Source organism: Aedes albopictus, chromosome 2 (assembly GCF_035046485.1).
Source record: "Aedes albopictus strain Foshan chromosome 2, AalbF5, whole genome shotgun sequence".
In the NCBI taxonomy this organism is placed as follows: Eukaryota; Metazoa; Arthropoda; class Insecta; order Diptera; family Culicidae; genus Aedes; species Aedes albopictus.
Window position 1 is genome coordinate 425326810 of NC_085137.1, and position 144179 is coordinate 425470988.

General features: G+C 39.9%; 3 protein-coding genes across 4 annotated transcripts; 1 reads left to right on the forward strand and 2 right to left on the reverse strand.

Moving 5' to 3' along the window:
* Positions 1-7793: 7793 nt before the first annotated feature.
* LOC115267289 (serine protease SP24D-like) lies at positions 7794-8728 on the reverse strand. The gene is made up of 2 exons (XM_029874204.2): positions 8082-8728; positions 7794-8018 (listed from the first exon to the last, which is right to left on the reverse strand). Exons 1-2 carry the CDS (start codon positions 8688-8690, stop codon positions 7872-7874), a joined length of 756 nt encoding a protein of 251 aa, XP_029730064.2. The 5' UTR covers positions 8691-8728; the 3' UTR covers positions 7794-7871.
* A 14259-nt stretch (positions 8729-22987) lies between these two features.
* On the forward strand, positions 22988-23983 carry LOC109426670 (chymotrypsin-2). The gene is made up of 2 exons (XM_019702202.2): positions 22988-23260; positions 23321-23983. The coding sequence occupies exons 1-2, from the start codon at positions 23064-23066 to the stop codon at positions 23859-23861; spliced, it is 738 nt and encodes a 245-aa protein (XP_019557747.2). The 5' UTR covers positions 22988-23063; the 3' UTR covers positions 23862-23983.
* Positions 23984-24135: 152 nt separating this feature from the next.
* Positions 24136-94644, reverse strand: LOC115267285 (retinal homeobox protein Rax). Of its 2 annotated transcripts, none has more exons than XM_062853567.1 (5): positions 93431-94644; positions 68782-68935; positions 68486-68618; positions 24901-24988; positions 24136-24699 (listed from the first exon to the last, which is right to left on the reverse strand). In XM_062853567.1, the coding sequence occupies exons 1-5, from the start codon at positions 93645-93647 to the stop codon at positions 24266-24268; spliced, it is 1026 nt and encodes a 341-aa protein (XP_062709551.1). In that variant the 5' UTR covers positions 93648-94644; the 3' UTR covers positions 24136-24265. The 2 variants fall into 2 exon arrangements, with proteins under 2 accessions (XP_062709551.1, XP_029730059.2); XM_029874199.2 differs by having other exon boundaries at positions 68486-68615; positions 93431-94643.
* Between the last annotated feature and the right edge of the window lie 49535 nt (positions 94645-144179).

Below are 144179 nucleotides of genomic sequence, written 5' to 3' on the forward strand. Positions count from 1 at the left end.
AGCGGTACTAGAAGTGTCAAGTTAAATTTGTTTACCAAAACAAAAGGTCCTCTACAAGATAGCCACTAAAAAATAGTAAATTATTGCAATTAACGTTATTAAAATAATTAAATGAGAAAAGTGACTGCAGCGCCATTGGAGTTCTAGTGTATTTCTATTTGGCAACCTCATCCATGATACTAATATTATTTGCAACTTGTTTAATCAATATTTTATCGATGTAGTCGAATCAATAGTACCACAGTATACCCAAACAATTCCTCCAACAATTCATAATATTATAACCACTCGCTTCAGTTTTACAGTGGTTTCAAATGAAACTCTCAAACTGTATATTAAACAACTAAAACCTAAAAGCGCGACTGGATTAGATCTCATATCTAGCAAATTTCTTATTACATTTCAAAACCTTCTACTGCCGAAGCTTACCGAGCTTATTAATAATTGTATTACTCAGGCAAGATTCCCTGATGTACTAAAAATGGCAAAAATAACACCCATTTTCAAAAGTGGCGATAAAACCAATGTATCCAATTATCGACCTATATCAGTACTGAACTCCATGTCTAAACCTTTTGAAAAGCTCTACGTGATCAAATTGAAGACTACCTATACCAAAATAAGCTAATCCATCAAAACCAATTCGGCTTTGTTCGTAACTCGAGTACATCTATTGCAGCTATCCATTTAATGAATACAATCATTAATGGTGTAGATCATGGGTCACTAGTGTCAACTCTTTTCATTGACTTACGTAAAGCTTTTGACTGTGTAAATCACGCTTTACTTCTACGCAAACTTGAACATATCGGTTTTACTCCCGACGCCGTGCGTCTAATTGAGTCTTATTTAAACAACCGCCTCCAATGTGTCAGAATTGACCAGAATACATCCTCATTTAAGCAAATTAAAAACGGAGTTCCACAAGGTTCAATTTTGGGACCAACTTTGTTTCTGATATTTATAAATGACATTTTCCAGTTACCACTAAAAGGAGAATTGCAACTATACGCCGACGATGCCGCTATTACCTACAAGGCTGGAAATGCCATCCAATTAGTACGTGACATGGAATATGATCTAAATCTTATAAACACATGGTTTTCGCAAAATGGTTTGTCGTTAAACATAGATAAAACCAATTTCATAGTATTTTCCCTTCGAACTACCCCACCTGAAGTTAGTTTAATGCTAAATAATTCTAGAATATGCCAAAAAGAATTCGTGGATTATCTGGGTCTGAGGATTGATCAAGGCCTAACTTGGAAAAAAACATATTGTTAGCATTACTAACAAAATAAACTCCATGGCTTTTGCCTTACGTAGAGTTAGAAAATTTGTATCTATGGATGTAGCATGGAAAATATATTATGGATATATATATCCCCACTTTCTTTACATGAACTCCCTATGGGGATGCTCTAGATCACCCTTAATACATTCTCTAGCTCGTATTCAAAACTCTATCATTAAAACAATAAAAAAGCTACCGTCGTTGGGGGTGAGAATGGGTCAAAAAAGGATACTCAAAGATTGTTTGTTAAATAACAAATGCAATTGAAGTCGGAATAACTTTTTATTTGGTATGTATACTCTCCTATGTGGTAATGATAGTTTAGCAAGAAAGTATCACGTTATATGAATTGCTTAGTAACCTACAAATGATTGAAAATTGACCCAATCTCACCCCTTAGAGGGGGTGAGAATGGGTCAAAGTATTCGAAATTACCTTTCTAAGAATATACATTAATTTTATTGATCATATCTAGTAAACCTACTTAAAACACAATGTTATCATGACGAATGAAAGCTTTGGTAATTTTAAAAGATGATTAATCCACCCAAAAGGGCTAATACAGCCGAAAAAATGGTTGAAATTTGATAAAATAACGTTTGTATACTGTATCACCATTTTTAGCCATCATAATCATCCTCATTAAGAGTTTCAACCTCCATGAGAGGAGGGGAGATTATAATGAGGGAGGGGCGAAGAAAGAATGAATGATTGATTGTAAAAAAACATGCTAGTTTTTGTATACTGCATAAGAAATGTTTAACCAAACCCTCCGTTATAAACTCTTATGTACATGATCATTGGCCTCTATATTGCCAAAGCGAATCACTCAATCTCAAGATAGAGGGTCGTTCAAATATTACGTTAAGTCTATTTTGTGAGCTTACGATATTGCAGTACACTAAAGATTAGCTGATTATTAGAGGAGCTGTTCACACGTAGTGTAAATGATTTTATTCACTAAACGTGCGAGGTGGGGAAATGGTACCAGTTTGCTGCACTTTAAACGATGTCCATCATATGTCGCTGTTGTTAAGATGTGATTGTTTAGGTAGCAGGTAGCAGTGGTTGGCAAAATTGGGCTTAAGTTAGGCATTAGTATTAAGTACATTATTATAAGTACACAAACACTCAGCGCTTATAGTTATCACTCTTTAATCAGCTGAGCACAGTTTAAGAACTTTTTCAGTTGTAATCCCAATAAAGAAAAAAAAAAACGGCCATGCATACTTTTAGACGTTCATCGGGATAGATTTCTTCCCCAATGTATAATTCCTTTTTCTATTCTTTTTAGGTGGTTATCATCGCTTTCACTTGTTTAGAGCTGTATTGTACCTATACGGATCAGAATATAACGATGGCGTAGAAGTTGTGTTGAAACAGAACATAAGAAAATTATCAGATATTGAGAACCTACATTGAAGATTTTCATTTTTTTTTGCTTTACATGTGTGCATTGTCTTTAAAATCCTGTCTTTGTATACTAGCGTGGTTCAAAAAATCGTTTTTGCTCCACACCGCTTATTCGATTCGTAACCAAATTCCATGCCTTCTTCCAAAATTAGAGCTCATTTGATTTAAAATTGAGACTGTACAAGCCCTTCAAAGTTTATATGGGAATTACTATGGAGAAATGATGTTTTTCATTCAATCGACCATAGCATTTCCACAAGTGCCCTAGAGGATTAGTTGACCCTTGGCACTCCTAGGCTACTCTAACAGCTACAACTTTGCCGAAGACCACATTCAATTCGGACGCCTCGTTAATTAATTATGGATTTGTATCCAACTGGACAAACTTTAACAATGATCCTCCAGCTTCCCAGCAGGCAACATTGCTGCATGTGGCGCCAAAGATAGCACACTGAAATCATGGCTACTATGTTTCAGTGCAAAATCCAGTGATGCCCATTGATTAGTTCAACCATCATGAGTAAAGAGTTCGATTATTTATAAAAATCGGTAACTAATTAATGAAGCATGCGATTTGAATGCAGTCTTCGGCAAAGTTGTAGCTGATAGAGTAACTTAGGAGTACCAAGCGTCAACTAATGCTCTAGGGTACTAGGGGAAATACTACGGTCTATTGATTGAAAAACATCGTTTTCCCATAGTAATTCCCATATAAACTTTGAAGGGCTTGTGCAGTCTTAATTTTCAACCAAATGAGCTCAAATTTTGGGAGAAGGCATAGAATCTGGTTACTAATCAAATAAGCGGTGTGGAGCAAAAACGATTTTTTGAACCACGCTATGTATACACCGTCTTCAAATATTCTTCAAGCGTATTCCTCTACAAATTCACTAAATGTTACGCACGGTATGATATTGCCGAGATGTGATTACGTGTGTTTTGATTTGTATTTAATTGATTTAGTTCTGTTCGAAGCATCAAAAGTTACAGTTAAACAAAAATTAATAGGACCAGACGTTCAGATTGCCATTACCAAAGGATATGTTAGAGTATCTGATGCATGATGATTGATAACAAGTACCGTAATCTGGAGGGAAGTTGGTCACTTGTCCTATATTCTTATGAATAAAATCAGATACAATGCATATGAATCCAAACAAATATTTTTAAGACATGTACTAAGTTTCGTAACGTGGGTAGATCACCTTGTAATGGTGCGTTACGGCCTAAGATCTACCATATCAAATTTTGATCTTGTATTTTTTTAGCTTTGGTAATTTAAATCATTCGCCAGCATTTCTGGCGAATCCTTGACCTACATAATACATCTTCCAACCACCCACTCCGTAGTACTTATGGGAGTGTCACTGAGTCGGAGGCCTCTTAAATAAGTGCTACATCAACATTTCCTTCCCCTATCCCAAGTTATGGTAAAGATGGGCGTGGCCGGGAATAATGACATTTGTGCTTTTGGTATTCTTGCATAAGATTGGAGCAAAGTTAACTCCCCGGCTTTGTTCCGGAAAGCAATCCGAGCAAGATTAGAAAAAGGTACATGAATGTTTTCAATATCCAATCTACGAAGTATACTGTAACTACACTAACGCTAACGCTTACATGTACTAAGTGGACCTGTAACATGTTCCGTAAACGAAATTCTTACAAGAAACTGCTACATTTTGTTCAAATGGCCAAATTTGAAAACTTTCAATCCGGGGTGAAGTAGATCAACCAATGTCATAACATTCTAAGATTGGAAAATTATTGAACAAACTAAATTTAATGATTCTGAATCTGAATAATTCTTATAATTCTTACAAATTGTGTATTTTGTACGTTAAAAATGAAACAAAGGTAAGTAAGTTACATAATGACCCACTTAAAATGCCAAAGGGTAAGCAATTTCTGAAAAAAATCGTCTTACTTTCGCTATTTTTAATAACACTTACATGTTAACTCAAAGCTATGTTCAATATACCTACCATGAACGAATAAAAGTGTCTTGAGTAATCTATTACACAAGGTGTCAATGGAAAATGGTTTTTTGAAAGACAGTCTTTTTACCAAGTTTTTATACACATCCAAAAGAGGCATTATTTTTATGTAAAATCTGACACTTAGCCCTCTAATACCCAAATTTTTTATTTTGATCCAAATATCATTTTTCGTCATCTAAAATCAATTTAAACATGTTTTGGAACATGATTCTTTTTTTTTTAATTCTCGATTTCGTTAATTTCATTTTTTGATTTTTCTAGTTTTTATTTTTGAACATCCCCACAGTTTTATATTTTTCCTGGAAGCCAATTTGGGGCACGGATTTTTTGAGATGAAAACATTTTGAGATTTTATGATCATTGTTGAAATATTTTTATTTTTATTTTTTTTTCATAGAAAATTTTGTTTTCCGTGTAATTTTAAGGAAAATAATTTTAGAGTATATTCGATTCTCTTAAACTATTAAACTAGGATAGAATGATTTGGGAAAAATTTAAAATATATTAATTGTAGCGATTCAATACAAAATAAACAATGACTTCTAAAAGATGACTAAAACATCAATTTTCCAATGATTAAAAAAAAATATAAATACACTTTAAAATACACCAAACACCATTTTAAGATATACAAAACCGTCCTAAATATCAGCCAAAAATATAAAATTTTTGATTTTCCACGAAACAAAAATTACACAAATGCTCAAACTATACCCCGTCTAAAGGCGGGGCTGGTTATTAGAGGATTAATCGACTTAAAACCTTCGAAAATTCTTCAAATATATTCACACAATTGATTTACGTCAAAAGTTCTTCTATTTATACCGAATTGTAGCGTTTTCAGTGGTTGAAATATCTGGATCTTGTAGTGATCAACTTCACTCCGCTGATCAACTTCCTCCCAGATTACGGTACTAAAATTAAGGATTCCATTATTTGGAGACATTTTTTATTAAATCGACTTCAAATAACCATCATAAAAATGTGGTGTTGTTGTTTTGTCGTACCGTATATCTGTAACTTTGGAAGTAGTGAACAGAACTCAATAAATTTAGGGGTTCTTAGACCCCCCTCCCCCCTACGACTTTTGTCCATACAAAAATTTTGATTTTTTTATGGAGCGTAGACTTTGGCCAGACCCCCCCTCCCTCCAAAAAGTCTACGTGGTTTATGAATGGTCCCTTATTATAAATCAAAATTCCCGTAATTTAATGTCGGATGCCAAAATTTCAGTCAAATCGGTTCACTATAAACTGAGTATCATATCGTCAAACTTGGTCATTTTGTATGAAATAGGATCGGTGAGTATGATTGGTTGGTGAAAGAAAATTATGTATAGTTTTGTCATTGAAATCTGTACTAAAAATTTCACGTTTTTGAATTAATAAATTGAAATAAATGAAATAAAATATCGTTTTATTTTCATAAACCCTTTTCGTTGGAAATTCTCCATAGTAAAAAAATCCAATGGTCCTGTTGCGACCAGAGTTTAAAATATTCATTTTCAATGAGTAAAATTCAACGTGAATTTTGAAAATTCTCAACTGAGGGATCAAAATAAAATTCATCTTGGTGAATGAATTTTCACACTTATTCATTCATTTTTCTGTCACTGACAATTTTTACTGAGAAATATAACTAGACCGTAACTCACGATTATTCTTCCAATCATCTCAAAACTTGTGTATAGTAGTTAATTAGAATACTAATTAACTGCTCTATTTGTCCATTAAGGCGGATTGTGCGTCTGTTAACTGAAATAGGACATTTTACGACGTGCGAAAAAATATTTATGATAGAGAATTGAATGCATTCAGCTGACAATGAACGTAACCAAACATGATTGAAAAAATGAGAATATCAATCTTTCAACCAATTTTTTACACACTGAATTCAACTCATAACTTATTTTTCCCAGCCTAACCGAAGAAAACAGAAACAGTTTATTGTGCCTCCGCCAACCACTTACCGTTGTTGTTGCGTTCATTCATCCCTCGGTGTTGATCCCTTGCGACAAATTTCCACCGACTGCTGATCCGATCATAAACACTCGAGAAGGCCTATTTCTGTTTTCACAATTAAATTCGGTTTAGCTTCGTGTTTACACCACCGGCAGAGGCAGGGCATTGCGAGAGACCCGGCAGCACAAGATTACGGTTTTCGGCAAACTGCCTGCCTAGCCTATATCCAAAGAAGTACGAAGACACATCGCCGTTTTCAATGGCTCTGCGGGTGGCCCCCTGGTTGGTGGGTTGGAAAGTCGGGATCACGCATGAATACAAGAATGCATAAGCACACTCTTACCGATATGTCAGCGAACAAGCTTCGCTGCTCGGGAGCTGAATCCCGGACTGTATTATCCATACGTGTTCGGAGTTCGTTTAGACTGGTAAATTTGATAGAATTTAGACTTGCCCCCAGGCGACGATGACGATGGTGACGCAGTGGGTTCGTTTGAGTTATTGAGAAAAATGTAATTATCTTTTTACCGGTTCGGAACTGCGAACGTACTTGAGAAGGAACAGGCTCAGCGGTGCCTCTTGAAGGATATATTGAGTTTTAAATAGTAATTATTAAGGATCAAACATACGGGGCCTTCTAGTGGGTATCGCGCTGTTCCGCTAACCCATTATTTTGCCTGCTTTTTGCAGCGTTCGGCATTGTGTTGAAGAGAAAACATTGTAATTTTATAACTAACAATGGGCGCTGAAAAGGTTCTTGAAACGCAGTATGGAACCATCAGGATCTGGGTTTAATTTGAACAGATGATAGATTTCGATCGATTTCAGTTGATGAAATTTTCCGTAATTAACAGTTTGAATATGTGCGACAGTATGACCCTTTCCAAAAACATATTTTTTTCTTGGGTTATTGACCAGTGTTCAGTTATGATCAAAATAGTTTCCTATTTGACCATATCCAACAGTCCGAGAATTTCTAAATTTGTTTAATTTTCATATCAACACTTGGGCTTCAAATAAATTTAGGAAAAGATTTTCAAGCGTGCAGGATGTTAAAATTTGGATGTTGGACAAACATGATAAAACAAACTTTACCAAAGGAGAGAGAAAGTTTAAATAGTTTTCATATAATATTCAAAAACAATTCAAAATTTATTTCATATATTCTTGATTGGTAATTTTACATGTTACATCATCAATTTCTTATCACACTTTATTCATATGATCGTTAAGCCATTCGGTGAAAAAAGGTACATTGGCATAGCCTTCTGGATTGACACCACATCCGATTCGCGCAAAGTTTGCGACTCCCACCAGCTCATTGTTAACCACAGCAGGACCGCCTGAATCACCCTGAAATGAAATGTATATTGACGGATTACAGTCAATAAACATCGATTGGCTGCGTCAACTTACATTGCAAGGCCCATGACTTCCAGCTTCAGTTGCCACGACGCAAATAATACCAGGATAGGTTATTCCAATTTCCTCCGTGCATTGCTTCAAAGGAATGGACCTCATGGTGGTATACTGCAAGCGATCACTTAATTCCTCATTATATCCAGTTCTGCCCCATCCTGAAATGACCATCTCAGTCCCATCGGGCAAAGGAGTCCTTCTCAATGGAATCGGTTGCACACCGCTTCCGAAAACAAAGCGCACAACTGTTTCCACCAGGCCAATGTCGTTGAAGAAATTTCCATATCCCTCATGGGGATATACATTTCTCACCTCTAATAGCTGTCCACCGGTTTGGTTCTTGTGCTCCAAGACACCCGCAAGGACCCTAAATCTATACGCCAGAGCAGGATTCTTACCATCCATCAGACAATGCGCCGCCGTTATCACCCATGTTTCACTCACAACGGACCCTCCACAGTAGAGACGGCCATCTTTCAGCAGTGCAACCTGATGAGGAAATTGATTCTTTTCCGCGAAGTTGCCACCAACGATTCGCGATGCATTGGTGAGAGATTGTAGCGAAAGGATGCACAGCAACAACAATCCAATGCCAGTTGACTTCATCGTTATTTTCTCTAGAACTGTCTGCTGGTTGAGTGCCAACTACTGATCAATATTGGCTAATTGAAATGCTTTTATAACTAATGTGGATGCAATAAGTAGTTGTTGGGTACTTGAATAGATGTTTGATAATGAACTCTTATGACTTATTTGTAGATGATTATTGAGAGCTTACTGTGAAGTAACACTTTGTCTAGCTAGGCGCTTCGGTTGTTATGCAATTTTATATCAGCTGCTCTTGAAAGTTCAATATCTTATAATTATCAGACACCATAACAACGAAAATAGTTGAAAACAAAGATCGGACGGTAGATTTGACTTGGATGGAGCTAGATTCGTTGCTTTGAGCGTAAATTAACCCTTTAGAACCGGAGTCATATACGACGACTCTAACATAGAAACGACTGTATAAATTCACCCATACAATAACATACAGAACACTGTCTGCGGCCAAGTTGTTGCAAATTGAGTCCTCTATTAAAGAAAAATGGGAATATTTGTATTTGCGACTACACTGACAACCTAGAACATCCTGAACACCAAATTTGGAAAAACGAAATAATTGACACACCAGTTGTTCTAAAAGCTGAATTTAGATATGAGTTACGTTCATATATATATATTATAAGAATGTTCTAGGTATTCCAAACTGTCCTAGCGTGAAGGCCTTTCAATCTACAAGAATAGTTTTATGCAAGGTTTTATGTGTTGTCGCAAAAAATAATAGCATTGCATAACCTACTGGGATCCGTGAAGCTTTTGACATCTACAATGTCATTTATAGACACTATATGGATATTCCAGACCAGCCAAACTACCTTGAAGATAAGAACCCCAGGTCTACACTCGTAACAACATCCATATCTGTTATACTGAGCAACGTTGCATAATCAATTGCGGTTACTGGAGCAATCTGAAGTCTACTTGTATATTATAAACTTTTGTGATATTGAGGGTCGTCCACACTGTTCTATGATGAATTTCTTCAAATCTACAAGAATAACTTTATGTATTTTCGTCATAAATAATAGCACTGTATAATCTACTGGGATCCGTGAAGCTCTTGAAATCTCAAATGTCATTAAGAGACATTATTGTAATAATCCATGTCAGCCAAACTATCTTGGAGTTCAGAATTTCAGATCTACATTCGTAACAACAGCCATAACCTAGGTCATATCTGTTATACTGAGTAACGTTGCATAATCAACCTTGATTACTGGAGCAATCTGGAGTCTACTTGTCTATTATAAACCTTCGGGACATTCAGGGCCGTCCAAAATGTTCTATAATGAAGTCTTTCAAACTAAGTTATTATTATAATGTTTTTTGAAAAGAAAAAAGAGGTTTTGTGCCTTTTTGAGAAAGATTTCGGAATTGAGGAAATCATTCAAAGGGGCTTTTCCCTCTTTCCAAATTTTGAGTTAAATAAATAATAATAATAATAACTTTATGTGTTTTCGTCATAAATTATAGCATTGCTTAATCTTCTGGGATCCGTAAAGTTCTGGAAATCTCAAATGTCATTAACCTTTCAGGACGCGCGCCATTAAGCAACCGAAACTGCACCGCGCTCGCGCTACATACGACGAGCGAGGTTTTTTTGGTGGTGTTGTACTTTTTACAACAGCACGCGTCCTGAAGGGTTAAGAGACGCTACAGGAATATTCCAGGACAGGATAATAGAGTGAGCGAAAACATGAGAAGCTGTAGCCCGTCTGTGATATTCGGCTCTCTAGAAAGAAATCCCGAACAGAGGTGAATATCAAATTCATAACAACAGAATGACATAGCCTGTTTTTTTGGCATAATTTGTTATTTTCAACTTATCAAATTATTACTTTCTTTTAACATGTTTTGTTGAGTAATCCTATTTTGTTATGATCACGTGATTGAGATTCATCCACTAAATATTGCCCGTTGCGAAGATTTATAGATTCCGACGCAAATAAATGATTAGGCTAATTTTCAGCGTGGGTGCATTATAAATGTTTGTTTACAATTCAAAACTATCATCAAGTTTGTACTTAAGTACGCAGCGTAAAATATTCACCAGTACGCAGTCTGTTTTTATATCTGTGATCCCACGCAAGAAAAATCCACGCAACTAATTTTCGCGCAGGAGTCTAAACAGGTGGAATCTCCGCAATAGCATTTCAATGATATAATTTGTTGCAGACCAAGTCTTGTTATTATTCTACTATTGAAAATATAGAAATATGTGAAGAGCTATAACACAACAATAACCAGTTCTCAAATTCATTGCAAGATTCGTTGTTATTGACTCTTACAAAACATGTTTTTTTTATCTGTATTAACGAGATTTTTAGCCCTAGGCTAGTTCATCTCGGGACCCACGCTTCACTTCCCTTCCGAAGGAAGAACTCGCATTTTGCGAGTTTGTCGGGAGTGGGATTCGATCCCAGGTCCTTGGCGTGATAGTCAAGTGTTCTAACCATCACACCAGGTCCGCTCCAACACAAAACATGTTATTAAATTGCTTTTCCAGGAACATTCTTTTTTTTTTTGTTATTTTGCCACTTATTTTTTTTTCTTTATACGGGGATTTTCTGCCGCAGGCAGGTTCATCCCGGCCTTTTGCCAATTATGACGGACAAGTTTATAACATAATAAGATATGTTAATAATTTAAAAATTACTACTTCCATTATACAGTTATTATGCCAAAATAATATATTTTAATATGCTGTTTATATTCTCTTCTGCTCCGGATGAAACGTTTATGTAGATGATATAGAAGAGCGCGAAAACATCAGGATGATGTCACATTTTCCCAAACATTTTCACGCACACATCTTATCGTATGACAACGGAATCAATGGAACCGCTACAAAATGTATGGAATAATGCCAGGTTAGCTCACGTTCTCATCAATATAGACGGATTTTGCGCCAACTCGAACAAACGTTGGCACCACCCTCTCAGATTACAATGAAACTTTCTGGGTGTGTAGACCTTGACTAGATAAGCCATTTTGCATACTAAGTTTCTTCAAAATTTATCTAGACTGTCTTTTGAAAAGGGCATTTGTTTTTCAAATGCATTCAGTAAAAAATGACTGTGTGCCAATGATGGCTATAGTACCAATTATTCGCCATAGTTGATTTTCACCCTTTTAAGATGTAAATCAACAAGAAAAAAAATTGTGAACAACAGATCACGCGCACAAAAGTTAGTCGCACTCATTTAAACTCCACATATTCCTCAAATCATGGTAGATATAAATCATTTTCTTTAAAATTTCGGCTTCCTTGCACCCTTTTTCGCCATAGTGTACCAGTTATGGCTAACCCCATAAGGAATGCATGCAAATAGTGCGAAAAGGAACCGAAGTTAAAAAATGTAACCATAATTGGTACAGGGTTCCTATCATTGGCACACGCTGTAATAAATACAAAAAGTAGTTTTGACTCCGTTTCTATATTTTTCCTGTGAAGTATGGAAACTAAGCTGCCTTTTAACTTATTGATGACATTCGTTGGTCTTCTCGTCATTTTTGTATAAATAGCTTAGGTAGTGCCATAATTGGAACACTTACCCTACTCCTACAAAAAAGTGTTGTATGGGTGATTTTCACGAAACAATTCAAAATAAAAAAAGGAAAGAAAACCAAATTAAGCCCTACAATGAAAAAAACATCATCAAGTCGATTTACAAAAAACAAAAAAAAAACATTTTCGTTTTCGATGAAAATTTGTCCCAAGATAAGTGATTATGTTCCCTACCAACCGTCCATACACCACAAGACAGGCACTTTTAAGGAAAAAAAGTTTGCCTAAAAAAATAATGTTTTTGTTTTTGAATCGACTTTGAATTTAAAACATGACTTTTTTTCAGTCTAGGGTTCAATTTGGATTTTTCCAATATTTTTTCTTAAAACTTGACTTATTTTGCATTACTTATAACTAATATTTTTTATAATAGTAGTCACTTTTTTTACTAAACGCATTTGCAAAAAATCGAAAAAAAAGATTAATTTTGATGAAACTAAGTATGCAAAGTGACTTATCTAGTCAAGGTTTACATATTCAGAAAGTTTCATAGTAATCTGAGAGGGGGCTGCTAACTCTAAATACGATTTAGGACGAAATTCGCCATTTCCTAAGAGAAACCATTTATAATAAAGTATTCATTTAAATATAAAAAAAACCCATATTAATCCACCTAGTGGTGATAGTGCCTTTCTCGTCGAATATGTACTCATCATTTTTTCCGGCCATAAGCCGAAGTGTTCCTGAATCCTGAGAATACTCTAGAACGGAATAAATCTCATTTTCTTCTTTTGTCACAGTGCTTGTTGACTCGTCAATGGGGGGTGGAGTTGATAAATAATAAATGTATTTGTTGAAAAAATTCTTAGAAAATTAAGCAAAACCGTTGATGTGTCGCATGCATGGGTTTGGTTCACTTTTTTAATTGACTGACTCTATTGACATTACGTGTGGTTTAGGGCATTGACCTGCTAGATGGTACGAGGTATTGACAATATATATATATTTGCCATAATGAAGAGAAGAGTCAAAGCTTTGTTTATATCTATTCGGAGTGCTATATACCTGGTTGAACAGGCAAGGGAACACAAGCTACCACAATTCAAAGAATCACTATACGTTGACTTCAAAGTGTACTAGACACTAGTGTACTATATCCTGATTTTACTGAGCCATGATCGAATTATGACATCCATTTCGAATTACAGCGCTTCAATTCAAGAAGCAAGGAAAGAATGCTGTTAGTTGGCTATTCTAAATGAAGCTTTACTGATCTACCTGATTGGTTGGTCTATGCTTGCTAATTCTCTTTTTAGAGTTTTGGCAAACCGTTCTCTGAACTAGATGATAAAACATTTTTGAAAACTTGACTTCGAGGGTTCATGAATGCATCTAGGAAGTTATTAGCAGCAGATTTGTAATCGGATATAGCGAAAGATTCGAATTATCTCCTACACCAAAATGTCCCAAAATGGTAATTAATAACTTGAATGAATCTAACCCATAAAAGTGACATATTTTGAAATATCGCTTCGTGTTTCTGTTTCTGTTTCTGTTTATTTATTATACGTAACATAAGACTTACATCTTTTCTCGTTACAAGCGACTATAATAGTTAACGAAGTGCGGCAATTCTTTCAGGGATGCATCATTAATTACTTTAGAAAAAGAAACGAACAATCATACAACTATACAAAATAGACAAAAACAACTAGAAAATTTCTCGACACCTTTTTTTAAATGCTGCTTTACCGACTATAGTAGAAATATCTTGTGGTAATTCGTTCCAGTAGACAACTCCTCTAACGAAAAATGACCTTCCGTATTGCGTGGTAGAATATCTTGGCAAAACAAGTTGGTTCAATCTGATAGGGTATGTGTGCCATCAGTAATGTCACGCTCCCATATTCATCCTATTCGAAAACAAGCGATTTACGGCATCGATTGATTCCGTTCTTTTTGTTTTCATGGATGCTCACTTCTAACAAAAAATACAAAAATAAGAAACAAAACAAACAGCGCTTCAATCCTTTGTTATTCGTAGGATGAAAATGGGAGCCACATGCTTAATAAGGGAATCAATACCCTACTTCGAAATGGGCACAGCTTGCTGTAGAGATAATCCGGCGTTTTACTAGTGATTACCTGGTGAATGATAGTAACGGATCTAGCCTTAGAAAAATTATCAAAAGAATATCCTAACAAACTTTTTTGAAGGTGGGTTACGTGCGCATATCTGTTTAGTTTATATACAAAGCGAACACATGAATTTAAGGTGAATATATAACGAAGCCACACCTCAAATTTTCAAGAGCACAAATCTGAAGAACCGGATATCGGCTTGCGCTGAAAAGTTGATCGATTGGTTCCCCGCTGGTGGTGACCAGTCGATCAACTTTTCAGCGCAAACCGACAACCGGTTCTCCAGATTTGTGCTCTTGGAAATTTGAGGTGTGGCTTCTTCATATCTTCACCTTAACGCAACTTTTAATTTATTCATTGCAAAGGCGGAAACATTTGTCAACAAATAATCTATGAGCATAAAATGTGGTAAAATTAACGCCTTGAATAATTTCAGTTTTGTATTGGTATTTAGATAGTACGCCCAAGGATAAATAGATCTCAGCGCAGCATATACCTTTCCACACTGCTTGAAAATTTGCCTATCCCAACAAAGACTCGAATCAATAGTGACTCCCAAGCTTGTAACATGATCTACAAATGGAATTTTCTGACGATCTAAGAACAGTTCGGGTAAATTAATTTCAGGTCTTCTCCTGGAAGGAGTAATGAAAAGAGCGTTAGTTTTTGAGGCATTGAGCTTTAGGTAATTAGCTTTAGACCAATTAGTAATATTCTGCAGTTCTTCGTTTAGCAGGATATTTATTTGTTCGAGACTCATATTAGCACAGTCAAAGTATATTTGTACATCATCGGCAAACATGTGGATGTAACAATGTTTTAAAATGTTGGGTAGATCATTCACATACAGCGAAAACAGAATTGGCCCCAATACCGAGCCTTGTGGAACTCCTGAAAAAATGGGCAAGAAACTAGAAAGAATGCCATCGTGAAAGACGGCTTGTTGACGTTCCGACAAGTACGATTGTATTAAGCTGACAGCAGTATCAGAGAATCCGAAGTTGTTTTTAAGTTTAGTACATAAGTGAGCATGTGATATTGTATCAAATGCTTTAGAATAATCTAACAGAATCAACACTACAGGGTTACCACGATCTAAAACAATAGCAATGTCGTCAATCACTTTAAGCATTGCTGTTTTGGTACTATAGCCAGATCGGTATCCCGATTGGTATGGAGATAGTCGGTTTTCTCTATTTACATAAGAACAGATCTAATTTTTCATCACACGTTCAAATGCTTTTGACAATGCGCATAAAATAGAGATCGGACGCATATTTGATAAGGAATCTACATTTGATTTCTTTTTTATTGGAATTAATGATGCAGTTGAATAAGTGAGTTATAGGTTTCAGAAGAATTGGTAAAATAAGTTTTATAAATTTTATGGGAATTTCATCTAATCCAACAGCATTTGACTTAATTTCGTATATAGCATTTACAACATCAATTTCGTTGATTTCATTAAAAGCAAAGGTAGATCTAACGCGTACATTATCATCAATCCTTGAATGGCTACTTGAGTGGGTAAAATTTGACGAAAAGAATCCATTAATATCACTAGCCGAATGGTGACAAGCTTCATCGTTTTTCTTTTTAATAAGACCTAAACTTTTGATTTTGCTCCAAAACTGACTACTTGTCATTTCTGAGTCAAATAAATTATCAAAGTAAGTTTTTCTTGCTTTTTTCACCAAAGCGGTAACTCTGTTTCGCATTCTTTTGTACACATTAAAATCAGTTTGTTGATTGGATCGCTCCCACATACGGTGCATAAGATCTCGATCAATAATGGCACGTTGAATCTCAGCATTAAACCACGGATTATATGGCTTCTTGGGACGAAAAGTCTTTAGAGGAACAGAACCCTCATATAATCTTTTGATGTTATCATTGAAAAATTCTAGCAACATGTCTGGGTCATCCGAGTCAAAAAATTGATGCCAAGGAATATCATAAAATTGACCAAGCACAAAATGAGGATTGATGTTTTTGAAGTCCCTATATGTGACGCTTTTTTCACAAACCGTACAATCGTAGTCAAAGGAAGCAAATACAAGATCGTGATTAGATATGCCCGGAACACTCACTTGATTAAAATGGATGAGCTTATCTGGCTTATTTGTCAATATAAGATCAAGCTGAGAAGCTCCATTACTGTGAAAATAAGTTGGCTCAATGCCAGCATTGGTAAGGTCAAGCGAATCCAGAACAGAAGAAAAATTAGATACTTTTCTAGCAGAACAGTTTAAAACATTTGTATTAAAATCTCCTGTCAAGATAATGTTATCATATGCTACACCAATTGTACTTATTTTATCAAAAATTAGCTCACTGCACGAAATATTAGGCGGATTGTAAAACACGCCTAGCAATATTCTAGAGCGGGCCACAACAAGCTCAACAAATATATATTCTGTATTATCAACCTCTACCGCATTGCACGAAACTTCAACGGTTCTATATTTTATTCGACTGTTAATAAAAATAAGAACTCCTCCACCTTGTTTTCTAATTCGGTCATGCCTTACTAAACTGTAATCATCAATAGAAACATTACTATCATTCACTTTATCATTCAACCATGACTCAACAATGCAAATGACATCGACTTTGGCCGTTCTAATAATAGAGTGTAATTCATCAAATTTAGTCATTCTTCTCGCACAAATACTTTGTACATTCATACAGCAGACTGATAGCTTGTTCGAAGGTAATGCAGACTTTAGCACTACCCCAGGAAGACTCACATCCGAAAGGGAGCTGTTCGAAGTACTATAATCAGCCATGATCATAGTTGAGGACTGATGAAGCAACATTTAACAAAAGGTATCTGTGAGAAGCAAAACTTAAACTAACTAAATACATAAATACATCCATATTCGATAATAACAACAATCATTATGACTCAAAAAACTTCCTAAGTGATTGAGAAAAACAGTGAAGACAGTTAGCACAACTCCTTCGTCATAGCAGATCAGCAATGAAGCAGAACAACAAGGCAGCACCAGCCACCTTGAACACCAACAGCACCGGCAGCAGCTTCAGCAACAACAACAGCACCAGCTCCGTCGACTGCAACTCAATCAGTATAACTTTTAGGAGGGAATCAGAGGAAAAAAAGGAATGGAATGGAAGGAAAAACAGAAACAAAAAAGGAAAGGGCTATTTACAGATGTCTTTTAGATCCTTGGCGTCATTCACAATAATCTTCCTTGAATCGTTAGTTACAACATGGACTACTCCTTCCTTGGTAAAAACTCTCCTCAGCATTCCGTTTCTCCTCATGTTCAAAGCCGTAGACAAAACGCTTCTGACCGTTGCGGTTAAAAATTCATTGATAAAAATTCGATTGTTTGTGTTGAATCCCAAATGCGTTTGCGAAAGACATCGTGTTTGTAAATATTTCGCGAAAAATCTCCTCCGTTGTCCATGTATCGCGAACTCAATGAGTATTGGTTGAATACTCCGGAATGTTTGCTTTGGCCCTTCCAAGCGAGTCAGATGCACAATTGGTTGACGATCATTTGGATATCCTAGATGTGTGCAAATAGCAGAGAAGTGGGCACAGAGATTCTCGCCGTCGATATTTGGAATCCCATACATTAGCAGCTTGTTGTGATTGCTAGTGGTCTGGCAAGCTTCTAGAGCTAATCGAGATGTGCCTTCCAATTGTTCCATGCGCTCTTGTACGCGTTCCAACTCGGCTTTGTAGTGTGCGAGAAGAGCAGAGAAATTTGCTCTCAGTTGAGATATGGTTATTTCGATAAGGTTGTGTATTTCATCTATATAACCGCGCAGTAAATCTTGCATCATCTTGGCCAAGTCGGATAAGCTTAGATCTTCGTGGTGTGCGTTGCATGTCAGATCCGTGATTGTTTCGGATGTGCAGCTGCTGACCGACATGGTGAATTGGACGAGATGTCACAACTGGATTACGTCTTTTACGGTTAAAATCCGAGTCCAGGCCTGTTTCTGTTTTGTTCAACAATACAGCACAGATTCAAGCAAACTTTGGAACAATATTTGCAATTTTTCACGACATGGATCAACCACTTTTGGAAGTTTTTGTGACACAACTTTTATTCGTGATCCATTACAACTTTCACACTTCTACGCACTTTTTGTTTAATAGCAACTTGAATCATGCTAATCAGCTTACCAGTATCCTTGTTGAAAAACCTGTATTTTCCACACCTAGTGCGACTAGAGAGGATTTGAAAGAAATTTATTTACTTGAAAACTCCCCCAACGCTAGTAAGAAAAAAAATCCTGAGATATTTTTTCCTCCTAGGAACCACGAATGGATTTTTTTTACGTTGGGCGCCAGTGAAACAATCTTTGACCCCGGGAGTCAATCGCTCCGACCTAGAGGGGGACGGGCCTAAGCCCCAAGCAGCTGGTCTGAGCCTCGGCCGCTTCCGGGCACACAGGAGGCCGTCTTTTAACTCCCGGGTCCCAGGGCGTTTAGCAAGGGGGAGTTTTCGGAAGGTGGAGATTCCTATACTAAATATTTACCTTTCAAGTGTATAATATAAACGGATCATAAGCTAACGGCACACGATTAATCTAGTGGTGGGTGGCTCGGGTGCCGCACGCTGAACGGGTTGATTGTAGGCCAGATAATTGCTGTTGCTGCTTGCGGCGTTCGGGGATCAATGGAAGTGTCACAGGTCCGGTGGCCGCCCGTGATCCCTGCCCCTTCTCTTGGCCATGAAAGGGGGGGGGGGGTGTTGAATGGTGATTATGGTGCGGTACGTCGTGGCTATCCTTCACGATGAAGCGATGATCGGAGGTTGCCTCGATTTCATCGACATGACGGGTCGACCGGATCGTGTCAAGCGATGACCAGTTGGAGAACGCCCTTCTTCCAGGGGGGGGGGGGGGGCGTTTGAATTCGGCCGACGGATTGGCGGTGCTCCAAGAATTTGTAGAGGACTGCCGAAGAGTTCGCTTGGCCGGTGGCTCTCCAGGCATGCGATTAACTACGTATGAAACGTCGGCTTTTAACTCTCTCGATGGGCAGTGCCCATGTACGGTGGCTGGAAACCCGTAATCCGAAACTGGGGGATCTTCACTTTGGAGTTCACATGATCCGACACTTCTCGACACAAAATCAGGACATGCCCATCTGCCTTCTTCCACGAACCGCCCACGACTCCGCGAATCACCTCTCCTTCCTCCCTTCCATTCCTTCTTTCGCCTGCGACTTCTTTGCGATCCACATTTTCCGCCCATCTATAGCAGCCCACTTTATAGCAGTCACCGCTATCGCCACCCAAATTGATATGTGCGTTCGACGATTGGCTACCAAGAGTGTTCGCTTGATTCAAGTGAGACGTTATTCTAGCTTCACAATATGATGCCCTAATCTTCCACACCAATAATCAATTGCTATATTGTTACCGTTCGGTAACAACTTCCAGCGGGACAGCTGGCACCGGTTCCGGAACACAATCGGTTCAGATATAGTCTGAAACTATTTTCCTGCTTACCGTTCATCTGATTATCGGAAAAGCCGCTCTTTGATGTGTCGCATGCCTAGGTTTGGTACACTTTTTTAATTGGTCACTTCCGGCAGGACATCCGGAACCGGTTCCGGAACACAACCGGATCAAATGTTGTCTGAAACTATTTTCCTGCTTACCGTTTATCTCGAAAAAGCCGCTCTTTGATGTGTCGCATGCCTGGGTTTGATTCACTTTTTTAATTGGCCACTTCCGACAGGACATCTGGAACCGGTTCCGGAAAACAATTAGTTCAGATATGGTCTGAAACTATTTTCCAGTTTACCATTCAACTGGTTGTCGAAAAAGCCGCTATCTGATGTGTCGCATACATGGGTTATGTTCACTTTCTTATTTGGCCACTTCCGGCGGGACACCCGGAACTGGTTCCGGAACACTACCGGTTCAGATATAGTCAAAGACTATTTTTCTAATTCCCGTTCATCAGATTATCGAAAATGCCGTGGTTTGATGGGTCACATGCATTTTCATATCTGGCCCCTTCCTGGGGTACCGGTCCGGTACACCTAAATGGCCATAACTCCGGAACGGCTGGACCGATCTGAACCATTTGCAATAGGAAACAATGGGACAATGTACCCCGTCGAATGAACTATCGGTCGTTGAAATCGGTCCATATTTACTATCTCAAAATGAGGTGACCTTTTTGTACACGTACACACACAGACATACATACACACAGACATCATCTCAACTCGTCGAGCTGAGTCGATTGGTATATAACACTTGACCCCTCCGGGGGCTCTATCAAATTTTCGTTTTTGGAGTGAACATATAGCCTTTCGGTACACCTTGGTATACGAGAAAGGCAAAAAGAATTGATTGAATGAATAAAACAAAATCTCCTTGAATAAATGAGACACATTCTCTTAACAAATTGTGTTTCATTGGATTCAGAGATGATTACGACCTTCACTGGTTTAGTTCTTGATAACAAAAGACACTGAAAAAAAAAATCATTTGGACATGAAAAAGTTTTTGTAAGAAAAACTTTTTTTCCCTAAAAGTACCCGTCTTGTATTGTATGGACGGTTGGTAGGGAACATATTTACCTATCTGGAGACAATATTTCATCGAAATCGAAAATGGTGTTTTTTTTTTGTAAATCGAGTTTGAATTTTTAAAAACGATTTTTCCAGTGTAGGGCTCAATTTGAATTTTTTTCAATCTTTTTTTTTTGGAACTTGACGTATTTAGTGACATTCAATCATACAACACTTTCTTGTAGGAGTAGTCATTTTTTTATTAAACACATTTGAAAAAAATCGGTAAAAAAGTTTAGCCCTTTTCAAAAGATAGTCTAGATAATTTTTGAAGAAACTAAGTATGCAAAGCTGTTTATCTAGTCAAGGTCTATACACCCAGAAAGTTTCATTGTTATCTAAGAGGGTGCTGCCAACTCCGAATACGATTTGGGGCGAAATTCGTCTATGTATTTTTTTGCAGTCAATGCTCAACCAAATATTTTAATGTTTTGAAAAGCTTGAGCTGAATCTTTCACAGATTGTTCTTCTCATCTAAAGGCACGATTCTAGAGGGTGCCCCGTCAATTTTTCCAACTTTTCTATCTCGCCATACAAATGTTCGGTCAAAGCCCACGGTCTATACAAATTTAAAAAATTGTGTATGAACGAAAAACCACGCGGAGGGGAGGGTGGCTCAGAATCTCCCAAAAAATGACCACGTGGTTTATGAACAGCCCCTATGGGAACTTTTCAAGGGTTCAACCGGTTTAAATTTCCTATCAAGGCGGCTTTTCTAAACTCAACAATTCCATGCGAATGGATTGGTTTATTTTTCCGTGTATTGTGTTGGAAATGATCCATATTTTTTATTCGTATTTATATCTAGGTACCTTCTCTATGAATTGAATATATTATTCCTTCATTTCACTCTTTTGGTTTACCAGATCCTCACTTAAAATTGGCTCAGACAGATGGTATACATTTTCTAGATCCGTCGTGATGGATCTAGCTGAGATGATGATTACATGACAAATATTTGACAAAAAACCAAACATTGAATAGATCGTCCCATGTTCCTAACCCAATAATAGGTACACCGATCGACAACCGCCCTGTGCTGTTACAATATTGTACAAAACACAATAAATGAGCAAACCTCCATCGCGATGATAATGAATCCACCAAAGTGACCTCGGCTGCATTCCTGTTTTCAAGCACCCATTAGAAGCAATTATTCGCGCACTTTGTCATCTGTTCCAATTTCCATAACTTGTTCCGTAACCGATGCCAAAAATTTCGGTACAAATGGAATATTAATTTGCATCGTAACTTACGTGAGCCCTCTCTCAAGTATCGAGTATTGTGTTGCACAGGGCTGACCCGTTTCAAAACGGAACGAGTTTTGGTTCTAGTCGATTGTACATTTTCAATGTACTCAGGTACCTATGTTGCCGTAAATCGCAAATCAGTCCCATCTGCTTCTTCATGTAATTTGATGAATGTTTCTTTTCGATCTGTATCTTGCTGATCTTTCAACTATATTAAAAATTGTAAAAAATATTAATATGAATTGTCCTTAAGTTGAAAATGAGTTTTGAATCTCAGGTTTAATTTTCTCAATGCCAACATTTTACAGATGCGACTAAATTGCGATTCACGGCAATAAAATTATGGTAATAATGCCTAGGACCAAGGTGCCGATTCATATTTCGACAACTCTTTTTTCAATTGATGGAAATTCATAAGACTAGTGTTGGTAACAATGGCCCGGGCGTCCCGCGTCAAGAACTTTAGAGTCGTTAATTGAGTCGATATGATCTAGTGATTTCATTTATTTCCTTCCTTTTGGATTAATTGTGTTGAATCGATTTTGCGTTTGTTCTGAGGGAGGAGTGCACCCCTTTACTTTTTCCATCAGAATGGTTTATTTGCAACTTCAAACGGTGTACGCGACTTGGCTGCCGTTCTCGACGACGACGACGGCGATGAATGGTGAACAAATGTGACTAATGCAGTCTAATCACCGACTCGAGACTTTCAGCACAAGAGGGTAAGGGATTAATTTTTCAAGTGGTCCTTGAGAACAAATTCAGTTTTATCAGCAGATTTCACGAATCGTTGGATGAATTGAGTATAAATACGTTGATGGGGAGGAAAGTCAACAGCTCAGTCACTGGAAGCAGCAGCAGCACAGTTGTGAACAATACAGACTCGAGTAGCCGGAACGACGATGAAGGTGTTCGTTTTGTTGGTAGCCGCTTTGGTTGGATGCGCTCAGGCCGTCGTCGATGGAGAGTTCGCCGAAAAGGGCCAGTTCCCGTATCAGGTGGCGCTAACTCAGAAGGGCAAGCTGCGCTGTGGAGGTGCACTGGTTCATGAGCGATTCGTGCTGACCGCTGCCCACTGCCTGTTCGATGGAGAGAATCAGTAAGTATTGCGAGTTTTGGGAGGACTTCGTGAAGGGGGATTAACGTTTTCAATTCTTAGGGTTTCGGAAAAGGGACTCCGTGTGTTCTTCGGAAGCGAACGATTGATGATGGGTGGACAGTTCCGCAACGTGAAGACCGTCCACGTTCACGAGGATTTCGATCGAGGAACTTTCAAGTACGATCTGGCCTTGTTGGAACTTAACAAGCCAGCTCAGTTCAGTGAAACCGTTGAGGCCGCAACTGTTAGCGAAACGCCGTTCGGTTTGGAAGAATCGGTTACCTTCTCTGGATGGGGACGTACTGCTGATGGTGAGAATACTACCTACAAGCTGAAGCACACTGCTTTTACTGCTCTGACCACCGAAGAATGCCAGAACTACTTGGGTGAATCATTCTACGAGGGCGCTCTGTGTTTCCACAATCAGGAAGGCCACAGCAGTGCCTGCTTTGGAGACTACGGAGGCCCAGCTGTTTTCGAGAACACCGTCGTCGGTGTTGCCAGCTACACTTTCGAAGGCACCTGCGGTAGCGAACACCCAGACGTGTTCGTAGATGCCGGATTCTTCCATGACTGGGTCCAAGAAAAGCTCGTCGACTAATTATTTTCAAGTACTTTATTTTTCGCTAATCCACTTAATATCTACGTTACTATTTACATGATTTGTTGTTGTACTCAATCAATCATCGATCAAATAAAAACACGACTACGGTCATTATAATACTGCTAGCGTTTTACTCCAATATCGCTAGATTCTCGTCATAAACCTTACACCAGAGGGCTTCCGGTACAAGCGGCAAGTGCAAAACTCACAATGTCTGGCAGCACTGGTTCTTTGGCAATGCAGACTAGAACGGTTCTTCCTATCGGGACACTAGCGTGTCCGACCCGATATCACCCAGCGATGTGACCCCCCTCCGGCTGTGTACAGATCGGTTCCAATAAGTTAACAATAAATATTGCATCTCGTAAGAGCCCTTTCGCTACCTAACCTAATCCGTTCGATTATTTCTCCGCAACACTTTCTTTGCTCGTGTTGATGCTGTTGCTTCCAACGCTAAGATTACTACTAGCACTGCTTGAACTACTACTGCTGCTGCTACTGCTACTCGTATTGCTAACTCCGACACCGCCCGTCACGGTCTCATTGGGACTCTCCTTCGGGCTGGTCGGTGGACTAAGTCGTGTATTGATGCTGAGGTTCTGTGGATAGGCCGCTGCCCCTAGCAGCGAGTTCAGCCCCATATACTGGGACAAGAACGAATGGAAATGCGGGATCTTGTAGCTCGGCACCATATTGGGATGGATCAACGGATGACCAGAGCCCGGAATCAGCGTCGGGTGCAGCCCGAAGTTGGCCGACCAGAACTCCGCCGGTGGAAGACTTGGATGAGCCAGCTGGTGCGGCAAGGGAAGACCCAGTGGAAATTCAGGCATTCCTGTGAACGAATACAAGAATACAAGAAATTATCTGATTAGTTCCCGTTGACAGGATGTTGTCCACGTGGAAAGATAACATCTACCCCACGGGAGTTGATCGTGTTTTAATTATAGACCCGAAGGTGGGAACAAGCAACACCTTTCGGACAGTTGGACAAACAATAACGATAGCCATTGTCGTCCGGTGACGAGATAATTACCTTGGTCGTGGTGCAGGAAAGCAGATGTATCTCTGCCCATGGCTTTCTCTCGCTTGCGCCACTTCGCACGACGGTTCTGGAACCATACCTGTAATTTACACAAGAAGAGAAAAACGAATCTACGTTACTAAAACAGTCGACTAATCATAGGGGTGATTGTTTTGATTGCTGTCAAAAGGAGGCGAAAGTGCTGTCCTCCATCCATCCATCCTCGACCATAATGGCATTATTTCATTACTCAGTGATAAGTGGCTATAATTTGATCCAATTTTCCCAAAACCATTCGGATGCGCCGAAGCGGAACGGGCGGCAAAACGACGTCGACGAGGATGACGACGTCGTCGTCTTCATCTTCCGCATCATCCCCTCTCATCCGGTTGTTCGAATCGTGAAGGATTCAAACCCCCTAATTGACAGCCGGAGAGTATAACCAATTATTTGCGCCAATTATCTCGGCGGAGAGTTTTTCCCAGCTTTTCTTCTGCGGCAGCGATGTGTCTTGCCGCCGCCACCCGTGCTCTGGGTTCGGGATGATCTTGGGAGGGGGAATTTAGGCGGAATCAGCGAGAGATTTTTTTCCGAGCGAGTTATGTGGAATTGGGTCCGGAAACCGGATATGGATCGACGATGGTGATGCAATTTAAGTCATTCCAGGTATTTTTTTGTAACACATTTATCACTTTCAGAAAATCTCTTTTGATTAACAGCTACGCAGTCTTGAGAATTAAAAACAAGTTGTTCTATTCACCCGACGTTTCGACACGGGGATAATGTCTTCCTAAGGGGAAAAATTATTACTATCTTTTTCTTGTCAATTATTTTTTCTAACTGTTACTGTCCCTTTTTGTGTCGTGTTTGGTACATGACGGAAGTGATTTCGAAGTCATGTAAGTACTAAAAACGACACAAAAAGGGACAGTTACAGGTAGACAAAACAAATGACAAAAAAGCAGGCGCTGCCCATAAACTACGTATGCACATCGTCCACCTTTAGTCCATACAAAATTTTGTTAGGACCGTAGACATTGACCAGCCTTCCCCTTCATCCTTCGAGTATACGTAGTTTATGGACAGACCCATAGATTTCCCCCCAGCGGAAGACACTATCACTGTGTTCAAACGACAGATGAATAAAACAACTCGTTTCCCAAAACTGTGAAGCCGTTAATCAAGAGCAGGGATGCCAGATGATTTTTTTTAAAAATCTGTATCATTCTTTTTAAAAATCTGTATTCCATACAACATTTTGGTGAAAAATCTGTATCCCATACAAAAATAAAATAGCCCCTCAAGCTCAAAAATCTGTATTTCATATAAAACGAAATCTGTTCGGATGATCAAAAATCTGTATAATACAGAAAAATCTGTATATATGGCATCCCTGATCAAGAGAGTCAAACATACAGTCGTGTTTCAACAGAAAAATACAGGTTTTCACAAAGCTACTGGTACTTTAAGCTCAATTAAGAATCGCAGATTTTCTAAAACTGTAAAAGCACTTTTTCTCAAAACGATCAACAAATCGAAAAAAAAAAGAATCGTCCGATTCCTCGTTTTCTGGATTATGACAATCGGACATGCTCATTCTCTTTGATGTGTTGATCATTCTGAAGAAAAGTGCTTTTTCAGTTTTGGAAAATATTAATTCATTTTTGGAGTGGATTCATTTTTTTTCATTTTTTTAATTTTTTTTAATAACGCAACCATATTTTTAAAATCCATTTACAGAAACTATTTTTGAACGAAATTAAAAAAAATGTTTACTGGAAAAGTAATAAACATTTTTCGCCAGGAAAAAATCAAAAGATAACTTGATTCTTCCTATAGTATGAATTTCTTGAAATATAATATGCTTCACCCAACTGGAGGCAATATGCAACCGAGGAGGTTATAGATTGTTTTGTGTTTATGTGTGAAAAAATGTACCCCCTGAACAAGCCAAGCAGCCCCATGAACTTAGGCATCTGGGCTCTTTGCAGTTTCTGAAATCATTCCAATTAGGGGCTGTCCATAAACCACGTGGTCACTGGGGGGGGGGGTCGGCCAATGACCACTTTGTATGGACAAATAAAAAAAATTGTATGGACTAATGACCACGCGGGGGGGTTGAAAATTCCCAAAAAAATGACCACGTGGTTTATGGACAGCCTTACACTAGTTTACAAAATAAAACGAAAGTCGTAAACTTCTGTCAATGACCAAAATTTTTCAAGCCAAATTTAGCCCTGATTTTGAAACCGTGCTACAAAAAAAATTTAAATTTAGCCGAACAGTTTTTGAGTTTAAGCTCAATATTGAGTTTTACAACTTTTTAAAATACGGAATTAACTTAAATTCAAATATCTTGCGTTTTGTTCAACCAATTTTAAATCTTTTTCCATAAATTAAGAGCTGAATTTAATACCATTCGATCATCTGAATGCAGGTTTTGCGTCAGATTGATGAAATTCAACATATTGGCGAGTTTTAGGGACGATTTCCTTAAATTTTAGCAAAATTTCCAAAAATATATGAAGAAATGTTTTTTTTTTTTCAATAACAAAAAACAATTTAAAAATTCTTTCTCAACGTTTATTTGAAATATCATACGTGGGCGAGTTACAGTAAAAAATTCAGCTCAATCGGAGTATTGATTACGGAGAATGAGTTGTGTGAAATGAGCGACTTTGCTTAAAAATAGAACAAACATCGATTTCCAATCATCAACCTTGTATGGAAAGTCGAAAAAAATTTCGCTCTACTGTAATTTTTTTTCCTTCGTGTTTTCGAACTCAGGGCATAATTCTACTCCAAAAATGATCATCAGCTTACCGAGTTCAAAAATGCAGTAAACTAGTATTATAAAATAAATGGAATTTGATAAAAAAAATATTGAGGAATTTCTCACAGATATCTTATTATTCCTTGCTGTATTTTTATAAATTTCGTTAAGCGATTATTTCTACAGTTTCTGGAGAGATGCTTTCAATATCTTCTAAAAACTTCATGAGTTCTGATAAGGTAGTGAGCCACTTGAGCAGTGGTAGGTATTTTGGGGCAATTTTCGCTATAACTCGGTCAACTCCAGACCAATTGATTTGAAATTTTGTACACGGCTAGATACTATACGTATCTCACCGCGTTCCAAGTATTGTGTCATTTGGTTCAAATTAACTGAGTGATAGCAGGAAAGTGCCTAAAATAGGAGCCCTGCCGAAATGGTTCAACTTCCTTTCTCTTTACAAACTTCTTTCATTAGGGTTTTTATTTCGTCATTAGGGTGACCAATTTTCAGATAGGTGGTCCTAAAAACGAGGTTTTTAAAAACTAAAAAATTTCAAAAAATCATAACCTTTGAACCAGTTGACCGATTTTAAACTTCTTTTTTTTTTGTTTGAAAGCTATTAAATTGTTGTTTTAAGGAAAAATACGTTAAAAGAGACAAATTGAGTTTAAGGGTAAAATATATACATTTTATTCAGTTTTTTCACGTTTTCATGGTCTCGGGAATGATAGAGACAAACCAGCCAAGGGCTGAAAATCTCTTTAATAAAGACAAATCAATCAATGGTCTCGGGACCAAAGGGGAACCCTGGTTTTATATATTTATCAGAAAATTAAGGAAACTAAAAAAACAGAGACGTATGTTTTTTTTAGTTTTTAAGATATGTTATTTTGAATATAAAGTCATTTTTTATTACTAGCTGCCCTAAAATTACCTGATATTGTAAATCCTCATAAAACTATGCCTTGCTTTTTTGAGTTAAACCTTGTGTTTTTTGTTTTTGGTATTTATAGTTTAATAAAATTTTAATAAAATTTAAAAAAATATAATGAAATTTGAAAAAAATGTTTGTATGGGAAAACTTAGCCTTTAAGTTTCAAAAAATCATATCTCAGAAATGAAAAAAAAACATACATTTCTGATTATTTTGATATTACACGCCAAATTTCCTGATTTTTTTGAATAAAAAATATAGAACCAGGGTGCCCCTTTGGTCCCGAGACCATGAAAACGATTAAAAACTGAAATAAATGCATATTTTTTACCTCTTAACTTAATTTGGCCCCTTGTTACCGACCAATCGGAACAATGCAATATGACCCACTTTATGGAGACCAAGAAGGTTACTCTAGTTCAGAAAAGATAGGAGCATTGTTGAATGAATTGTGTAAGGTAGGAAAATTATAGCTAGAGAACACTTGACAGTATAACACATACCCTTGCTACACAAATGATTAGTGAGCACGTCTCACATCTTTGCCAATATTGACGTCTACAAGAGTGGCAACCCTGCCCAAAATGATAATCCCGGAAAATGACAAGAGAGGAGGATAAAAGGAAGAGGAGAGGAAAAAGGAAATGAAGGATAGAGACGGAGACGATGACGGGGAGAAAGTGTCTGATTCTCGAACGCGAAGGTCGTAAACGGAGATAGCTCGAGAAAATCAAAGTGAGTGCCACGTAAAGATTCCCCGGAAAGGACACGTCGGGTGTAACGAGTGTTGAATTGCGTTCATTTCAACCGGAAAAGGACCCGGTAGCCGAATTGACAGATTCCGAGAACCCAGTTTGGGACGAAACCGTAGGACTGAACGAGGAAGCGAGAAGAAGAACTTCGAAGTGACAGCGTGCGGCGTCGAAGCGTCTCCATCTTGGCTACCAGTGCACGAAGACACGTGTGGGAAGATCGGCGAGCTCAGCGTCGGTGATCGGTGAGTAACGCCATCGCTGCATCACACGCCACGAGGGCCCGGTGACGGACGTTTTTGCGGTGAGGGCGACGGTGAGGTCCGTGGGCTTGCCCCGCTTGCCGCCGTCCAAAATCCTATGGGTCACCACCCCGTTGGCGGGCGCTGGGACGTCGGCGACGGTTGTAGAGCAGCTCTGTAAGCTCACTACCATTCCCTGCTAAGAATCCCCGCTTGGAGGCCATCATCGAAGCCCAGGATCGGAAGTCACCCACCGAGCATCACCTGCGACGAAATGCCCCAGAGATTCTGCACACAAGCCTTCCGGAAGCATCTACGCCATCGAAGGAGGATTCCCCGGTGCCGTTGAGTCGATCGAAGTGGCAAGTACCTCTCCTCTCTGTCTACCCGTCTGTAACTGCACGGCCGCAACGATTTACACCTATACACCACCACACCTCTACACACAAACACAATGTTAGTCAATAAATATGTTTAAGTCTAAGTTCTGTATTGTTTTGTATCGTTTTTTCTATGCCTGACCGCCCTGGTTTTCCCTATCAGTGGGTCTTCTTTCATTTTGTATGGTTCGCTTTGTTCCGGAAGGAAACGGTAAGTGAGTTTCTCGAGGCAAGCAGTCGCCGACCCTGAGGGGTGTAGCCGCGGGGCTAGCCGTAAGTGACAATTGGCGATCCAACTAAAAAAATCTCCTTGTTCCAAGAACATTTTTTCTGCTTGCTCCGGGAGACTCACGATTCGTTCCTCTATTCATCGTGAATGTTTCGTTGTGTTTCGTCAAAATAGTAGCAAAAAGGTAAGATAAACTATCTGTTTGATCCAAATTAGTGAATTAAATCAATTATAGATGCTTTTTTCGATAATCGAGTTTATTTTTTCATAGTTGTACTATTTTTCTATTAAACAATACTGAGTAAGGTAAAATTAGTGAATTGAATTGAAATTAAGCTGAATTGAATTGAACTTGAAACTAGGATTAAGGAAATTGAATTAAAAACTGAATTTAAACTTTTACTTAGTATAGAGATTGAATTTCGACGGTGAATTGAGTGAGAGAGTGTATTGTAGCAATCGGTTAGAGGATAAAACGTGAATATTTTTCAAAATGGCGGTTAGTAATCAGAATTTGATAGTGATGAAACTGAAGCAGTTGTTCTATGACATTAGGGTGGATCATTTAGCAGAAGATGAATTGGATTTTGAACTGGAAGTGAGGAAAATAGTTTTCAGCGATAATGAAGCGATTGCGAGGAAGAGACGTGCTCTTCGGGAAGCACTGAAAGCTGAGAAGACAGTTGAAGAGCCGTTCCTACATTTCGGGCGCGATCCCGCGGAAGATTTCGAATTGTGTGTCAATAAGTTCGCGGAAATAGACGGTACTATTAGAGTCTCGGCTAAAGCAGTGCCACCTAGGTACCAATCGAGGTTGTTACACCTAGGAAATCGTTTGATTCTGTTGGAAGATCATTTGGCCGAAGAAGGAAGAGTAGAGGTAGCTAAAATGCAGGAAGTGGTTCTGACGCGGTTGAACGAATGCTTTTACGGAAAAAGAGCTGCTTTGTCAACCGAACAAGAAGAGGCAGGAATAGATAAACTGTTTGGGGACGCGGACAATTCAGTAGGGCATACGGTAGGGAACCCCGCGAGATCAACGTCGGTTCCGAGACAAAACGAAAACGAATCGTTGTCAGGTGATGAGGTAGATATCGCGGAGTCTTTGCGTAGACTGGGCTTATTGAAAGGCGATGTGCAACAGGTAGAAACCACCGATGTCAAAGAAGCGCTGCTAACACTTGAACATGAAATCTATTTGCTTAGGAGATTTAAAGAGCTGCATTCGACTATGACCGTCAATACAGTTACAAATGTGTCACAGGCGGCCGCGCCGTCGCTTGTGAACCCCACAACGTATACGGGAACAATACCCAAGCAATCGGGACCCGAGGTGGTTAGCTCATGCTGGAATCTACCCGCAAGGTCGCTGTGTTTAGAAACAAGCCAGTCAGGTCTGCAAAACCCATATTTACAGCCTTTCACTCCTACCCAACGCGCAGTGGGCGATTATAGAATCCCAGCTACAACACCGTACAACGCAGTTACTACGACGATTGCGTCCGGCTTTAACGCTGAGGTTTCCATGGCATATCCAACGATTCAATTCCAGACATTGACTACAACCACGAACCCGATCCCTCGTGTTTCGACTTCCGCTTATTCTAGTCCATATTTGGCCATGGGGCACCTACCGGAAGCACAGGTCCCGTTTGTTGCGACAACCACAGCTTTTTCGGCCGCCGCTTCTGCCCCGCAGTATGAGCGAAGTCAGGTTTGGCCGCCTTACGTAGACCCTTGGCGAACCACAAGGCATTCAACGGCGAGTTTTCACCCTCTGTTAGGAACGGCCGGAAGTACGGCGATCCTACCGGGTGTGAAGAATGTACAAATTCCTCAGACTCTCCCTAGCCAACCTTTTTCAGGTCAAATACCAGTTTCACATCAGTATGTGAGTGCTGCTGATCCTGTTCGTGGTCAGTTTTCACACAAATCGTTGCCTGTTTCGAAGTGGAAGCTTGACAAGTATGCTGGAACCGATCAGGGGCTCAAATTAAATGAGTTTCTGGTTCTAGTGTCCCAGTTGGCATTATCGGAACGAACCTCGGAAGCTGAGTTATTCGATTCCGCATTTCATTTATTTACCGGACCAGCGCTCAACTGGTACATGACAATGCGTTCCTCGGGACGACTTGTCAACTGGCCACATCTGGTCAGTGAACTCCGGAAAACGTTTGCACACCCCGAACTTGATTCGCTGGTACGCACTAGAGTTTATCAAAGGCGCCAGCAAAGGAATGAAACATTCCAAGAATATTACTACGATATGGAGAGCATGTTTCGGTCGATGATCGTCCCCATGAGCGATCATGAACAGCTAGATATCCTGAAAAGGAATATGAGAGCTGACTACAAGAAAACGCTTTTATGGAAGCCGATTCTTAGTTTACCGGATTTGTTGGAAGCCGGTCACATGATCGATGCTTCTAATTTCTCGTTATTCGCTAAAGTGTTTGGTAATGAAAAATCAACGAATGCTATTTCGGAGTCGAAACCAGGGAGAGGTGATTTTAAAGGGCAGAATAGCAGGCCGCCTTTTAAACCAGGTCAGAGCCAGGGAGCCAACTTTAACCAAAAGACTAAAGAAGCTTACCCGAAGAAAAAGGACGAATCGGAGAACAAGAAACCTGCTCCTCCTCCTCAACCAAGTAAGTCAAAAGAACACGATCCAAAGGAGGGTCCATCCAAACCGACGAGGACTTTGGCGACGCTTATTGAAGCGCATCGGCCTCCTCGGAGTTACGAGTGCCTATATTGTCGGCAGACAAACCACGCCTTAGAGCAATGTAGAAACTACAGAGGCTCTATTTGTATGGTTTGTGGGTTCAAAGGTTTTGAAACCCAAAACTGTCCCTATTGTCAAAAAAACGGCTTGCAGACGGTTCAAAAACGCCAACCGTCGACCCCAAGCGCGTAAATCAGGTTCCAAAAGGAATCACCCTTGCCGAATTTTGGGAACCAGTTCGGGAAGAGTTTTACTCAAGTGATGAGTCCCAGGTTCTCAACATTTGTATTGGTGACACTCACGATAACCGGCCTTACGCTCGAATAAAAATTTATGGTCGACCGTCTAAGGGTCTTTTGGACTCTGGAAGTCAGCTAACGTTGATAAGCGAAGGTGTCTATAGCAAACTCAATCACCAAAGATTGCGTCCATGTAGTCAACCGGTAGTGGTTAAGTCCGCAAACGGGTCAGAACTAGAAGTCCTGGGTCAACTCTCGATCCCTTTTAACTTCGCAGGGCGAATCAAAATAATTCCTACCCTAGTAGTGAAAACCCTTTCGGCCGAATGCATACTTGGTATGGATTTTTGGCAGAAATTTCAAATCTGGCCCACCGTAAAGGACTGCGCTACCGTGGAAGTTAGCAACTCACCCCCAGACGAACTAGACCAAAATCCGATCACAGAATCAGAGCGTTCTCAGTTGGAGGAGATTAAAAAGTTATTTCTGCCGGCTCGTCCGGATAGGTTAACTATCACACCTCTATTAGATCACCGGATTGAAATAGCCGAAGAGTGGAAAGGCAAACCACCGGTACGGCAATACCCCTACACCCTTTCTCCAAAAGTACAGCAGAAAGTAGCGGATGAGTTGGAACGGATGAAGTCCATCGGCATTATCGAGAGAGCAAACTCCGATTGGTGTTCGAACGTGGTACCGGTAATTAAACCCACCGGAAAGGTTCGACTCTGCCTAGATGCTCGCAAAATAAATGAAAGGACTGTACGTGACGCTTATCCCTTGCCCCACCCCGGCCGCATTCTTGGTCAGTTGCCCAGAGCCAAATATCTGAGTACAATAGATTTATCAGAAGCCTTTCTCCAAATCCCGTTGGAGAAAGCTTCCCGACGATACACAGCATTTAGTATTCAGGGCAAGGGTATGTTCCAATTCACCAGGTTGCCGTTCGGATTAGTGAACAGTCCAGCAACCCTGTCCCGACTCATGGATAGAGTTTTAGGACATGGTGAATTGGAACCGAACGTCTTCGTATACCTTGACGACATAGTCATTGTATCGGAGACGTTCGAGCGTCACGTGCAGCTCCTTCAGGAAGTAGCGAGACGTCTGGCAGAAGCGAACCTTTCTATCAACATTGAGAAATCCCAATTCGGCGTTAGTGAATTGCCGTTCCTAGGATACCTTCTGTCAACAGATGGCCTAAGGGCCAATCCTGAGAAAGTCCGCTCCATTGTGGAATATGAACGGCCTACCACGGTCACCAAACTAAGACGGTTCCTAGGAATGGCAAATTACTATCGCCGTTTTATAGAGGATTTCAGTGGGATTACGTCCGCCCTCACCGACTTGCTAAAAACAAAGTCCAAGATTTTGGGGTGGAATGAGGCTGCCGAAGATTCGTTCAATCTTATCAAGGAGAAACTCATCTCAGCCCCAGTCCTCGCGTGTCCAGATTTTTCGAAGGAGTTCACTTTGCAGACCGATGCGAGCGACGTTGCAGTCGCTGGGATTCTAACTCAAATCCAAGAGGGATATGAGAGAGTCATCGCATTCTATTCGCATAAGTTGACAACACCGCAAAAGAACTACCACGCTTGCGAAAAGGAAGCATTGGCTGTTCTTTTATCCATCGAGGCTTTCCGGGGATATATAGAGGGATCTCATTTCACGGTCATTACGGATTCCTCAGCTCTAACACACATTATGACGGCGAAGTGGAAAACAGCCTCCCGATGTAGTCGTTGGTGTTTAGAGCTACAACACTACGATATGACGATACGTCATCGTCGTGGGAAAGAGAATGTCGTGGCGGATGCCCTCTCGCGCAGTGTTGCCTCGGTGAATACGACCGGACGCTTGGACTCCCCTAGCACTTCAACAATGAACCCTAAGCCCACTAACGTAGCTCTAGCTAGCTACGAAGGTCTGGTGGAAAAAGTCTCCGAAAACCCAGACGAATATGTTGACTTTCAACTACGAGATGGTGTATTGTATAAATACGTGGCCAATACCAGTGAACCACACGATGATCGGTTCGATTGGAAAATCATTCCTCACCCAGCCCAACGTAGCGACATAATCCACGAGTGTCACGATGGTTCGATGCACCCAGGGACAGATCGAACCCTAAGCCGAATCCGTTTGAGATATTTCTGGCCTCGTATGGTCTTAGATGTCAGGGAATACGTAGGGAAATGTGAAACTTGCAAAGAGACGAAAGCCCCAAATATTGCCCTGGCCCCACAGATGGGGGAACAACGTATCACATCCCACCCCTGGCAGATCATCGCCTTGGATTTTATCGGCCCTCTACCGAGAAGCCGAAACCAGAACCAATACATCCTTTCCGTGGTTGACTTGTTCAGCAAATGGGTCTTGCTACTCCCATTTAGGAAAATAGATAGCAAAGGCCTCTGCAAGGCGCTGCGGGACCAATGGTTTTACCGTAATTCAGTGCCAGAAGTGCTAATTACGGATAATGCTTCGTGCTTCCTGTCCCATGAGTTTCGTTCACTTTGTACTAGGTTCGATATTCGGCATTGGCTGAATTCTAAGTACCACTCACAGGCAAACCCTGTCGAGCGGGTCAATAGAACAGTCAATGCCGCCATACGAACCTACGTAAAAAGTGATCAGAAACTCTGGGACACAAAGTTGTCCGAGATAGAAGCCGTCTTAAACACGTCCGAGCACTCGGCAATAGATTTTACCCCTTTTTTCGTGACGCATGGCCATGAAATGTTTTTGAAAGGATCTGACCACCAGCTCGGTGAAGATGATCCCAAAATCTCCCTTGCAGAGCGGGGAAAGCGTCAAGCTGAAATATTTGGCGAAATTAAAAACGTAATTCAGGATAAACTCGAAAAAGCCCATCAAGAAAGCCACAAACGGTACGATCTACGTCATCGTGCCTATGGCAAGGTTTTGCAAGCTGGTCAAATGATATATCGACGCAATATGAAACAATCAAGCGCACTAGAAGATTATAACGCGAAATATGGACCGCAATATCTCCCAGCGAAGGTGGTCCGAAAGATTGGTTCATCGTCCTACGAAATAGAGGATCTGGACGGAAAATCTCTTGGTGTATGGCCGGCCGTTCATCTAAAACCGGCATAACACTAATTTCCCGAATCAATCCACCTAGCCGATAAAGGTCATTGTCCTCCTTGTTTACATCGAACCCAGCCCGGCTACTTGGCCTGAGTTCATTGACCTTCGAAAAACAACACCAGGTTGTTGGGTTGCAATCACTTTCACTCCCGGATTTCCTTGTAGCATCACAACAGGATCGCTCATAGACGTCGGTTGGTCCTCTACCAAGTTGCTACTGCGAATAGTAGTTCTTCATTCTCCAAAATAGGCCAGTTTCGGTAGGAAAAACAGCAAAATAAAGATCCACGGCGGCTGCTGCTGCGGCTGCTAAATTTAGTTGCTCTTGAAGTGATGAAGCTAGAATAGAATGTTGTTTTTGTTCATAATTTGTTTTGTTCCGCGTTTTCGTTTTGTTGGAAATTCCCCGTTTCGTGCGCGTTCAAAAAAAATGAACCACTAGCATTACGGTTCACATCTTCTCTTAAAAAAGGGAAATACGAGGGACCCGTCGTTTTGACGAAAATGACGTGGTCACAGATAAAAGAAAGATGGAAAACTTTCTCTTTCCAAGAGAAAGACGAAATGTTTTCCTACCTTAAAACTAACAATGAGGTAGAAAAAAGTTAGCCTGGTCGTCATATTGGAAGAGGACAATTGTCTTCCAATATAAACCATCTCTGAAGAGAGGATAGATCTTCAAGATAAAGTAGATTAAAGTAAAAGTTAAGTAAGCCAGTATGAATGAATGATAAATGAATGAAAGAATGTAAGTGATTAAAGGGTACCCAAATGTTTGAGAGTGTGAATGAAGATAAGGTAGATAATGATAGGAAATAATCTAAGTAAAGGAACAAGAACACGGAATTAAGAATCAAGAAATTAAATGAAAAGGAATGCGATTCACAGCAACCTCAGTATTAAATGAAAAAAAAAAACAGTTAAATCGAAGTACAACAACACGAAAGTAAACGTCACAAATTATACAATAAGTGTCTATAATTGAAAAAAAAAATAAAAAAATAAAAATAAAAGCCAAAGGATCCGGAGAACTACTTACCCAGAGCATACTACAAATCGAACACTACGACTCGTAAAAGGATGAATCCAAGAAAAATTACCAATCAAGTACATCTAGCTTGGCAATTTTTCCTTGGGAGGAGGGATGATTGTTACCGACCAATCGGAACAATGCAATATGACCCACTTTATGGAGACCAAGAAGGTTACTCTAGTTCAGAAAAGATAGGAGCATTGTTGAATGAATTGTGTAAGGTAGGAAAATTATAGCTAGAGAACACTTGACAGTATAACACATACCCTTGCTACACAAATGATTAGTGAGCACGTCTCACATCTTTGCCAATATTGACGTCTACAAGAGTGGCAACCCTGCCCAAAATGATAATCCCGGAAAATGACAAGAGAGGAGGATAAAAGGAAGAGGAGAGGAAAAAGGAAATGAAGGATAGAGACGGAGACGATGACGGGGAGAAAGTGTCTGATTCTCGAACGCGAAGGTCGTAAACGGAGATAGCTCGAGAAAATCAAAGTGAGTGCCACGTAAAGATTCCCCGGAAAGGACACGTCGGGTGTAACGAGTGTTGAATTGCGTTCATTTCAACCGGAAAAGGACCCGGTAGCCGAATTGACAGATTCCGAGAACCCAGTTTGGGACGAAACCGTAGGACTGAACGAGGAAGCGAGAAGAAGAACTTCGAAGTGACAGCGTGCGGCGTCGAAGCGTCTCCATCTTGGCTACCAGTGCACGAAGACACGTGTGGGAAGATCGGCGAGCTCAGCGTCGGTGATCGGTGAGTAACGCCATCGCTGCATCACACGCCACGAGGGCCCGGTGACGGACGTTTTTGCGGTGAGGGCGACGGTGAGGTCCGTGGGCTTGCCCCGCTTGCCGCCGTCCAAAATCCTATGGGTCACCACCCCGTTGGCGGGCGCTGGGACGTCGGCGACGGTTGTAGAGCAGCTCTGTAAGCTCACTACCATTCCCTGCTAAGAATCCCCGCTTGGAGGCCATCATCGAAGCCCAGGATCGGAAGTCACCCACCGAGCATCACCTGCGACGAAATGCCCCAGAGATTCTGCACACAAGCCTTCCGGAAGCATCTACGCCATCGAAGGAGGATTCCCCGGTGCCGTTGAGTCGATCGAAGTGGCAAGTACCTCTCCTCTCTGTCTACCCGTCTGTAACTGCACGGCCGCAACGATTTACACCTATACACCACCACACCTCTACACACAAACACAATGTTAGTCAATAAATATGTTTAAGTCTAAGTTCTGTATTGTTTTGTATCGTTTTTTCTATGCCTGACCGCCCTGGTTTTCCCTATCAGTGGGTCTTCTTTCATTTTGTATGGTTCGCTTTGTTCCGGAAGGAAACGGTAAGTGAGTTTCTCGAGGCAAGCAGTCGCCGACCCTGAGGGGTGTAGCCGCGGGGCTAGCCGTAAGTAACACCCTTCAATGTATTTTCCTTAAAACAACAACTCAATAGCTTTCAAAAAAAGGAGATGTTTAAAATCGATCAACTGGTTCCAAAGTTATGATTTTTTGAAAAAAAAAAACGGAAAAATAACAAATGTCATGACAAAAAAGATCCTGGAGGACAATTTGAATATTTTGATTAGTTACACAACTTCAGAACAGTAAATTTGGAAAACATTTCGAAAACAAATTTTGAAATTTATAAGTTAAAGATGATATTCCGTGAGGCAAATATGAATTGAACTCATAACTAAAAAAGTTATTTTTTATTTATTAATTTATGCGAACTTCAGCTTTATTTAGAAACGTTTCTTCTTTAACTGATTTTAGAGCACGGTTTTGAATCCAGCACGTGATTATGCATAAAGAACCTTGGTTGTTGATAGCTGTTCATGACTTTTGTTTCATATTTTTTTTTCTAAACATTTTTTTCATAAAATCGATGGGTAGGTATTTCACAGTTAATTGTAACTATGTGTTAGTTTCTCCGCAAATGTTTCTTTGCATTCAAGTATTGCATAGAAAACACTATTAAAATACGACTATCCCTTGCAATAACTTGACCAGAATCACTCCCGAACTTCTTCTGACAATTCCTTCTATGTTTTCACCAGGCATTTCTTCGAGGATTTTTTCAGAAATTTAACCGATAAATCGTCGTCACTTTTCGTTAAAATTTTCATTGCGGATTCCTTTAAAATTACTCCAAAATTACCCCGACAAATCTTCCATGACGGACACGGTAACTGAAGTACAAAAATGGCTGCCACAATGGCCGATATGGAGACCCATCAAACAAATTGATCTGAAAATGGCACTTGTTGCTTGCTCACTTGCAGTGAACACCAAGTTGCATTTTCAGATCAGTAAGTTTAACAAGTGTTCGGGTTTGTGCTCGAGAAAATGCGAGGCAAAATAGGGGTTTTTAGAGTAGACTCTGCAAATTTTCACCTTAAAGTAAATATATGACGATGTCACATCCAACATTCAAGAGCACAAATCCGAATGTCTATTTGCGATGAAAAGTAGATCGATTGGTTACCCGCTGATGGTGATCAATCGATCATCTTTTCAGCACAATCCGTCATTTGGTTCTTAAGATTTGTGCTCTTAAAAATTCGGGGTGTGGCTTCGTCATATCTTCACCTTAATTTCGACCACAGATCCTCTCCTGTTTTTTCTTAATATTTCTGTAGAAATCCCTCCAGAAAAATGCTTATAATTCTTCCAAAAATTTCTTATGAAATTCTTGTGATCATTTGTCCGGAAATTCATCCTAAGATTTCACTAAATAGTTCCTTGAGCATTTCGCCAGGAATTCTTACGAAGAATTCCCCAGATTTTTTTCATAAGATTTTTCCAAGAATTCTACTTTTTCAGAGAATTTTGCTTGGAATTTCTACGAGCAATTTATCTGCGGATTCCTTCAGAACTTTCAAATGTTTTTTCGAAGATTACTTGAGAAATTCCTCAGTGGGTTTATTCAGAAATTTCCATCCTAACAGAATACAAAATGGAACGGAAATGGCAAATCATATTTATCTTGAAGGTTAGAAAGCAATTAACCTAGAAGCCGACTCTAACCCAGTTAAACGTTATACCATCGTAAAAACAACGTCCATCTCGAATGATGAAGTTTTGATCTCAAACTTGTTGTTGTTGTGCTATTGTTGATCAAATATTTGTACACTCTCAATATTACAATTACATACAACAAAGTTCATCAATAAATGTTATCTCGAGACCTCCGAGATTTCTTGCTGCTGGCTCGGGAAAAAATTCTAGTGGTGATTGATCAAGAAAGCCTTTCTGGGTACTCCTCTAGGATTACTCCAGAATTCTTTTCGGGGATTCATAAAAAAACTCCATCTGCTTTAGTGGATCCTTTCACGCCGACGACCTATAAACGAGTCTCACTCCCGTAAAACTCACCAAATGTTCTTACTTCGGAAGGATGAGATAAACTAGCCCAGAGGTAAAAATAAATATCGTAATATAGATAGAGAAAAACTTAAATATTTTAAGAAGTAACTCTTGAAGGGTTCTTAGAAAAAATCACCTGGGAGAATTATCATAAGGAACACCAGAAGGAACTCCTAAAACATTCCCAGAATAAAATAATATAGTAATGCCAGCAAAAACTGTTGAAGAAATCCTAGTAGAAATTCCTGGAATTTTGAACGAGAATTCTGGAAGAAATCCAAACTCAACCCAAGGTAGCGTTATAACAACTATTTATGACGAATTCCTTTGTGAAAGGTGTGGTGACAAAAATATCACCGTTCTATCATATTACCAACTTATTTTTTATCGCCTGTTGTTCATCATAAAAGGTTACAAAAAGTTGTGACCGAGAAAAGAGGGACGCCCACAATTGGCTATTATACTTTATATCATTTCATCCTCCTACCTATACACACACGGTGCGCTACCAACGTCGTCGTTCCTTCGAGATGCGATCCGGGAGACCGTCAACGACCACATCATAACCTAATTCACCTTAAAAATGGGATTGAGGATTAAATTAATTTTCGTAATTGAAATTTCATACCCCCCCATACCATCCCAGGCACCCAAGCAGGAAAAGGACGAGAATCGGAGCTCAAACTCCTACATCAACAAAGCCACTTCAAACTTTTCCACTTTTGATGAACTCACTTATCTGTCGATCAGCGATGCGAACCCCCGATTGTGATCGACCCGCCGAGATGAGTTGCGAGAGGGTATTAAAAAAGGATTACACACTCATGCGTTCGGGTCGATTGTGAGGGGCGGCGGGCGGCGGGCGGAGGACCAAACAAACGGTCGAATCTAGAACCTCGAATGGACCGATATGTTTGAGTTTCACACTTAAGGACTTCAGATACCGAAAAAAAGTGCACAGGGAAATATCGCCGGCCGATGACACGATGACGGGAACCTTTTAAGCTCATTAAATCCGATCTAATTGACATCGTTTGATTTTTGAATCGTTTCCACCCTTCCATCCCGACCATAGATAAAAAAGCAGAACGCGTGTGTGGGATTGCCTTATTTTTGGATCGGCTGTTTGGTACGATTACAAAGCCGATATTTTGTTACTTTCAATTAAACGTGCGTGAAGTGGTAGGGTGGAGAGGGTTCCGTTCCGCTGGCTCATTTTTCCCCGACGTTCAACAAGCCCAACAAAAACAGGCGATTATCTATTGTTCACTCCCAAGCCGGAGCCGAGCCAGGTTCTGAAGAGGACCACTAATGGAGGCAGTTAGGGAAGTTGTATACATCATCATCAGCCAGCAGCTGACGTCAGAATTGTTTCGGCTCACATGTATCAATTTGACTGCCTGGAGGATGATGCCGACGCCACGGCAAGGACAAGGAGATTAATACACACGCTCGTTCGTGCGGCACCGCGCCATCGGCGTCGTCATCGTTGGTCGGTAATGCATTTCGTAATTTCCCTTCCGAGAGAGCGAAAGCAGGAAATCCGAAATGAGAAAATTAGCCAAGTAAATTTGCGTCATTTACGACCCCTGCGCCCAGCCGCCGCAGCCAGTCGTCCGTCGGTTTCGCCGCCCGTCAGGACATTCGTTGATTGTATTGTCACTTCCGTCTGTTGCACACCCGCTCGCGCGCCAGGATGCCACTGACTGTGTGAAGGACATTCACGACGCGACGGGCAGGTCCTGTTCTTATTGCCGCTCTACACGATGGTGCTGGTAGGAGCCTCATCACTACTAATGGGTCCTGCCGGTTAGGCAAATCTAAATTTAATTGCCCATAATTGCAATTAATGCTTGCTTCGCTCTGGTACGGTGCTTTCGCAGATGTGCCGGTGAAATGCGAAGGAAAAAAGTAATGGTAGATGTCTTGGTTCTAAACTGGTGGGCGTCTCGTTGGGAATCATGATTTAATTAGCGTGCTAGCGATTGCGCTCTCGGAAACTCTTAAACAGCATGAATGGGCTGAAAGCCTTCACATTGTTGAGAATGGAGTAATTGATCGCAATTTACATCAGCACTGATTCTGGAAGATGGATACAACAGCAAATATCACCAGTTTTAGTGAAATTTGTTACAGTATCCATGCACTCTGACTTAGCAGGATCCGAGGTAGATGGGGAATTCTTCGCTACTGCTGTTCTAGCAGCTGTTGAGCCCGGCTTATTGCATTACACTTTTTAGAGTAATGTTGAAGAGTTGGCATAAGATTCCGTCACCTCGTCGTAGTCCGCGATGAGATCCAAAACTGTAAGCTCTGTATAGTCGATCCTATCGTATGCCTCCGATCTCGAATTGGAGTAGTATCATAACGTCCGAGGCCATAATGTCCCAGGACTGTAAGGCATTTTGGTTCGTGGCATAACATCCGAACATTCAGATACGCCACGAAGTTAAAGGAAAGAAGGCATATACAGTGTATCAAACAATTGTCCGTACAGCAATTTTTTTGTCAAAATATTTTTTCATTCAAATGTTTATAACTTTTTTATACGTCAATCAAAAACGCTGAAATTTAGACCAATCATAAACCATATATTAATGCTCCATTGGTGAAATGTTGAGCGAGATCGAATAAGTTTTTTGAAAGTTATAGAACTTTTAGTAAAACTTATAAGATTTTTGAACACATTTTTAAAACATTATATCTCAATATGTACTCGATGAAACTTTTTGATTTTTTTTTTTGTGTTACAGCATACACCTGAGGCTTTCATATGCAGCTACGTTTGAGGTTTTATATCCACTACAAAAAATATGAAAAATTTGCTTATGTAGTGGACGATATTCAAAAAATTGCCATATTTTGCACATATAATCTGCCAAACGTTTTCCACCAATAAAAGTGCATTAACTGAACGACAAATGCATAGGACCTACTTTTCATATGTAGTTTAGTAGGTCCTGCATAAAAATATTACATTAGGAGAGTTTAAAAAAGTTGAAAACACTTGGCTCTTTTTTTGATCAAAATATGATAAATTTCCAAATAGTACTCTGAACATATACAGATTTTTCATATTTTTTTGTGGTGAATATTAAAACTCAAACGAAGCTGCATATGAAAGCCTTAGGTATAAGCTGTAACACAAAAAAGATTGAAAAAGTTTCATCGATTACATATTGAGATATAATGTTTTACAAATGTGTTCAAAAACCTAATAAGTTTTACTAAAAGTTTCATTACTCTCACAAAACTTATTCGATCTTGCTCAAAAATTTACCAATGGAGCATCAATATATGGTTTATGATTGGTCAAATTTTCAGCGATTTTGATTGACGTATAAAAAAGTTATAAACATTTGAATGAAAAATTATTTTGACCAAAAAATTGCTGTACGGACAATTGTTTGATACACTGTAGGATATTATGACGCACCCAACCTTTTGAACGTTATAACACCCATCCGTACAGCATCGGTATACTCGCCGATCTATTGAAGAACCGCGGTTTCGGTATCGTAGCGCTGCACTGCCGTAATTCTGCAAAGTGACGTAAGCGACATTGCTTGTTTTTGCTCATTTTTTGCTTATTATGCATAAAACTCTTGCCCATTCTCTAAGTTTCTTTCCATAGATGATAGATTACGACTAGATCTTGCATTCTAATTCAGCAGGCATTCCACAGTGTTATTTTTACACCAGATATTACATATAATATATCAAAAAATATAGACATTTTGAATGGCGCTTACGTCACTTTGCAGAATTACGGCAGTGCAGGAGGTGTGTTGGACAGGATCCATGGTGCGAACGTTCAGAGTTAATCATACCATCTACCAGAGCTGCAGCAACACACGCGAGCTGGGAACAGCTTTCATCGTGATGGGTGCAGAGGTGAGTGATCGGTTGGTGGCCGATCGACGAAAGAATATGCAGGTTGAGGATCAAGGGCCGATTCTTCAACTTCAGCATAATAAACGTGCACAGCTCACACTCCGGAAGCACTGATAATGACAAGGACGCATTTTACGCACAGCTCGAACACGAGTACGACCGCTGCCCAAGCCACGACGTCAAGATCATCATAGGAGATTTGAACGCTCAGGTAGACCAGGAGGAGGAATTCAGACCGACGATTGATAAGTTCAGCACCCACCAGCAGACGAACGAAAACGGCCTATGACTCATTGATTTCGCTGCCTCCAAAAACATGGCCATACGTAAACCCTTTTTCCAACACAGCCTCGCTTATCATTACACCTGGAGATCAGCACAGCAGACAGAATCTCAAATCGACCACGTTCTGATTGACGGACGGCACTTCTCTGAAATTATCGACGTCAGCACCTATCGTGGCGGCAACATCGACTCCGACCACTATCTGGCGATGGTCAAACTGTGCCCAAAACTCTCCGTCATCAACGATGTACGGTACCGGCGAGCGCCACGGTACAACCTAGAGCGACTAAAACAACCGGATGTCGCCTCAGAGTACACGCAGAATCTCGAGGCCGTGTTGCCAGACGAGGGCGAGATCGATGAGACCCCTCTAGAGCACTGCTGGAATACAGTGAAAACAGCCATCAACAACGCATCCGAGAGCACCATCGGGTACGTGGAACGGAACTTGAAGAGTGGTTTTGAAGGAGAAGAACACAGCGTCGGCGGTAATCTGCAGCAAGGGACCCGACAGAACGTGGAACAATACTAACAGAAACGGAAACAGCAGACCTGCCTCTGTTGGGAGAAAAAGCGCCACCTGGAGTACGACGAAATGAAAATGTTGTGCCGTTCCCAAGAAACACGGAAGTTCTACCAGAAGCGCAAATCATTCCGCAACGGCTTCGTACCGCGAGGAAAAATGTGCAGGAATAAGGACGGAGGCGTCTTGACGGACGGACGTGAGGTGATGGAAAGGTGGAAGCAGTACTTCGATCAGCACTTGAATGGCGTGGAAAACGTAGGCACGGTAGACCACGGCCACGGAGGAAACGACGAAGCCAGTGCAGCGGTGGACGGAAATGAACCAACTCCCACGCTGAGGGAAGTTAAGGATGCCATTCACCAGCTCAAAACCAACGATGCAGCTGGTAAGGATGTTATCGCAGCTGAACTCATCCAGATGGGCCCAGAAAAGTTGGCACCGGCTGATAGTTAGGATCTGGGAAACCGAACAGCAACCGGAGGAGTGGAAGAAAGGGTAATCTGCCACATTCACAAGAAAGGCGACCATTTGGATTGTGAGAACTTCAGAGCGATCACTATATTGAATGCTGCCTACAAAGTGCTATCTCAGATCATCTTCCGGTGTCTGTCAGTTGAAACGAATATGTTCGTGGAAAGCTATCAAGCCAGCTTCATCGACGGCTGATCGACAACAAACCAGATCTTCACCATGCGTAAGGGTTTCGGGTGAACTATCCAGTTCATTCGAATCTCGCCGGGGACTGCGACAAGGTGACGGACTCTCATGCCTACTCTTCAACATCGCTCTGGAAGGTGTGTCAATTTGAGTGTTTTGCGGACGACAAGGATATTATCGCCAGAACATTTGGAACGGTGGCAGAGCTGTACACCTGCCTGATGCGAAGCAGCAAAGGTCAGACTGGTGGTGAATGCTTCAAAAATAAAGTTCATGCTGGTAGGCGGAACCGAACCCGACCAAATCCGCCTGGGTAGTAATGGTACGATAGACGAGGATACCTTTGAGGTGGTGGAAGAATTCGTCCACCTCGGATCCTTACTGACGACTGACAATAACGTGAGTCGTGAAATTCGAAGGGAAGTAAAGCGTGGGTCCCGAGATGAACTAGCCAAGGGCTAAAAATCTCGTTAATACAGATAAAAAAAAAAAAATCGGCGAAAGTCGGGCCTACTACGGGATCCAGAAGAAACTGCGGTCTAAAAAGATTAACACACCAAATGCACCATGTACAAAACGCTAATAAAACCGGTGGTCCTTTACGGACACGATATACGGACCATGCTCAAGGAGAACCTGCAAACACTTGGAGTTTTCGAGCAATGCGTGCTACGGGCGATCTTCGGCGGTGTGCAGGAGAACGGTGTGTGTTTAAGAAGGATGAACCTGGCAACCAGGAGATGGCTAAAGCCGGAAGGATACGATGGGCAGGGCATGTTGCAAGAATTCCGGACAACAACCCTGCAAAGTTGGTGTTCGCAACAGATTCGGTTGGCACAAGAAGGCGTGGAGCACAGAGAAAACGATGGGCGGATCAGGTGGAGCGTGACTTGACGAGCATCGGAAGTGACCGAGGATGAAGAACAGCATCCACGAACCATGTGTTATGGAGAAATATGGTTTTATCTTGAATTTGATGTAATACTAGATAAATTAAATGAAGGAAACCGAGCAAATCAATCTGATATTCTGACATTGGAAAAAGACAGGAATAACGAAACCGTACCGAAGAAACTGTCTTGGTCAAAAGCATTCGTTTGACATTTTTGTTTCGTACAGTAGTTCGATCGCTTGTGTTGCGAATGTCGGAGACAAAGGCAACCGATTGTCAATGAAAATGTGTCTAAAATTGTGATCGCTACCAATACTGTCAAGTACCAGCATCAGCAGTAGAAGTTCCAGAGCAACCACAAAGAGTGGGAATATGGTTAATATGATGTTCAACACATACATATTCCTGGAGCACTGCCATTCTACGCCCGATTATCCCGTGTTATATGGGAATCCCATATAACATGGGACAATTATGCGTAGAACGGTAGAGCAGATCTTAGACAATTTTGCTGCCGGAAACAATCAGTTGATTCGATTTGAATACCGAATCCCAAGCTGCAGGGTCCCAATCTCAGTGAGGCCCCATCAGCAACGGTTTCCTCCAGGAAATCCAACCTTAACGACCTGGCTGCTTGCCGACCACTGTCCTCGAACCCCCGAATATCAATCAAATTCTTCCGAACAACCGAATCTCAGCTATAGCTCCAATCAGACGACGACGAACGTCGTCTAAATTGATTTCCTGTCTCGAAGAAGCAATTTACATCTCCCTTTTCCAGCGTAGTGCGCACAAGTGCTTCTTCGTTATGGTTCAGTCAGCTCCTGCACTTGGTTTTCTCTTGGAATATTTCACAGTACCTATCCTATCCAGAGAGTAGCATGTCCACCAGAGTGGACCGTAATGAAATGAAACAGAAACAGATATTATTAGGACGACCTACCTACAGGGACACCGATTTACGAATTTCCGATTGGTTCCTCATTGTTACCGAGCACAATTGAATCAATTTAGAGTGCCAAGAAGGGGGCTAACTTGGGTGGTGGGACCGACACGGACACGAAAGTCGACAACGACTGCAAGCAAAGCTGTGTGTGTGTATGTAGGTTGTTTTACCATTGTTTATCGTTAGTCAGCAGCGTCCGGGGTTTTCCCTGGCAGTATAACATACCTACTTCTCAGTACGGGTGGTGAACGGATCTAATGGGAAAGGGAAGGAGCTTGGGAAGTGAGCAATTCACACGCGTAGGATGTTGACTGATGCTGCATGATTGAGTGTAAATTTGAATTTATTTACGACAGTGGTTCACGACTTTCTATTTTATGTAGGAATCAATATTTATTTGGTGCCAAACTGTGAGGTGCTAGAGACATCTGGAGCATTGATCGATCAACGATCAACGATCAAATCTGACTATACATATCAATGGTTGCTACTCCGTGATTGATCTGAGCTGGTACCAATTGCACTGAGATCCAAATGAATAAGGGCTGGGACACTTCACTTATTCTCAAAGTGCAATTCTAGCAGCTCATACATTTTGGATCAATAACGGCGCCGGCCACGTCCTTATAGTCAAGTTGGGAAGGGAAAGGAATGTTAGAGTGTGCTGGTTGTTGCTACTAAAGACCGAGATCACCTCTGCATCCCCACAACCAGCACGGACTGGGGTATTTGTTAGACGGAAAGGATGGGAGATCTGGGAGTCACCGTTGGGTCGGTGATGCGATGGGGGGTTATTTATAGTGTTCGTAAGGTGATAGATTGTGTGGTGAATGAGGTGAATAAGTTCAAGCGAAACAGCACGCTTTGGTTGCATAACTTGTAGGCGTTATATACACAGTGCTGTGAGTGGAAATTGGAAGGGAGGGAAACGACTTTTTCCAATTCGTTTGCTGGTTCTAACGATGGCTATGAAACATATGAATATACATGAGTTGTATATGTAGAGAAGAGAGAGAGAGAGAGAGAGAGAGAGAGAGAGGAGAGAGAGAGAGAGAGAGAGAGAGAGAGAGAGAGAGAGAGAGGAGAGAGAGAGAGAGAGAGAGAGAGAGAGAGAGAGAGAGAGAGAGGAGAGAGAGAGAGAGAGAGAGAGAGAGAGAGAGAGAGAGAGAGAGAGAGAGAGAGAGAGAGAGAGAGAGGAAGTGGATAGAAAGATACAAAGTAGGATGAAAAGGGACGGGCCAGGGATTGACCACACAGGGATTGATTACACAGTGTCATATTAAGTTCAAGAAATAACAAAATGACGCCGGAAACGAATATACAATAGTTACAAGAGCAACTACAAATTTGTGAGAGTTCATTCATGTAACACAACACAAGCATCATCACGGTCACAACCCCGCTTAGTGAGTTAAACGTAAAGGTCAATTCGACGAGAAGTCGAATGCTAGTGGCCGTGATACCCGACTCAACAGAGAGTGAAACAGAGTGGCAAAGCAGAAGAGAAACAAATCTACTGCAGCCAGGAACAGCAACAAGAGAAGAGTGTGTTTGCAGAAGTGGAAAAAAGTGTGGATCGGAAGGATATGCGAAGTATTTATGAAACTGTGAATGGTGCGATGCACAATACTGGGCCAGTTCCAGACATGTGCAAAGACCTGTGCTGCGACCATAAAACCGTCATGTTTTTCTTTGAACGTATTTAGCTAGAAGAATACTTTTTAGTATATTTGTGTCTGTAGAAAATAAAGATGTTGATAATATTAAAATTCGAAATATGAAAGAAATATGTTTATAAAAATCTGTGAAAGAAAGAAGCGCGTCCATGGTGATACGAACAGTGATAAACAAATTGCGAAACACTGGCACACAGTCTCTCATGACATGATGCATTGGAGGACCAATCATGTAAACAGGACCCCTCGCAAATTCTGCCAATTGGAGCGATATTGCTCGGAATAATCGACATTTAATTGCATAATTGCAGAACGGGGGCTTGCGATACAATCGACGACTAATGAATGTAATCCTTCATCATCACCACCATCAATAGACAGTAATATTGGAAAATTACACGTTTCAGAACTCTGCTACTTACTGACACGTCGCGTTTTGATTCGATTAAACGCGAATCACGTCGCAACAACCGTCCGAAACCACAACGAATAAATCATAGACTGGCTTTGACAGAGGCGACTTGTCTCTTTCAAGAAGCATGAATAATCGGCAATCAACACCAAAACACAATCTAAACACAAAGAGTTCAGTCGGCGACTGCGAAGAATCCCATCCAATTAATCTTTTCCCGCGTGCTAATTAGCGAAGGAAAATTATGCAAATCGGTTGTTGTCCAACCGAACCGTGCGGAAAACATCCTTCCGACATGGGTTCGGTGTATTGTGATTCAAATGTGGCCTCAGCCGCCGTTCATTCAAATCCAGGTGACGACGAACCCTCATTGTAGAGCATGTTCTCACATTACAAAAATCCCTTGGGCACCCATCATCGTCGGTGCGGTGCGCTACCTCCTCGCACCAACCAAGTTTATGAGTGTGCGAAAAAAAGGACGCCAGCAAGGCCAGGCTGGGCTTGTGAAAAATGTTTATTATAAGTATATTAAAAGCGATTAATTTCATATTACAATTAAAATTAATACAATGTACATGCGTTCGAGGCCTATTATCGCTTTCGCCCTATTGTAGTACTGAATGTCCCCTTTCATTTTTTTTTTTCGGCGGTGGTTTGTACTTGTTCTGTTAGGGTGGGACGTTTTCACCTCAAACAATATCTTGATTTAAGGCAAAAAAAAGATATCTGAAATTGATCTTGAACGAGACTACATCGCAGTCTTCCCAAGAAACATTTGTTAGTTAAATAGACTTGAATAGGTGCTTAGAGCCATCATAAAATCAAAACTAAAGGTATTAGGTTTTATGACTGTTCTAAAAGCCTCTACAAGACAAATTGGCCATCAAAATGTTGCTTGGGATGTAAACTTCAAATTTTGCAAATTTACATGATCATCACCATGTAAATTTGCAAAATTCAAAGCTTACATCCCAAGTGATATTTTTTTTTACATGTCAGATAATTACACTGATTATTCTGCCGTGTGCAGCATAGTTGTCTCATGTAGGTAATGCTAATTTATGTCGTGTAAGAACATCCCTTTGCAAAATATTTCAAATCGCAAAGTTACGTTTTAACATTTTAATATTTTGAGTCGCACCCTATTGCATAAAGTAGGCGCAATTCACACCACCGTCGCGTCGTCATCGCCCGCGTCCTACCTAGAGGCACTGGTCGACGTTTGTCATTGCGCAGTCCTGACGACTGTGAGACAGGGGTTGACAATATTTGAATTTCGAATTTTACGTTTCGGGCATTTGGGTGGTCAGGTGAGAAGAAACGGGGTACGGGAGGCGACGCACCACACACCGAACGGATCAGGGATTAGCCGATGTTTATTGCATGCATCGCCGTGTGTGTAACTCGAGGTTCTCAACGACTGTTCGTTCGCATTCAGTAGGATTCTGTTGCCAACTCTAAGGATTTACGGACGGTGGTGGTGCTGCTGCTGTTACAAATGTACGATGGATTTCGTCGTTATGGTCCAGAAAAGCGGGGCACGGGTGAATGACTGGTGTGAAATGAGCATTTAGTAGGGTAAGGTGAGAGGATGGTAGAGTGGCTGATGGATTGAGTTGTCAATCAGGAATGTGCCATTGTGGTTGGTGAACGACTGTTGGAATACGGGAAAGCTTTACATGCCCTTGATTTTATCGCTGGAGAAAATCTAAGAATTAACAGTTTTGCATTTCTGCATTCAGTAAGTTAGTCTACAGGAAAGTAAGCTAACAGTGATGGCATAACTGGTTTGCGGTTAAATCAATCTTTGTGTTATTCGAAAAAAAACATGTCATAATTTATTCCTTTTAAAGCGTTGGCTTGGTCTCATTTTTGAATAAATTCAGCAAAAGCTTAACGTGGATGTTAGACTGATCAGAGTAAAACAACTTGTGCACGCACATCTTCATAAATTCTGAGCAAAGTTGCTCTTTGCTAAGACGGTGGACCAAAAGCCAACACACATTGATTCTTGCAGAAACCCCTGCGGCATGGTTTCGGAAATTTCACCAGTGATTCCTATATAATATGATAAATTTGGAATTGCTTCAGAAATTTATCCAAAGCTTTCATCAGAAATTCTTCCACAGGTTGCTTTAAAAATTCCTCCACGGAATGCTTCAGAAAAAAATTCTAGAAATTTCTTCAAGGATTCATTTTAAAAAATCTTCCTTGAATTCCTTCTAAAGTTGCTTCAAAAATGTCTCCAGGGATTCCTTCATAAAACCTTTCAAGGATTCTTTCCTCGGCAGTTCTTTTAGATATTTTTCCAGGGAGTCTTAAAGAAATTTCTCTAGGCGGATATTGATTAGGTCTGTCACGTTCCTAGGAATAAGAGGAGGTGTTTTGTGAAAGTGTTACATGTAAAGTATTAGGTATATGAAAATCCCGCACAAAGAGGGGAGGGAGGAGGTAAAAAATTCCTAATTTTATGGTGATGTACTTAATGAATGCTCCCTAGGAATTTCTTGAAAAGTAAAGAGATTCTTCAGCAGTACGTTAAGAAATTTCTCCTGTGATTCCTTAAGAAATTCGTACAGGTATTCCTGGCTCATGAATTGCAGAAAGTTGGTGTGTCCGTGGCTGGTATTCGGGCGGTGCGCGGTGGCCCAAATCTGGTGAACGTGAATTCAGGGCGGTGGACCCCGTCACCAACGCATCATTCAAATAAAACATCTACCACAGCGGCAGCGATAAGGCAAATATGGGGCGGATTCATAGTGATTGGGAAACAGATGAAGCGAGTTATGAGGTGGGAGCCAATCAACGGGCGGATCTGTGTATTGAGGATTCGAGGAAAATTCTTTAATGTCTATGTCTATTAAATTCTTTAATGATCAATGTCTATGCGCCGACCAACGACAAAACCGATGACGTGAAGGATGCGTTTAACGAATCTCTAGACAGGACGTATGGAGAATGCCCCGGAATTTTACCGCACTGGAATTTGACACCTCGCACTTGATCGATCACCATTGCTCCGGAAGGGTTTTTCCACAGTTACCGAATCCCAACCGTTAACTGCTGTGAGGGAAAATTCATTCCGCTGGACAACCTTTGTTCAACAGAACACATTGGACGAAGAATCTGTGATAATTGAGTCCCTGATGAAGGTCCTGTATGCGACCGAAACGTTGGACGAAATTAAATAGCAGTATTTGAATTTTGTCGAGACTGAAAAAGCCATTTTCAAGTTACATTCCACCACAGTCGCAACTAAAACTAACGACAACGGCCTGAGATTAGTCAACATTGCTGCTGCTAGGGCTATTAGTAGCACCTACTTTGCACGCAATAATATCCGAAATCATACCTGGAGAAACCCGAACGGCGACCATGTGCTGGTAGATAGTCGACACTTCTCGGACGTCATTGATGTTGTAACGATGTCATTATTTGTATGTTGTTTATTAAGTATTTAGTTCAGATTATCATTATATTAAAATAGCAAATCATTTACAATTATTAGAAAGCCTTAAAACTTTGAGCCAGCCTAAGCCGAATTCACCGCCAAAATGTTCATTTGTTCATCCGCCACTTTTCGTTTGCGCTAAAAAATTAAATGAGGCCCCACGTTGGGCGCCAAATGTAACCGTCAGCCTCGCTAACTTCCCTTTTATAGAGTAAGATGGCTTAAGCGCCACTCCCGAGGGAGACCATCCACCAAGTGTAGGGTTGCCCGACCGTTGAGACCTTCAGGGGATTAAGGCTCGGTTTTCCAAATTTGGACGGGAAGTAAGGTGGCTGACTAAAACTGAACGCAAAAATTCCGCTACTAATGGCGACTTAATAATATGACCGCCAGAAACGTGATCGCAACCCTCGGTCGATGACGAAAAAGGGATGACGGGGTTTCTCATCACTGGCCAAGTCTACAATTTCCCTTCGGACCAACCTGTGTCCGAATAAATAGTTGCCCGGTTGGTTTCGGAGCCAACCTCCCCAGTAAAACAAAAGAACAATGAAAACTATAGACGAAACACGTGTAACATGAAAAACCTTCGAGCAATTTCACTACATCGGGACCTTAAGGCTCAATTGACAATGGCAAATGTTCCAGAACTAAAAAAGCACTTTTTCTCAAAATGAACCACAAATCAGGAAACCACAAAGGTGTTGGTCGTCACCAACGGAAGGACCGACGCACGTGCGGCGTCTTTCGCTACCAAGCAGCCATGAGTCGGTAGATGACCATCGATTCACCCCCATGACGAGCAGCAGAAGCAGCGGTTAGAGCGAACACCACCCTCCCGCCGGCGAACAGCAGCAAGTTCACCGCCACCCCTTACCGTTCATCCATCGAGCGGCGCCGTCATCGTGGTCATCGAGAAAAGGTCGTGAGTACTCACAAATGAATGTTGTTCTGTCCATGCGCATGTGACTTGTTTCCACGCCGCAACATAGTTATGCGTTGCAAAGCGTAGGCACGGCATTTTCTATGCTCGCCGTGAAGTGAATTTCGTAGCACACAACTCCATTGCGTTTGCGGAGCAAACGAGGATTTGCACGTTGAAAACCACACCACAGCCAAGCACACACGATAGGTAGATAGGGACCAGATAGACGGGAAAGGTAGAGAGAGCGTAGCGAAAGAGAAGAGCGAAGAAGAATGAACTAGATTGTGTAGAAAGTTGAATGCAATGTTGGGTGGAATAAATAAGCTTATTGGAATTTCTGTTTTATGGTAGTATGGTTGGGAACATTTCAATAAACCCTCTAGGAAATAAGAATTGATACATGTGCTTTATTTAAGGTCCCGATGTAGTGAAATTGGTCGAAGGTTTTTCATGTTACACGTGTTTCGTCTATAGTTTTCATTGTTCTTTTGTTTTACTGGGGAGGTTGGCTCCGAAACCAACCGGGCAACTTTTTATTCGGACACAGGTTGGTCCGAAGGGAAATTGTAGACTTGGCCAGTGATGAGAAACCCCGTCATCCCTTTTTCGTCATCGACCGAGGGTTGCGATCAAGTTTCTGGCGGTCATATTATTAAGTCGCCATTAGTAGCGGAATTTTTGCGTTCAGTTTTAGTCAGCCACCTTACTTCCCGTCCAAATTTGGAAAACTGAGCCTTAATCCCCTGAAGGTCTCAACGGTCGGGCAACCCTACACTTGGTGGATGGTCTCCCTCGGGAGTGGCGCTTAAGCCATCTTACTCTATAAAAGGGAAGTTAGCGAGGCTGACGGTTACAATGTTAGAACTTTTAGGGGTCCCAACATCGACTCAGATCACTATCTCGTAAGTGTAGGATTCGAGCTCGGTTACCTCTAGGAGGCCCGTGCACAGAAGTGGCGCCAAGGGAGGGGTTTTTGCCAATTTTTGCAAAAGGCGGAGGGGCGCCTAGCGTATGAAGCGTCGATATTGAGGGGGGTTTAACACCCAAAACCCCCCCCTTGTGCACGGGCTTGCCAGGGATCGATGCGTTTCAACATCCAGCAGTTGTCAGTCATAGTACGGTAGCTGACTATCACCGGAAGCTGAACGAGCGGATAAGTGAAATCAACAAGTGCGATAATCTCAACACTCTGTGGGAGTCTATCCACGGAGCGATGAGTACGGCAGCACGGGAGGTGTTAGGCACTGCTCAAAGACGACCTAGGAACAGGTGCTTCGACTAGGAGTGTCAGAGGGTAACGGACGAGAAGTATGTTGCTAGAAGGCGGATGCTGGTGTCTGGGACCAGGTAGAGCAGGGAGCGATATAAGAAAGCAAGAACAGCCGGAAAACGAATCCACCGCAAAAACAAAAATGAGCATGAGGAAAATGTGATTGCTCAGGCGCAAGAGAGTATGGTACAGAATGATATGCGGAGATTTTACGAAACTGTCAATGGCGTGCGGATAAAAACAGCGCCGTGATGAAAACTTGTTGACAGACAAAACAATTGTGGCTGCCAGGTGAAGAGAGCACTTCGAGGTACATATTGTTGAATGATGGGTATGGAAGAGCGACAGACGAGGTCAAGGCAGTCATTAGAGGACTGAGGAACAACAAGGCTGCTGGGAAGGACGAACTTCCGGCTGAAGTTCTCAGGCACGGCAGAAAGCAGCTGTATCAACTCTTAAACCGTATTATATTGAAGATATGGGAAAAGGAAGAACTGCCTGCTAGACCATCCAACCTTATTTGCCCTCTAAACAAGAAAAGTTATCTACTGGAGTGCGTGAATTACAGAGGAATAACACTTCTTAAAATCAGTGTACGAAATTTTGTACGGAATTTTGTTTCACATACTGAGGCCGCTTGAAGAGTCCTTCGTCGGCAAATACCAGGCGGATTTTCGTGAGGGCCGATCAACGACGGATCAGATGTTCACCCTGCGGCAGATTCTCGATTAATTTCGGGAGTACAACTTGCAGAACCATCACCTGTTTATTGATTTCAAGGCGGCATACGATTTAGTGGAGAGAAACGAGTTATGGCAGATAATGATCTAACATGGTTTTCTGGCGCAGTTCATTAGACTGATTCGTACTACGCTGGATGGATTGCAATCAAGTTACGGGTTGCGGATAAAGTTTCGTCATCGTTCATAACCTTAGATGGACTGAAGCAGGGCGATGCTATTTCAAACTTATTGTTCAACATAGAACTGGAAGGAGCAATAAGGATGACTGGCGTGCAAAGAAGCGGGACCATGGTCTCTCGGTTGCATATGCTCCTGGGCTTTACGGACGATATCGACATCATCATCGGGATCAATCATCGCGCCGTAGAAGAGGCGTTCATTCCTTTCAAGAGGGAGTCTGCGAGAATTTGACTAATGATCAACAGCGCAAAGAACAAGTATATGATTGCTGGAGGTCAACGTCGGTCCGGCCACTGCTAGATGGTGAAAAATTTTATACTGTGGACGAATTTGTTTATCTTGGTACTTTAGTGACGGGTGATAATTACACTCCCGATCAAAAGTTTGGGGTCACCCCCTAAAAACATGTCATTTTTCAGGTCCATATCTTCGCCAATTTGCGTTCGATTTCAAAACCCTAGGTTTCATTCAAAAGATAATAAGTCAAAGAAACTTTGAACATGTTTTGAAAGAAACTTTTTCAAAATGCCTTGCTCTTTACAGAACGCTAAAAAATCTAGAAAAAAAAGTTATTAACTAAATTAATACTTGATGTCATCGACCAAAAGTTTGGGGTCACCCCTCAAAATGATGTATCGGCCAAAAGTTTGGGGTCACTATCGTAAAACATGGAAAAGTGATTTGTTGATATCTTTGTCATCTTTCATTCACTTTTAATTCTTCTTGGCTTATTTGAAACAAAATGAATGATACTTACTGCATAGACATAGAACCACACATATTTGTTGAAATTTACATACTAAAACATAACGTAAAGTTGCCTCATTTTTTGAAGTGTGGTGAAATGTGTTAACTTTACATAACATTTATATATACAAAAATCGTTAAATACGTTAAGTTAAAGACATCAAACGTAAATTTAGTTAATTATCTTTGAAATGAGCCAAAAATAATTAAAATTCAACTATAGATGACGACGATATCATCAAATCACTTTTCCATGTTTTACGAAAGTGACCTCAAACTTTTGGCTGATACATCATATTGAGGGGTGACCCCAAACTTTTGGTCGATGACATGAAGAGTTCTGCAAAAAGCAGTTGAATTCTAATAGAAAATGGGTCATATTACCGCTCTCATCTTTAAATTTGGTCGACCCAATTTCCAGCGACACTGCCGTAAGTTTATATTCATTTTTTAGAAAATTTGGCAACTTTGGGTTAAGTTTACATACAAAATTTTTTGAAAAAGTTTCTTTTAAATCATGTCCAAAGTTTCTTTCACTTTTGAATGAAACCTAGGGTTTTGAAATCGGACGCAAATTGGCGGAGATATGGGCCTAAAAAAATGACATGTTTTTGAGGGAGTGACCCCAAACTTTTGATCGGGAGTGTATGTGACCCGCGAGATGAGAAGACGGATTGCGATTGAATCGGGCCTTTTTCGTTCTGCGTAGAGGTTCCAACCCGGGATATCCCGGGACAAAAAATCCCGGGATCTTGAAAAAATCGGGATTTCCCGAATCCCGGGATAACATTTTTCACCGTCCCGAAAATCCCGGGATTCCCGGGACGCACATTTCTTACACATATTTTTCGCTTTGATTTGAATTTGGAGAATCTCTGAAACGTATTCGAAGAGTCGTGATTTTTTTTTTAAATCGCCTTCAACAAAAAAATTACGAAAATGTTACATAAACCATTTCAACTGTGTGTGGACATCAAAACTCGTTGAAACTCGACTGAAACAATGCTGGAGCACTTCATTTACGGTTTTGATAGCATCAAAGAGAAATTTTTCGAAAAAGGCCTTTCTAGACTTATGGACAATGATTTTGGAGCTGCAAAAAATCATCAGGAAGCTCTTCAGCCAATCAGACTCGCTTCGGAAGCATTGGGAAGACGAGATGCTATATTATTGTCTACGGAAGGCAGCTTGAGTTTCTTGTATTCGAAGCTAACAAAAAGTAACTCCAATATTTAAAAACGACCTCTTCCATGCAATCATGAAAAGAATCAACAATCGGCGCCAAAAGGAAATAATAACAGCGCTAAAGTTCCTTCAAGGTCTTCCGTCGTCAACGCAAGTGCCAGCAGAACTGGAAAGCTCATCGAAAACGCAAATGATTAAGTTCATCAAGAAACTGGGAGTTCGATTGTTGCGAGACTGCCAAAGACAGACCGATAATGATGCTGCCGAGTTGAATGCTGGATTGTCTTGTATGCATAACACCATCGAGCATGCGCAAAGAACTGGAATCGGCTATAAAGTAATATGGCAACCCGTCTTAGACTGATTCGGAAATGATTGAATTTTCGAAAGTAATTGCGAAACAGTTGTCACTTTTTTAACTACATGGTAAGTTGACCCCAAATCTTAAAATCGAACTCCGGATATATCCGTTCTAAAAATCGACCCTCACTGTTCGATGAAATCATCAAACACGTTTGCTTCTTGAAGTCGTATTTTCAAAGAACGAATTCAAATTGATAAGACCAGTTACTTGATGTGAACCATTTATTTATTTGATATGATGAATACATATAACATATTTCTGATCGCAAAAATGTGTTTTTAAGCAGATTGAAAAATTTCCCGGGATCCCGGGATTTCCCGGGACAAGCAACAAAATTTATCCCGAATCCCGGGACAACCAAAATGGTCGGGAAATGGAACCTCTAGTTCTGCGCAACCAGCTGAAGCCCCGTAGGCTGCAAATGGAGACAAAACTCGCGTTGTACAAGACTCTGATTCTTCCGGTTGCTTTATACGGTCATGGAACGTGGACGTTGAAGGGAGTTGGTCGGAGAGCCTTTGGAGTTTTCAAACGTAAAGTGCTGCGAACAATACTCGGCGGTAAACTGGAGGATGGCATTTGGCGGTGTCGCATGAACTGCGCATTGTACCAAGTACATAAAGAGATGCATATAGTTAAGCTTGTATGGCGGAGGAACGTAAAGCTAAAAAAATATTCAACAGTGAACCAGGAGGGGTCATCGGCTTCATGGAAGACCGCGTGCACGTTGGCTTTTCGCAGATAAGGAGGACCTAAGGACTCTAAACGATCAGGGCGACTGGAAGCGATAGGCCCAGAACCGAGACCAGTGCAGTCGGATACTCCATTTGGTGGACTCACCGCTACGAGCTGTAGCCCATCAAGTATAAAACAAGTATTCCTTGTCGAGCTCTTCCAGGCATTACACAGGGACTTCATTGAAAATGTCTGAAGGAGTGTCATTAAGAATATCTTCAACGACTCCAGTGGAGATTCATACAAGAATCATTCCTATAGGAATTCCTCCATTTGCTTTTTTATGCATTTTGTGAGAAACCCCTCCATGATTCCTCCGGAATTTTCTTCACGGATTCTTTCAGGAATTCATTCATATTTTTTCCCAAAATATTTCTAGAAAAAATTCAACAAAAATTACTTTAAAAATAGATTGATTGTTTTTATACGAATATTTACAAAGTTGTATCTATAAATTTCTCCACCTATTTCTAGGAAGTTTTTAAGGGATTTTTTTCGAGATTTTTTCCTGAATTACTTGAAAATCTGAATCTGATTTATTCTGGAGATTCTCAAGGAGTTGTTCAGATATTCGGAAATTTCTTCAGAAAATTTTCTGAAATTTCTTGCGCCTGTAATTAATGCGATTACTTTTGCACTTTTTTTAGAACGCCTTGTTACGCCTAGCCCTAAATGAATGAACCAAGCATTTTGTACTTCGTAAACGCAAAATTCAGCACATTTGTAATTTCGTGTCAAAAATTGAGGTCAATTCACCAAAGCAAATCATAGCATCTCAAAGTTAGCCATTTTGTATGAAAATCGGCGTTTGTCCGGTACCACGGTGTATGTAGTTTATTTTGAGTAGAAAATCATGAAGTCAAAACTCTTGGTAGGAGTATCAGCGCAGTATGTTCCAAATGGGCAGCAATTTTTGGAATTCAACTCTAACAATTTTAAGCATTGCATTTGACATAAAAAGCTCTTCAAGTCTGTTAAACTAAATGACAGCTAATATGTGTATGTAAAGGGAGGAATCTTCTCTGACGTCATCTAGTCAGGTACTTGTCGAAAAAGACAAGTTTTTTGTTCATATAGCAGAATTCAAATAATCCGCTTCACAGCAGTTCTAAGCAGTATGCAAAACTACAGCCAAACCACTTGAACTAGCTATATATTCTCAAGTATATTCGATTAACGACCACCCGTGAGAACCTGTTATGCCCAGGGCTCCGCAATTCGAGCAAGAATCTGCACATTTGATATTGGGGAAACGGAGATTGTCGATTGAACATAGAGACAAAATTCTTCATTTGGAAGCAATATCGATTTGCAGATAACTCTACTACTCGCCATCGACCGTCAAAGAGGAAAAACTCCTGATAAACAAACAAATCCATGCCATAATCTGCTTTTAATATAATAATATCGTATTAAGTACACACATCACGGAGCGCCATCCCGGTTGCTGGTCCGATCAACCGAAGGCCTATTATCGACTGCTCTGTTTGATTCCCCATCATCCTAAGCAAACATGCAACCCCTACTAATCGATCCCATCAAGAGACCGAGTCCCGTCTTTCCGTAGGTATAGAAACCATAGCCAACATTCCCCTTTGCCGCACAATTACGCAACGATTAACTGGTCCATGGCTTGTGTCTTGTGTCCCATGACCAGAGCGCACAATGGTGGCGACGACAACGAAGGGAAAATCACCCAAAAAGTTAATTAGCTTTTGGACCGGTCGTCACCGTCGTCGTCGCCGTCGTCGCAGGGCGGTGGTTTCTGCTCGGGGTGGGCTCCCCGGCTGTAGTCTCGTTTAACTCACCCACCCAGTCAGAACCGAACCAACCAGTAGAAGGAAGTCTCCAGCGTTCTTCTTCGGGTCGTCTGCTGGGCTGCTCGCTCGTTCAGTCGATGATGGTTGGCTAGCTGGTGCGAGGTGCGTGAAAAGTGGATAATTATGTCAGACCGGGTCAAGTTATTTGAATAATTTTTAATTTCGAATGCAAACTCATATGCATACTGAACAACAACGACGTGGGTCCAAAGTAAGGCAAGCGTAGGCACAACAAATAAGTGCATATTTGCCTGGAGGCAAAGAATCAATCGGGGCAGGGTGCGACGATGACCGGTTTTGGGAAAATTTAAGCGCCAACTTATTGCGCCCGGCCGCCGTATCGCTTTAATCGTATTATGAATTTGATTTTATTTGATGTTGTCTATCTGATAATCACCGACATGATATCTGACCTCCGGACACCGCGCCGCCATGAGCCATGTTCGCACTGGCTGACGACTCAGGTGGTCCGGCTCTCCGTTCGGATATTATGTAAATAAGCTTCAGTAGGAGATCGGTATCAATCATATCATAAATACATAGAGGGATCACAAAATGTAAGTCTGCGTTTGAGGAAATCACTTTATTACTCACGAACAAAGCTGGGACAATAAGAGTTTTGATAATAGTAGATAGTGATTTTTTTTTTCAATCCAAACATCAATCACTGTTCCAACAACAATACAAACACTGGATGGTATTACAATATATACTTTTAGCTAGTGCTAATTGGTTTATTCAATTAAAGTACCAATGAACCGCTTTTAGTAAAATTTGATTCAAAACATAAACAAAACCGAAACGATAAGATTTTCCCACCTTCTTAAATTTTCAGCCATCATCTAGGTTTTAGGCCGCTATATTCAAAATTCAAGTAGTCGATTTCGGACTTCTGGTACCTTTTAAGTATATACCCATACTGTACGGTTTGAGAGCCAAAAACCTGGAATTCGGGCCGCCATCTTGGATATTCTGGTGTCCATATTTAACCTCCGGGCATCTTTCCCATACTAAATAAACCCATGTTGCATGGTTTATGATGATGATGATGATGATGATGATGGTTTCCATTCATTGTAGCACGGTACTAAGCCCGATAGCAATGGGCTGTCCATCCAATGTGATTTGATCAAGCAAAACATTATAATTATACAACCAAGATCATACAATTATATATAGTGCAAGCCATCGCATTGGAGGATGCCCCAATGAATGTGAAAAAGAAGAATCTGTCATTCTCCACATAAAAGTTATAATAAGAAGTTGGCATCTCCACTCTTCCCAACCATTATGTTTCGTCTGACAGCTCTTATTTCCCTCCACTCCCAAAAATAGTTGTTTTATACCTAATGATGAACAAAACTCTGAAATTAAAGGGCACAAAAAAGAAAAAAATGTTTACTAGCTTACAGTGCTGTCAAAGTGTGAATATGATACAAAATATACACATTTGTAAAAAATGAAAATGAATGGTACTACATGATGAATATTGGAAAGCTCTCACCCATTTCGGTCCGAATTCTCCTCGCAAGACAAGCATTCTCTTCTTCAAGGTAGGTATGCTCCATCAGCAATTTTCTTCTCAAGTGCAAAAACACGCAAAAAAGTAGAATGAGTTACAAAATACGGCAGTAGTTTCAATTGTTATGGTTTCTTCTTTTCTTCAAAAATCAGGTACTTTTCCGGTTGATCGCAAAAAACGAACCACAGACCAATGAATTCCGGTACATCCGAAACAAAAACAAAAATCCTATCTCCCTCCCCATGATGATTTGTAACGGCACATAGTGAAACGCAAGGTTTAGGTCTTTATATCACTTCCAGTAATCTTAAAACTTCGCAAATACTATTCGTCAACCTCCTCATTGAACACTGCCCATTGAACACTGGTATGCACTACCGGATCCCCCGAAACAGCCTCCAATTCAACAAACCGGACACGCGTAAACTCAACGAAACGGATATTCGACCCAAGATCTTTAAAACACTCTTCGTTCTTTCCAATACCTGATATCCGGGTGGCCACCCATGTTGCATGGTTTAGAAGCCTTAAACTCATTAAAACAGCCGCCATATTGAATTTTGGGCCACCATCTTGGAATTTGGACCGCCATCTTGGATATTTTGGTCAGAATTTTTGAATTCTGGATATGTCTTCCACATCAAAAACACCCATATTGCAAGAGTTTAAGCTTTTAAAGCTTTAAACCCTTTGAAATACCCACAATCTACAACTGTGGGTCGCTGTCTTGAGTATTCTGACCTCCACTGAATAACTCTGAAGAAAATCATCTACCATTATGAAGGTAACAAAATTCGGCGCAATTTGGTGTGTCTCATGACAGGATAAGGTTTAGTTTTGTATAGGGTAAAAAATACTTCATCATATGCGCTAATTTCCGTCACATTAGGTGGAAAATAGTCAATCATTTCGTCAATTCCGACTTACCTTTGTCAATACCTCATTAGATGGAAGCAAAAACATGTAGGCTGTCGATAACCAGCCTTTCTTGCACAGGAAATCGAACAATTACTCAAAATTTCACGTTTCAATTTCACTCCACTTATGACTTCATGTTTTGCGTTTTTCCAAGGCAACCGCACCAAATCAGCAGCTTGAGGAGTTGTTCTTTATCGCCGTTAAATTTTCACTTCGCCAAATTCACTTGTTGAACCAACTTTCAATTCACACCCCACAAAATCTCTGTGGCACTTCAAAGCTAGCTTTCACTGCTGCAGAATGCAGCGAACGCTGTTCAGTGTTCAAATAGTCAAATCAATCGTTTTTACCGGTTCCCAGTCATTTTTGGAAAAGATCATTTGGCCGAATGCCGTTTGGCCGAACGCCGTTTGGCACAGTTGATTCAGAGGCATGTTTCTATGACTCTGCGTCATGATATTTCATGCCTTTTTTATGAATATTGCCGTTGTCGTCATGATATTATGATTTGTAGTCATGACGTCATGAAGCGGCATATTTTATGATTTTATGACTTTTCCATCATGCTTTGGAAAGGGATTATTTCCCCTGCGTATCAATGAGTATATCGCTCCTGTATATAAATAGTATCGCAGCATGATCACTTGCGTTCGGTATTGTTTCGTACGGGTGCAAAGAAGTAAAATGCCATTCAGTGACTACGTTCGTATGCTTGTTTTTATGTGGGTGTAATTGTGTCACCAGAATTATTCGTGTTCAGTTTCTAATCTCTTGTTGCGCTAAACAATGATTCAGAAAAACCTTAATTCGTGGTATTATCGCTAATCAAAGTGAATCATATGAGCTATCATATAAGGAATCAGGAGATTTCAGTGAGAGATTCCATGGTTTGCATGAGAGAAAGAAGGTTAAAGGGGAAGGCATAAGGGGAGTTTCAGGTGGGATATCAGGTGTTTTCAGGAAAATTTCAGTGGGTGTGATAGGGACAATGCGATTATTGAAGGAGGAAATGTAGCTTGAAGATGTATTAAGTTCAGGGGGACGTTCAGAAAAATGGAAACAAGGAAAGTTTAAGGGGGTTGCCTAGTAGGTTTCAAGTATCACAAAGGATTAAAAAAATCTTCATGGTTTTTTTGTAATTAATTAAGCTATAATGCAAGTTTCAGGAGAGTTTCAGGGATGCAGAAGGCTTCAGCGAGAAGCTTCATAGTCTCAAAAGGATTCCAGTAGAATTAAATGACTATCAAGAGGTATTTTGCATATGTAGATTCTCTTGCCAAGATAATTCTGAAGACTCTGAACAATCATCGTTTGACAGAACAAAGTTGCATGAAGCTATTGCTCACCCATGCTCAAGGGATTTCTTTGGGATTCTTTAGCTAAATTACATCTTTGGCAGGCCGATTACCAAGAATTTTAAGAATTTATTTTCAAAAATTCCAAGCTTGCTAACGATTTATTCATTTTTTTCTATCCCTCCTTTTCTTTTCGCAACGTCCAAAAGCCTGCTCTCAGCTTAATGTTCTTCACTTTCACGGCTATTAATTTAAAGTTTCCTTTACATTGCCTAGAGGTGTGCGCCGATTTGAAATCGGTCGGCGGCGGAGTTTAGCAATTTTTTGGCCGGCGGCGGTGGCGTGATCAGCGTGACGCCGAATGCATTTTCGGCGGCGTGAAACAGCGTGGCCATAATTTTTATTTTTTTGTTAATTCCGTTAATCAATATCAGTGTTTTATTTTTTAGTAACTCATCATGTTGAAGATGCAATGACATGTTCATAGGTACGATTTAGTTACATATTTTTTATTTTCACAGCTTTTTTTTAATTTATTGAAATAACTGTTATGGTGAATCATCTATCAGCTGCGCAAAAATTAATCCAGAATGGCCTGCTAAAGAAATTCCCGGAAGAAACTCTAGAGGAATTCCCGGTGGAACTTCTAGAGGATTTTCCGAATAAATTATTAAAGGCATTCCCGTAGGTACACCTAGAGGAATTCCCGAATGAACTCCTAAAGAAATTTCCAAAATAAAAACAACGCAACAAAGCAATGTTTGGAGAAACTCCTGGAAGAATACCGAAAAAAAATCTTAGAAGAACTCTTAGAGAAATTGCCGGAGGAACATTCAGTGGAATTCACGGAAGAAATTGCCGAAGAAATTCGGACAGAAGTTCAAGGAAGAACTCGTAGAGAAACTACCAGAGGTATTCCTAGATGAGTTCTCGAACGAACTCTTAAAGGTATTCCTGGAAGAATTTCTTGAGGAATTTCCGAAGAAATTCGTAATGAAATTCCTGAGAAACTCATAGAGGAGGTCGTAGAGGAACTCATAGAGGAGTTCCCGGAGGTACTCCTAAAAAATTCCCGGATGAAATTCCTGAGAGAAGATGTAGAGAAATTCTCGATGGAAGAAGTCCCAGGAAATTCATGAATAAATTTCCGGAGGAACGCGTAGAGGAATTTCCGGATCAACTCATAAAGGGATTCCCGGAACAACTTCTAGAGAAATTCCCAGAAATACTTTTAGAGAAATAGCTGGGAGAACTCCTAGAGGAGCGTTTGGGGTATCTCCTGGCATTCCCGAAAGATATCGAATTCCGTAAAGGTGTTCCCGAAGATGTTCGAATTCCCAAAAGTACTCCCAGAGGAAATCCCGGAATAACTTCTAGAGACAGTCACGGTGAAACTCTTAGTGTAATTCCCGAAAAAAAAATCGGTAGGAATCCCCGATAGAACTCGTAGAGGTATTCCCGGAGGAATTCCTGGAGGAAATCCTAGAGAAATTCCCACAGGAACTTTTAGAACATTCCGGAGAAACCTCTGGAAGAATTTTAGGAAGAAATCCTAATGAAACTTCTGGAAGAATTCCAGGAGCAACTGCTACAGAAATTGCCCGAAGAACCTCCAGAAGAATTCCCGGAAGAACTTCTAGAGGAGCTACCGGTGTAAACTTCTGGTATTTCTAATGCATTTTCTATGAACTCTTATAGGAATTCCCGAATAAATTCGTAAATGAATTCCCGGATGAACTCGTTGAAGAACTAGAGGAGGAATTCCGGGAGATGCTCCTTGTGGAAGTGCCGGACGAACTCCTAAAGGAATTCCCAGGAAGAACTTCTAGAGCAATTGCCGGAGGATCTCCTAAAAGAATACCCGGAGTAAAATTTAGAGGGGTTTCTAAAGGAACTACTGCTAAAAGTCCCAGTGAAACTTCTGTAGCAATGCCCGGAGAAATTCCTAGAGGAAGTCTCGGAGGAAACTTTCGAAATTCCAGAAGAACCTCCTAGATTTCCCGGAGGAACCCCTAGCGGAATTCTTGGCAAAACTGCTGGAAGAATCCACAAAAGAGTTGCTAGAGAAATTTCATCGATTCTGGAGGTGAACACGACAAAAACATGTTTTTTAGAATCACTAGACTTTTCTTCAACCTCCGGAATCCGTGGATTCTTTCTACAGCCATCAGTTATTCAGGAACCCCTGGTATCTTTGTGAACTCGATTTAATTCAAAGGACAAACTTTTTCACTTTCAAAACATCGTTGACGCACCATGCGAAGTTTAGAATTTAAAACAACTACCGGTGGAACTAAGCGTAATTTGATCTATTTTTAGCGTTCTCAATTTTTGAAACTGTTATAAATTTGGACCATTAAAATGGAGCACCGCTGAAAACGACCTTACAAATACTAATGCAGATGACTGCAATGAATTGCTTGAAAAATTGAAATGAAATAAATCAAGAAATAACATAATTTTTCAATGCGTTTGGAAATTGGCGTAGAAAATTGGTGTTTGGCGGCGTAAGCGGCGATGCGCCGAAAAATAATCGGCGGCGGCGACGTGAACCAAACATCGGCGGCGGCGCCGGCGTGGCGCGGCGGCGCACACCTCTAACATTGCCCTCTTAGAAAAAATCATGTAAATTTAAGTTCACTTGGATACACATAAATGGAGCGGCCCGTTTGACACAAATTTAAGTCTTTTATTACAAATAAAGTCGAGATAGCAATTGCTAGAGCCGAAGCGAGAGATAAAACATGTGTAAGTAAAATAATTAACTGGATTCGAACTCTGGTCCGCCAATTGAGAGGCACGTACTATACCTCTAGTCTGTATCATCGAGTTGTGAGACATACGATAAATGTAAAACTGTTTCTACCTATCTGGTCAGATAGGTTTGTTGAAATCTTGTGCAACCAACTCGAACTTACATGATGGATGTAAAATTGAGTCAAATTTGCCATTCAGTCATGAGATGTTTACGTACGTTGATGGTTTACGTCATGTGTAAATTCCTATTTTTTAAGAGTTTTCAAAAGTATGTAGCAACCAAATTTCAATTACTGCATGGAAATTTCCATTCCGACAAGGTCCTGAACCTACCGGGAAACGAAACCGTTGCCTTCAGCGTGGGATTGCTGAATTGCCATGCGCTTATCGCTTCTGCTGTATTGGCTCCAATAAGTTGATAAATAGTAGATCATTCCAAATTTGTGAGAATGTTGGTAGAGAAACAAAACTATTTGATAACCTTTTCAAAATGTTTTGTATAAAATGGTGTTGCCATCATTCTTGCTTTATACGGCACAAAGGAGGTTCATGCTGCAAATGCTATCAAACTAACTGTATAAAATTTTGGAACTTGAACCTACCTGAACTCTCGCTTCGCTCAAATCCAACCGCATTGCAAGTTCCTCTCGAGTAAACACATCCGGATACTGCGTCTTCTCGAAGGCCCGCTCCAACTGATGTAACTGGAAGGTGGTGAAGGTTGTCCGAGATCTGCTTGGAAAAAGAAAAATACCTAAGTTTATACACATCCATTGAAGTATGTTACCGATTATCCAGATTTGAACAATGCCTAACATCCAATTCAGGACGTAATCAATGTACGCGACCCTTCAGGCCATGGAAATAATCCACAACCCAAACCACGTTGGAAACTCACCGTCGAATTTTCCTCGGCCGATTCATATCGTTCGGATCACCATCCATCCCGTCCAGATCGCCCATAATGGGCAGTTCGTCATCGTTGTCCACATCGACTCCATTTTCGTGCGGTTCCACCGGCGAATCCTCCCGCTTTAGCGAACCATCCTGATCTGAAATGGGCAACAATGAAAAAAAACGAAATCAAATAAAACCAATCCACCCAGAACAGCCTCACAGCCCACAAAAAAAAATCCATTCCGGAAAACTCGGCCCCATCGATGACGGATGACGATGGGAATCCGTTTCCTGAGTTTCGCCCAATTTCGAATGGCCCGCACATAGTTCAGTAACGAAATTTGGCTTCACCATTCGGCTCTATATGTCCCGCTCCAAATTGAAGTGGTGGAAAATCCGTTTCCCATATGCGACGACGACAACGGACGAACGAACCAACTCGAACGTTGAGCTCGAAATAAAAAATTGTCCCGCGCGAGCGTTCCGCTACGCGGAAAATCCTTTCCAGCGAGCGAGGATCAAAAAATAATGCCGAAAATCTATAAAAATTCTATCGTTATCCTCTTTTCCGGTGAATACGCCGCGCCGCCGCCGCCATTGGCTTGAACGATGACGACCACGACGACGACGGACGTTGAATAACGCCAATTAAATAATCATCATCCACGGCGGCGGCGGTGAGGCCCGGAATGGTACCTCAACCTGGCGGCAATAGCCAGTACGTGCTTTCGTCGTCCGCGCGAAGGATTTACGGACGATGGCGTTTCCTAGTCGTCGTCTATCAACCGTCGAAAGGCGGAAAAGTTAAAAATCCCTTGGTCGTCCGTCGTCGTCGTCGGTGCTGGTTATGGTCGTTCAAAACGAAATGACGTTTTTTTGCGACTTGGAATAACCGGTAAAAATTGCCAAAATGAAACGCATTGCGAAAGCTTAGCGACGCATTTTTTGCTGTGTCGAAATTCGAGAGCACTAGTTCTGGCTTTGGAAAGTTTTTTTTTCGTTTGGTAATAACTAGTTTTGAATGATTCGTTTGAATTCTGATCATGTTCTGGCTTTGAGCAGATTGATTGATGAATCATGCCATTATGAGAAGGTGTTTTTTTTATTCGGCGATGATAATGGATTTGTAGATAACCAATTTCCTTCATTGCTTCACAATCGCAATTTTCGGTATTGACATTTCGACAACTTTTCTTTTCTTTCTTTTCTTTTCGTCATCAGATGTTTTCTAATACCTGTTGAACTCAGAATTTGTCTCAAAATGTTATTCTAACAAACTGAATTATTCGTCCATGTTTCAGATAATTGAGCAGACGAAAACTTTTATAACAACCCTCATGAATAATTGAAAACACGTACAAAATTGGAAATGCTACTCAAATGTTACTAAGAAGCAAGAAATGAGCAGCTGCGTACGATTTTTATATAACGAGATCCATGATTTCAGAAACTTCTAGAAGCGACTTGATCATTCTCAAAGGGGAGACAAAATTGTTGTACCAACTGGCAACACTGCTGTCTGCTGCAAATTGAATCAGACTTACAATGTCGAATGCATTAAATTTTGGCAAACATTCGAATGGTCATAGAGTTTCACATTGATATCAAGTATTATCCAGCACTCCATTTATCAATAAAACTATATGATTTTAGAAGCTGGCAACACTGCTGATATAGGTAAAGAAATAATTAAATATTGAGAAATCATTGCTTCGCATGGTAGCAAATACAGAACTTCGGAAAAAGTTGAAGTGGATGTAGTATAGTGCTTTTCTTATTTTTGTTGGTAGCACTGCTTAAGGTGAAACATCAAGAAATCCCATTGCAATTATGCATACAAACTATAGAGGTACAAATCTGACGAACGAAGCATCGAATCAGGCCGTACTTGTTTATCATGGCTTTGATCACTTGCAAAAAGAGGCAGTCAAAATTGGTGCTCTTGAAAACGTGAGTAGGGGATCAAGTCGGCCATTGTAGCAGCCATGTTTGTATTCTCTGAAGTTTCTCCTTAATCAGATTCCGTAAATCATATAGAAGCACTTCATTTATATTTTGGTAAAATTTGAGCATATCGAATCTGTTTAATAAGTTCTGCCTGCAAAAAAGGGAAATAACGAACTGCAGCTGTGCTGAACATTCGAATTGTCTATCTCACGCATAATCACATATATCATAATCTAAAATGGTATACTGAACTTAACCATTTACAGTTCGAGGTATGTAACAATTTGTATCTTCAAATAAATTTGTTAATAATTGTCAAGTTTTAATAAAATAAACATGATTTTATGAAACATTGGAAGCCTTAGGTCCAGCATAAAAAAAATTTAATGTAGGTCCTCAACATCTGATAATTTTCTTCAGGTCTATTTCAGCACAACTTTCATTCTATCGTTAAATACTGATCCGCAGGCTTAGCAGAAACTCCCTCGCGAGAAAATGAGGAAGCGATTTCAGCGATTTCCTGAGGAGAAAAAATAAAACTTAGAAATCACAACGCAAATCCTCAACAGCACCGAGCGCGAGCTTTTCGCGCAGCCAGGAGTTCGTCCAACACTCATTATTGCTTGTTGTTTTTCTCACGTGCACTCACACTCAAAAAGCTCTCGTGAGTTCCACTCTCAGACAAAGAAAAACTTTCGAGGCAAAAATCGCACTCTTTTATCCAAAATCATCATCGGCTCTATTTTCGTTCTCCTCTTCCTCGCTCAATTTTTATTGCCTCTCTGTTTGGGGTTCGTTCGCTCCCTCGCGACGAGGCAGAAGCAAAACACCGCTCTAGAGCCTGTTGGAAAACTCTTTTGATTTTAAGGAGAATTATCAAGCCTGCTGATCAGTATAGATACTACAAAACAACTCGAAACGACTGGAATTAAGAGATGATAACTACTTAAAAAGAATAGAAGAAGGACTGTCAGGTTACATTACGGCTTACTGCAAAAAATTCTATCTATTTCCAAAATTTGTTCTATTTTTTCTTACACTCCCTCAGAGTCCCTAAGGGCACGCAGAAAAATATATTGTAAACACAATTAAATTCTAGTTCAAATTAACCGATTTTTCAGTTTACTATAGCGACAAACTGATTTCTAGTTTAAACTGAACTGTTCTATTGTTTGATAATACAAATATTTTCATTTGTCGAAATTTTTGACAGTTTGTTAAAACAAACAGAGACATGGTATATTCAACATGAAATAATGGATTCATTCAAACGACTGTACTTTTGCCACTAACAAACCCGGAATGTGATTGTGTTGGTAACGGCAGCTCGGAAATCTATTTTTAGACCGTCGGTAAGCGGATGGGGAGGAGAACGACTAAAAAAAGACAAAAAAGGCAAAAGCGATCAACTTTTTGTGGATGCTGTCGTGAGTACCTGCGCGTTATCCATCACGGCCAAAGCTGCACTTGGAAGTTGGCGTGATGGATTTGCTGCACTTTCTTCGTTGTGACGATGTTGGGGTAAGCATTTTATAGATGTGTGAGTGCTTTCGCACCATGTTTATAGTTTTTATTTTGTTGAAACAAATGGAATTTTTGACATTATATGAAATCAGTAACAAATTTTGAAAACGACGTATAATCAATGGGGTAGCATTGATTATACGTCGTTTCAAAATTTGTTACTGAAATGATGGTAATCGGTTGTTTTTATCGATAAACTCTAAATGAAAACAATTAAATATAACTTTGGAATAAGTAAATTCTCAGTTTGAAAATCAACCATGCGTTTTATTGTTTTAAACAAGCGCCATTTTTCTGCGTGGGGAGCTCCAAATTATCCCTATACTGCATGGTTCCAGAGCCCAAAACTCTTTAAAACTGCTGTCTTCTTGAATTTTGGACGGCATTCTTGAATATTTTGGTCCCCATGCCAAATATACCCACCCATGTTGCATGGTTTTAGAAACTTAAAACTCCTTAAGCAAGCTTCCATCTCGAATTGATGGCCGCCATCTTGCATTTTGAGCCGCCATCTTCTGGTCACCATGTTTGAACTCCAGATATCTTCCTCTTACCAAATATACCCAAATTGAAACGTTTTAGAGGCTGAAATTCCTTGTTACAACCGCCATCTTGAATTTTGAGCCGCTATATGTACACCAAAACCTCCATTTAGGTAACGAGTCGGGACTGCCTAAATAGAATTTTCACCTAAATGGATTCAGTCCATTACCTACCTAAATGAATATGAAGATTGCAAAGAAGTTTAAGAAGGGCGAGTGACCTGGAGATTTAAAGGGGGCCATGCGGGGTTTCAGATGGATTTCATGGGGGTTTTCTTGAGGGGGTAAGTGTCAGAGGCGTTGCACCGGAAGGGGAGGTGGCTTCATGGGTATTTTCGGTGAGTTTTGAAAGCTCTCAGTTATGTCACATGGAATCCGATGGGGTTTAAATGGGATTTTGAGGGCATTTCAGAAAGCTTCAGAGGATTTTCAGCGAGTTTCAGAGGCGTTGCTCAGGCGTTACGTAGGCGTTTTTATGGGGTTTCTGAGGATCTCAGGTGCGTTACATGGGGTCCGAGGGGGTTCTAGGGGGATTTCAAAGGCATTCCAGACAGCTTTAGATGATTTTTGGCGAGTTTCAGAGGCGTTATTTAGGCGTTACGTAGGCGTTTTGGGGGTTTTTTGAGGGTCTCAGGTGCGTTACATGAGGTTCGAGGGGGTTTTAAGGGGATTTCGAAGGCATTTTAGAAAGCTTTAGAGAATTTTTGGCGATTTCAGAGGCGTTACGAGGGCGTTTTCGGTGATTTCTGAGGGTCTCAGGTACGTTACAGGGTGTCCGAGTGTGTTTTAGGGAGATTTCAAGGGAGTGTTACATAGGATTTTGTGGGGGGTTAATGAGGCCTACAGTTTCTGAACGTACATTGATGTGTGAGAATGACGTTTATTCAATCATTTAAGCACACAAGTTATGCATGTAGATTCGAAGATTTATGCTCAAGAAAGTTCCTAGGAAACCTTCAACAGTCCAAACCAACCTCATCCCCCCCCTGAGCACGCCCTGAACTCACCTTAACTCCATTTGCAACTTAATTTTCTATAAACCAACCTTAACCCTAATCTAAAACGCTCCAACTGCTCTGAACACAATTAGATTCCATTTAGGGAACCTTACCTAAATGGAGGGACCTTAATAGATTTTACCTAAATGGATTAGACCTAAACGGAGGTTTGATGAGTGTATTGGATTTTTGGTCGTTATCTTAGATATTCTGGTCGCCATTTTAGGACTCCGGACATTTGGACACCGCATATTTTCTCCCTACCAAATATACCCACATTGCATGGTTTTTGAGCCCAAATATAATAAAATAGCTGCCACCTCGAAATGTAGACCGCCAGCTTTGATTTTGAACCGTCATCTCAAATATTCTGGCCACCATTTGTGGACTCTGGACCATACCAAATATACCCATATTGCATGGCCTAAGAGCCTGAAACTACCGCCATTTTGAAGTGTGGGCCACCATCTTGTTTATTCTGGTCGCCTTTTTGGTCGTTGGACATCTCTATGCCAAATATACCCATATTGCATGGTTTTAGAACATAAAACTTCTTAATACAGCTGCCATCTTAAATCTGGTTGCGATTTTTGGACTCTCTACCAAATATACCCATATTGCATGGCATAAGAGCCTAACCATCCTTTTGCATCACGTTGGCAGCAGCTCGCCGACATAGTGTACGGTTTGGGCCAAAAGAGACCCGAATGCCAAAGGAGGGTTAAATCAATTGCCATTTTGAACTTTGAGCCGCCATCTTGAATTTGGACCGCTATCTTGCATGTTTTTGTCACCATTTGTGGACTCCGGATATCTTCATACCAAATATACCAATATTGCATGGCTTAAAAGCCCAAAACTTCTAAAACAACCTCCATCTTGGATTTTTGGCTGATATCGTGATTTTGTGGTTTCCATTAATGATTTAAAATAAAATTCGGCAATCATGCTAAACTTCACAAAATTCTGCGCAATTTGATGTGTCGCATGATAGAATTTGATTCAGTTTTATAGGTAATATGGCAAGTGCACCGGTGCTGGTCTGGATAACTAAAATGGTCATAACTCCGGAACGCCTTGACCGATCCGCACCGTAATTTTGAGCTGGATTTTTTTTCGACAGATGATTCTTGTACATTTGTTCGGTTTTGTTGAAGACGCCATCTTTATATCTCTGCACAGAGTCGAGATATTAGTAACAGTATTTTTTTCACTTTAGTAACACCTATTCAAAAGAATTCTTACTAACAATTACCCCAGACAACCAATTTGCACGTATAATGAAGTTTATGTTCATGTTATACGTACTTTTATGCGTTAAAGTAACATCGCATAAGATGCACCAAAGTTCCTCATGCGTACAAAAATGGAGGCGCTATACGTGCATTGACCGAACAATATTAACGCTATATGACTTGAAGCGATATCTCATGCGATGTACTGCGTGCACTATTGCGACGCAATTTAGCATCTTATGCGATTTAATAATATTCAAAAAAAAAACAATTCTGTCAGCTCGATATCGAACTAACGACCTCTGGATTGTTGAGCCACACTTCACACACAACACCAAACGCAACTTATGAAACAAGCTGATTATTTATCATGATATTCTAATTCACCTCAGTGTTTGTTGGAATGCACTTGGTTCACTTGCGCTGTGCGAGTTTGGCAGGTTAAAAACGATTTCCCGTACAGTTTTCATTGCCCCTCTCTGGCTAGCACCTCCCATAGTTGATTATCAAGCCAACAAAACAAATAATAATGACTTTGCAACCATAATTATGACTGTTCACTTTCTTGTAGCTTTTAGGCACTGCATCCACAGTGCAACAGAAACTCATTAATTGTTATCACATATCAAATCGCGTAATGCCAACATAAACGCTTCTAGGTTATGCGAGTTTGTATGCACACTTCAACGAGTTTATTTGTACTTTTATGCGATTTCATCCATATACCAATGCAAGGTATACTGCGAAGCCGTATAATCATCGCAGTACGCAATTATGTGAAGTCATTTGACACTTTGTGAGTTCTCACGCTTTTTCGAGTAAGTAAAGTTCATCGCAATAAAATATCAGAATATCATCTACTACGATGTGCTCATACCTTATAAAAGTTTATTTATATTCTTATATGACTTTACCTGATACATCGTAATAAGTTCATAAAATAACATCATATGCGATGAAATTTGTCAGTCAGCCGTACATATATGCGATAGTGACTTAAAATAGTACATTATACGATGTACAACGTGGTTTCTTATGCGACTCCTGGTTGTCTGGGGCATAACCAGATTAACCGTCCGCATTAGAGTACATTACGTGAACGTTCCCAACGTTAGAAAGGTTGGATTTGGCCAGATGACCATTTTTGCAGAAAACATCAAAATTTTATCTATTACTTTTCAGTACTAATTTCTAAAATAGAGATAAATTGAATAGAAGATTCATATTCGTAATAACAACACCACTGAAGACACCAAATGCAAATTATATACTATGATTAAAATATCAGAAAAACAAATTTTCTCCACATTTAAAATTGGCTCATAAGCCACAGCCATATACAATCTTTGCAGCTACGGTTGCGCTATCTAGTGAGCCAATTTTGAAGTGAAGTTTTCACCATGTGCAAGGTAGAGATCTCCTGAACAACTTCTCCGAATACAGTATGCCGACAGTCAGATCAAAGTCAGCTACAAAATTATTGTTGAATCACAATGTTTAATAGCTCACGGCATTTCAGGTGAATTACTACTTTGTTGGACGTTTGAACAGCCTAAGTATCGCACAGTACAGTATAGCAGTGTTGTCAGCTGTTGAAAAAAAAAACCCTAATTAATCCACCTAGCGGTGATGGCGCCTTTCTCGTGCCTTCGAAAATACATTTCAACACAACTCAAGTGACATGTTGATGGATATTGCACTTTCATACATTTAACAGAAATCCATTTCATGGCATCAGAGACCATATCGTTTATCTGGTTTTTGATTCTTGAGCCGCCGTTTAGGATTAAAGTCCGGCAGCTTGGAAATTCTGGTCGCTATTTTTGGATTCCAGACTTCTTCCCCATACAAGATACACCCATATTGTACGGTTTTAGAGCCCGAAACTCCATTAAACAGAAGTCATTTTAAGTTTTGATCTGCCATCTTGGATTGTAGACCACCATCTTGGATACTCTGTTTGTCATTTTTGGAGCAAAGATTTCTTCCCCACCATTGCATGGTTTCAAGTCCTAAAACTCCATTAAACAGTCGCCATCTTGAGTTTTGGGACGCGATCTCGGATATTTTGGTCGCCATCTAGGATATTTCAATCGGCATTTTTGGACTTCCCACATCTTTTCAATACCAAATATTGCATGGTTTTAAGGACAGACTTGTAAGAATCCCAAAATGGCCGCCACAATGGCCGACTTTGGCACCTACTCACGATTTCGAGGGCACAAATCTCTTCGTAAACAAAACCAGTGCACTTGAGCTTTTTATTTTAAGCTATTTACAAGTAAGCAAGAACAGAATAATGAAATACATTGTTGTTTGAAGCTTGCTTCTTGAGATTTGTGCGTCTGAAGTTTCGATGCTATGTTGAAGCGGGATTTCAAGACGTTTGTCCTTAAAGCCTGAAACTCCTTTAAACAGCCGCCATATTGAATATTAGAATGCCATCTTGAATTTTGGACCGATATCGTGGAATTTCTGGTCTCCAGTTTTCATTTTCGCATAAAATTCGTAAACCATGCTAAAGGTTACAAAAATCGCCGCAGTTTGATAAGTCGCATAATGGGGCTTGGTTCAGTTTTATATTGTGTATTCAGTTCAAAGTTGGATTATCCCGACTGTTTGTGAAACTGTTCAGAACAGTCGTCGAATATCGAGGGGATCCTCGATGTATTCTACAGAAACCAATTAATCAGCAAATTTGTTCAAGCACACCATTATTTCAAACTTATAGGTCTTCAGAATAACAAACATTAGCAATTATCCTGAAAATAATATAACCTGCATTTATTAAACCTTACTTTAGAACATTTAAAACATTTATTGCGGAAAAAAATACTTTCATAAATTTGTTGAGTGATAAACATTGCATCTGAACACCCCCCGACTTCCGCGCCAAAAAGCTGGCGGCTTGGCTGCCGGCAACAGCTGATCAGGGTGAACGGTTAGCTGTCCTTGTTCCACCAATTGAATGTTTTTAAAAACGCATTTGCGCGCGAAATCTTTCTCGCTCATTTCTGCTGTCAAATGCGGCACCGACTGTTTCACCGACCGTTTGAAACGGCGACTGTTTCGAACGGTCGTGAACAGTTTGGAACTGGACGGTCAATATACGGCCAGTTCCACCGGTGCTGGTCTGAATCACTGAAATGGCCATAACTCCGGAACGCCTCGACCTATCCGTACCATTTTTAATAGCAATACACAATAGACTGGATCAACAAAGTCGATTTTTTGGAACACAGCTTTTTCGATTCCTTTTGGCGTCCAAAACAACAGTGCAAAATTTGGGAGCGATTGGTTGCGTTCCCGTATTCTGCATTGCGATTGAATTTTGTATGGAATTTAGTATGGAAAAACGTGTTTTTTTTCATTTTCTCCTAAATTGATTTTTTTTTTGTCTAAAACGATCCAACTAATAACGTTGAAGTATAGCCTAGCCTACATGCTGAAAAACTTTGCCGAGGACCGCAAAATAATCCGACACTTGTGAAAAAAGTTATAACGTGCAGATTGCCTAGTGCCCGAACAGAAGGGCATACCTTACAAATACCATGCGAAGAGCAACATGAGCTTTAATACCTATAATTGTTATTGCTGCGTTATTCTACGAAATGCTATGAGAACATCACAATAACAGTTGAAGGTATTTGAACAGAGTTTGGTATTGATGTAGTATTTGTCGGTTTAGCAATGACAATAACCGAAGAACAAGATTTGCTATTACATCATGGAGTCATCGAACAAATGGAACATTTAATAACAGGAAAAATTATTAGTTTGTTATTCAATAACTTTGGAATAACAAATACAGCACTTGTAATTTTAGGTATGCATTCATTATTGAAATAACAAGACTTGTTATTTTCTAGGTGTTATTTATACAAAATTTTGGTATTCGTTTTTGTTATTTTGCCTCTTATTACCACCTAATGAAGGACATATTAAGGTATGGTAGTATTTAAGATAAATACCTTGATATGTTATTCTCTTGTTATTTTCTTCTGCTCGGGTGGTGCTTAACATTTAACATGTAAAGGAATAACATCAATAAAATCTCAACTTTTGGCCTACACAGAAAAAAATATTTAAATTTAAACGATATGTAAATCGTTGTTGTTGTGAATTTCAACGAATTTAATCGAAAAAATGATTGAAAATTGAGTTTAATTTGATGCACATACCTGGAGCATTGAAAAACACGCAATTTTACTTTTGATTCAACTCAAAATTCCATGTGATTGTATTTTCAACTTTATATTGATAAATACATTGAAAAGCATCCGATTTTCTGTCAACAAAGCTAGAAATTTCAAGTCGTGTAAATTTACAACTTTTGGTTTGGAGTCAATGCAAATGGCGTCACCTGTTTCAGTTTTCTTTTGCCAGCGACCGAGAATGTTCATTTCATGGAAAGCACCGGAAGACACGTTGTTTGCAAGTTTTGTGCCGCGATTTTTGTGGTTTAGGATGGCTGGTGAGTGTACTGACTATTTGCTGTTCGAGCAAGTGCAGATTACGAAGAATTCCATCGAATCCGGCAAAAATTCATCCACACTATACCGGCACTTTCAACTGCAGTCGCTGCGCGTCTCCCGGTGCTTTGTTTTGAAATTCGCTTGCATCGTAGACAGGAATGATGGCGCAGTTAATGGCAAAACAAGGATGTTTGCTCTTCCATGTAAAGAACTAGTCTATCGATTTTGATTCGATTAGATAGGTAGCATGAAAATTTAAACAAAACTTCCATGAAAAATGCAGCAGCATATAAATTCAGCAAATCGTTTAAATTTCAACGAAACTGAATTTTACACGACTCGCTTTTTAGCTCGTGTAATTTTAAAATCTAACGCAATATTGCGTTTATTTCGATGCTCCAAATATGTGCATCGAAATCAACGCAAAATTACACGAAAATTTTAACTGTGTAAGTTACCGAAAAAATAACTTTTTTCACAAGCGTCAGATCACTTTGCGGTCTTCGACAAAGTTTTTCGGCATATTCTAGGCTATACTTTAACGTCATTAGTTACATGGTGTTAGACAAAAGAATTCAAATTGGGAATAAAATGCAAAAAAGTACGTTTTTCCATACTAAATTCCATACAAATTTCAATCGCAATGCGGATTACGGGGACGCAACCAATCGCTCCCAAATTTTGCACAGTTGCTTTGGACGCTAATACAGATTGAAAAAGCAACGCTTTTTCAGCTCCATACAATGTTGACCCACTCTAATACACAGATACAGACATCATCTTAATTCGTCGAACTGAGTTGATTGGTATATGTGACTCGACTTAGTGTTCTTAGAGCACTTCCACAGTTATTAATTGAAGGGCTTTCTTCGCCCGCCATTGCATGAATTTGTACATTGTGTGGCAAGTACAATGGTTCATTATGCCTAGGATGTCTTGAAAATTTTCCCGACCTGAACGGGAATCGAACCCGCCGTCTCCGGATTGGCGATCCATAGCCTTATCCATTAGCCTAACTGGAGACCCCTCTATCACTCCTTAAAAAGTTTGCATCCATCCATCGGGACCCCCCAGAACCGGTTTCGGAACACTACCGGTTCAGATATGGTTTGATACTGTTTTCCTGCTAACCGTTCATCAGGTTACCGGAAATGTCGCTGTTTGATGTGTCGCATGAATGAGTTATGTCCAATTTTGGCCTCTAATATTTGGCCACTTCCAGCGGGACACCCAGAACCAGTTCCGGAACACTACCAGTTCAGATATGGTCTGATACTATTTTCCTGCTAGCCTTTCATTAGGTTATCGAAAATGTCGCTGTTTGATGTGTCGCATACATGGGTTTGGTTCTCTTTTATATTTGGCAACTTCCAGCGGGACATCCGGAACCGGTTCTGGAACACTCCCGGTTCTGATATGGTCTGAGACTATTTTCCTGCTTAGGTAATCGAAAATGCCACTGTTTGATGTGTCGCATGAATGAGTTATGTTAAATTGTATATTTTGCCACTTCAGGCGGAACTCCCAGAACCGGTTCCGGAGCACTACCGGTTCAGATATGGTCTGAGACTGTTTTCATGCTAACCGTTCATCAGGTTATTGAAAATGCCGCTGTTTGATGTGTTGCATGCATGGGTTTGGTTATCTTTTATATTTGGCCACTTCCGGCGGGATATCCGGAACCGGTTCCGGAACACTACCGGTTCAGATATGGTCTGAAACTATTTTCCTGCTTACCATTCATCAGTTAATCGAAAATGCCGCTGTTTGATCTGTCGCATGAATTAGTAATGTTAAATTTTATATTTGGCCACTTCAGGCGGAACACCCAGAACCGGTTCCGGAACACTACCGGTTCAGATATGGTTTGAGACTGTTTTCATGCTAATAGTTCATCAGGATATTGAAAATGCCGCTGTTTGATGTGTCGCATGCATGGGTGTGGTTCTCTTTTATATTTGGCCACTTCCGGCGGGGCATCCGGAACCGGTTCCGGAACACTACCGGTTCTGATATGATCTGAGACTATTTTCCTGCTAACCGTTCATCATATGATCGAAAATCCCGTGGTTTGATATGTCGAATGCTTGGGTTTGTTGCATTTTCATGTCTGGCCCCTTCCAGGGGTACCGGTCCGGAACACCTAAATGGCCATAACTCCGGAACTGCTGGACCGATCTGAACCATTTTCAATAGGAAACAATGGGACTGTATGCCGCGTCGAATGAACCATCGGTCATTAAAATCGGTTGAGGTTTACTGCCAAAAAGTGATGTGAGTTTTTTGTACACACACATACACACATACACACACACGCACACACACACACACACACACACACATACACACATACACACATACACACACACAGACATCACCTCAATTCGTCGAGCTGAGTCGATTGGTATATGTGACTCGACCCTCCGGGCCTTCTATCAAAAAGTCATTTTTGGAGTGAACATATAGCCTTTCCAGTACACTTAGTGTACGAGAAAGGCAAAAACCTAATACTATCTATGCAACATGAAATAGCAAGTGATTCCCACCTAAACTATGCTGAAGTCTCATAAGTATTGCAGACGTTCAATTATTTATATCTGGACTTGAACCGCGTTGCCTTTGTTGTCCTTTTAAACTTCGCTGATCATTGATCATGTGTCTATTCAGATATCTATTCATTATTCAGATCAATTATTGAAATGGACTCATAGGACTCATTAAGTAGCCTAGGAATGAGTTTTTGTGCAGTCTCAACTGCTTAAGGCGCTCAAATTGTTCTAGTTATGATCGAATTTCCCCAAAAACTCACCGATACCATCAATGTACGATACCGACGGTCGCCTTTGGTACAACTTAGAGCGATTAATGTAACCGGACGCAGTCATTACATAAGCACCGAATCCCAAGGTAACGTTTTTAGATCGGAACGCCAAATCACCCCACAAACGCTACATGCTGCGAGTATCTTGACTGGCGAACGTAAGTAATTTGAAAGGTGAAAGCAGCACTTCGATGAACGCCTAAATGGTACAGATCAACAGCCAACTTTGCTTCATGACTGTGACTTAAACTGAAATCATACAGCGGGCAGGGCATGTTGTGAGAATGTAGAACAGCATTTTGAGGTATAATGTTTTTAACATTTGTTAAGAAAAACAACTTTTAAGTTTTACAACAAGCTCCACAACTTATTGAACAATTATTATCTGATCATAGTAAGAATTAAAAAAAGAACCTGTAGAATGACTTTTATTTAATTTAATTCGTGTATCGAAAAGTTGTAAGCATTAAAGTAAAATAAACTTTTTGACACTGTAAAGGTGCCATTACACTGTTTGTCATTATGCCAAATATTTGCCATTGACGTTCGACATTCATCCAAGAAGGCTATGATTCACATTGTGTTGGTCATTTGTTGAACCGGTTTGGCCTAGGGTTTGGCTAAATATTTGTCCTGTCTAATGGGACCTTAAGTAAATCCCTTCAACTATTAAGCTTCTGGATAAAGATCCTTTCCAAAAATAAGCTTGATAATTATCAAATTTCAACTTTACTCCGAACAGTTTTTGTGACCTATTTGTATGTGATGACGGTTCGCTCCAAAAAAAAATCACAACAAACCAAACAACTTCTGGTTGATCCCCCGATAATTGCATATGAATAAAAATATTCCGGTAATTGGCTGCCAATTTGGCACTGAATTAAAAAAAATCGCCCGAAAATCTCCACCCACAACCACATTCACCGCATCACCGCGCACACTGAACCGGTAGTCGGTCCTTTGATCTTGTTCGACTGGCATTATTGTGGCGAAAATAATCGGGTGCCGGATAAAAATGTGCGTGTGGGAAAATGGGAAATTTATCAACAATCACAACCCGGCTTTCCGGGGGATACATACGTCGTCAGGGTGGTGCGGTGGCGGCACGGCGCCACCGTGATATGATCATATTAAATGCGGCGACGAGGGCCGCGGCGCGACGGTAAAATCGATCGCTATAAAACATGATGGAGCGGGATGGTCATTAATCGCTTGAAGGAAGCTGCGTGGGGTGCGGAACGGTTCGTTTGGAGCATCGCTGGTGCTTCCATAAGTTGCCGGAATCATTATCTGTGTGAATGGGGCAACCGGCGGTGGAATCGAGAAGGCATCCAGCGAGCTTTTATTGATGTGTTATTCTGTTTGATTTTCCCTTTTTCCGGCTTTTTAAGTTCAATTCCGGGAGAGAGATTTTACACAGTTCCCTTGAAAGGGGAGTTGAGTTGGTGTGTGTGAGTGTGTTTTCATCTCTGTTAGACTTTATATTGGCCTCCGGAAGGCAGGGTTGGCCACCGAACCAGGGCAGAATGGTTTTGCTGAGGGGATTTTAATATACTGATAATTAAGCTTGCACAACGCAGCGGGTGTCACTTTCGTTTGTGGGGTGAGATTTTTTTATATATTTTTATTGCGATTGAGAAGGTTATTCTTGCGCGTAGATACATATGTTTGACACTGTAATTTCTGTGACATATTTTCAAGTACGTTTCATTGTCAATTTGTTGTTCAAGACATTTTCTTAGTTTACGTACTGTTGGCATTTTACATTACAATAAAGTGTCGTTAAATATAATTCCAACAAACGCTTTTATTGCAATAACTTAACACTGGAATTGCTAAAATACAAATGCCGGGAATGTTCTACGCATTTTTTGAAATTTAAATAATGACTTTTCATATTTTTGTATGTTGATCTAGGATCTGAGTGCCATAAATAAGCTCACACTCCCAACTTCATCTCATTCGAAAACAAGTAGTGATAACGGCACCGATTCGTTCCGTTCTTTTTGTTTCCATGCGTGCTTACTTCTAACAAAAAATACAAAAATTAGACACAAAACAAACATCGCTTCAATCACTTGTTTTTCGTAGGATGACTCAAACATCGCAAATTGAACTACACGCAATAGTTTTGGTTTCTCACCTAGGAAAATGAATTGCTTTTTACGACCCGTATAAATTGATCATCAATATTAACTTCTTTTCTCGATCAGCCTAGATAGCTGTGTAGTTTCGTAATTGGTTATATCAATGGGCTAACAATAACATAACAGGCAGGTGACTCCTAATTCATTGTGTGATACGGCTATATTCTTACAGTTCCCAGGAATGAATGGCTAGGGAGGGGGGTGGGTCCAATGAAATCCCAACCGCTAACGGAGCCTGTGGAGTATCAGGGAGCTCTCCACAGTATTTTGCTTTTACTGCGCTAACCGGAGCAATGGTGCAGTGGACCTTGTGTTTCTCCGATACAATCAGCTGCCCTTCTTTAAATTCAAACTTGAGGCTAAATAAGGGCGGAATTAAGAAGATGTCATTAATTAGTTAACATTTGCACCATATAGTTTCACATTACGCGATTTACATAGTGTATTCTGTGTATCCTCGCCATTGGCGTTTTTCAAACGATACCGATCTGGTTTTATTGCTGCTGTTCTTTTATGTACTGTGATTGTAAAGAGTTTCAGCTCACCCAATTTGGGTAGTGGCAACGGTAAAGATTGCTCACCAGGGTCGGATCTAAAGGGCCCCCACAAAAACCGTTTTTGCTTGCAAAACCACTAACTTTATTTTTAATTTTGCTCAAGTGCTGTTTAAAAACAAACGAAAACTTATTTTCTCATCGCATTTGCACCTCTGTGGGGCCTCCACATCAGTTCCGGCCCTGGGCCCCCACAATCATTTATCCGGGCCTGCTCAGATCAATAGGTCAATCTTCATCAAAAACGAACAGAAACGATAAAGTTTTGAAGACTTAAACAAAAAGGTACAGCCCAAGCGGCTTTAGTCCAAGAACCTTACTTTCGTAAGAGGAATTTCTGTCTAGGCAATATTTCTATCTCTCGGGTACTTGTCAACAACGCTATCATTGCTATATTAATCTCTGAAGCTACTTTTCACAATCCAAATCTCCTTCGGATGGGATTAGGTAACTCATACACAGTTGTGCACATGTATGTCAAACCATGTACGACTGTAGAATCGAGTTCAGTTCTACGCCTACTGGCGACGGAGATAGTCGAGTGACTCCGTAGCTTAAAGGAATAGAAGCTCTCGTCTAGCGAATCGGGAGTCATGAGTTCGAGTCTTACCGGAGTGCGTGGAATTCTTTTCATAATTCAAATATAAATTTGTTCATCGAGCACATGTTTCTGTTGTACACATGGATGTCAAAGCATTTTCAACTGTAGAATTTGCACATGGCTTGGTCAGCCAAGGCAAAATCAAGAAATTGGCACTGCTATAACTATCCCCACCAACTCAGCCTCTGTCTTTAGCGTGTATTCACGGTCGTATAATTGGGGATAAATCCTTAACAAAAGCCTGATAAATCTAGCATTAAACTTAAAGCTTCGAATGTCTCTCGCATGCCCATTTTTTTCCAATACATTGCTGCTGTGACAATAATTTTATTGCCCATTCCGGCTATACTAGTCGACCAGAATGTCTGAAATAGACGAAAAAACTTGAATCATTTGAAAGCAACCCGAGTAGAAGAGAATATCAACACCATAATAGAAAATGTTATTTGGGCATAAAAACTGTATAATGGAATCTGTAACTTTTATGTTATTAACATATCTTACTATGTTATGAACTTGTCTGTCAAAAACGGCAAAATAACTAAAATCATAACAAGAGAATGTTCCTGGAAGATCAATCTAGTAACATGTTTTGTTAGTTTCAATAACAACTTAATAACAATGAATCTTGCAGTGAATTTGAAAACTTGTCATTGTTGTGTTGTAGTTCATCGCATATGTGTACATTTTCAAAAGTAGAATAATAACAAAACTTGGTCTACAACAAAGTATATTATTGACATGTTATTTAGTGGATGAATCTCAATAACTTGATCATAACAAAATAAGATTGTCAAACAAAACATGTTATAAAAAAGTAATACTTTGATAAGTTATCAATAAAAAATTATTGTATAAAAACAGGCTATGTGATTCTGTTGTTGTGAATTTGATATTCTCCTCTGCTCGGGAAAATACGATTCATTAACAAATTGAGAGATGAGTTTGTGGAAAAATACCACTTGTTTTAGTAGGATTGGAACCCATCAGTACGTATCGCTATTCTGGCGCTTTAACGAACTAAGTCGTAGAACAAGATGCGATTCTGCGGAACAGAAAAAGAAACTTTATTCGAAATATTACCCTAACCGGGTCCGTCTATCACAACTTTAGCTCTTCATGCATAACTTGTATGTTTGAATGATTTAATGAATGTCATGATTACACAGTCTCGTGCAACTGTGTGCTGATAAGTGGTATGAAATGCCTTCGAAATCCCCATAAAACCCCCTTGGACCCCAAGTAACGCATCCGAGACCCTCTGAAATCCTTGAAAACGCGTATGTAAAGCATTCTAACACCTCTGGAACGCGCCCAAAATCCTCTGAAGCTTTAACCTTTCAGGACGCGCCTCTGGTACATCCTAAAACTACATCGCGCTCGCGCTGCATACGACGAGCGAGCTTCTTTGGTAGTGTTGTACTTTTTACTACGGCGCGCGTCCTGAAGGATTAAGAAATGCATTCGAAATACCCCTAAAACCCCATCGGATCCCATGTAACGCAGCAGAAACCTTTCGAACCCCCTGAAAACGCCCATGTAGCCCTCATGCAACGCCTCTGAAACCCCCCCCCCCCTCTTCAACCCGCATCCTGAAACTCGCTCGAAAGCCTTTGGAAACCCCGCATAACAACCTTCAAATCTTCAGGCCACTCATGCTTTTAAACTTCTTTTCAATTTTTGCAAATCCATTTATATAATACAGTGAGGACCCTATTTTGTCAGCCCCATTTTGCGACAAATTTTTTGCTCTCGTTATCTTACGGACAAACTTTAATCAATTCATTCATATTTATCATCAAACTACAGCTGGAATGCAGACTACAACGGAATAAAAAGTTTGAAAACCTGTTCAGGTTTTTGAGGAGTTTCGAAAAGGGGCTGACAAAATCGGGTCACTTATGTAAACTTAATCCATTTAGGTAAAAATTCTATTTAGGCAGTCCCGGCTTATTACCTTAATGGAGGTTTGAGTCTACAACAAGTTTAAACGTCAAACATGAAAATCCGTAGAAAGTTGGCAACGTTAGAATTAGTAAGCTAAAGAGTACTTCTTCCAAATGGAGGAGAAGACGTATTGATTGGTTACTTTATCACCTGAACAGGCGGTCCGTAGTGTTATTCTTTGTCTGTTGAGGGGACCACCGCTACCGACACTGCGCAGCTTCCAGGATGATTTTGAAATAAGTTAAAATTGATGATCTACTTCATACTAGTCCAAACAGGCGTTATTATGACTCCATATTATGATGGTGATGGCGAAAACTGAACTGTCACTTGATTTCTATAAAAAAAAAACTATAAATTTGACAACAGTGCTAATACTTCCGAGCTTTGGATAGTTTCTTTCTTTCCCTACGCGCATTCTGATATAAACAAAGCAAGAAGCGTCGACGTATTGCATGCTCTTTGGGTTGTTTCGGATTATACTAAATTTGTGTCAAATGTGGCCTCTTTTCAATAACAACAACTCGTTGGTTGGTTAACATGTTTTCCGGATATATTTTCGGATTTTCAATGCAATGGATGAGTGTTATAGCAGACTCCATCCTACTTGGAACGTTATGCCAAAAAAGAAGTAGCTTTATGATCACTTGTTGATCACTTTAAAGGATGCTACAATTTTGATTCAAAGGAAGAAATGTTGCCGTAAATCAATGATATGATTATTCTTGAAGATTTTATGATGATTTGCGTGCCAATGATATCATATTTTTTTGTTATAAGCTTAATGAAAAATTGCCTTTTAAAATATCACCTCTTATCAACACCTTGTAAATCGAATGGCTTGCAAAACTTTTTGAACCCTTAAAGGATGTGGACAACTTTTTTGCATGCTTTTACTCCCATACTTATGGGTGAATTTTCAAAACCAAAGTGGTTTTAACAAGGGGATTACTTGTGCTATCATATGTATGTATATTAAGGTGGCCTACACTTATATGAAAAACAAAAATTTCGAAAAAAAAAAAAAGCCAAGTCTTACCTCCTAAATCAGTTGTTTTGGACTCCCAGAAGCTACGTTCAAAATTTGAGCAAAATCAATTAAGCCTAACGGGGCGCTCAACATGCTTGAAGTTTGTATGGGAAAACTTGGCCAAATGAATGCAGAAATTTGAAGTTTTCGATTTTTGCCGCTAGGTGGCGCTGTAAGCGTTCAATAATCAAACCCTTTGGTATTCTTGTAGGTGACTATATGCCAAACAACTTTGTCGAAGACCGCAAAGTCCCACGTTTGTAAAAAAGTTATTCCATAGGTAAAGTGAGGATAAACTTTATTGTTGTTTTTCCAATACATGTAAAGGAATAATATCAATAATGAAATCTCAATATTTTGCCTCACTTTGCTTAGGGTATAACTTTTTTTACAGCCGTCGGATCACTTTGCGATCTTCGACAAAGTTCTTTGGCATATAGTCACCTACAATAATACAAAAGCGTTTATTTATTAAACGCTTACAGCGCCACCTAGCGGCAAAATTCGAAAACTTAAAATTTCTACATACATTTGGCCAAGTTTTCCCAGACAAACTTCAAGCGTTTTGAGCGCCCTCTTAGGCTCAATCGATTTTACTCAAATTTTGAACGTATCTTCTGGGAGTCCAAAACAACTGATTTAGGAGACTTGGTATTTTTCGAAATTTTTGTTTTTCATTTAACCCTCTAATACCCAACCCCGCCTTTAGACGGGGTATAGTTTGAGCATTTTTGTAATTTTTGTTTCGTAAAAAATAAAAAAAAATATATTTTTGGCTGATATTAAGGACGGTTTTGTATATCTCAAAATGGTTTTTGGTGTATTTTAAAGTGTATTTATATATTTTTTAAATCATTGAAAATTTGATGTTTTAGTCATGTTTTAGAAGTCATAGTTTATTTTGTATTAAATCGCTACAATTAGCACATTTTAATTTTTTCCCAAATCATTCTATCCTAGTTAAATAGTTGAAGAGAATCGAATACACTCTTAATTTATTTTCCTTAAAATTACACGGAAAACAAAATTTCTATGAAAAAAAAAATTAAATTAAAAATATTTCAACAATAATCATAAAATCTCAAAATATTTTCATCTCGAAAAATCCGTACCCTAAATTGGCTTCCCGGAAAAATATAAAAGTGTGGGGATGTTCAAAAATAAAAATTAGAAAAAATCAAAAACTGAAATTCACGAAATCGAGAATTAAAAAGAATCATCTTCCAAAACATGTTTAAATCGATTTTAGATGACGAAAAATGATATTTAGATCAAAATCAAAAATTTGGGTATTAGAGGGTTAAGTGTGGGCCACCCTAATGTATATATGGAGGTCATGTTATGATAGATTTCGATGATTTCGAAGATATAGATCTATGGTCTGAAACAACTCTAAGTTAGAGGACATATCATAAAACTAAACATCTATGCCTACTAAAATATAAGTACTAAACTATGTTTTGGATGTGAACGATGCTTTGTTACGAGTGTTGATCTAAAGGCCTTAAACACATAATATTATAGGTGTCTTCAGATATTCCTGACGCTCAGGACATTTTTCTGCCATGGCTTGCATAGCATGTATGAATCAAATAGGTTAATTCTAATATTTGTGGACCACTATTGATGGATCATTTTAAATTTAAACCATATATCTCAACTTTAGAATAGTTTGGATGATCCAGGATGCCTCCCTGGATGACTACCTATAACCTACCTATGACTTCCAAAATGCAATATACAAAGTTTGAAATGTATCCGATGCAACGTTACGAGCGTAGATCTTCTTCTTCTTCTGCTTTTGGCTCTACGTTCCCACTGGGACTTGGCCTGCCTCGCTTCAACTTTGTGTTCATTGAGCACTTCCACAGTTATTAGCCTTCCGTAACTCGCGCGGTTGGCTACCTGCGTCAGCACCACGCTAGTGCTGAGTACAAAAAGCGAGATTTTTTCAACGTGTTGTACAAAATACAACAGCGCGATCGCTCGGGGGTTAATTAGGCTTTTCTGTCTGCCATTGCATGAATTTGTATATTGTGATACAAGTACAATGATATACTATGCCCAGGGAGTCAAGAAAATTTCCCGACTGGAAAAGGAATCGAACTCGCCGTCTCCGGATTGGCAATTCATAGCCTTAACCACCACGCTAACTGGAGATCGAGTGTTTTATGCCTACATAATTCCAGAATGATTTGAATGGCCTTAGGAATCGATCATTGATGTGTGGTCAATCCCTCATACTCTGATTTAGTAGTAGTGAGATTAGTTTTTACATGTATACATCTGTTTCGAATCCAATTACAAGTAATAGTCTTACAATCAGAGCTCCAGAACGTTTCATGTTGCCTAGAACATCACCAGGTCATAACTACCATCATTTCATGTTTTAAAATATAACTTTGAATGTAATGAATAAAATTCAAGTGATTCAAGAAGTAAACAAAATATAGTTCAAAACTTCTGGACGTTTTGGATAACCTGGACATTTATGGTACAATGGTGTCCCATTGTTCCATTCCATTGAAATATATCATATAAACACAGGAATATAACACGAAATTGAGTGAACAACAAGGGGTGTACACTACATTTGGAGCTATATCTCCGAAATGTTCTATCATAACATAACATCCATATGCATGCATGTGATAGCACAAGTAATCCCATCGATAAAACTATTTTTATTTTGATAATCCACCAACTGGGTCAAAAGGTACGAGTAAAAGTTTACCACATTCGTTAAGAATTAATCAATCATGGTATGCATATTGAATTTAGATTTGAGTAAAAATTTCAAAACATAAGTTTGTTTTTGATCTCACAATCGGGCTGAAAAGCCAACAAATCCTAAAAAAAATTGTGTGGAAATTGAGATTGCCATCATATATTTTTTTCATAAAATCCTATTTCTCGCAAAAATCTTACGATATTCAGGCAAATTTCCCTCCTTTGTGAGATTTTCAAAACTTTTTTTGATTCTGTATCATCAAAAAATAGTATGTGCAATAATGTTCCAATCTAAGAATTTAATGCTATTAAATGTAATTCATGTAAATCAAAGGTGATTAAATGGCATATAACTCAATATTAGGGTAAGAAATTAAAATTTGAACTAGTCAAAATGTAATCTTAATTTGAACTATTTTGAAATTCATTGAAATGACGTTCTTTTTAGGCAAATATTGTCCCGAAAAAGATTTTAAACAGTTTTCCGTAATATAATCTGATAACATAAGCTTTGAAAGCATTGAAAAAAGCGTTTTTGCCATCGAAAATAAGCAATTGAAAAATCACTGTGATTTCACCTATTTCCCCCCCAGAGAAAGCCCATTTTCGGTGCACCCATACAGCTCATGCATTGCATCACACGCAATAAGTGAATATGTCAAATGAAAGCTTATTTATCGTAGAATCGACCAACCGAATAATATTCCGCATTATTTGTCATAAAATTATCAAATTTAAGTGATTCTTACTTGGAGAATGTTATCTTAAGTTGAACCATTTGTAATCTAAATTTGAACTAGTAAACGGGGGTGAGCTTCTAGTGTTGCCCTGTAGATTGCGCTAGTGGTTGCTTTGTTTACTCTTGGGGGATGAAAAATTCCAAATTTAGTTTCCAAATTCCTAAAGAATTTCGAACATTCTGAGTTGAGATTCCACTGCCTAATGAAAAATAGGTATGAGAATTAGCAGATTCATATGATTTTTAATTGTTTAGCATGGAATTGGCTGTTTTGTGAGTTGCTCGAGCTGCTGCCGCCAGTAGTTCAAATTAAGATTAAAATTGGTTCAAATTATGATTACGATGGTTCAAATTAAGATTAAAATCATTGTCGATGAAAAATCGAATATTTCAATGAAATTCGGTGCAAATACAAACTTTTTACCATTTAACAGAAAGCTTATACCCGTGGCTTTCATGTACATACGATTTTGCCGTAGTAAATTATTTCCATGTGGGAGAAAAAATCACTTAAAATTTGCACTGCTTCAGAAAGCCGCAATTTGATTCAAAGTTTGATTACCTGCCCTATCATAATTTGAGTTACCAAATGAATCCTCATTATTTATATCTTTGTTTCAGGACACCATAAATAGTTGAATCGATGTAATTTAGTCAAGTATTGAAGCTTTACCAGAATAAGTTACATGCATATGCATATATGCAAATGTTTTTAACTGCAGTTCATAAAGGAAATCTACCTGAAAAAATAGATAGAGTGGATACTTTTGAACTTCGTAACAAATCATCACACTTTAAAGTAAGCTTTCATCTATCATATCATAGAATTATTGAAAAAATCGTTTATTGCAAACTTGTTATCGTATGAACCGTAAAGTTTCGCGGGCATAATCACCATTCACTCAGTAGGCGATTCACCCTCGCTAATTGTGAACCCGCCAGGTGCAGTTAAACTACCACGGAAGTATTCAAACGTTCCAATTTAGTCATCATTCATATACACCTTTGAAAGTACCCCTTCTGCATCGTCCAAAATAATAAGCAAACATAATATCCTCAATCCACATGTATACAATGCACTGCATTCACATTGTACGCCCCCTCTCGCGCGCGCAGTTAATAGATACACACAGTTTTGACAATTGATTTATTAGATTATCATTAGCCAATTGAACCGTACAGCTGGCCCAATTCCCACGATACGCTGCGCTCGCTCTCCACCCTCCGAAGGTAAGGATACCTAGCTCAACGTGCGGCGATAACGCGGGCCCCATAAAAGGGGACACCGACCGACGCCGTGCCACCGCCTGATCAAACAGCTGAGAGCCGAACTATCTAAGCGGGGGATTGATAAACTCACCGTTGTTATTATTGTTGTTGGTGTTGATGTTGTTATTATTATGGATGATGCTACTGCTATGGTTGTTGCTGCTGCTGCTATTCGTATTCCGCAGGTGATGATGGTTTCCCAAGATCTGATCGATACTGTAGACGGCACGCGGTTTCGAGATCGCACTTTCCTGAGCCGGCCGCAGGATATGATCGTTTGAAAGCGCACTGGACATCATGTCTTTCATGTGGGTGAGCTTGAGGTATCCTTGTTTTTCGCTCTCTATAAATCACTAATCACACTTAACACGGAGCCTTTGATTTTGGCTATTTTAATTTGTTTTCAAATATTTCACACAATCATCACACAACAGTCCAAAGAAGATCCGAAATCCATTAACTTGAGTAACACTGTGTTCACAACTTCCGGAAGATTAACTTTTATCCACGTACTAAGCCGACACTAAGCCAGATCCACCCACGCCTCACCGATAAACACCGAGTTAACAACCGATGAACCACTAACGTCTAATGTCAACCACGGACTGAATGCAGCAAGCCACAGCTCATCAAATAAATATTAAAAATAATCAAAAAGTGATCCCTCCGTTGTTGGTTCTAGTGTGCGCACGTTTTTCCTCAACCACCAATACAGGCATTAACCCAGAGCCGGAGAACCGTGGAAACGTGGAAAGGCAGCGAAGAAGGCTGAAGGCATGAAAGGCTTCACCCTGCTCAAGGCAATGGTTGCAAGCAAGCACGCCAGTAACAGCCAAACCCAGAGCATAAGGGGTAGTTTTTCTCTTCCTTTTCTGCTTCGAGTTTTGTTCATCCACGTAAAGAGGGCAACGAGCATAGCAGCAACCATGGATTCTAGGGTTGTCTCTTTCCTACCTGTAATGTTGACATGACAACATGTGTTACTTCTCCTACCGTGTGGAGAAGCATGGTCTCTGTGTTGGTGCAACCATGGAATGAACTCACCCAGTACAAAAGCACAACCAGAAAGTTCATTCTCAGCATATCGTGTCGTCCTCCTCCCACCAATACCTACGGGTCTCTCCGGAAAACAATTAGATTCCCACCCCCTCGATAACTCAGCACAGCGAGCAGTGGAACAGGTTTCCATGGGCTGGCGGTGATTCGTCGTTGTTTATCGGTTCTAATAGCATAACGAGAGCACGTGCTGGCTAGCTGCGGTGATGATGTGTTAATGAGCGATGATTGCTTGTGGGAATAAATTGATTATTGGGTGGATCAATATTGGTGAAGGGGATGCCAGCTACCAAATCGTAGTTTTCCACGCAATGTGGCATTCCAACTTATAGAGGAAATGCTATATTTCAGACAGATTGGAGATATTCTTGGATCATCTAGCGCTAGCCAATTTAAGCAGTAAAGGTATCTAACTAAAGGTCTTCATTTGCACTTGCACCGTTAGGCATGTAAACCGTGTCAAAGAAGGTCATTTGCAAGCGTTTGAATTACCATATGACAAAAACCATCACGATCTTCCATCAATTCATACAAATATGGAGGCGCACAGTCGCTAGTACGAGCCATCTGTTTGATTGTCTTCAATGAGGTTTATCCGGATATCAACAGAAATGATGGCTTGTCGACCATGGGTATTATAGACGGATATATAGACATTTCCCAGTTTTTGTTACCAAATTTTGGGTCATGCCAAGTCACGTTCATTGGCTTAAGATTCCTAGTCAAATTATTGGAAAGATGGACGGGTCTTTTCAAAGTTGTATCTTTCGACTTGCCCACGTGTAGCATAAGAGCTGCGTGTCAGGACCACTCAGCTCTGAATTTGCTAATTGAATGAATTAGTTTAGCATCCACATTTCAAAATTCCAATTCCAAAATACATTCGTGCCCGCATCCATTCGGTTCACCTCAAGTTTTAAACCCTGCCAAAATGTCACGATTATAAGGTGTGGTAGCAGTTAATGCATCAATTAACTGTGCACCATCAGGCAAGACCAGCAGGCAAAGCCGATAGTTTCTGTTCCGACCGGGGATTACGAAGGTCAACGGTAATGAAACGTGTTTTCAAACTTCAATTCACAGGTAAAATGCTAGATTTTCTGACCGCAAGTTTAAGTGATTTATGAGTGCCACTGTCATTTTTTTACCTGATTTCCATACATGCTTGTGCTCAGCTTAAAACTGACGCATTGTTCTCAATTATACCGATCCACCTTTCGAGTAGACTGGGCTGCGGCACGGGAACTCCCCCCAGATTATGACGATTAAAAAGTCAATTTCAGGCTCTTTAATTCAATGTGGGTACAATGTGCTTGGATACTATGGAAAAATGTGTGGGACCTTATTTGGCGCAAAAAGAATAACTATCAACTTGTCCCTAATGCTATGCCGATTGGCATTCATATTGTAAGTCATGCCATCTACCATAGCTACGGCAACACACGCAACGAAAGCTACAAACAGCTTTCATCATGATGCAGAGGCACAGGTGCAGATTGACGATCAACGGCCGATTGTTCAACATGTACACAATCAAGTCCACACTCCGGAAGCACTGATGATGACCAGGACGCATTCCACGTGCAACTCGAATGCGAATATGGCCACGATGTCAAGATCATCACAAGAGATCTAAACACTCAGATAGGCTTGAAGGAGGGCCGACGACGATTGGAAAGTCCTGCATTCACCAGTTGAAGAACGATAATGGCCTACGGCTCATCGATTTCGCCACCTCTAAAAACATGATCAAACGTATGTAGTTTCTTGTCCCTACACAGCATCCCTTTTCGAAACATCCGGAGATCACCACAACAGACGAAATGGCAAATCGACCACACTACCCAGACAACCAATTTGCACGTATAATGAAGTTTATGTTCATGTTATACGTACTTTTATGCGTTAAAGTTACATCGCATAAGATGCAGCAAAAGTTCCTTATGCGTACAAAAGTGGAGGCGCTATACGTGCATTGACAATAATAACTTGACTTGACTTGAAGCGATATCTTATGCGATGCACCGCGTGCACTATTGCGACGCAATTTAGCACCTTATGCGATTTAATAATATTAAAAAAAACAATTCTGTCAGCTCGATATCGAACTAATGACCTCTGGGTTGTCGAGCCACACTTCACACATAACACCAAACGTTACTTATGAAACAAGCTGATAATTACCCGTTGTGAAGATTTATAGATTCCGACGCAAATCAATAATTAGGCTAACACTAGTTTACAAAATAAAACGAAAGTCGTGAACTTCTGTCAACGACCAAAATTTTTGAAGCATAATTTAGCGCTGATTTCGAAACCGTGCTTCAAAAAATTTAAAGTAGAACAGTTTTTGAGTTTTAGCTCAATATCGAGTTTTACAACTTTTTAAAATATGGAATTTAATAAAAATCAAATATCTTTCCTTTTGTTCAACCAATTTTAAATCTTTTTCCATAAATTAAAAGCTGAACATAATACCGTTCGATCATCTGAAGGCAGGTTTTACGTCAGATTGATGAAATTCAAGATATTGGCGAGTTTTGGGGACAACCTCCTTAAATTTTAGCAAATTTTCCAAAAATATATGAAGAAATGTATTTTTTTCAATAAGAAAAATACAATTTAAAAATTCTTTCACAGCGTTTATTTGACATATCATATGTAGGCGAGTTACAGTAAAAAAATCAGCTCAATCGGAGCATTGATTACGGAGAATGAGATGTGTGAAGTGAGCGAGTTTGCTTAATAATAGAACAAAAATCGATTTCAAATCATCAACCTTGTATGGAAAGTCGAAAAAAATTCCGCTCTACTGTAATTTTTTTCCTTCGCGTTTTCGAACTCAGGGCATGATTCTACACAAAAAACGATCATCTGCTTACCGAGTTCAAAAATGCTGTAAACTAGTGTAATTTTCAGCGTAGGTGCGTTATAAATGTTGTTGTTGTTTATCTGTATTAACGAGAATTTTAGCCCTAGGCTAGTTCGTCTCGGGACCCACGCTTTACTTCCCTTCCGAAGGAAGAACTCACATTTTGCGAGTTTGTCGGGAGTGGGATTCGATCCCAGGTCCTCGGCGTGACAGTCAAGTGTTCTAACCATCACACCAGATCCGCTCCACATGTTATAAATGTTTGTTTACAATGCAAAACTATCACCAAATGTGTACCTAACAACACAGCGTAAAAAAATCACCAGGACGCGGTCTGGTTTTATATCTGTGGGCCCACGCATGAAAAATCCACGCAACTAATTTTCGCGCAGGAGTCTAAACAGGTGGAATCTCCGCAATAATAATCATGATATTCTAACTCACCTCAGTGTTTGTTGGAAGTTGGAATGCACTTGGTTCACTTGCGATGTGCATGTTTGGCAGTCTAAAAACGATTTCCCGTACAGTTTTCACTGCCCTTCTCTGGCTAGCATCTCCCATTGTTGATTATCAAGCCAACTTGACAAATAATGATGACTTTGCAATCAATTATGGCTGTTCACTTTCTTGTAGCTTTTTGGCACTGCATCCACAGTGCAACAGAAACTCTTTAATTGTTATCACATATCAAATCGCATAATGCCGACATAAACGCTTCTAGCTTATGCGAGTTTGTATGCACACTTCAACGAGTTTATTTGTACTTTTATGCGATTTCATGCATACACCAATGCGAGGTAAACTAACACAAAAAGAAAAGTACCAAGCGAAGTCGTATAATCATCGCAGTACGCAATTATGCGAATTCATTTGACACTTTGCGAGTTCGCTCGCACGCTTTTGCGAGTAAGTAAAGTTCATCGCAATAAAACATCAGAATACGATGTGCTCATACCTTATCAAAGTTTATTTGTATGCTTATATGACTTTACCTGATACATCGGAATAAGTTCAAAAAAACAACATCATATGCGATGAAATTTGTCAGTTAGCCGTACATATATACGATAGTGACTTAAAATAGCACTTTATACGATGTACAACGTGGTTTCTTATGCGACTCCTGGTTGTCTGGGTAGGCGCCCCTCCGCTTTTTGCCGAAATTGGAAAAAAAAACCCTCCCTTGGCGCCACTTCTGTGCACGGGCCTGTTCAGGTCTACACTCGTAACATCTCTATCTAACATACTGAGTAACGTTGCATATTTATCCGTGGTTACTGGACCAATCTGAAGTCTTCTTTTTTATTATAAACCTTTGGGACATTCAGGTTCGTCCAAACTGTTCTATAATGAAGTACTTCAAATCTAAAAGAAAACCTTTATGTGTTTTCACCACCATAAATAATAGCATAGCATATTCTGCTGAGATCCGTGAAGCTCTTGAAATCTCAAATGTCATTTAGAGACACTATGGGAATGTTCCAGGTCAGCCAAACTATCTTTGAGTTCAGAACTTCAGGTCTACACTCGTAACATCAGTAGTCATATCTGACATACTGAGTAACGTTTAATAATCAATCGCGGTGACTGGACCAACCTGAAGTCTACTTTATATTATTAAGAACCTTTGGGACATTAAAGGTCGTCCAAAATATCCTGAAGTTTAGCTTTTGATTGTAACAGTAGTTATTCTGACAATTCACTTTAAACTGTAATCTGTAATCCCCCTGGCATGTCATGAGTCATTTCAAGATAGTTTTGAGATAATCCAGACCAACAACATTACTCCGGAGACCATAGCTTCAGGTCTACACTTGTGATAATAGCTTTTACCACTACGTTAAGTAGTGTTACATAATCCACTGTACTTACCAAAGTAGTTAGAGAAACAATAAGCGTTGTTATATATGTTTGGGATATTATGGGCTTCCTTACTGTTATGAAGCTTAGTTGATAAAAACGACCATTGTAACCTTAAGAAGACTTACTGGACACGATAGATTACAAATTGTAGCTTTTAGTGAAAGAAATTACCGTTACAAACGTAGACTTTAGGATCTAAACTCAAGAACAGTTTGGATGATCTAGACTTATGGGCATGATAGATATCAAATCGTAGCTTTGTATTAACCCTTATGTGGCCGGCAGGGTACCCGGGTACCCAGCACCCATTTAAAATACACGGTGTAGAAAAAAGCAAAAAGTTTGCCGGCCACATAACGGTTAAGAAAGAAGTTACCGTTACTCTTTAGGATCTAAACTCAAGAACAGTTTGGGTGACCCAGGATATTCCGACTGATCTGATATTGTTTATTAACCTTACAAAAGACTTACTGGACATGACAGATTACAAATCGTAGCTTTGTAAAATAATAGAAGTTACCGGTAAACCCGTAGACTTTATGATCTAAACTCAAGAACAGTTTGGATGACCTAGGATATCAGGAAAAAATATTCTGCATAGTATTTTACCGGTTTTTATGCTATTGACCACCAAAACTACAGAAAGACGTAGAGAAAACTTCAAAATAACGTTTGGGAAAATTCGGGCTTCAAAGGGTTAAGGGCAATTCAGGGGATATTAGGAGCGTTTCAAGGGGTTTAAGAGGCATTTCAAGGAATTTTGGAGAGTTTCAGAGGGTTTCAGGAACATATTAAGGGCTTTCCTAGAGGTTTTAGATGCGTAAGATAGCATTTCAGGGAATTATGAAGGTGGTTTCAGGTGTTTTTCGGGAGCCCATTGAAAGAGTCCAAAGCAGAGAGTAAAAAATTCGAAGATTGAAAGTGAAGATTGACATTCTCATTTTTTCATTCGTGTTTGGCCAGATTCATTGTCAGCTGAATGCCTCTCTTTTTTCATTCAATTCTCCGTTACGAATATTTTTTCGCACGTCGTAAAATGTCCAATTTCTGTTAACAGACGCACAATCCGACTTAATGGACAAATAGAGAACATAAGTTAATATTCTAGTTAACTACTATACACAAGTTTTGAGGTTATTGGAAGTATAATCGGGAGTTACGGTCCAGTTTAATTTCTCAGTAAAAATTGTCAGTGACAGAAAAATGAATGAATAAATGAAAAATTCATTCACCAAAATGAATTTTATTTTTATCCCTCCGTTGAGAGTCTTCAAAATTCACGTTGAATTTCACTCATTGAAAATGAAAATTTTAAACTCTGGTCCAAAGGCGTTTTAGAGGCATTTCAAATTGTTTATGATGATTCCAAGGGCGTTTCAATAGGATTACGGAGGTTTCAGGGGCGTTTTGAGGCATTTCAGGTCAGCACCGTAAAAGGGGTTTCAAGAATACCCTTAATTCAAAGGACATTTCAGGGACGCGGGCGTTTTAATGGATATTGTGATGGGGTATCTGAAAATACTCTGAAGCTTCCTGAAATGCCTCCGAAACACCACTAAAACCCACTTGAACCTCATGTAACGCACCTGAGACAATCCGCAACCACCGAAAGCGCTTCCGTAACACCTCTGATACCCGCCAAAAAACCTCTGAAACTTCCTGAAATGCCCAAAAGGTCCACCCAAAACCCCCTCGGACCTTATATAACGCACCTGAAACGCTCCGAAACTCTCGAAAACTAAACCGTAACGCCTCTGAATCCCGCCAAAAATGTTCTGAAACTTTTTGAAATGCCTTCAAAATTCCCCTTTGAAACCTATTCGAATCTCTTGTAAAGCACCTGAAAAGCTTCGAAATTCCCGAAAACTACTCTGTAACGACTCAGTAACGCCTTTGTATCCCGCCAAAAATGCTTTGAAACTACCTGAAATGTCTCCAAAGTCCCCCTAAAACTCCCTCGGACCCCATGTCGCACCTGAGACCCTCCGAAATACACGGAAACGCCTCTGTATCCACCCCAAAAATTCTCCAAGACTTCCTGAAACTCCCTTAAAACCCACTCGGACCCCATGTAATGCAAGTTAGTCCCTCGGACAGAGGGCGTTTTTCCCCGAGGGGTCTACCCCAGGATACCTAATTCCTTTAAGAATCATAGCAAGAATTCCAATTCAAATCTATGAAAAAAGCTCTGTCGGGATTCCTGGAAATATAATTCCTGAAGAATTCCATCGAAGGATTTCTGAGAATAGTTCTTGGAGAAATCACTAGATTGTTTGAGAATTTCTGGAGAAGTTACTGAAGGCACCCTTAGAGATTTTGATAAGAAATTTCCTGCAGGATTTCTTTTAAGACTCCCAGCAGAAACTCCTGGAGGAATCGCAACAAAAATTTCTGAAGGACCCTAGCAGTGTTTGCTGAAGGAATCCTTAGAGGAATTCATGGATGAATTCACCAAAATAAACTCTAGATGAATTCCTGGAAAAAATCCGCGGAGTACATACATGGGAAACTATTAGAGAAATCTCTGGTGAAGTTTCTGAATAGATCCTCAAAGGAGTATCTGTAAAAAGTCCTGCAGAAATATCAGCAAAAATTGCTGGATGAATTCCAGCAGAAGTTCCTGAAGGAATCCCAAGAAAAAAATCACAGAAAGAATGCCTTGAAAAATTCTTAGCAAGACAACTGGGAGACTGTCTATAGAAGTATCCAGGAGAATTCCTTAAGCAGGTTCCGGAGAAACTCTCGCCAACTTAATTTCCTGGATGAAACACAGCAAAAGCTTCTGGGGAAATCTCACAACGAATTAATGTAAGGTTTTCAATTGGAACTCTGGGAGGAATCCCAAGAGAAATGAATGGTGGAATCTCCAAAAAAAAAGTCTGGAGAAATCCTTGGAGGAATTCGTGCAGAAGTCCCGAATCCCGGCAGCGTCCTGAAACAATCTCAGCAAATATTCATAGAGAAATCTCTAGACACATTGTGGATGCCTTACTGCCTCACTCATAATCACATGAACAGGTAACGTCCCAAGCAACAATCACCATGCCTTGAAGATTTATTCATGTTTTATCCTGGTTTTATACGAGAATGTGAAAAACCTAGTTGTTTTATATTGGTTTTATGTGGTAGTTTTTTACTTCGCACATTTGGCATTCCCTAAAACTATAGTATAACTTCTGCTATAAACATCGTCATTTTAAGACTTGCAAGTGGCCATGAATTGGTTTTATCACTAATTATATGCCATTTCAATAAAACTTGCATTTGCGATTGTTGTCGGAGAGATTTCTTTTTGTAAACAAATAAACAAAACTGTGAGGCAACGCTTCAGGTATCAGAAGGCCGGCTCCAGAGGCACGTTATCCTCCATTTGGGATATTTGTGCCATCGCCAAAACAACAGCCTATTTCATCATCTATCTGAGGGAAAAGTAAGGAAAAAGGATTTGGATGGGGATAGGGACAGGTAGGGAAATAGGAAAAATACCCTGGAAGAGGATACTAACGCACAAGCGTACCACAATGGGTTGAAACAGCGCCCTGAAAAGGGCACTGTAATAACGCATAAAGCGAAAGAGAGCCTATTGCTCTTTACCACAGCGGGCTAAGAACAACAGAATATCCTGAAGATTCAAGTTTCTAAAGTCAGTTTCACTTAATAAGTGTTTACCGAATACTCGGAAACGCAGTTGCGCAAAAACTGGACAGTTACATATCAAATGATACGAAGTTCCATAATCGGATTCACAGCTATCACATGCAAATGAATCAGCTTGCTGAATATTCGCCATGTGATAGCTGAGTCGGCAGTGGCCAGTCAATGCTTTGACCAGAATGCTGCAATTCTGCTTTGACAGATTTGTAAGATACTTCGCCACCTTTGGAAATGGCTCAGTACAATACAATTTGGTTTGACGACATGACTCCAAACTGTTCCAGTATTGTCTGTGTTGAACAGCAGCCCAGGTGTGAATCTGAAGCTTTACCCAACACTTCGATATCGGAATAGCTGGCTCAGGGCCAATGAAGTCATGTGATGCTCCAGTGCGAGCTAACTCATCAACCAATTCATTTTCAGCGATGGAAGAATGGCCAGGCACCCATACAAGGTGGACAGCGCTTGCTGAATTCAGCTCCTCGATTTGAGTTCGACAAACGATAACTATCTTCGACCTGGAGTTGGCCGAAGATAGTGCTTTAATAGCAGCCTGGTTATCTGAACAGAAGTATAATACTTTGCCCATTACGTGCTGCTGAAGTGCTGATTGCACTCCGCACATAAGAGCAAAGATTTCGGCCTGAAAAACGGTGCAGTGTCTACCAAGTGAGTAAAACTGATACAGCCTTAGCTCACAAGAATAAACACCAGCACCTGCACCAGCACCCTTCGAGAAGGGAGCCATCAGAGTAACATACGATGCCGTCTGAAATACTTCTTTCCAGATAACCAGATATCCACTCTTCCCGGGAAGGGAATTTCGTGGAAAATGTCCTATATGGAAAATTACAAGCAATTGTAAGATCACTTGGAGCAAGAACAATTTTGTCCCAATTCACCAAAAGTGAAAACAACGAGGTGTGTGTTGATGTGCGGTTCACAGGAGTTTCCTCTAGTAGACCGAGTACCCGTAACCGGTAAGTGCAAAAAAGTGCTTCTTGTTTGAGATGAATGTGTAGTGGGGCAACGTCAAATAGAACTTCGAGCGCAGCCGTGGGAGTTGAAGAGAACGCTCCAGACATCGCCATTAAGCACATCCTTTGGAGATGGCCTAATTTTGATTGGAAACGTTCTCTCTTCGCCCTTTTGCCACCACACAAGACATCCATAAGCCAATATTGGCCGAACAACAGTTGTGTAAATCCATTTGATATACTTGGGTTTTAGACCCCAAGTTGAACCAAAAGTACGCCGGCATTGCCAGAAGGCCATACAAGCATTCTTGATTCTGAACTCAATGTGAGGTGTCCAGGAAAGCTTGGAATCAAGAATGACTCCAACGTACTTTACCTGTTCAATCACATCGATTTCAGAATTAAAGAGGCGGAAAGGTCGAACGCCATTACGGTTTCGCCTTTCCGTAAAAAGCACAATAGATGTTTTAGTCGGATTAACCGAAAGGCCATATTGGCGACACCAACCCTCAACCACCTGAAGGGCGCTTTGTATCAGGTCGAAAAGAGTGGTGATACACATACCAACAAACAATGTTAGGTAGTCGTCGGCAAAACCATAAGTAGGAAAACAGCTATTATTGAGTTGCCTCAATAGCGTATCTGCTACGAGATTCCACAAGAGCGGTGATAAGACTCCCCCTTGCGGGCATCCACAAACACTCAATTTCCTAGTCCCTGCTAGACGCAATGTCGATATTGGTTTTTGAGCATTTGGTGAATCCAATTGGAAATCATTGGAGATATACCATGACTCCGTGCGGCTTCCAATATGGCATCGAAAGGCACGTTGTCAAAGGCACCCTCGATATCTAAGAAAACACCCAGACAAGACTGCTTTTGAGCGAATGCTTTCTCGATATCGTAAACAACCTTGTGTAAAAGAGTCACAGTGGACTTACCAGATTGGTAGGCATGTTGGTTCACATGAAGAGGCACGTTGGCCAGATGAACATCACTGATGTGATGATCCACAATGCGTTCTAAGCATTTCAGAAGAAAAGAGGTCAAACTGATAGGTCTGAAACTCTTTGCTTCTTCATACGACGCACGACCCACTTTTGGAATAAACTTTACAGTAATATCCCGCCAGGATTTGGGAATATACCCTGTAGCAAAACTGCATACAAGTAGTTTTTTAAAAACATGTTTGAAATAATCAAATCCCTTCTGAAGCAAAATTGGATAAATCCCATCTTCCCCAGGAGATTTGAAAGGAGCAAAGCTATTAAGAGCTCACTCAATCGATTCTATAGTTACAATGCTCCGAGCCAAAGCTAAAGAATCATAACTACAAGAAAATACATCAGGTTCATCCGAAGATGTAATATTCACACATCCAGAGAAGTGTGTGCTGAATAAGCATTCCAGAACTTCCTCATCAGAGGAAGTCAGATCGCCATTTGGCAAACGAAGTTCGTTCACCCGGAAATCCTTAGATTTCGCAAAAATTTTGTTTAACCGACTGACTTCACTCAAGCTGGAAACATTTGTACAAAGATTCTTCCAGCCGGATCGTTCAGCAGACCAGAGAGCTTTCCTGTAGGCCTTGCGAGCCGACCTGAAAGCCTCCGAACCTCCTGAGCTTCGCCAGATCAGAGTTCCACCAAGGGGTTCCTCTTGTGATCTTCACAGACCGTAGAGGGCATGCTTCTTTAAAAGCTTCCATGATGAAGGTCGTTGTAGTATCAACGGCATCATCTAAATCACTTGGAGTGTCAATGGATGGTGAATATCCATGAAATTTGGCTGCAACCAAATCAGTATAAAGATCCCAGTTTGTTGACCGAGGATTCCTGAAACGCAATGTTTGCGAAGTAACATTTAAATGTTCAAAAAAGATATAGCGATGGTCAGACAAAGATTCTTCATCTGACACATGCCAATTGCTCAGCTCGTTATTAATTCTGCTAGAGCAAAGCGTTATATCTAACACTTCCTCTCTACCAGATACCATGAAGGTTGGGCGGTTGCCTATGTTAAGTAATGCAAGATCTGTACTAAGGTACACCGGGGCAAGTTGAAACGGGTGGGGCAAGATGAAACTGCGGGTTAACATGATGTTTTCTAATGATGATAAACAGTTTGATCACCGTAACACATAGTTTTTGATTCAACCAATCTTTTAGCGAAGGATAAATTTCCAAATTGTATTGAAATCTATTTCAAAACTTCGTGTTTCATCTTGCCCCACCCGTTTCAACTTGCCCCGGTGTACCTTACTTAAGTACTCCATCAAACTGGAGTCTTTCAAGTTAATGTCTGAGCTGCCCCAGATGATATGGTGAGCATTAGCATCACTGCCAACAATTAGCGGAAGGCCTTTTGAAGTACAGTATGCGATGACTTGTTTGAAAGCATCCGTAGGGGATGGTTCATCATGCGGTAAATAAACCGAACAATATACGCATTTCCTGTTGAGGTTTTCAACAGATACATCAATTGTGATAGCACATACATCCCTGGTGGTTAGGTCAGAGATGAGTGTAGCCACTATTGCGTTGTTGACAAGCACACAGGCTCGACACGCGAGTTTGCCATTTCATGTTTACTGAAAGTGGCAAACACCGGGTTCGCAAGGTTTCCTAGATAGAAATTTCCCTTACGAAAGTAAGGTTGTTGTACCAAGGCCACTTGGGCTGTACCATTTTGCATAAGTCTGCAAAGATTGATCGTTGCTGTTCTTTTATGCTGAAGATTGATCTGAGCTATCCTAACCGTAGCCACTACCCAAACTTGGTAAGATTGAACTCTTCGCAACAACAGCACAATAAAGAACAGCAACAATAAAACCAAATCGGTATCGATTGGAAAACGCCAAAGGCGAGGATGCACAGAACACACTGTGTGAATCGCATAATGCGAAACCATAGAGTAAGGTGGGGCAAAAGTTCGACCTTAGTTGATAATTCAACCTATTTCAAAAAATCGAAGCAGATAAAAATAAATAAATACCGTGTGGTGACTCTACCATCCATGAGCTAAAATTTTGCTGAACTAAGTTACGCCAAATGTCTTTTCAATTTTGAGTTACAACACTTTTTGTATGTGTGTGTTTTATTCGAACTCTTGCCCCACCACTGGGGCAAAAGTTCGAATCTAGAGTTTGTGGAATTTCGCTAACCGTAGCACACTATTTTGACACTTTGATAATAGGAATACCTGAAACCACTTAATATTTGATGTTAGAACTGGAATACACTTTAAAATTCGATTTGGATTTTACCCAAATCAGGGTTAAATTTACTACACCAAAAATTAGTAGTTTTCCGCCAAATTCAGATAAAACAACATTTTTTTCCAACTTTAATCGAATTTTCTCACTAATTCCATCACTCTTAGCGATAATATGTACATTTTGCAGAATTTTAGGTTTATACCTAAAGTTGCCACATGACTCGAACTTTTGCCCCACAATTCGAACTTTTGCCCCACTATGTGTAAAATACGATTTCCAAATCTTTTTTGCAAAAAGTTATACATGCTAGAGCATCTTCAAAATATACTTAGCTACGCCCCAAAATAAAATATCGAATTCGATTTCATTAAAATTTCCTTCCATGCGTTGGAAAGACCATCGCATGTTACATTTTTTTAATCAAAAACCAACATTTTGTCATAACTTCTCGAAATATTGATCAATTTCCATAATTTTTGGAGTGAAAGACTCTTTTTCATAAAGGGTTCGAACAACCTTGACACCCGAAAGAAATGATTTGAATTGAGCTCAAAAACTTCAAAAGAAACTCTTGCCCCACTCGAACTTTTGCCCCACTTTACTCTATAAGTGATAATTTAAACTAATTAACAACATCTTCATAATCCCGCCCTTATTAAGGCGCAAGTGAGACTAAAGAAGGGCAGCTTATTGTCTCAGAGAAACACAAGGTCCACTGCACCATTGCTCCGGTTAGCGCAGTAAGGGCTACATACTGTGGAGGGCGCCCTGGTACTCCACAGGCTCCGTTAGCGGTTAGGTTTTTATTAGACCCCCCTACCCGAGCAAAGGCGGATAACAAAGTGATATCTCTTTTATAATAAACTGTGTTATCGGTGTTATCATTTTGTTATTTTTGTTATCATCTTTTTCAATTGATGATAACCAGATGATAACAAATTTAGTTATCGATAATTTTGGTCTATCGCGATAACATAAAAATACTAAATGATAACAAAATATGTTATCTGTTTCCAAACGCACATTTCAAAGTTTTCCCAAAACTGAGAGTCTGATGATCCTCGAATCTAAAAATAGATTCCGCTTCCCACCTACAATGCGAGTGCAGTACGAAAGCGTTGCCTTTTATTACTCTCACTCTCAATGAGTCCCGTTGGTATAGGGGCTATCGGCTGCGACCGACAATCACTCGTTCAGGGTTCGAGACCCGCCTGGGCGCAATAGTCGAAAACATTGGTTGTAAGTTACAAGAAACTTTTTTCAATAGGTGACGATGTCGGTAAAGTAGATTTTTACTATTTTGGTCGATAAAATAGCTCTAAATGATAACTAATTGATAACAAAACCAGTTATCAGTCACATGTATTTTTTCATGTTGATAACTAAATGAAATGTTGAACAAAATATTGTATAACACAATTAGTTATCAATTTGAACTCAATGATAACTTAACTTCTTATCATTTTGGTATTCGAGAAGTAAATATGAGTTATCATTTTTGTTATGTTGGCTCTTAATTCAACCTAAATGATAACAAACTCAATTATCAAACGAATGATAACCAGGTAACAGAACTTGTTATCATTTACTTATCCGCCTTTGCTCGGGTATAGCCATTCATTCCTAGGCACGGTAAGCATAAAGCCGCATCACACCATGAATTAGGGGTCACCTGTTGGTGGATTCTTACCTCCGGAACAGGCAGTCCGTAATGTTATTCTTAGCCAATTGAGACAATCGCTACCGTTAGCTGTGTAGTTATCTAGACTGATCGAGAAAAGAAGTTAATATTGATGATCAACTTCATACGGACTCGAACAGCCGGCAAACTATCATATAACCTCTGCTATAAACATCGTCATTTTAAGATTTGCAAGTGGCCATGAATTGGTTTTATCACTAATTATATGCCATTTCAATAAAACTTGCATTTGCGGTTGTTGTCGGAGAGATTTCTTTTTGTAAACAAATAAACAAAACTGTAAGGCAACGCTTAGAACCAACAAAAGATTTCGTGGCCGTATCGTAGACCAAGAAATGCTGTGATAAAACCGTTAGTTCTATCATAAGCTCAGGTATGACCACCTTAGGAGGGTTAGCCCTATTGGAGAAATCATCAGGAACACAGAGTTTTATCAGAAAAATATGTCGCCTAGCCGGGATAATTTATGTAAATACAGAAAAATCATTACTCATTTTTATGATTTCACGTACAGCGCTTAAGATCAAACTTAACGATTGCACACGTTTCCGTCATATTATTTTCAGAAAAATTACATAATGTTTTTAAAACTCCGCTATGTTGAAAAAAACCTTTTTTACACCCAATTCCACCGAATAAATTAAATGCATTTAACTTCCTATTAATGCACAGTTTGTGTGGCGCACTTATTTTTTGTCATTATCACAGTCACATTCACCACAAATTTCCCGTGGCATGTCTCCTAACACATATTAAATAGAAAATCAAATCTCAATTCCAGATCGGCATCTTTCCAATTCATGGCTGGATAAACAACCAAGCATAATTTATTCTGACGATCGAACATTGATAGTGAAAAATAATCAAAACAAATGTTTGACAAGTCAGAATATGGTTTTATTTAGAAGGTTGATAAAACTATGATACAACCCGAAATGTTCAATCGGATACAACCCGGTTTGCATACGAAGTCCTGTAGATCATAATAAGGCTGGGCTAACTAGCCAGATTGTGGACTTTTGGAGGCATAAAGGAGCTCGAGAGTATTTTCAAGTCGGCATCAATGGTTTTATGGTTAGGGTTTTTGAATCGCTAAAAAAAACTTCGATAAAATCAAAATTGTTACTTGGGGTGTGGCCTGTTCCAAATAAGTAAAAATAATCTTTTAGCCATTTGAAACGAATTGGTTTAAGCGTTTAGATAGGGTTGGGCGAATAACTTAAAAGTTGAGTAATTTGTTAACACATAACTTGGTTATTTCAAATTATGGCGCTTTACCTTAACAAATCTCAATTTCTTCTTTTGTTACAATGCTTGTTGACTCGATAAGATTTATAAATAATAAATGCATTTGATGAAAGAATATCAAAACAATTGGGCAAACTTAAATCAAATTTCTGGGCAATTGGTCAGGGAGGGGGGGGGGGGTGGTTGTTGGTGCGGAGGATGTTTGTATTTGGGGTGGTGTCATAAGAGAAAATCAAAATTTTCATCCGCCAAACAACTTTGTAGAAGTCGCAAAAAAAGTAGAAAAACTTTATTTTAATTTTTATTATCGTGTATTTTAACGTTTGCTAATTCTACACTCAATGAAAAAAACCACTCAACTGTGGAAAGTATGATTCCTAGGGATGATTCATATACATATAACGGAATATACACAGAGAAATAGACGTTACACTCTACTTACTCTCCACCGACTAGCTTTGTTAATCAAAACCCTACGGAATATTTGAATCAACCGTTAAGGTTGATTCAAATATTCGGTAGTTGGTTGATTGGCAATTGGCGGCGCTCGCGTCGTTTCTCCTCCTGTTTGGCGTTTACTCACTACCGCCATCTAGTTGTTGCCCGGCCAAACACAACATGTTTAACATTGGGCGTTTACGTTTTGGTGACGATGTTTTTTACTGAAATTTGTTCTAAGTGTTACGTCTGTTTCTCTGTGGAATATATCTCGTAAAATATGGGATGTAAATTACCAAAAACTGTACGTGTGCAACGTCCAATTAAATATTTTGCATTTTTTTTATAACGTTGACATAAAGTGGTCAAAAAGTGAAGAAGTGATTTGATAGCCATTGAAGCAGGTTCCGAAGTATTGTAAGTATTAGCTCTTCAATTACCATGCCCTGTTACCTACAATTAATCCTTTGTTTTTATTGGACCAGCGAAGATTGCGGTTGACTAATCCTCCAGGTTCAGGCAGAGCAGCAGTATGGTTCATAATGCCATGCAATGGTTTCACTAACATTCCTTCGGATTCAGACCACTAACTGCGTCCTGAGCTAAGACCGACGACATCTTTCTTGAGTAGATTAGTCGCGTCGTAAATGTCCCGACGATGATCTGGCAATTCTTTCGCTAATGGTAAGTCTGGTAATGGGCCCCAAGCTGATTCTCGGCAAAAGCCCTGCCAAGGAAAACGTATCGGGCGATGGCGGCGGCAGCAGTGGAAAGCGGCTCGACTCGCAATCGGATCAATTTGCATTGTTTGGGATGGGCATTAGGCTTACAATTGTTTTTCGAAGGACTTTCGTTCACTTTTCAATGGAGAATGGATGATAATCCGAAGGTGATGGTGGTGGTGCGACGAAGAAAGGGAAGGTCTCGACAATGGCGACCTTTTCATTGCACCCAGAGCGACCGAGAAGGAGTTCATTTTCTTTGTTGTCTCTGCTAGGGGGAAAATCTTCCACCCGCCGTCGTCGGAGTTGTGGGTTATCAGTTGTGGCCTTCCTACTGATGGTCTGCGATGAACTTTCGTCGTCTGATGGAAATACTCTCTTGCGAGAACGACGTCACCTTCATTGATAAGCATGCGCCGTGCATTGCAATTATTTGATTGGATGGCATTTCCCTTTCTTGTACAGGATACCGCTGGACGTCTCTTCATGTACGACTACAGTTACTTGTAGGATGGAGATGGAGAGTAGTTTACGGCATACCATTTGTTATCAGCTGACGATTTATGTTGACAAGGACTATTTAACAGTAACTCTTAAGAAAACATAGTTAAACTTTAAGTTAGTACAATTTAACATTCTTTTAACATTATCCTTCAATGCATCATCCAGCTCGAATCCTTTCAGACATAAAATCCATTCCCAGGCGGACCAAAGAATAACAAAGACAGTAGACACAGTAAGTGCAATAAAGCAGCTCTAGCTGGAGCCTTCAGACCTTTTCCCCCTGGAGACGAAGGTTATTGATCCTTTCCATCAACATTGTCCCAGGCTCGTCGTCAACCAACAGCCAGCCGGCAGTCTGGCTTGGTCCGCAATGTTGTAATCTTTTGTTTTCTCAAGAAATTATCGGATCCTTCCTTTGTGTCTTCTGCACTGGATATCGACAACAACCACGCTGTAGGTAACTGTCCATTTTGCTTACTTTTGCATCGCGCTTACGGCGGTAGGTTTACGATTGGGACCTCGTCTGGACTGAATCTGTTAATGTTGTTTTGATAACAACTAATCCAACCACAAAATCCTCTTTCCGGATAATTTGCGATGGTATTGTTCTTAGAGGTGAGACATGCAGAGCAAGTGAGGGACAAGCTGCAATAAAATTGGTGATCGAGGTAGCATTCGTATGGTAATCCTTCACAGAGGTAGCAAACCCCTAGAACTAAAGGAGAAAGGGTTGACGCTAATCGTAATGGGTTGTCTGCTGGAACTCCTTCTCATTAATTTTTCAATTTTAGGTGGGTCATAAAACTTTATGGCTTCAAAAGTGACTTTTGGGCAAAACATTGTTGAGCGCGTCCATTATTGCGCTAATTATGCTAATTGAACTAGGACTTGGCTGTGCAGACATGTTTCGGCTCGTTGAGAGTGTGTACAGTAACAGTTTTGCTCACAACAACATAGGCTTCAATTCATTCGAATGGTTCGAAAGCGTCACATACCATTCTAAACGTATGAGCGAATCTATTTCATCTCAAATCACTAGAATGGTCCATCATGGGATATGTCATTTCCACTGTGCAGAATATTTGCTTGACCCAGGAAACAATACTTTGGTACTTGTTGCAAGACTAAATTTCGATCAATTGAACAATAGGTAAAAATATTTTTTTCTAATAATATCAGCACTTCCTCCGAATTGAGTATAGGTAGACCACTCTCTATATGCAAACCGTTGGAGTGGAATCGGGTGGTTCATCATTTGGGCATATTTCAGGCATTTCCTATTTATAAGACAGTACGTTTGAAGTAATCCTGAGTACATATTAAGGTGCCATTAGACTGTTTGTCATTATGCCAAATATTTGCCATTGAAGTCCGACATTTATCCAAGGTTGCTATGATTCACGTTGTGATGGTCATTTATCGGGCTTGTTTGGCCAAATATTTGTCACGTCTAATGAGACCTTTACACCATATTTCAACATAGAAGTTTCTCAGAAGATCCAAACTTCATACATGATTAACAATTAACTTTAGAATTTGTCCACTAGATGATGGAAACGTACGGCAACGGTTCATTAGTCCAACTTCAAATATGGCGCCGTCCACAAATTACGTAACGCTCTAGGGATACGGTTCATACACAAATTTAAGGATTTTTATACAAAAAAGCGTTACGGAGGGGGGGGGGGTAAAAAAATGTTGATTTTAGCGTTACGTACTAAATGAATGCTGCCTATGAAGTAAAATTGTTTTACTGATATTTTAACCAAGGATTCAAAGGAAAGTTGGTGTCTTCAGTGGAGTTATGCATATTATTGATATTTTCTGCAAACATGTTAATTAAACAAATTCATACCAATGTAAGAAATCCTTTGAACAGGTGATACTTCACAGTGAATCGTGTGGTAAATAAAAGTAAGTCAAAATCCTTTACTCGAAACTATCAAAATAAAAAAAGGAAAATTTACACAAGTTTTCGCTGAATAAATCAAATAAAAACCACAATTTTACACAAAACTGGGCAATTTTCAAGAACATGAACGACTTTCTAGACAAGGTTGCGTAACTGAAATACAATACAAATGCCCTTTACTTACCGTATGCCGTTATTAAAACAAAGGACACTGGCAAAGTTGTGAAGGAGCATGAAAGTTTTTGTACAAAAACCATCAACCGCGGTACTTTCAAGTGACTGTGAAAAAATCAAATATCAATGAATATGAAATTTTGTATTTTGACAAATAAAATTGCTAAGTAGTTCCTCAAGGGGCTTAAAGTTCTCAAAAATCGTATCAAATACTAAAAACAAGTTTATTCAGACTATAAAAACATTTCTATTAAAACCGATAATAAATGGACTCTAAAAAAAATGTAGTCAGAGTTGCGGATCCCTTCCGTTTTCAAGTTATCGCCAAATACCCAACTAACATTTTTGCTGTATAAGAGTTTATGAGAGCTGCCTTCCAAAAGCTTTTGATCCATAAGCTGTTATGCAACTACTTTTGTTAGTAGGGTAGATACCGAAAAGGGAACATTTTGTCCATTTTTGGAGATCTCAGAGGGAATCGACTCCCTTTTCCCAAAAACTCCATTAGTGGTTCTTCCCAAGATTGTTTTTCTGGGTATTTTACTCAATATTCTTTCCAAAATCTCTTCTATGCTCGTAAGTATATTCTTGTAAGGATTTTTAAGGATCTCCTTCTGATATTGTGTTTGGGGTGTCTCCTAGTATTATCAACGCGATTCCTCTCGCGATTTTTGAAAGATTACTCCCACGATCCTTTTAGGGATTTCTCTCGGAAGTTCTTCCGGGAATCTCTCAGAGATTTCACTAGAAATTCTCTCATTGTTTTCTGAGGGAATTGCTTTAGAGATTCCCCGCAAGATTTCTTTAAAAATGTCTCGTGGGTTTCTGCCAAGAATTTCTTTAGGCATTTCATTCATCCAGTTATTTTGTTTTTCATTTTTATTTCCCAGAATCTTTTAAAGATATCTTCCAACATTTCCTCCCGGTTTTGATAGTGCCTTTGGGATTTTCTCTGATTTTCCTTTAGGGATTCTTTTTGGGATTCATGCATGATTATTTATTTGCATAATTCTGTCATATATTCATTCAGTATTTATTTTTCCTTCCGAAAGGATTCCTCCTGAGTTTTCTCCGAGGATTCCGTCAGAAGGGTTTTTTTTTCGGCCTCGCAAGTACACAAATCACCACAATATCCACAAGGGATTCCTGCAATGATTTCTTCTGGGCTTCCTTCAGGGATTGATATAGGATTCTTTCATGGGTATCTATCTTTTAGAATTTTTACATTGACTTTTAATGGGCTTGTTTATGATTTTGTTCCATAAGATGAATTCTGGGATTATTTCAGGGATTGTTTTCGGAAATTCTTAAGAAGTTTCTTCATTGATTTCTTCAGGGATGCGTCCCAGGACTTGTTCCGGCATTATATCGGGTATTCTTTTGGATATTCATTAAAGGATTCCTTTAGAGAAGAGAGTCCTCCTTCATTGTCTCTACGACTCCTGCTGAGATTTTTCACGGGATTTCTCCATTGATTTCTATAAGGGATTTCCTCTACGATTTCTTCAAAAATATCTGCTGGATCAATGGTTAATGGTTTCAGCTTGCAGTCACAGAAATAAACGTTGACATTTTTATTTCAACGCCAAAATTTCGATCTGCGGGTTTGGATATTTGTATTGCACGGGAGTATGGCGAGAATTTGGTGGAATTGCCTCATTTTGCTCATTTTTGTACGAACCTTTTCTGATGTTCCTTTGTCGAGGAAAGGGAGAATAGAGTAATGCGGGGCAAAAGTTCGCACCTAACAGACTTCACAAAATAACTATTGAACGAAAAGAAAACAATATAGTTTTTCTTCGTTAAACGGGTCCCTATCATGTTGCCTTCAAAACGTAGTACTAGATTTTTTCGCATTCCTTTTGTAGTTTTAGTAATACAATTTTTAAAACAAGTACTCCAATGCGAACTTTTGCCCCATAGTGGGGGCAAAAGTTCGCATTATGCGGGGCAAAAGTTCGCACCTTGTACAGGGTAGTTTATTGATGTGATGTTCATTTATTTCATGTTAATTCATGTTCGTCTTTTCACTCTAGCAATGAAATCTGTTTCTTTCTGTTCTTAGCATTACGGCCCAACTGGAATACGACCTGGTGTTCAACTTTTGTATAGAGTGTCTTTTATGAAGATTTACACAACTATTAACTAAGAGCTGTCCTTTACAGCGTTACTGAAGTTGTCAAAACACATTGTGGGGTAATCATAGATATACGTGTTGCACAAAATACATGGAAAAAAAATCAAATATGCAGCAAAACTGCTGAACGGGACCGTTATCGAATCTTATCCCCGTCAGTATGGTGATGAATTATAACTGGGAATTTACAAACTAAGCTATGAAAGACCCCGGTAAAGTAGATGAACATAAGACCTTCAGAAACATACGAAAAGACACTACGAGGATGACGAAGAAAATGTTTTAGAATGTTTTTTAGCCATTTTCCATTTATTGATTTAAATGCGTGAACATAATGTTTGAGTTACAATCAATCTTCTTACAAAACTAAGTTCAGACCCTCTGCCGCAACGATTTCAGGGTGCATCAAGGGGTGCATACTACTCATATTATGCATATATAGTAGTTTCTATACGAAATTATCATTGCTTCAAAGATTCTGTAATTATATTGATGTACTAGACTCAGAAATCTAGTGCGAACTTTTGCCCCACAGCTACTGCGAACTTTTGCCCCACTGTCGAGGTTTTAACAATGTCCCTTTCTGCAAGAAGCACTAGTAGTTTATTGTTTATTCGAATGCACCTTGCGAACTACTATGGAATAACGATTCTCCGACATAAAGAGGTTATGAGATTCTTCTTCTTCCTGTTACTACAAATTCTTATTCCAAAAGGTCCAAAAATTCTATCAAAACCCCTTGAAACACATTTTTTCGCATAACTCTGCCAAACCATAACGAAATCGTTCCAAATTTTATTGACGAGTAGCTGACCTGATTATGTGTCGAACCCATACAGATTTGTTTGGGTTCTTAACTTGTGCTCAGAAAAAGACCCACTGCGAACTTTTGCCCCGTGCGAACTTTTGCCCCGCATTACTCTACTCCTGGATTTTCATCAAGGATTCCTCAAGGGATTCCATCTAGGATTTCTCCCTGGCTTCCTTCAAAGATTTCTAAATTGATTTCTCCCGTAATTGTTTTAAAAAAATCTCGATATTTTCCCTGTATTCCTTCATTGTTTGTTCCAGGTTTTCCTTTGGAATTCTTACCGGAGATCCTTCATAGATCCTTCCTGAGTTTTCTTTCCTTTTGAGATAATTTCTGGCATGCCATTAGGTATTCCTTTTGCAATTTCTTTATCGATTCCTCCAAGAATTTCTCCCAGGAATCCATTTAGGATACTTTTATGTAGTATACCTGAGATTGCATTTCTTCAGAATTCTTCCGGAATTCTTGCATGAATGCATCACAGGCCAGGATTACTTCATTAATTCCTCATTTATTTTTCCCATGTTTCCTTTAGAGAATCCTCCCAAGATTCACTATATAGGATTGTTCCATAGATTCTTCCCGGGATTTCTTTGGAAGTTTCTTTCGGGATTCCTTCTGAGATTCCCTCATAAATTTCTTCCAGTAGGTATTCCTTCAGAGGTACATCAAGGGACTCCTTTGGGGATTCCTCCTGGATTCTTTCAGGAATTCCTTCAGAAATTTCTCCCGTGATAAGGATCCATATAGCCACAGCTGAAAAGGCGGGAGTATCCAGCAGAACCATGCTGAGGGTGACGAATTCGATTCCAGGTCGGTCCAGAAACTTTTCCTAAAGGAAATTTCCTTGACGTCATTGGGCATATATTCATTCCTGCCATACGATATATAATATGTATATTAGATTCGGTCAACAAGATCGAATTTTTGGTACAAAGCTTTTTTGATTCCTTTTAGCGTCTATAATAACTGTGCAAAATTCTGGAGCGATTAGTTGCGTCCATTTGAGATTCTTTCAGAGATTCCTCTAGAGCAGTGAAGAGAATTGTCAGACAAAAGAGGCACAAAACAAGCAACAAAGGAGACGCGGCGATTACTCTTTATCCCAACTGGTAATAGATAATGACATGATCTCGAAATTTTTTGTTGCAGACAAACCGGAAGCTGAATTTGTTGCGTACTTTTCAACTCGTGAATAATCAATTATCACTAATCCAAAATCGAAACTTTTTGATGATACATCTTCAGCAGCGTTACAGTGTTTACCGACTCGAAGTTACCGCACGAAAATCGCAGTGCAAGGTTTAAAAATCTCTAAACTCGTGGTGCACGATCTTTGTCCTATTCTGTTCAAGTTGGGACAAACGTATGTTGCATTGGGTAGAATGTCGCAACAAATTCAGGTTGCGACATTGTCGTTATTGTTGCGCGATGGTTGAATTTTGATTCACTGCTCTAGAGATTTATATCGAGATTTCTCCAAGGATTTTTTTTTCTCCGGATTGTTTTGGAGACTGTTACCGGGCTTCCTTCATGGATTGCATCAATGTTCCTCACAGGATTCCTTCTATAAGTCCTCCCAAGATTCTTTCATTGCCTATTCCCGGGAGACTTTGCTCCTGAGATTCTTTTAGAGATTATTTCAAGTATCCCCCGGGATTCCTTAATTGATTCCTTCATTGACTTCTTCCGGGATTCTTCCAGGGTTTTCTCCAAGTAATCCTTTCAACATCATTTCTCGTATTCCCCCAGAGATTCATTTCGGAGATTTGTTCTGGATTCTATCTGAGACTCCTCCACAATTATCTCAGAATAATTATCTCCGATATTCGACCTAGGATTTTCCCTAAGGCTGGATTCCTACCGATAAAATTCTCCGGATTCTTGCAAGGGATACTCCATGCGGATGTGATTTGCATATATTTTTGAACGTTTTTGATCATTTACCAAACATTTTACATCGATCAATTTATAATTAGGAACAGATTCTGGAGACCCTGAAAGCGTCAATTTTAAAATGTTAAGATCTTCCTTGAATAATTGACCATTAATAAACTTTTATGTGGAGCTTAGGCAATCAGAAAAATGTGTATTGTATAGGCAGTTTATCTGTTTTATGTACATAGTGATAATTTGAATTTTTCAGAATTTTCTTGCACTTTAGGTAATCCCTGAAGAAATTCCAAGAATTAATAATGGAATCCTTGGAGGAATTCAATAAGAAACCATTGCAGGACTTCCTGGAGGAATAAAGCCAGTAATCCCTAGAAAAACAAATCCTCGCAGGAATCGCCAGACAAATTTTGGAAATAATTCACTTATGAGTTCCTGGAGCAACATGCGGAGGAATTTCTTGAAAAAAAACTTCTGAAGGAATATTTTGAAGAATTTCTGTAGAAAAAAAAACTAGGAATCCCAGCAAGAATTCATGGAAGAATTATGGTAATGGAGGTATCTCAGTTGGAATTTCTAAATCGATCGATCACAGGAAGTTTCTACAGAAAAAATCTCAGGAGGCATTCTTGAAAGAATTTTTCGGGGATTTTTTCTGACAACATTCCAGAAAAAATTCCCCAGAGGAGCTTGAGCAGAAATTTCAGCAGAATCCAAGCAGGAGTTTCTGGAGAAATTTCATCAGGATTTTTTCTGGAGTAACATATACTCAGAAATCCACGGAAAACCCCTGGATATATTAAACATAGACGTAACACTCTTGAACATGGCTTGGCACATGCATTTAACGATCAATTCAAATTTCATTTAATTTCCGCGATTCTTCCACAAGAGGCGCAAGTGTACGATCGCCTCGACGTTTGTCAGTGCACACGTTTCTGAATGATGCAAAAGCGCGATTTGTGTAGTGGTCTGCGTTTTAGACAAACGTCAAATCGAAATCCATCATGCCCGGCAGTGTCTCGAGCGGTTCTACCAACAGGTGGCAGTGTGCTCATGAAAAAGACACTGGGCAGAAGTTTTTGGTTAATTTCTTCTAAGAGTTACGTCTGTTTGTCTGTGTATCATAGGAGGAATTTCTTGATATCTCCAGAACTTGTGGAGAAATTTGAGGATGATTTTTTGCCTTTCTCGTATACCAAAGTGCACTGAAAGGCTATATATTCACTCAAAAAAACGAATTTTCGATAGAAGGCTCGGAGGGTCAAGTCACATATACCAATCAACTCAGTTCGCTGAATTGAGTTGATGTCTGTATGTGTGTATGTGTGTATGTATGTCTGTGTACAAAAAGGTCACTCATTTTTAAGGCACTTCCCATTGGCCGATTTTTCGGATTATAGCTCGAATCGAACCGGAATTTCACCGCATTGTTTGCTATTAAAAATGGTCCGGATCGGTCAAGGCGTTCCGGAGTAATGGCCATTTGAGTGATCCGGACCAGCAACGGTAGAACTGGCCACATATAAAACTGAACCAAGTCCCCGACCAAGCCCCATCATGCGACACATGAAACTGCGGCGATTTTTGTAACCTTCAGCCTGGTTGACAAATTTTGTGCGGATATTAACACAGGATACCGAAAATGTCGGTCCAAAATTTAAGATGGCGGCTGTATAATGGAGTTTTAAGCCCTAAACCATGTAATATGGGTATATTTTGTATGGGGAAGATGTTTGGAGTCCAATAATGGCGACTATAATATCCAAGATTTCGGTCTTAAATCCAAGATAACGCCTCCAATTCAAGATGGTGGCTGTTTAATGGAGTTTTAGGCACTGAAACCATGTAACATGGGTATATTTTGTGTGGGGAAGATGTCTGGAGTCCATAAATGGCGACCATAATATCCAAGATGGCGGTCTAAAATTCAAGATGGTGGCTCCAAATTCAAGATGGCGGCTGTTTAATGGAGTTTTAGGCCCTAAAACCTTGCAATATGGGTATATTTTGTATAGGAAAGATGTCTGGAGACCATAAATGGCGATCTGAGTATCCAACACACTCAGTTGAGCTCGGCTAATTTCAATTCTTTTGCCGAGATTCGCACAGCCGAGCACTCGGCAATCGAAATTTAACTGAGATATCAGCTAAAAGTTGAGTTTATTCATAGCAGCACCCATGGGTGCCGCTATCATCAAACATTAAACATCAAGCGTTTAGCCGAGATTTCAGCAATTGAACTTTAACCGAGATTCGCACAGCCGATCTCGGCATTCTGTTTTAAGTGTGAAGATGGTGGTCTAAAATTCAAGATGGCGGCTCCAAATTCAATATGGCGGCTGTATAACGGAGTGTCCAAAAATGGCGACCTGAACATTCAAGATGGCGTTCTAAAATTCAAGATGGCGGCTTCAAATTCAAGATGGAGGCTGTTTAAAGGAGTTTTAGACCTTAAAACCATGCAATATGGGTACATTTGGTATGGCGGTCTAAAATCCAAAATGGCGGCTCTAAATTCAACATGGCAGTTGTTTAGTGGAGTTTTGGCTCTAAAAACATGCAATAAGAGTATATTTTGTATGGGGTAGATGTCCGGAGTATAAAAATGGTGACCTGAATATCCATGATGGCGGCTCCAAATTCAAGATGGTGGTTGTAAAGTAGAGTTTTTGACTCGAAAACCATGCAATATGGTTAGAATTTGTATGGGGAAGGTGTCCGGAGTCCAAAATTGGCAACCTGAATATCCAAGATAGCGGTCTAAAATACAAAATGGCGGTTCTAAATTCAAGATGGCGGCTGCATAACGGAGTTTTAGGCCCTAAAACCATGCAAGAAGGGTATATTTTGTATGGGGAAATGTCCGGAGTCCAAAAATGGCAACCTGAATATCAAAGATAGCGGACAAAAATTCAAAATAGCGGCTTCAAATCAAGATGGAGGCTGTTTAATGGAGTTTTAGGTCCTAAAACTATGAAAAATGGGTATATTTGGTATAAGGACGACATCCGGAGTCCAAAAATGGCGACCACAATTTCCAAGAGGGCGATCTAAAATTCAAAATGGTGGCTCCAAATTCAAGACGGTGGCTGTTTAAAGCAGTTTTAGACCCTAGCTGCATGTAATATGGGTATATCTGGTATAGGGAAGATGTCTGGAGTAAAAAATGGCGACCGCAATATGCAAAATGGTGGCCCAAACACCAAGATGACGGCTCCAAATTCAAGATAGTGGCTGTCTAATGGCGTTTTAAGCTCTAAATCCGTGTCATATGGGTTTATTTGATATAGGGACGAATTGTGGACTCCAAAAATGGTGCCCAGATGGTGGCTGTTCAATGGAGTTCTGTGCTCTAAAACCATGCAATACACACTTAAATTCAGAAATTGATCTCGGTAAACTGTTTGCCGAGAATCCATAAGCTGGTATCTCGGTGAAATATTTACTGATTCTCGGTAAAAATTTTACCGAGATTTCGGTGAACCATTACCGAGTCTCGGTGAACTTTGCCGAGATCTCGGTAGAAAGTTGGATTACCGAGATATCGGCAAAGTTTTAACGATATCTCGGTAAAACTTTTACCGAGATTCAGTAAAAATATTTACCGGATTCTCGGCTGTTGGATTCTCGGCAATCCGTTTGCTGAGGTCGGCGATTTAATTTAAGTGTGTATGGGTATATCTGGTATGGGGGAGAAATGTGGAGTCTAAAAATAAAGACCAGAATAGTCAAGATGGCGGACTTAAATCCAAAATTGCGGCTCAAAGTTCAAGATAGCGGCTTTTTTATGGTGAAATGGGAGAGAGTCCAGGTGCATTTTTGACTCGCATTTTTGAGAGCACCAATGTCGTCATCTACAAAACGCCCGAAAACGAAAATGCTACTCAATGTTTATTATCACGAGTGAGCAAGGCTACTCATTGCTTTTTCATCTCTGTTTGTTGTTTAGATGATGAGATCCGTGCTTTTGCAAGGTATTTGCAAGGCAGCCATTGTGACGGCCATCTTTGGATTCACTCATATATGCCCTTAAGACATATAGGCGCCAACATCAAAGCTACATAAACGATATGATTTCTGGTGCCATGTAATGGATTTTTGTTTAACGTATGAAAGTGCGATATTCATCTACATGTCACTTGAGTTTTGTTGAAATGTGTTTTCGAAGGCACGAGGAAGGCGCCATCACCGCTAGGTGGATTAGTTAGGGTTTTTAATCTTTACAGATTTCGATTTTCTATCTTTTGCACGAAATGGTAACAAAGTTGGTATTATTTGTATCCTTAGAGTGTTCACTACACGACCTATTAGGAACTTTCCTGCATATCACTCTAGAATTAAAATGACAGTCAATCTTAAGTGTATTTAAAATTTCTGATAAAGTCTATAGACCAGTTGCCCCAAATCAAATCAATAAAAGAAAAAAAAATGAATTAGAAATAGTAACAATACCCAAATTATTCAGTACCACCTATCACTTACCTAGCCTAAATAACCTTACCGATTAACTAATGCACCGCATCACCTAGAAAGGCAATCAAAACTTTCATCATCATAGTCGTCAGGAAAATCGCGAACAAATCTTCAATTTCCTTTTGCCATTTCACCCGATGGGGACGGTACTTTGCGAGTCCGGTATTCGCTATCTGCGCCTATTGGACTACGACTGGTGATTGGAGACAATGTCTCTCGTTTCCGTCTGTGCCGCAACCAGTCATCTGCGTAGTCCTGAACCGTCATAGCCAGAGTGTGGGGGCCAAAAGTCGGAATCAAACAGCATTGAGCAATAATCGATCCACTTAACGACGACGGCAATTGTGAACAACGCGCGAGGGTAGGTAGGTATACGAGAAAAAGAATTGAATTCAGAGTGGAAAGGAAAAAAATCGCGAAGTTACCACCGCCGTCGTCCTGCATATAGCTCACAAGTGCCAACCGGTCGTCGGTCGTTGCGTTGTGCACGGTTGAGTGGTGAACGATTGGAAAATCCATCTCGCTCAACTCAAATACAACAACATAATAGCATCTCAATTGAATCATAATAAATCTCTAAATGGAAAATATTAAAAACGCGATGGTATTCGCGGAGCCGTTAGGGATGCGCATTTGAAAACAGTACATCATACATCTCGAGTTATCAAGGATCCTAAAATAGACTCAGATCCCTGTCTGATAGTTATTAGCTATTAGCTGCGTAAAATAGTTGGAAAAAGGAAAAACAAAACTACCACTCCAACACAGCTCAAAATTGTTACATCGAGTTCGCTGTAACAAATTGACCTCCATCGCTTTCAACACAATTATCCATCGAATTGTTAAATTACAGGTTGTTTGCAGTATGGAGCTTGCTTGCAACTTTGCGTACAAGAAATTATTTCATGTAAAATCGAATAGAAGCTTCAGAATTATATTCTGCGAAATCCATTCTTCCATTTATTTCGAACTTTTTGAACATCCCAACACCGCAATCCCACTAAATCACTCCAGACGACGTCGGCAAGAACGAGAATGACGATGCGATGACGACAGCATCGTTAGGATGTTCAGGAGAGTAAAAATCCTACAAAAAGGCAATCCCCCTCTCCATCCTGTACTGAAGAAGGGGAACCCACCCAGCCATATGAAAGGGGTTCGATTGTTGTGGGTGGCAAATCGAGTGGCTTTTTATTTATAGGGCTCGTGCGAGCATCAAGTGGCATTCGCATTCACCGGAGCTGCTGAACCCAAAAAGAATGAAATTTTTCGGTTTTCACGGGTAACTGGGATATGAGCGTGTAGGACCGGTCTCGTACAGTCGGATTTTCGGTCGATTCCCTAGCAATTACTGGTGCGGGTGGAAAAGGAATTATCCCGCTATTTATATTTTTGAAGTATTCTTTTTCTGCTGAACCAGGTACGGTTCGATTTGCAAACGATTAAGGATATATCAAATGCTTGCATGCGTGCGTGGTGTTTCACCCTAATGGAAGAGCAGGAGGCGCGATTTGCGTTGGAAATCGTTGCTCTTTTCATTATTTTATTCAATTTGAAGAATCTTCACTTTGACATGGTTCAATGCGAGCATCAACAGACAGACAGGCAGGGAAAGGACTGACAATAGATGTCGGAGAAGCAATCGTGTGCCATTCATCGGAAGGCGTTTGGAGTTTTGCATAATGGCTTTTTATTGCTATTCATTAAAGTAATTTCGGAGCGTGTGCGCTCAAATGAGCGGAAATAAATGTATCACTAAATTAGATTCATTCGTCAGAGATGGGATGTTTATTAAGTTCGTTAGAAGTTGTCGGAATGTTTCCGTTGGAATTTGGCAGTGATCAGGTTGGGGAAAAATTTCTTTTGAAGAACAACATTAGCCTTTTATAGAGATAAGCACTTTTGAGATCTCCCGTTCCGTTCCTTCTGATTTTCTTATCTTCTAGTCTTGTTCTTCTGATTGTATGCTCTTCCTGATCATTCTGATATCTAGTCTTTTGGATTTCTGGAATTAGGGTCTTCTAGTTTTCTAATTGTCTGATTTCTGTTTTTTGAACATGTTCTTCTGGTTTTCTGATCTGTGAACCTTCTGACTTTTGGTTTTATAATCTGGCCTTACGGTATTCTTGATTTTGTCTTCTGGTCTCTTATTCTTCTAGTCTTTTGATTTACTGGTCTTTGGATTTCTGGTCTTTTTATTTCCTGAATTCAGGCCAACTGGTGCGTCGGTGTGCTGAAACTCTAGTTTTGTTATATTTTATCCTTACACTTTTCTGGTCTTTTGGATTCTGGATAGATAATCTTACGATCTTCTTGTCTTCTTATCTTCTGGTACCTGGTTTTCTTGAGTTATGAGCTTCTGGTTTTCTGATCTACGATTTTTCTGGTATCTTGATCTCTTGATCCTCTGGCTTCTGGTATTCAAATATTTCGATCATTTGGTTGTATCTCCTAGTTTTTTGGCCTTACGGGCTTCTAGTTTTGCTGTGTTCTGATCTCCTGTACTTATGGCGTTCTGTTCTTCTGTTTGTTAGTTTTTGGTTTATTGTCTTTAGGTTTTCTAATCTTCTTGGTACCATGTCTTAGGTTCTTCTTCTTTGCTGGTTTTCTTTTTCTATTTTTTTGTTTTGTTTTCTGGAATTCTGTTTTTTGTTTCATTATTCTTAGCTTATGACCATTTGTTCTTCTGTTCTCCAGTTCTTTTTGGGCTAACATATAAACGACTCATAAGAAAGTGATCATTCCTCATAAATAATTCGAAAAGTCCCAGTGAAGAAACAGGGGTGTAAGCAGTAATAAATAACAAAATTTCCATAAACAAATAAAAAAATGCATAAATAAATCAAAAGTTTTCATAAATAATTGATTTTTGAGCAATTAAAAACGTCAAAAATGCAATGAATAATTTAATTGTGGCAATTAAAAAAGCCAATTTTCCCAACAAAAAACCTCGAATTTTCCATAATAAATTAGGAAATTCACAATAAAAAAATATCAAAAAAGCAATAAATAATTCAAAAAGTGCAATAACAATAAAATAAATTATCAATAAATGTCAAAAAACGAGCAATAAACGTAAATGCATTTTGAGTCAAAAAATTATGTAGACCATGCGGCGAAGCCGCATAGAGGATTGAGGAACTGAGGCGGCAGAAGGCCGCCAAAGTTTCCGATATCCGATGCATCGCAACTGCATCGATTCGGTTATAGGCAAACCACAGATCCAAGAATTTGCCCGGTATAATGCAAACATAGATGTTATCCCTTTTTTTAGGTCCGACGAGCGATAGCGAGTTCGGACAGCAAGCAATTGCTCGGTAAATTGCAATCATAGTTACGCAAGCTTTTCAGTCGTTTCAGTCATATAAGTGCGATTCAGCATTTCACTGTCTCATACTTTCCTGCATTTGTTTTTCATGGGTAATTTCGTCATTTTTCGATATTTTTTATTGTAAATTTTCTAATTTATTATGGACAAATTGGATTTATTTATGGAAAAATCGAAGTTATTTAGTGAGAAAAATGGCTTTTTTTATTGCAACAGTTGATTTATTCATTGCATTTTTGACTTTTTTTATTGCTCAAAAATCAATTATTTATGGAAACTTTTGATTTATTTATGCATTTTTTTATTTGTTTATGGAACTTTTGTTATTTATTACTGCTCACACCCCTGTTTCTTCACTGGGACTTTTCGAATTATTTATGGGAAAATTTGTATTTATTATGGAACGCTCAATTGTCTGCCTTCTTTTTGCCTTCTGATTTTCAGGTATTTCCATCATTCTATATTCTGTCTTCTGGTTTTCTGATCTTGTACTCTTCTGGCTGTTTCCTGTTTTTGATCTTCTGCACTTAAGTTCTGATGTTTTGTTTTTGTTTCTAGTATTCCGGCCTTGTAGTCATCTGGGCACCATATTTTCTTGTCTTTCTAGTTTTCTGGTTTCTTCTGTTTTTGCCTTTCTCGTACACTAAGTGTACTGGATAGGCTATTTGTTCACTCCAAAAACGACTTTTTGATAGAAAGCTCGGAGGGTCGAATCACATATACCAATCGACTCATCTCGACGAATTGAGGTGATGTCTGTGTGTGTATGTGTGTATGTGTGTGTGTGTGTGTTAGCGTGGTTCAAAAAAATCATTTTTGCTCCACACCGCTTATTCGATTCGTGATCAGATTCTGAGCCTTCTCCCAAAAATTGAGCTGATTTGATTGAAAACTGAGAGTGCACAAGCCCTTCAAAGTTTGTATGGGAAATACTATGGGATAACGAGGATTTTCATTCAATTGACTGTAGCATTTTCCCAAGTGCCCTAGAGTGTTAGTTGAACCTTGATACTCCTAGGTTACTCTATCAGCTACAACTTTGCCGAAGACCGCATTTAAATCGGACGCTTCATAAATTAGTTATTGATCTTCGAACATGATGGTTACACTATTCGATGGGCATCACTGCAATTTGCCTTGAATCATAGTAGCCATGATTTCTATGTGCTATCTTTGGCGCCATGTGCAGCAATGTTGCCTGCTGGAAAGCTGAGCGATCACTGTTAAAGTTTCTCCAGTTGAATAAAAATCCATATCTAATAAATGAGACGTCCGATTTGAATGTGGTCTTCGGCAAAGTTGAAGCTGATCGAGTAGCCTAGGAGTACCAAGGATCAACTAACACTTTTGGCCACTTGGGGAAATGTTACGGTCAATTGAATGAAAAACGTCGTTTTCCTATAGTAATTCCCATACAAACTTTGAAGAGCTTGTGCACTCTCAATTTCCAACCAATTCGGCTCAAATTTTGGGAGAAGACATAGAATCTGGTTATGAATCGAATAAGCGGTGTGGAGCAAAAACGATTTTTTGAACCACGCTAGTATGTGTGTGTGTGTGTGTGTGTGTGTGTGTGTGTGTGTGTGTGTGTGTGTGTGTGTGTGTGTGTGTGTGTGTGTGTGTGTGTGTGTGTGTGTGTGTGTGTGTGTGTGTGTGTGTATGTGTGTGTGTGTGTTTTTTTTTTTTTTTTTTTTTTTTTTTTTTTTTTTTTTTTTTTTTTTTTTTTTTTTTTTTTTTTACTTGGTGGTAAAGCCTTTCTGCCTTCCCGACACGCGTTCGATAAGCATGACCAGTGCTACCGATTTCGTCCATCGCGTGCCAGTTCGTGAGGGACTCAGAACAGAGAAGAGAACTCTGAACCCTACGCCTCTAACCTCCACCAAGGTCTACAGTGCCTGCTTTATCTCCAACATAACTGCTGCGCTCTCATGAGCTTTATCTTAATCTTTAACTGCTGCGCTCTCGTGACCTTTGACATACTGCTGCTGCTCTCCAAGATGACCAGTGGAATGCCGAGGTCAGTTCGGCAATGCCAGTTGGAGGGTGGCTATTCTACTTCGGGTGGCTTTCTCGCTGCGTTCGTTGACCTTTTCCTGGGCGAACCGGTTGAGTGCCGAGGTCGGTCCGGCGATTCCGGTTGGAGGGTGGCTTCCGGTTCGCTGGCGCCCCGACGACTCGAACCCAGTTGATTCGACGTAGTTTCTTGCGACTCAGCGTAGTCCCCGGCGGTGGAGCTAGCTTACTCCGACAGAGAGTTCTCCGGCGGTAGAATATCTCCCGACACCGTTGTTCGCGTTGCGTATTCCTTCGATGTTGATTGGCAGGGTGTCGAAGTCGGTCCGGCGATTCCGGTTGGAGGATGGCTTCCGGTACGCTGGCGCTCCGACGACCCGAACCAGTGGTTTTCCACGGGCGCTGATTACTCAGATAGTCCCCGGCGGTGAATCTATCCTACTCCGACGAAGAGTTCCCCGGCGATGGAAGATCTTCCGAACCGATACTTCCCAGATCGGTGCCGAGGTCGGTCCTGCGATTCCGGTTGGAGGGTGACTTCCGGTTCACAGGCGCCCCGACGACCATTCACTGGTGCTTCTCGCGACATACTCGTCCTAGTCCCCGGCGGTGGAGCTAGCCTACTCCGACGGAGAGTTCCCCGGCGATGGAAGTTCTCCCGAACACGGTGGTTTGATCCCGACCAGTCAGGTGCCGAGGTCGGTTCGATGATTCCGGTTGGAGGGTGGCTTCCGGTTCACCGGCGCCCCGACGACCCAAGACCAGAGCGTTACGACTACTCGGACTAGTCCCCGACGGTGGATCTAGCCTACTCCGATCGCGATCCGATGCCCTTTGGTCTTCACGCCATTTCCGCTGCAGTGACGACAGGATCTGTCCCACAGCCCTGTTCACCGCATTCCAGGTGCTTTCTTCCCGACACATTCGTTCTACAATGTTGTCGGGGCTAAGGCTTGTGATACTCTCCGCTAACATCCCGTCTCGTGCTGCCCTGAATCTGGGACAGTGGAAAAGCACGTGCTCTGGTGTTTCCTCATTACTCGGGCATGCTGGGCAAAGTGGGGACTCTGCGTGCCCGAATCGATGCAGGTACTTCCGGAAACATCCGTGGCCTGACAAGAACTGTGTCAGGTGAAAGTTGACCTCCCCGTGTTTCCTATCCAACCAGGTTGAAACGTTCGGAATGAGCCGATGGGTCCATCTTCCGTTTTCAGCGTTATCCCACTGCTGTTGCCACTTTCTTACGGTGTCAGCTCGGGCTCTTCTTCAGACTCCTGATATGCCTCTATCTCTATAGTAGGGTGCCAATGGAATGTATGGGAAAAATTTGACCATCGAATTTCAAAAACGGGTAGTGCTCAAAAGTTTCGGCTCCTCAAAAAAAAGTCCCCATGCAAAATTTCAGCTCAATCGGACTTCGCTAAGGGGTGGCCCAAAGCGGTCAAAGTTTGGCTGTTTTGAAACACGAAAAATATCCCAAGGTAGGGGTACATGAAAATTTCGAAATCGAAAAATTTTTTTTGATGCCAAATGCCTTAAAAGTGCATGAAACGTCGAGATCTGGTGTTATCTCAAAAAATTTTTTTTGGAAAAAAATTGACTTTTTGGACTTAGAAAATTTTTGAGTTGGGGGAGTGAAATGAATTTGAAATGGAGGATTTGAATTTAGTTGCTGAAATATTCAAATCAATAGTACTGGAACATGTCTTATATCATCGTTGGCAACTGCTAGCATATTATATATCATATATCGTTAGGGTGGTTCACTTATTTTGCATTAGGGTGGTCCTTTTTGTAGAAAAATTTAAAAAATAAGATAATAGTATTAAAAAATCTCATATAACTGTAAGTCATTTTCAATGTTGAATATATATAATATTTCATTAGGGTGGCTCATTTATTTTTAATTAGGGTGGTTCATTGAGATGGAAATTAAGAACAAGAAAATATTTCCAGAAAACTTACCAGTCATATTTTTGTATAGTTTAAAACCATGATCCTTTATTGGCATGTAACACTTTGTTAAGATATTCCTAGACCAACATGTGGAAAGGGCGTAACAACCATTGCGATTTTCTGCTTCTCCTGTCCCTCCCGGGCATATCCCCAATTATTCATAAAATCTTTTATTTTCTTTTTTAAATTTTGAATCTTTTTTTTTGGTGCTTCACTTATTTTGCAAAAGGGTGGTCCTTTTTGTAGAAAATTAAATAAAAAAACGATAATAGTATTTGTATTGTATTTTCCGTTAGGGTTGGTTTTTTTTTTTGGAAATTAAGATCAAAAAATACTTCGAGAAAATTCAACTAGGTAATCTTTTTCGTATAGCTTCAAGCCATGATTTCCTACAAATCTTTCGGTGACTTATCTATAATGAGATATTCTCTAATTATTATCTCTCCTCTCGTTCACGGCATCAATATAGTGATTAAAACCGATTTACAGAATTAAATATTGTGGTACGGACTACCAAATAGATTTATTTACTAGAGAGGTTCATCTCATTGTAAGATTTTGAAAAGTTTTGTGAGACTAAATTCAAATATTTTTAAACTTTTTTTAAAACTTTTCAAAATCTTACAATGAGATGAACCTCTCTAGTAAATAAATCCCTTTGGTAGTCCGTACCACAATATTTAATTCTGTAGATAGAAATCGGTTTTAATCACTATATTGATGCCGTGATTAATGAAATAGAACGAGAGGAGAGATAATAATTAGAAAATATCTCATTATTGATAAGTCACCGAAAGATTTGTAGGAAATCATGGCTTGAAGCTATACGAAAAAGATTACCTAGTTGAATTTTCTCGAAGTATTTTTTGATCTTAATTTCCAAAAAAAACAACCCTAACGGAAAGTACAATACAAATACTATTATCGTTTTTTTATTTAATTTTCTACAAAAATGACCACCCTTTTGCAAAATAAGTGAAGCACCCAAAAAAAAAAAAGATTCAAAATTTTAAAAAGAAAATAAAAGATTTTATGAATAATTGGGGATATGCCCGGGAGGGACAGGAGAAGCAGAAAATCGCAATGGTTGTTACGCCCTTTCCACATGTTGGTCTAGGAATATCTTAACAAAGTGTTACATGCCAATAAAGGATCATGATTTTAAACTATACAAAAATATGACTGGTAAGTTTTCTGGAAATATTTTCTTGTTCTTAATTTCCATCTCAAAGAACCACCCTAAATAAAAATAAATGAGCCACCCTAATTAAATATTATATATATATTCAACATTGAAAATGACTTACAGTTATATGAGATTTTTTAATACTATTATCTTTTTTTTAATTTTTCTACAAAAAGGACCACCCTAATGCAAAATAAGTGAACCACCCTAACGATATATGATATATAATATGCTAGCAGTTGCCAACGATGATATAAGACATGTTCCAGTACTATTGCTTTGAATATTTCAGCAACTAAATCCTTCAAATCCTCCATTTCAAATTCATTTCACTCCCCCAACTCAAAAATTTTCTAAGTCCAAAAAGTCAATTTTTTTCAAAAAAAAAATTTTTGAGATAACACCAGATCTCGACGTTTCATGCACTTTTAAGGCATTTGGCATCAAAAAAATTTTTTCGATTTCGAAATTTTCATGTACCCCTACCTTGGGATATTTTTCGTGTTTCAAAACAGCCAAACTTTGACCGCTTTGGGCCACCCCTTAGCGAAGTCCGATTGAGCTGAAATTTTGCATGGGGACTTTTTTTGAGGAGACGAAACTTTTGAGCACTACCCGTTTTTGAAATTCGAAAATTCGATTTTCATTGGCACCCTACTCTATAGCACTCGTTTTCTTCCTCGAGTAGAAGATCTATGGGAATAGTTCCGGCTATCACGTAGACTGCTTCTGACGAAATTGTACGGTACGCACTGCATACTCGCATGGCCATCAACCTGAACGTACTGTTCAGCCGAGATCTGTTCCTCCTTGTCTGTAGTGCCGTCGCCCACACAGGCGCTGCGTATCGGAGCACCGATGTGGACACACTTGCCAGTAGTCGCTTCTTGCTACTGCTGATCGCTGAGTTGTTGGGCACGATCCGAGATAGTGCCGAAATCACCTTTGCAGCCCTTTCACACGCGTAGTCGACGTGACTATTAAAGTTTAGCCTATCGTCTAACATAACTCCCAGGTGTCTCACATTCCGCTTCGATTCGATGATGCACTCTCCGACCGAAATTCTCGCCTGTTGTACCGCCTTTCGGTTGCTTATCAAAACCATCTCGGTCTTGTGATGAGCTAGGGCCAGCTTTTTCCCCCGCATCCAGTTTTCGACAACATCTATCGCCTCCGTGGCGAGCACTTCTACTTCCTCCAATGATTCACCGATCACTAGGAGCGCCACGTCGTCCGCGAAACCGATAATCTTCACGCCCCTGGGGAGGCGCAGCTTCAGTACTTCGTCATACATAGCATTCCAGAGGGTCGGACCGAGAATGGATCCCTGGGGAACTCCCGCTGTTATGGTTTTACTTCTTCTCCCGTTGTCAGTATCGTAGATCAATGTCCGATTCTGAAAATAGCTGCTCATAATGCTACAGAGGTACTCGGGAACTCTCAGTTTGTGCAGCGCAATGTGTGTGTGTGTGTGTGTGTGTGTGTGTGTGTGTGTGTGTGTGTGTGTGTGTGTGTGTGTGTGTGTGTGTGTGTGTGTGTGTGTGTGTGTGTGGACAAAAAAAACTCATATCACTTTTTTGAACTAAACCTCAACCGATTTTAATGACCGATGGTTCATTCGATGCGGAATGTGGTCCCATTGTTTCCTATTGAAAATGGTTCAGATCGGTCCAGCCGTTCCGGAGCTGCGGCCATTTAGGTGTTCCGGACCGGCACCCCAGGAAGGGGCCAGATATGAAAACGCTACAAACCCATCCATGCGACACATCAAACTACGGCATTTTCGATAACTTGATGAACGGTAAGCAGAAAAATGGTCTCAGACCATATCTGAACCGGTAGTGTCCCGGAACCGGTTCCGGGTGTCCCGCCGGAAGTGGCCAAACATAAAAGTGCACCAAACCCATGCATGCGGCATATCAAACCGCAGCTTTTTCGATACCCTGATGAACAGTAAGAAGGAATACATTCTCAGACCATATCGGAACCGGTTCCAGATGTCCCGCTGGAGGTGGCCAAGTATAAAAGTTAACCAAACCCATGCATGCGACATATCAAATAGTGGCTTTTTTGACAACCTGATGAAAGGTAAGCAGGAAAATATTCTCAGACCATATTTGAACCGGTTGTGTTCTGGAACCGGTTCCGGGTGTCCCGCGGCTTTTTCGATAACCTGATGAACAGTATGCATTCTCAGAACATATAAGAACCAGTAGTGTTCCGGAACCGGTTCCAGATGTCCCACCAGAGGTGGCCAACTTTAAAAGTTAACCTTTTTTTGATATCCTGATGAACAGTCAGCAGGAAAATATTCTCAGACCATATCTACCTGAACCGGTAGTGATCCGGAACCGGTTCCGGGAGTCCCGCCGGAAATGGCCAAACAAAAAAGTGAACCAAACCCATGCGACAAATCAAATCGCGGATTTTTAGGTATCTTGATTTGGCAAAAAAAAAAAAAAAAAAAAAAGTTTTCGGCCATATTTGGAACAACCGGTAGTATTCCTCACCGATTAAGGGTGCCTCATCGGAAGTGGTCAAATGTAAAGGAGAACCAACCCCATAAATAGCTGTTTTATTAACCTGATGAACAGTTAACAAGAGAAACAATCATAGACCACACTTTGGAAAACCAATACTGTGCCGAAACCGGTTCCAGGTGCTCCGCCGGAAGTGGTAAAATGTAGAACGGAACCAAACGCATGCACACCGCGCATTAAATATCGGCTTTTTCGATGACGCTCAGAACGGTCAGCAAGAAAAGTCTCAGGCCACTTTAAGACTACCGGTAGTGTACCAGAACCACTTTCGAGTGTCTAGCCGGAACTGGCGAAATGCACAAATAAGTGTTTGACAGTACATCAAATAGCAGCTTTTTTGAATACACGATGATCGATTCGTAAGAACATAGCCTCAGACCATATTTTAGACAACCGGTAGTGTCCCGAAACCAGTTCTGGGTGTCCCACTGGAAGTGGTTTAATGTGAAAGTGATCTATACCCTCCCATGCATGAGATAAATCAAATCGTGTTTTTTTGTTTGGGTAACCTAATGAACGTTAGCAATGAAATAGTCTCAGACTATATTTGGGAGACCCGGTTTGCTCCGGAACCTGTTCCGGTACCGCATCGAAAGTAACCAAATGTACCATGCAACATATTACATCACGGCTTTTTGAATAACCTGAGGAACGGTTAACTAGAAAATAGGCTGATATAATTATGTTATGTTTTTGTTATGCCTTTCTGATCGGGTAGGGTTGCACAACCACCGTTTGGTGCTTCGCCGGAACTACGAAAGTAAATAAAATCAATGCAAGCGATAAATATGTGTAAGAGAACAAAATCTTACAAATTAAACCCACATACAAACAGACGTCGCACTATACTCACTAACTATCGCTCTTGTTTTCAACGGTCAATAAGATATAGCCCAAATGTTCAGAAAAAAAATTTGTGATCTGTGATTGTGTAAAGAGCTTGTTAGTACACTGAAACCTCCATTTAAGTCGCTGCATGGCTTATCGAAAATAATTTTTACCGTACAAGCAATGACAAAACTAAAGACTTTTATATTTTTTAACACTTCGCATGACAAAGGAGATTTATCAAAAAATATAAAACAGTATAGTTTAGTCATTACTTGCACGGTAAAAAATATTTTCGATCAGCCATGCATCGACTTAAATGGAGGTTTCAGTGTATCGTCTTGATATTGATCAGCCTCCAGTGTTAGTAAAGGTGCTCAACAAAGTGCTCAAGCAGTCAACTGAGAAGTCTGATATTTTTCAGCCCTGCTTATACGTTGAACATAACGTCGGACTATGTACAATGAATAAATTTTAAGTCAATTCAAAGATGTCTTCGATAAAATGCTTGCTTTTCTATAAAAATTTTCGGATTCAGAAACACTTTGACTTACGTTGCCGAAAAGATTGTGAGAACATGTTCGACGAGAAAGGCACTATCACCACTAGGTAGATTAATTTGGGTTTTTTTGTATTCGAGCCGTTTGGTATTATGTACTTCTGATTTTCTAATCTCTCAATCTAGTCCCGTTTTGTGACTTCTGAATTTTTAGTTTTTTTTTTTGTTCAAGGAACTTGTTTCCTACTAGCTTACTAATCTTCTAGGCTTCTGGTCTGTTAATCTTTTCTGTTAATCTGTTCTTTTTTTTTCATAATCGCTAAACCTTATTAGCAGCTCTAGTATTGACTAGGCCACTATGTGAGTCTATGCAATTGGCAACTGCATTTTCACTTTGCACATCCCTAAATGTACTCTATTCTACTATTTCGAATCAATTGCTTTTGTGATGCTTTTACTTTCCTACTGTATACATAGTAGAATGGTGAGGATGTTGACGCGTGGCTGAGCTGAGCCATGGGCTTGAAAGAGGGTCTATCTCAGCTACTCTCGAGTGGAAAAGCAACTGACGAAAAAATGCAAGTGCATGGGCTGGAAATCTGCATGGGCCATGACCATCTGCTTATGAAGCGAATATGTGACCAACTGCGCCATATGTCCCAGCAACACTTAGAACTTCTCTAGAAGTTCAGTCTGGCATTCCTGCAAGACATCCACCTGGATTTCCCCTAGGAGCTCCGTCTGGAATTCCACCAGCAGCTCTACCTGGGATCGGACTTGGAGTTACAGAAGAGATTTTCGCATGAGTTTCTCCTGGGATTCCTCCAGGAGAGCCATATTTGATTTACCCAAAAATTTTAGTTGGAATTCCTGCAGGAGTTTCACCTGGAATTCCTCCAAGCGCTTCTCCTCGAATTTCCTCAGTAGTTTTACCTGTTAATTCTCTAGGAGTTCACTTGAAGTTGTTAAGGTGTCATGCTGCATCACTGAGCCTTCAAATAAATCATTGAGTTTTTGCTTTTCAATTATTGTTTACCTCGCGTTTTTGAAGCAATATAAAACTGAAAATTCTGCAGCAATGCAGAAGAAAAAGTATCATAACAATCACTATGAATGAGCATATAGGATGATACTTTTTCATATTCGCTTTGGTGGCAGAGAATTATTACTTTGAAATTTCGAATCACATATCCAACATGGCTGCCGATGCTGATGATGCCGTCAACAGCCTTGAAGAGTTTTTCCAGCAGTTCCATTTTGGAGTTATCAGAAAATTCTCTAGGAACTTCTTCAGCATCTCCTTCAAGAATTGTTCCATGATTGTTTTTTGTTAATACACTCAAGAATTCCATTGGGAGCTACTTTGATTATTTCTCTAAGATTTCTTCTGAAGATTACTCAAGAAATTTCTGGAGCAATTCCTCCGGGAGCTACTCTGGAAATTTTGCGGATTTTCTCTGAGAATTGCTCTGAATAGAATATCTTTAAAGTATTATCTCAGAATCTCAGACAATTATTCCATAGTTCCTCTGACAGTTCCTCGGGAAGAATCTGGGAGTATTACGGAAACTCCCTCAGGAGTTTCTCCGATTATTCATCCAGAGTTCCTCGTTTGAGAATCGATCCAAGAGGATCTTTGAGAATTTATTCGGGAATTCCTTAAGAATTATTCTCGGAAATTACTTCACAATTTCTCAAAGTTATTCTTCAGACAATTTTTCTGAGAAATTACTTTGGTAATCAATCCATTTCTCCAGAAGCTCTGTAGGAGAATTCCCCCAGAAGTTTCTCCGATAAGTCTCCTAGGAATTCCTCCAACCTTTCCTACGGAAGTTTTTCCGGAAATTTCTTTACAAAATCTACTGTGAGTTTCTCAAGGAGTTCCTCCAGGCATTGTCTCGAAAGTTCATGCAGGAATTATTCCAGAAATTATTCCAGAAGTCTCTCAGAACAGCGGTCTAGGACTGTACCACCTACGAATTTGTGCGACTCGCTTAATGCTAATGCTAATGTTAATGCTAACATCAATTCTCAAAGGAATATCTGGACCTTTCTTGAAAATGTCTACGAATTATTGTCAAAGTGGAGCAACTAGAGAAATTTATAGAAAGATTTTTGAGAAAATTTCCTTCAGCATTTTCTGGAGATATTTCACATGAAATTCTTCGGATAAAATCAAGAAAAAATTCAAAAAATCTGAGTCCCTGAAAGATTTCCAGGAGAAACTGCACGAATTCCTGGATGAATAGCAAGAGGAACTGAAATGCAGAAATACATCGAAAATTTTCAGGAAGCAGCCTAGCATGACGACTTTTCAGAAAAAGGGTTTAAAGTGCACTTGGCATAACTCCTGTTACTGGTAGGTAGGGTAGCACACGTGCTACCAGGACAAAAGACCTCGGCAAACTTGGCAGAGCAACGGCTTGTCGTGTGAGGCCGGGTTCTACAACAACCTCTTTTCCTGGCTAGCGCGATCTGGAGCACCTCTCTGGTCTCAAGGTCGGCTGGAGTGGAATCTAGTCGGCTAATCAGACCTCGGATATGTGGGTGTATTGGAAAAAGCTAATGAATTACACTTTAAAGATTTATTACCCTAGCTATTACAGGTCTGTGTGGGTGTGGGTTTGCAGTGTATTTCTTATCTATAAATACCTATGGCCGGCCGGGAACTCCTGGAGAATTGGCGGGAGCGCTTGGTGGGAACTCGTCTCTTACTGGGGGTGGGACCAGCGACAACGACGGTTGACGAGCGTAAGGGAGACCACGTAGGTATCGGCAGTACTCCGTGGGGTCCGAATCAACTTCAAACTTGGCTTCACCGTTGGTTTGAGGACCGGCGAGGTTAGGTTTCCGAAGACCTCGCGTTTTCGACCTTCACGATGGCGGGGCTCTCAGCAAACTATCGGGTACTTCGACCGAGCCCAAAGGTCCACTTTAGCACGTCCGGGAACTCCGGGTCACCGGATCTATCCGTAATGCCGGACAAGGAGCGGGTTTTAGGCAAGAATTAACGGGTCCTATTTAGAAAAATGCAACCTTAGCTTTCTAAAAATCTTCCACTCTTCACTTTTTTGTTTTTCTTTTCTTTTCATACCTGATTCTAATACGTATTGCTTTAGAAGGTTTTTGCTGAATTTTCACTTCAAATTAACTTTTGTACTTAACTTTTTCAGAGTTTCTAACGACTGTTTCAAATGAGGTCCTCTCGAGAAATAGGTCGAGTCATTCTTTCAACGCTGCCTGATCCCCCTATCGTTCGATAGTCATCTTCTCTTTTTCCCTTTAGTTTCTCTTTTTCCACTGAACTATAACTACTCTATTGGTGCTTTTTATTGTAGTGTGGTGAGTTTGTGTGAATAAGTGTAGGGGTATTTTTATGGCATTAGGCTAATTTAAATTTTTGAATAAATAATCCGGAGACATGCAATACATAATTTTTTTACAAATAGAATAAACAAATTAACACAAATACACAGACTTACTGTTACAAACGGTAACACTCCAGAAAATGCTCTACAAGGAATAGAATTACTTATATAACATGGAAGGATTTCTGGAGGAACAACATAATTCAATATTTAATTTGGTTATTTCTGATGAAATATCATCAAGAATTTCCGTGGAAACATAAATAAATCTTAAAAGATTTGCAAATCAAAACCTTTGTAAAGATTCTGCCAAATATTCTAGAGTGCTAGATAAATTCCTAAAGTAGTGGAGCGGTGCAGATATGATGATTGAAGCACGTGAATACCACGCCTAGGACCTAGGATTGAATCCAACTCCCGACAAGCTCACACAATGTTGGTTTTTCCTTCGGAACGGAATTAAAGTGTGGGTCCCGAAATGAACTAGCCTAAGGGTAAAAATCTCGCTGATACAGTAAAAAACCCTAATGTATCTTTAAGAATTCTTCTCTGGATTTCTCAGGGAACTCAAGCAAGAATTTCTTCATAAGTTCATCCAAGAATTCATCTCTGTATATCTGTAGGAATAATACCTCCAAGAGTATCGGCAATTCTTCCGGGAGTACTTTAGAAAACGCCCACCAGAGTTCCTCTGAAAACTTTTTTCATAGGATCTACGGTTATTCTTTCCAAAATATTTCCTAAAAATGCTATTCACAGTATCACAGATACAGGGGATACTCAAAATTAATGGGACAGGTAAAATTTTCGCTTTTCAAAAAATGTTCAACTCGCTGTAACTTTTTGAAAAGGGCATCAAATATTCTCAAATTTTTACTGTAAGTTCATCAACTAGTTGTGTATCAGTGGTCAAAATTTGGAAAAGATCAGGCCATTCTACACAAAGTTATAAAGATTATAGAAAAAAGTATAATTGTTCGATAGCAAACTTTAAGCTGTTATATCTCCGGATTCAATGAACCGAATGCAATGAAATTTTGATCATTTATGACTAATATAATAAACTATGAAAAACAGTTGACTTTATTTGAAATTATTAATAAGAAAAAAAGTTATGGCGATTGCATTTATTTCATGTTTTTTCAGTAAATTTATCTATTTTTCATATGCATCCCATTACTTTTTCAATTTAATGCCGGCTATTTGGTTTCTTTCCTTTGAAACATAATTCAATTCAATTTGAGGGAATTTAGATGAACTATAATTACTATCTCGAATTTTGAAACGATGATGAAGTTTTGGATAAATTGATGTTATATTAGAAAAATAATCTAATCGTAATAATTTTCTTTCGTGTGCAAAATTTTAAGTTCCGTCAAATGTTTTTGGTAGCTCATTATGTAGGTCATAAATGATCAAAATTTCATTGCAGTCGGGTAATTGAACCCGGAGATATAACAGCTCAAAGTTGGCTATCGGATAATTATACCTTTTTCTAGAACCTTTATAACTTCGTGTAGAATGGCCCGAGCTTTTCCAAATTTTGACCACTAATACACAACTAGTTGATGAACTCACAGTAAAAATTTGAGAAATATTCTCAAATGCACTTTTCAAAAAGTTACAGCAAGTTGAACATTTTTGAGTGAAAATTTTACCTATCCCAGTTATTTTGAGTACCCCCTGTAGTTTCGCTTGAGTATCCCGATACTATTCTATTTATATTTTTACATTTTTAATTGTATTTTCATCAACGATGTCCTGTGTATCTAATGTATCAAATAATCTAGTTAATAACAAATTGATCCATTCAGCCACACTCACTGCCCTCGGCATTGTTGTTCTATTATTCTACGTGAATTTAGCCTTTTCTGACCCTCTTCAATTATTTCTCTCAATTCAAACGGAGAAATGTCATTCGTCACCGGTTGGTTCCAACCATTCCACGCAGCTTCGGCATAACCGCCGCTGCCTCTGTTTATTTATCCAACGAAAAGAGCCACGGCAGCAGCGCACTGTCTGTCTATCAACCGATTCAACTTCCGAGCCGTTTCCGAAAGAGTGGATCCGCAAAACGTGCATGAAAACGGAAAATCGCCACAACCCATGCAGAAAGTTTATTGAATTTAATTTACTCTGTGCGACAGTTCTCTGCAACCCCCTTCTCGTCAGCAGCCAAGCTTATAACCCGATGGCCATCTCCTTTGCGAGGACGAGTCAATTGGGAATGTTCTTTTCGATATAAATATAAATCTAAACAGCAAACAAACTTCCCGATTAAACTTCGACGGAGAGCCAACCGCACACACGACCGACCGGAGAAGGCCCAGAGGACAGACTTGGTCTCGCTGCACTACTAGGAGGACTGAACGAACAGTAGTAGTAGCGCGGTGCAAATGTGCGATGGGAAATTTTCTTCCGCAAATAATATAAAACACATGAATGATATGAACATTATAGAATAAATAAAACTTATTTATCAATATCCTGGCTAGAGGGCATAATAACCGTTTTCTATAGCACTGCGATCGATCGCTAGACGGAGGATGGACCAACGACGACGACGACGACGATGATGCAGCGTCCGCTGTGATGCCCGTCGTCGTCGTCGTCGTTCGTTGATGGTGGGAACAAGTGTAAGTCTGTGGACTGATGGGAGTTAGGGTAGTTGAGTCTATGTAGCTGTTACGGCAATGTCAATTTCTTGATTTTGCTTTGGCTGACCAGGCCATATGGAAACAACACTGCTGAAAATGCTTTGACATTTATATGTACAAGAGAAACATTTGCTCGATGAACAAATTGAGATTTGAAATATGAAAAGAAATCCACGTACTCCGGTGAGACTCGAAGTCACGACTCCCAATTCACCAGACGGGCGCTTCTATTTCTTCAAGTTACGGTGTCACTCGACTATTGCCGTCGGCAGTAAGCGTAGAACTGAACTCGATTCCATAGTCGCACATGGTTTTGCTTCTTTTCATAATCCAAATCTTGTTGTGAACTTCGGGCACTGTCTCCCAATCACTTAGTGTACGGTATACTGACAAGTCATACCAATAAGTGCTTGGAAGACAGTGCAAACTCTGCACAACAGTACCCAAGTAACACACTTGTCACCGAAGAGTCACGGCGGCGCAGGTTTTTGTTGCGCAGAAGTCACTGTGACTTACTTCTAACAAATAAACACTTACTTGCTAGAAGTAAGTCATAGTGACTTCTGCACAACAAAAACCTGCGCCGCCGTGACTCTTCGGTGACAAGTGTGTTACTTGGGTATATTTGTTAGATGTTCATCTAATCCCGTGCGATGGAGATTTGCTCCACTGTTGGAGACCCCGCCACGAATTCCTGGGATTTTTATGTCCTTCACGAGATTATTCAGATTTTCCTTCCTGATTTCCTCCAGTCTCAACATCCTGGTTCCTGCGGAGATTCCTCTCGGAAATATTTCACGAATTCATCCAAGGCTTTCCAATCGAAATGCTTTTGATGTTTGTTCATTGGCGTATCTAGGATTTTTTCCTAGGGGGTGCCTGGGGGGTGCCAGTTTCAGTGGCTTCCAGGTTGTTTTGCTTTTTTTTTTTGTAAAAAGAAATACCGATCCACCCTCAATTTCTTAGTACAATGATATACACAGATCGAAAAAAGAGTGTAACATTCTGTGACATATGATGCACATAATTGGAGCGTGGGATATCATAGAAGTTTACATGACATATCATGTAAAGTTCATGAAATATCATGTAAACTTCCATTATATGTCATGTAATTCAGCATGACTCTGAGAGTTTACATGACATATAACACAAATTTACATGATATATCATGTAAACCATCATAACACTAAGTTTACATGACTAAACTGAAGTTTACATGACGTGTAAAACTCATTATTTTTATCTGTGTACTGCATCGCGGGACAAATTAGCCCGAAAATTTAAACGTGCTATAATTTAAAGAACAGTTTTTTTCTAATCCAAACCGTTGTACTGACTTAACACTCTCCCCGCCATGTGAGGTTTGAGAACTTGATTAGGTATAATACTTGGAATTTGTATTTTCAGTTTGAACTTTACAATCATCCCAACCCCTTTGTTTGTGAATTGAATACAATGATTAAGAATACATTTTCAGCATTGGCGTAAATACGGGGGGTCTAGGGAGGGCTTAGACCCCCCTAGAATCCGAATAGCCCCCCTACAAAATCTTCAAATTACACTGCGAAGCCTCCCTGAATACTGAAATTGGCTATTAAGCCCCCCCTAGGAATTTCACCTAGGCAGCATCCATTTATTACGTAACGCTAAAATCGACATTTTTCGACCCCTCCGTAACGCTTTTTTGTATGAAAACCCGAAATTTTTTGTATGGACCGTAACGCTCGGCCATACTCCCCCCCTCCCCCTCGAGCGTTACGTAATTTGTGGATGGCGCTCTAGTGACGCCAATGATTTTCAGAGCAATTATTAAAAGTGTATATCTCTTAAACTATAAAATATTAACAAATTTGCGTGTAACTTTTATTCATCGTGACATCCTCTTTGTTTATTGCATGATAACAACCCTTAGGCCGTTCGCAATGCTGTTTTATTTTGTATGGCGAGTTTTAAAAATTTTAAAACTCGCCATACAAAATAAAACAGCATTGCGAACGGTCTTATAATAGTTATTTATGTAACGAGTTGCAAAAAGTAGATTCTTTCAGCACGAGTCGTACATTTATCCAACGAGGCTTGTCGAGTTGGATAAATACGAAGAGTGCTGAAAAAATCGAGTTTTGCAACGAGTTCCATACAAAATTTTATGCAATGATTTTTTCATAATGCAACTCATTTGAGTTGCATAATGTTCATAATGCAACTCAAATGAGTTGCATTATGAAAATTATGCAACTATTTTTCATTATGCAACTCATTTCAGTTGCATTATGAACCAGTTCGGAAAAGTTGGCCATTATGATATCAAAACGAGCTATATAAAACAGTAATTATGATACTGAATTGCATAAAATAGTTTTCAAGAACAATTGTAAGAGTCTTTTTTTCCTCCCCTGTTGTGGAAATTAGGCCACTGTGTCCAATAAACTGAGTTTTTGTGGCATTGTAAGAGTTATAAATACTTGAAATTGTAAAATCAGGATACATATTTGTATTTTTGGTTTGACCACAACATTCTATTTTTCTCTTCGGGATTCTGATTCTATGCCATAATATAATACAAGAAATTTGTGTTTTCGGCAAAACATTGTTCGGTAATTCCTCAGGGAATATTCCCGGCAATTTATTTGGAAATTATTTTGTAATTTATTTTAATTAGGACTTCTCTTAGAAATCTCTCAGTAATTCCTTTGAATTCGGCAAATTTCTTCGGCAATTTCTTTAATAAAGACAAATCAATCAATTCGGCAATTTCTTTAAGGATTATTATTTGGTTATATGTCTGAAATTTGATACTAAACAGCAT

Coding starts and splice junctions, on each gene's coding strand:
- LOC115267289 (XM_029874204.2), bottom strand. CDS start 8,690: ATGAAGTCAACTGGCATTGGATTGTTGTTGCTGTGCATCCTTTCGCTA. Junction 8,019..8,081: donor GAAGTCATGGGCCTTGCAAT/GTAAGTTGACGC, acceptor ATTTCATTTCAG/GGTGATTCAGGCGGTCCTGC.
- LOC109426670 (XM_019702202.2), top strand. CDS start 23,064: ATGAAGGTGTTCGTTTTGTTGGTAGCCGCTTTGGTTGGATGCGCTCAG. Junction 23,261..23,320: donor CTGTTCGATGGAGAGAATCA/GTAAGTATTGCG, acceptor TTCAATTCTTAG/GGTTTCGGAAAAGGGACTCC.
- LOC115267285 (XM_062853567.1), bottom strand. CDS start 93,647: ATGAAAGACATGATGTCCAGTGCGCTTTCAAACGATCATATCCTGCGG. Junction 68,936..93,430: donor CAACAACAATAATAACAACG/GTGAGTTTATCA, acceptor TGCCCATTTCAG/ATCAGGATGGTTCGCTAAAG. Junction 68,619..68,781: donor CGGCCGAGGAAAATTCGACG/GTGAGTTTCCAA, acceptor TCTTTTTCCAAG/CAGATCTCGGACAACCTTCA.